This window comes from Squalius cephalus (assembly GCF_949319135.1).
Source record: "Squalius cephalus genome assembly, chromosome: 18".
Classification (NCBI taxonomy): domain Eukaryota; kingdom Metazoa; phylum Chordata; class Actinopteri; order Cypriniformes; family Leuciscidae; genus Squalius; species Squalius cephalus.
In genome coordinates, this window is record NC_137139.1 from 27,800,515 (window position 1) to 27,937,390 (window position 136,876).

A 136,876-nucleotide genomic window follows, 5' to 3' on the forward strand; every position below is an offset into this window, starting at 1 on the left:
ATCATTGCACGTGACTTCTTGCCAGCCAATACATTTTCATACAAATTCTGCATGTATAAATATGTATTAGCTATACTTACAGTCCTGTCAAAAGAGAAACCTAGTTGCACCTCTTTATAATCTGACCCTTAAAATTACTGACCCTACTAACTATTATCGGTGCAACCGAATTTAGTGAGGTTGATTCAGTCGTATTAAATATTATTATTATTTTTACTTAAACCATTCAGTTAACCATTAGATTAATTAGATTAACTAAAACAAAACTTTGACGAGCGTTGGCTATAGAAACATTAATTTTATTTTTTAGGTTATTAATTGTTAATGTATTTTATGAAAAAAGTATCTTCAGACAAACTAGTGCTCTGTGCTGCAATACTTACAATCATATTTTAGTTGCTGATAAATAAGATCTCTAATTAGGTGACAAGTGAAAATAATCACAAACATGCTAACTTTTCTAAACAGTTAGAAAAGTTGTTGAGACAGTATTATAATAGACATTTTCCCACAATATTCGTCATTTAAGAAATGCATCGATAGTTGTAACAACAGTAGGCTTTCTGCAATGGCTCATAATTGATCCCAATAACTTAATTTATGCAGGATGAACAACACGGCGCCAGCATTTGCACTAAGCCCTGTTTTCCAATAGTTTAAATCACTCTCTAAAGATCGTCTTAGCTTATGTCGTAGCCTACATTATTTAATGATGGTTTGTACCGTTTCCAAAACCAGCACAGAGGTCGTTTGTTATAAAATAAATTTAAAGACAGCGTTAAATTACAAATATACGATGTGACAATAGGTCTACTGCAAAAAGGAAAAGAAAAAAGTTGTCCTATATAGCTGTTGTAAGTTACGAAAAAATACTGAATTTATTATTAAAACATGCTTGTAAATAAAATTATGTAATATTTATAGGGAAATTATTTATTATGTTTACACACACACACACACACACACACACACACACATACACACACACACACACACACACACACACACACACACATACATATACATATATATATATATATATATATATATATATATATATATATATATATATACACACACATATATATACATATATATATATATACATATATATATATATATATATATAGTTGTAGGCCTATAATAGCCTACAATATATAATTACTTCAATAATTTTAAATATAAGGCTATTAAGTAAATAATTCAGTTATAATTGAATTGTAAGTATAGTATAATTAAATTAATGTGAGCCTTGTACCAGATGCGAGTGGATAAACTATTAAACTATATTTTGTTAACCATAAAAATCATAGAAGGTTGGACAGCCACGGCCTCATCCGCACTGATGTGAACAGTACCTTATAGGGAGGTGGGCATTTCTTTATGCGTTCATAAATCAAAAAGATGATTGAGGGTTTTGCCCTGCAATACTAGTAGTGCCACACTGCACAAAAACTGTTGTGTTTAGGCTTTTGAACCTGCCCTTGTTGTAAGAAGAGGAAGGAGAGACAAGCAGGAAGAGCACGAAGATCATCACCTCTCTGCAGAAACGCGCTTTTACCAAGCGCGTTATTAGAAATAGCTTCATTAGCCTGTCTAATATTATAATTTGTCGTCTATAGACCGATATAATTAGGTTTAGGCCTATGCAACGGGAGGAATTCTCTTCTGAATACTAGTTACACAATTGTCAATGCCTTTAATATTGGTTTATATTGACTGAAGTGTTTGCAGTTGCACAGTAATGCACATTATTTTACTGTGTCAGTAGTTTTTCCTGTAAACTACGGAATGGAGTTTTATTTATTACCTTGCATGTTCTACGAGTGGTTTTAAGTTCTCGTTAATAATAACTTTTTAGGCATCAAGGTAACGAAGCTTTCGGGGAACAGACTTTATTTTTAAAGTAGTAGCCTACTTGCATTGCACGTCAGATCTGCTTTCGAGCAACCGCCCAGAAACAACTCCTCAGAAAGTGAAGAATAACACTTTACGTGTGTTAATACTGAACCTGACACTGACCCGTTGTAAAGCATACAGGGTCCACCATGTTAATTACTCTACGAGACATAAAACTGTTATGAGAACAGATGATTGTTTCTGTCATAAAGACGTTAGAGACTAGTAATTGCGCAATGACAGGTCATCTGTTGGCCCTGTCGTTGCATGTATGTAGCTTAGTTTTACAACGCAACATTGTTGAGCAAGTTTTGACTTGCTTATTCGTTATTCTAATTTTCATAATCATGGGGAAATCACACATTTCTTAATATATCGCAGGGAAGTATGATCAGCCACAGTTATTTTTAATATTTTTAATTTATTTTAATAAATTAACAACAGGGACATTTACTCAATAAATTAACAATAACAAATGATCACTATAATATCTACCTATGTTCTGTGAAGTATATGCATTGTCATTTTGCCTTTTTATCCTAAACTGCATTTTTGTAAGATAAGTGTCTTCTCAAATCAATTAAGTTCTTAATAGGTTCTTAGCATTTTTACGAGGTCCTGTGTATAAACTCTGTGGTGAACGTCGCAAAAAGCATCAGAGTTGAATCGGGGGTCACCATGTTATTTTCCAGAAATGTGTCAGTTCTTCTGAATATCCGCTCGACACATAAAATACATAATACAGAAGTTTTTCCATAAGATAAACGTCCTATGTGAGAGTCCAACGCGTCTAACCATGCCTTTGACTTTTGCGCTTTTCATATTTTTTTTCCCGCATTTTATGCAAAACTAAGAGCGTGAGCGAAGAAGAGTGTCTGCATTGCGCTCAACATCTCCATAATCTTTGTTCTGATGTCTTGCCCCTTAACCTTTACACTCAATATGACCCCAAATGCTATGCCTAATGGCCACCCAAACTAAAGCAGCCTGAGAGAGGGGACACACAAAAAAAATTGTTTTAAGAACAGATACTTACCACAAACCAAAAATAGGCCTATATAAGGTAAACAAATAATTGTCAAAGTCTGCTTCACGCCGGGGCAAAATCTACATTACCTGGTTTTATTCAAGTAAAAAATATTTAATATGTCTGAATGAACCTAAAAGAAAAAACACTTTGAAAGTCATATTACTCTTATGAGCATAGGAAGAAATAGCATTGCCAAGTAACTGCCAATGTTTACTTTTTAAAGTGTTGGCTATTATATTATTAGTAAGAAAGATAAGTTTCGGCCATTTCATCCACGAATCATCCAACATCAAGACATGTTTGTGCACTCAAAAAACAATTATTTGCCTCAAAAACAATATAATTTCAACAGTTTCTCTCCTAATGCAGTCACACTAGATATTCATGAGAAAGCCCAAGAGATTTGAGTGACCATGTGCTAAATGAGAACACGCCTTAACTCCAGATTAAGTGTCAAACAAACAATCATAAGCGGTAAATGAAGAAACCCCTTTAATGATAAACGTCTTGGGGGCGTTTTGGGATTTCCCAAAAGCAACGTACGCCTGATCTTACGAATCATTTTAGAATTACAGGCTGTTTGTTTCCCCATAGCATTATAAATCGTAGCATGGAAGTCGTCGTAGTCGATCGTTAAAAGGCATGCAGTCACCTGCAGGACAGCCGAAAAAGTACAGCTTGATAGAGTTGTGCTAGCTTCACCAACAGATATATTGTGACTTCCATATATTAGGACACGAATAGTCTATTTTATTTATTTTTCTTTAATAATAATATTCTCAAATACGTAGAATAGTTATATATTTTTTTCCTCAAGAGAAACAACAGTTTTGAACGGAATCTAATTCAGAAACTGAATTGAGCTGGATAATGACATTAACTTTTGCAATATTGACACCGTATGTGACGTTTGGGGGTGAGACTGTGTTGGAATGAATCGACATTGAACTGTGCAACAATTGACAGTTAAACCAAAACAAATGCAACATGCACAAAAACCAACCCGATCTCACGAAAGTGCGTATCTATAGCACAAATCTTATTTCTCGTAGCCTACCATTTATACGCCAAAAATAGTTTTTGCGTGCATATGATACGCAGTTTTCACGTGCATATGATATTGCGCACTTTATGGCGTGTAATACGCACGCACTCCACACCCCTAATCCTACCCAAGCGGTTTACAGTGCATCATTTGCACGCAAAAACTATTTTTGGCGTAATAAATGGCACGAGAAATAAAATTCGTGTTATAGATACGCACTTTCATGAGATCGCGTTGCAGCAAACCTAGGTAAATAAATAATTTTAAAAGGCCACGTTAAACAAATAAACAACTAGGCTACAGGTGGTAATTAAAATTCCGTCGAGTTTTTAACGTCAATATTAAATTATTTATTTATTAAGTTATTTTCGCACAATTTTCGTGATGGGGAGACAAATTATTGGACGTAGCCTACTGGTGAAAGTTTTGGCGTTAGTTCAACATCTTTGGACCTGACTACCACTTGAACAGCACACAAGTTCTGCGTAACAGAACGATCTGCTTGCTGTTTGAAAAGAAGCGTTGCTTGACGGTATAAACACACACACACACACACACACACACACACACACACACACACACACACAGTGTGTTTTCATGTTTTATGGAGACTTTCCACAGAAATAATGATTTGTATTCTGTACAAACTGTATATTCTAGCTCCTTACATTAACCCTACCACTAAACATGACAGAATACTTTCTGCATATTTACATTTTCAAAACACATCACTTAGTACGATTTATAAGCTGTTTTCCTCATGGGGTATTATCTAGTATTATCTTTGTGGGGACATTTGGTCCCCATGATGTAGGATTTACCAGGTCACACACATACCGTACCGTCATTTGAGATCGTTTTAACAGCATGTTGGGAACAGCAGTTGGGAAACCCAACAATGTTTTTTTTTTTTTTTTTAATAAATAAATCATGTAATTTCATACTGGATTACTCGGGTAAGATAGATAAATGTCTGATGAAAGAGAAGAGTGATCTTGTGATTTGTTCAAGTTGCCAGGCAACAAGCTACACGAGAGTCGCTCACAGAATAGAAGAACATCCATTATCACTAAAAGTTCTTTATTTTACCGAGTTACTGATTGAAGCTACAATGCGTATCCTGTTTTTATCGAATTAACCCGTAGTATTTTATCCAGCCTTTGTCAATAAAGTATCGTTACAATGAAGAGTTCAGCGTATAATGGCACAGGGGGCAGTTTGTTAAGAATGCGAGACTGAGCACGGTCGTAATATGAATGAAGGGTCACCTGTGAACATCTCTGTTTCTCTGTGTCAGTCTGCCAGGCTTCCACACATCTCACTAAAGAGAAATGGAGTAATTCATGTAGGCTATAAGAGCCAAAGGACACATAGCCTATGTCAGAGACTGTGCTCGTAGTGAACACACAGACGTCATTTCAGGTCCCAAGGCACGTTTGCAACAAGATAGAATAATCTTCAGTAAAATCCATAATCTCACGTAGCTACATGCAGAGGAAAGCAGTAGCCTACTTTTAAAGATCACCCAGTTTGCACATTTTCACAAACAAACAATAAATTGTTAAAAAGTTATAAATGCAGTTATAAATTCTGTCATTTCACATTGGTTGACATATCTTTATAGCCTAAAAGAAAGATTCCCTTGCTGCAACTGAGAAGTTCCCAGTGTCACGGTATAGATGTAGAATTGTGTATTGAGGCTTTTGTCCAGTCCTCCGGGGTGTCTGCAGTGTGTCTAAACATATGCGGTCACGAGGAGGTCACGAGACGTGCTGCTGCGCCAAAATGATTAATGTCATCTTTTCTATAGAGAAATGGCATTCGTAGATTAACGTTTTCTGTACAACATGGTGAGTGCTTTAAACAGGCATGTACATAGAATATAAATACTAGTAGCCTACTTGAAATCCTATATTAACAGCCTAAATTAAGAAGCCTAAACAAAGACACGCTGGTTATTAAACCCTTGCAAAAGCAACTTGACAACTTTATCTTTGAAGGAACAAAGATTGAAGTCCAATGACTTTTTAGACAATCATTCATAAGGCGTTTAGATGAAACGTTAGAAAGAAACATGAAATGAGCATTTCAACATGAATGCAAATAAGAAGTTATTGACAAGTTATATAGTAACATTTTATTTATGATTTACTTTTTATCTTGAATGCTGAAGTAAAATCTGATGCGAGGAAGTTACGCTATTACTCTAAAAGTCACTGTCAACAAGGCAGCTTTAAAGAAATTGTACCTCATATATGAATTGTATTCATCTTTCAGGTTGCCTTTATTTATTTTTCCCATAGTGGACTGAATTCACCTGATATGACAAGTGCACTTTAAAGAACAATGTAAACTGTTATGAATAACAGAATTAACAGAGCAATCGACTCTATCAAGTCGAGCTCAAGTTTCAGGAGTACTTGAGAGATCTTTCTAAATTTCACTCTTTTTATATAGGTTCAGATTGTGAAGATATAAAACTATCAGAGACAGGCCCATTTGTGTGCATAACCGACAACATCCTTTGTTCATCAAAATCCTTTCGTGGAATTACTCTCTTATTTGCCCTACCCCTAAAAAATAGACACTAGGATAATTCTAGAATTTTTATTGAATTAATCCATTGCGCTGTGCAGAAACAATGAAAATATTATGATTTTATGTAATCCAAAAAGTCTACTTGTGGATAGACAGTCTAAGAAAGAAAGAAAGAAAGAAAGAAAGAAAGAAAGAAAGAAAGAAAGAAAGAAAGAAAGAAAAAAAGAAAGAAAGAAAAAAAGAAAGAGAAAGATTTTCACATTCGTTAAAACTCTTTAATCCGCAAAAAAAAAATCTCCAAAATGTTGGGTAATGTCCTCACCAATTGGAGTTATGGTAGCAAAAGAGCTCGTTGCCTCATTCCCGTTTTTATCCTCTTTAGAGAGCATATCTTTGCATGAAATGGTTAAAGCGATGTTATTATCGATGTTTTATGCATCTGTTTGTGTCAGCAACCACAAGAGCGCAGAAGGTAGGGAGGAATTATAAAAGGGTTGACACCCAGAGCGACCGGCGCGCTTTTGTGAGAGAAAGAAAAATGATTTATTGCCAGCAACGTGGTTCAAACAGAGTTCACTGAGAATTGTAGTGTACCGGCGGAGGCGCTGAGTTATGGTCTTGCTGAGCCACTACATCAAAGATTCCTTTTCAGATTTAGTGAATGGACCCAGCGGCATGAGACAAGGGAACAAACTTACTTTAATTAGAAAATTCCCAAGATCACAAGCGACTTTCAAACAATAAGGGAAGAGTTTGAAATATATGAAAGGCACATGGGGAACCATAAAAACCTGCAGAATATTAATTATAATAAAAAACCCGATAACCGCCTCCTCCACCAACACCGCCACTTCCAAAAAATATTAATAAAATAGAAAATGCATCGAAATAGTTTAAATAGCATTTATTGAATATCTAATTCATATGGAATGAGTACACTTGCATTCCCTGCACACTCGGGCGCAGTAATATTTCATGTTAATAGCGCTGCAGCTCGGCAGAAGCCGGACTTGTAATATGCATAGTGAATGCTTCTATTTGACATGGCTTGTGACAGCAATTCACTGAACTCAAAATAACAAATCGTTCTCAGAAAAAGATTGATTTTAGCGTCACAACCGGAGATGATAGCCCCTATGGCTCTTTGATTATCTTCTTTAATGAACAGTATATGAATGGTTATGATTCGACTAGTTAAACCATTCGAAATGAGAGACAATGCTTTTAAATTGCTGTCATGCTGCCATTTAAACGTCATTGTTTTAATGCAGTCCAAAGTAATCTTGTACATGTGCTAGGATTGAGATGGCCATTATTCAAACACAAACCTGGCCATACTGGCAGGCCTTTCTTGGCGCCTTAAAAACTCATTGAACAGTGTAGGCCTATTATATTAAACATTCCCTGAACAAACTATAAAAAATAAAAAATCCCTGCAGGAGAAAGAGAGTCGTTGAGGCTATCAGTCTTTGTCTTCGAAATACGCCAGACATGTTATTGACAGTACTGAGTGTCTGAGTAAATACTCAAACAAGACACTGTGGAGAGTAAATGAAAAGGGACTAGTCCTTGGATTTCAGTCCTTGTGTACAATTAATCACTAGTGCGAGACAACCGCTGTCCACATGCAGCTTATGTAAAAGGAAGGGTGATGTCTTTTATGTTCATTTCAGACTGGGTAGGCCCTTACTTCAACGCGACTGCTACCCTAAACCTACCCATGGATATCATATGCACGTAAAAACTCATTTTCGCATATAAATTGCACGATAAACACAATGCGTGCTATATAGAGACGCATTTAGTGTGACCGGGTTGGAAATACAGCGATCTGAGCAGGTTAAGTGCAAAATAGCCAACGTTCTGATGGAACCCTCTTCCATTAGCTTAGGCTATATGACGTCAGAGAGGACAAATACTAATTCTGTTGCGAATGCAAGAGTTTTGTGATCAATTTGTAATTATTTAAAATGACTTTTGAAACTTGTTGGCGCTGGGTAACTTGTTGTTTTTAAAGACTTTCCCATTGCCCTAAAATGTCCTTATACGCCAAATCTGGGCTGTTCCTGCTCTTTGTTCATCAAGACATTGTTTTAAATAGTAGACTACTCAGTGCGATTCTTACTACATCAACTTAAAATATTTGTTTGGTACCCGAACTAGCAAATAATCATCTTAGCGACTCGTTTCTTACACTGCCAGTTAATTAAATAAACAAACTCTATCATACCAAAGAATTTTTTTTTTTTGACATGCATTGTCAGTACAGCATTGACAGTCAAAATCCCTTTGTTTGACCACACCCATTGATTCTCTTTATGTCTTTTTCACCAGGTAAAATAAGCAGACATCTCAAAACACGTCGAAAAAAAATATATATAATAAAAACACTATTAGTAGCCTATTCAAAAGATCCATTTAACCCGTGTTGCAATTTCATCACACATTAGAAAGGTTGTTTGTTGTCCTTTTTACAAAACATGCCGATGGAGAAAGACAAATAATGTATATTACAGAAATATTTTATTCACAAAGAAGCATTGCTGGAACATTTATCTACATGGCTATTTACGACAGATTATAAATATTTTTAAAATGTTTTTTTTTTAATGTTAAGACACGTGGAGCTGTTACAACTGCAACCCGTTACATGAATAATTACTTAACTATAACGGAAACAAGTCGATTATTTTAAATACCTACCACAAGATGATTGAAAAGTAGGCTAAGTCAAGGTTTCAAACACTGTATTAAAAAACATTATCACGGAAATGAAGTCTGTATTCTGCTATCCATTGTGGCAAAACTAAAGAGACGCGATCCCAGACTTGCGTGTCTTTTCTCTGTCCAAATGGGTCTCCGACTCCCTCCCACCTCTCACCTCTCAATCACGCTCTGAACTCTTGTCAGCACGGGAACAGGGTAATGTATGAGCCCTGCTCATGGCTTTTCGTCTGTCCACAGGATAATGAAAATTGCGAAATAGTTGAAGAATGCGGAGGAACCCGGAATCGTCGTTTGGTTGCTTTCGAGCACTTTACAACTCAAACAGCGAATGCGCGAGGCTATTGGAGGAGGCCATCACGTGACTACATTGTTTACCCTTGTTGGAAAACAATTAAAGACGCGAGTGAGTGTACTTTTATGTCTTTCCTACACCTTGTGAGATCAATTACTCAACCCGAGTGATTAGGACGGTTAGAGATGCACAAGAATTCGTTTCACGACTTTCACATTAACTTGAACAAGATGTCTTGCAAAAAATCTCATGTTTTTTCTATGGAGCAACATTTCTCCCCTTGTGCTCTACAGGAGAGCAGTTCTGCGTGGAGTCAACATGCTGAAGAAAATTCATCAAAACCTTATGAAGACCATATTTGGAACTTTGAAAAACTCTCTCATATCCAACATCCCTATTCATCCTCTGCGGATGCCAACTATCCTACGAAAGAAAAGATAAACTCCTTGGACCATGCGAATGCTACGGAAAGAGATGAGAGATGCAAGCTGCCAACTTCCTGCTTTCCAAGCAAGAAGTACCCTTGGATGAGAGAGTCACACACACACATAAACTTCAGCTCCATTAAAGTCATGGAATCAGGTGAGAGAACTCGTTTTTGGAGTAAATGAGGCATATTGATTTGTATTGCTTAGAAACACGTAATCTAATCAGTCTGTCATATTTTAGTCGATAATGAATAACATCTGTGTCAGATTTGGTTCTATGTAAATTTAATTTGTCACTTAGACACTGATGTCAATGAATGACATCACTGAGAAGTACAGTTATTAATCAATTATTAGTGTTATCCTTCCTCCTTTAATAGAAAATGGGCCCATAATTACAAGCAACATTTCAATCTTGACTAATAAAGATGGTTTTCTTCTAGTACATTAATGTAAGAATGTGTCTAAAACTGAAGTGTCATTCTGGTCATTTAAGTTAATTTATTTAAATATGTTTATCAGTCCAGTCCATCAAGAACACAAAAACCAAAGCGTCTAAGATGAATGTGGACACGTTTATGGAAAAACACTAGAGTGGGGAAAATATAATCTATGCTTATTGCTCATTGACTAAAACACAATTATATATTTTAAGCATAGGGATTTGATATTGTGTCTAACAGTATTATGATGTTTCTCTGTGAAAATGTCTATAGGCTGCATAAAAAAGAGAATTTCTAAGGAAAGTAATATTTTCTAGAGACCGCCAGTTGTTCTGTGAACTTGATTAAGCTTAAACATTTACTAAGGAGCAGAATAATAAAAAAAAGCCTACAGTGGAATTTTTTTATTGTCTGAGGCTATGCTTTTCTGGGTCACACAGATAAAACTGATTCACTTCTTTTAGCCTAAGCCAAATTCTTACATTCACACTAGTGAATAAGTTCTACAAAACATATTCAATAATTAGTGAGGTGATACAGCGAATATAATGTGCTGGGTGTCAGCTTATATGTCCAGTAATGAAAAGATGGCATTGAGGTCACTACTTGAACAACTTTTTTGATAAGAAAAAAATCATTAGGGAATCTAACAGTAGAACACACGTAATGGATAATTAACTTGGTGATTAGTCTACCAACAGTGGTCTGCCCAAAGACAGTGTTCTGAATTCTAAGCACACTGATTTATCACCGAGGGTTTAAACTTGCATCTGAGCATATTCAAGGATGTCATGCTACATTTTCATCATCCCAGTTTATGCTTCAGAGAGATTATCCTATTCAACACGGTTAAAGGGATAGTTCACCCAAAAATGAAAATTCTGTAACCAAACCGTTCTGGGGCACCTTTGACTTTTTTTTTTACAAACATTCTTCAAAATATCTTCCTTTGTTTTCAACAGAACAAAGACAAAGTTTGGAACAACTTGAGGGTGAGGAAATGATGACAGAATTTTCATTTTTGGGTGAACTATCCCTTTAATAATTTGGGATGAGAGTTCTTTTCATTGTCTAAACTTGAATCAGTCTATTTTTGACAAATCTTGGCCCGGTTCCACGTACAGGGCTTAGATTAAACCAGGATTAGGCCTTAGTTCAATTAGGACATAGCTTTTATAAAATTACCTAAGAAAAGAAAACATTACTGGTGTGCATCTTGAGACAAAACAATGGCACTGACATAAGATAGTGCAATTTCGTTTCAGTTGAAACAGCTCATACATGCACTTTAGTCTGGGACAAGGCTTAAGTTTTGTCTGTGAAACCAGGGAACCAGAAACTCGTGTACCTGAACACTTCTATCCATCTGCATGTTTTCTAGGTGATTCCAGGCACAGCAGTGAAGCAGGAGTACGGGATAGGAGCTGTTCTAACAGTAAACGGGCACGTGCAGCATTCACCTCCGCTCAGCTGCTTGAGCTGGAGAAGGAGTTTCACTTCAGCGCTTACCTGTGCCGCTCACGGAGACTTGAGATGGCAGCGCTGCTGAAGCTCACTGACCGCCAGATTAAAATCTGGTTCCAAAACCGTCGCATGAAGTATAAGAAAGACCATAAGGAAAAGTCTTCTCACTCCTGCCTGGAAACAGGTAACCAGCCCTTTGCGATTAGTGGCAGTGCGGTGGATACTCCAATGCCATTAAAATTCCAGTACCACTACGAGAGACCATCAATGATGAACTGTGCTCAGAGCCACTAGTGAAACTACAGGAAATCCAACAACTAGGGACTTCTGCTTTCAGAATCCAGCACTAAAGAATGACTCACATAATGACAATGACCTCTGCCAACCTCTTTAATAAGTGAAATACAAATACAAATTCTACACAAAATATGCTGTTCTGTTGCTGATCAGCTATTTTCCCCATTGTAACTCTCTCTGGCATGATTTATATATAAGAAAATTGAAGATTTATTACCCCTAGATGATGATTTATATGAAAAGTTAACTTGGAAGAGTTCAATAACCAAGTTCGCTTTGAACCAGATTACATGTTATCAGCTTGTACGTGGTGCATCAGAGTTAGTCTCCATTGTGCATAAACTGCTGTAGTAATATCTCTGCAAAGCACCAAGATTTATTGCACACGGATGTAAGCCCACTTGTACAAGTTTATCTCTTGGGCACAGAAAATACTATTTTAAAAAGGGCATTCAAGACTTTGAATGGTCATTAACATCCGCTCAACTTTTGCAAGTGCGCAACATTTTTATTACTCCCAAAACGATATGCTATTTTTCCCAAGGCATGTGCTGAATCTTTTAACTTGGAATGTTGTTGATAATGGCCATGTTGAATGGCCATGAGTTTGACTTTACAGTTTTATTTTCTGTTTTATACTGAAAGTACTGGTCATTCAAATCTGAATTTATGGTGTTTTGACTGACAAATGAATAAAGCAACAAAACAGGACTCACCCCCTCTGTCACAATGCTATGTCAATGCCAGAATCCTTTCTTTGTTTTGTGTGTGAAAATGACAGAGCTGCAATGTAAAATGTGCATATATTTCTAGTTCTTACCTCTTGGCCATATCGGACTAAAAGCATGTGTTTGAAACTGAAAAGTGGTTGCTTCAAACTAATTAAATCCCTCTGGATAGTTAATAAAGGTGACTGAATGGCATGTAAATGACAATAATGTGTTCATTCTGTTGTTTTTCAGATAATTTTTTTCTTTGTTAGTTTGGTAGAAACAGTTGAGAACAACAGAGTGAATCTTAATTTAGCTTAAAAGTGATTCTGTGAATTTTACTTTGATACTTTTTGAAATAGGCAATACTGTACTTTGTATTCTTAATACATAACCTTACATATATGCCTTCCTCCGCCTCCGCCTACCAACCTCGCAACATTAATCATTTAGACAAGTCTCTCTCTCTCTCTCGCTCTCTCTCTCTCTCTCTCTATAGCAGCTTCACAGCCGCTCAACCCGCTGGGCCTAATGACAGGCAGTGCACTTCTCTTCCAACCTTCAAGCACTCTTCTTCAGCATGGGAGCTGAAGCGCAACCAGAGAAAACAGATTTGGTTTTCTCCTTTCTGCTAAAAACAGAGTATATTATTACATTTGAGCAAAATTGGACTACAGCAAAGTTACCGGTGAGGAAGTCAAGGCTTGTGGGCACCGCCCCTGGCAGGGTGGGCGATAACTCATTTTGATTAATTATGTTTAATTAGGACGTCGCCGTGTGTCATTTTATAAGCTAAGCACGGAACAGCAAAATCTACCTTTTCAAAAATATTAACTAAAGCTGAAATTTGAACTAATTGAGCAATTTGAGTTTGGCCAATCTCAGTCATTCTGCGTAAATCAATCTAGACCCAATATAATTAGTAGCCTAACTTAGTAACCTTGAGTGGTTCTCAACCCCGCTCCTGGAGGGTTCCAGGACTATCAGCAACATTGCACAATTAATCATAGATTTAACTATATTCTCAGCCTTGTTTCCGTTTATAGATTACAATGCAGCATTCGTAATCAAGAGGATGGAAATAGCCCTTTATTCCATTCATTCTGATTAAAGGTACAAATGACTCTGTAATGAATCGTTGAGGCTAAATCATAGATCTAAATAAATAATCTGATTCAGTAAATTGCAGATATAAGTAGCCTATGTGAACATATCTTTATGCAAGTGTCCGCGAGAGAATGAACACCGTCTGTGCTGTACTGCTGAACTTACCATTCATCACCACGCGGCACTGTTCCATATGCAAAATAGGAGTTGGCCTCCCGGTGGCCCCTTCAGTGCAACTGAACGGAATGCTGAGTGCTTTGCTGTATTTAACCTGCATCTAACCTACTTGCTTAGTTACAAAGGATATAACACTTCTAAACAGACAGAGAATATCAATTTAAAGGTTAATAAATCATTTTTTATCTAGTAGCCTACACTGCATTATTCTATAAACGTATTATTTTATATAATAAAAATTTATATTTTATAAAACTGTTTATAAAATGTAATGTAGCTAATATATATATATATATATATATATATATATATATATATATATATATATTTTTTTTTTATATATATATATATATATTATATATATATATATATATATATATATATATATATATATATATATATATATATATATATATATATGCTCCTGGAGTAGGCCTATACCTTTCTGCAAATGCTCTTAATAAATAAAATTATAAAAACATTTAATATAGAGCCCTATCTCATGAAAGTGCGTATCTATAGCACGAATGATATTTCTCGTATCATTTATACGCCAAAATGAGTTTTTGCGTAGCCTATGATACGTAGTTTTCGCGTGCATATGATACGCACTTTATGGCGTGTAATATGCACGCCCTCCTCATCCATAATCCTACCCAAGGGGGTTACAGTGCGTATCATTTGAACGCAAAAACTCGTTTTGGTGTATAAATGATACGAGAAATAGCATTCGTGCTATAGATACGAACTTTCATGAGATCACTAATCCCTGCAGTATCACGAAATGCGTCTCTATAGCACGCATTGTACTTTTCGTGCAATTTATAAGCGAAAATGAGTTATTACGTGCATATGATACGCACTTTATGGCGTGTAAAACGCACGTATAGGCCTACACCACTAATTCTACCCAAACGTATAATATGCACGTACCCCACACCACAAATCCTAAGGGGGTTTACAGTACGTATCATTTGCACGTAAAAACTAATTTTCTAGTATAAATTGCACGATAAATACAATGCATGCTATAAGACGCATTCCATGAAATGGGGTTGATGTTGGATAGCCTACAGCCTTGCATGAAACATCTTTTCAAGATCTTTGGATTTTCTTTGAAATTACAAGCCGATTAATTAATATTAAAGGGATAGTTCATCTGTCATTAATTACTCACCATCATATCATTCAAAACCCGTAAGAATTTCGTTCAATCGGAACTAGCTAGGGCTGCACAATAGGTTATTTGAAAAAAAAAAAAACGATTTGCGATAATTAGTTACATGATCCAACGACAATTTGTATGCATTTTACGAGGTGGCTAAGAATTCGTACGAATGACCTACCCCTTACCCCGCCCCTAAAACTACCCATCACTTGGGTTTAGACAAATCGTACGAATTCGTACGAATTAGCCTCCTGGTAAAATACGTACGAATTGGTAGTGAGATAGCATTCGATAGCCTATGCATATATTCGTTATGCAGCACGATGCTGCTTTTAAGTATTAAAATATAGCCTATTTAAATGTTCAAAAAAATGAAAGTGATAAAACCAACATGCGTTTCACATTCTATATTTTTTAAGATAAAGAAGCATCCTGTGCACACAAGTAGGCTACTCTGCTTATTGCGCCTAATAACATTAATCATGTCACACACTTATGTAACAGTCACGTGTCCAGTCTCTCGCTGTCTGCTTTGACCTAAGCCTTAGACTTTTCATAATCTTTTGAAGTATTAAAATCAATAAGTTATCGCAAGTCATTGCGATATGCATACATTTGCGTTTTTCCAATAATTTCGATATATCATGCAGCCCAATTCAGAATACAAATAAAGATCTTTTTAATGAAAGCTAAAAACTTTCTGTTTCTCCATTGACAACCTACGCAATTACCACTTTCAAGGCCCCGAAAGGTAATAAAGACATCATTAAAGTAATCTATGTGACTCCAGCGGTTTAAGCTAGGTTACTCGCGTCTGCACGAGCGCGAAGGTGAGTGCAGCAAAAATGACACCATTGCGGTGTGGGCGGTCGTGCGCGTTGGGTGCCACAAGACACAATTTCGCTTGGTGGTGTGCATGGCTTTTTTTGTAACAGAGCTTGCGACTCCGCATCCGAAGATGCACGAATTCAAGCCGAATCTGGCCGAGCACGTCTCACCGCACCAGCACCCAGTTTGTGCGTTGTAAATTAGTTGCTTACATTTACAAAATGAGCCTATAGCAGTCATTAGCCATTTTAATAAAAAAAAATAAAGGTCCATGTTTTATAAAATGTCCACGAAACTTAATGAAATGTTTAGTGAAATTGGAAAATATTTTAGAGATCGTTAATTTAGTTGTATAGCCTACATAGGCTACATGTTTTTATATCCATCCAAGGGTATATTTTTATATACTTTGTTCTAATGTCACAAGTAATAATCTCAGGGTTTATTGGAATTTACACGATTCTTTTTGTAGTGTGGTATTGGTGGTGATGTACTAAAATAAACCTTGTCACGTGTGGACCTTCCTTCTTCTCACCGTTGATTCCTGATGGTTAAGAGGACAATTACTTGAGTCGCCCCCTGTCGTTTCACAGAGTAGTACGGCGAGTGCGTCGAGCCGTTTGGGGAGGTACTCGCGCTGCGGAGCCAGGCTAAAGTATAAACAAGGCTTAAACCTCAATTTTATGAAGTGATGCCAGTGCTTTGCGCAAAAAAACAAACCAAAAAAAAAAAAAAAAATTTTTTTTTTACCTCTTTATTTAGAAAATATTAATCTCCAACACGCGTTTACACAAAACGCATGCGCAGGCAACACAACATGCTTCATGACTCGTGATGCTGTCGTGAACGCACGAATGTGTGTTATATTGACGCTCGAGTCTGCTCTGGAGTCAAAAAGTGGTAAATTATGGTTTTTTTGAGCAAACACACTCAAAAGCACTCACATCACTTCATAATATTGAGGTTAAACCACTGGTGTCACATGGATTACTTAAGTTATGACTTTACTATCTTTCTGGGCCTTGAAAGTGGTAGTTGCGTAGCAGTCAATGAAAGGACAGAAAGCTCTCAGATATCCTCAAAAAGATCTTAATTTGGGTTTCGAAGATGAACGAAAGTCTTATGGGTTTGGAACGACATGAGGGTTTAGTAATTATGACAGAATTTTCATTTTTGGGTGAACTAACACTTTAATATAATATTAATGAAAATAACAAGAGAGAAATTCAGTAATTGAAGTTAAAAGGGACATGACAGACTGACCATTGAACATCATCAACCCCAATTTTTAAAATTGACATCCTGCAGTGTAGCTGCAGAAGACAAATCTGCCTGTAAACTAAGAAGGATCAAGATCTAATTTAAATGTTGCACTGTATGAGCTTTATTTCATGGTAAAGAGAACAGCACAACGGGTCCACTACATTCCTAAATCATTCCATCATTGAGCTCAGTATGTAATTAATTTGCAGAAAATCAGCTGCAGAGAAATTCCTCTTTGAGTGTTCACAGGAAAAAAAGATTTACTGGACTGACTTGAAGACAGAAGAAGAGAGAGATAGATGGAGGCTGCGTTGGATTCTTTACATTCTTGTGTGTATGGGCTGAGCAGCCATGATTTACGAGCACATTAAGGAGCATTACACGACCCCTGGCAAAGATCACAGAGGATGAGAGAGCTTGCTCTGGCCACTCACACAATAAAAAGACCTATTTTTAAGCATTTAAAACCACACAGGCTGCACATCGCAAACTCTCCACATGACTGAATTGATCCAAAGCTGTCTTTGATATAATTCAAGTTCCTCTTCAACATGATATATATGGGCGAACAATGACAGATATCCATTGCTGATGCATTGCTATTCAACATAGAGAGAGAGAGAGAGAGAGAGAGAGAGAGAGAGAAATAAAGCTATGAGATCATGTCACCTGTTTCTTACAGTGATACTGCTTACTGCATTAAGTGCATGCTCGATACCAATAATTATTGTGAAGACAACTAATAATGGCTAAAAAAGTATTAGGGGAACATTGGGGAAAAAAATTGTGGTAAAAAAAAACAATATATACAAATACAATATATATGACCAGGAATCGCAAAATTAGAGCTGAAACATGAAATAGAAATTTATTTTGAGATCTTAGATAATAAAGATTATTAATTGTTAGTGCTATTAAAAATGGGTGGCCAATGTGGCATGCATAAAAACAAGCATGCACATTAAAGTATTCAATATCAGCCAATACATATCCAATATGAACAAATTCTGACAAATTGGCTCGTAACCAATTGATATGGCACCAATATATCATCCATCAATAATACTACAACTTTAAGTTCCTTAGTGTAAATAGTTCACATTACTACTGTACATTTATAATGAAAACAAGTTTCTGTTTTAATGTATAATGGTGTATCAACCAAAAATGTGAGTTTAATTAAGAAATACAACAAAAAACTGAGGTTAGTGTGGTGAATACTGAGGTGCACAAATCTAAACAAAAGCACACCATGCCACAGTTTCTGAGCAAGCTCTCAGCATCAATATCCCCACGAGGAAATCATCATTACAACTATGCAACCTCATTATTGACATCAACTAATTACACTCATACACCTTGCAATTTTACCAGTCTAACTGGATATTGCTTTCTTTTCATTAGTATCTCAGTCCATTTCTTTTCATCTAAAGGTCAGTTCTTCCAAATTCCCATTTTTCCCCTCCAATAGGGTCACGCATTGATCCACAGAACTAACATAGACTGAGTGCACTAACAGACTCCCATCAGTTGTTCATCATATTCACATCCCGAATGAGATTACGGCATACGCTCCAAATAAGTTCATCCTGGGAATTTTTGAAAAATCATCAGAAAGGCCCCGCACAACGTGGCCCACAGGACACCACACATACATCACATTCCAGATTTAGTTAGTAATCCCACAATCTAGTTAAGGATCTGGAAATTGGATCGAATCAATTAATTCTACAGTCAATTTGCATAAGAGATGGTCCACTGGCCATTAAAATTCTCAATTTGTCTTCAAACATCTCTTGGCCGACTACAATTTTAGAAATTAGAAGATACAACATTATTTATTATAATGAAATATAGGCCCTCTTACCAATTAAAAAGGAGAAGATCAACCTCTGTGACCACACTTTTACCTTATGACTCTCATTAAGGATTTAAAAACGCTGGACCTTATGCTTACATAGGTAATCACTACATAGAGATTCATAGTCCTCTTCTGAAGCATGAATCAATAGTCATTTAAAGCGTTTTATTAAGCGGCTCAAACACAAGCTGTGCTCAGACCTCTTCTAATCATAAACAAGGTGCTGACTCTGTATGTGTGACCTTTGGCAAATCCAGTTCATTCTTTTCCATTAACCTTCCCAGCTTTGCCATTTCTCTCTCGCTCTCTGTCTCTCCAGGGGAGTTTTCCTCTCAGTCAAAGCTGCTCCTAGTGCTTGTTGCTCAGAGGGATTGTTAAGTATCAATTCCTAGTGTCACCTTTGTGGGTTTTATTTATTTGTTGGCCTGCTGGTATGGAACACAGCGCAGGCATCACTCAGGTAGATGGATTATAATTCACCTGCCAGCCCTCATCAATCTCCACAATTTGACTTCCTGCATCACGTACAACTGTTACTGTCATATTAAAGCACTGCATTATAAAGATCAATGGCTTTTTAAATACGCTCTAGCTAAAGGTGATTGGTGACATTAAATGGAGGAAAAAAAAGGCTGATGACTGTCACACAGATGAGAAGCCTCACAAACTTGATGAGGGTTCCTACTAAACAATTACCATAACATACGCTCTGATGTTTAGGATTAATCAAATTGCAGGTTTCCACAGGAATCAACACCTGATGATTTTCAGAAAAGCGGTTCTCGGGTCTTGACACCAAAAACAAAACATCTTCAAGGATTTCCGACAAGCTTTCTTTCACTGTGCAATTGAGGAGAAGAGGCATATGGCTGTGCAGTGACGAGTTTTCCTTCCTACCGACTGTTTAACCCTGCTAATGTCTCCCAGTAAGGAGCTCTGGAGGCACTGGAGACAGTGCAGCAGTCTACGCTCGTATAACAGATGGCTTATTGTCACTTTGTTTGGGCTGCTGCCTGCTGGGCTCAAGAAGGAAGTGAAGACCGGAAGCATTCGTATTCTTACAGCCATACACTACACTAAGCGAAGTACACGGGATAGATGCGACAGAGCGGTTTCTGCACATGCCTGCTGGGATCTCTGTGTGATTGTAAGAATCAGCAGTGCATCCCATTAACACACACCTGGTCACTATGTACTCTGTTTTTGTGCCAAAAAACAACAGTTTTGTTAGAAGTGGCGACACTCCATATTGTTGTCTACTTGAAGATAATAAAATGAGTAGTTCAGAGAACACTGAAACTGTCATTGAAAGAATGTAATGCAAGTTTCAATTCAACATGAAATACTTGGAATAATACAATGACAGATATTCATGATCAATGCATTTTTTTTAAACATCTGAAGAGAAAAAGTGAAAGGTATGAGCTTCTTACAATGATTCCGATACACTTTTAGAAAAAATTTACACAAATTGTACAGTTTTTCACTGGGGCAGTACCCTTAAAAGGACATCTTTTTATCTTATTTAAAGGTTCATGGTAGTACCTCAATATATGTATTGTTACTCTAAGAGTACGTTTACATGATAATGACATACTAAAAACAGAAACTTTTTTTTTATTTTTTCGCATACAGACAACAACGTTGTCAGAACAATCCCGTTCAAAAAGATCATTTTTTACAGCATGTTTAAATTGTCATTTTTTGGGGCTCAGAAAAACGCGCTGTTTTAGTGTGTGCCCTTTAAATGCAAATAAGCTGCTGCTGGACGACACAGGGGGCGGAGCTTCATGAGCTCGCGCACAGTCTCTCAGGACAATTTCATCTCCCGGAATGATGATAATTTCAGAAACTCTCAGTAACGGTGTTCATTTCGAGTCGGACAATAATGCCTACAGAGTCAGAGTGCTGTATAGAGATGAAACAGGTATAGTTTAGTAGTTTAATTACGGTTATTATAACGTATTTGTCATCTGCTTGTATGTATCCATTATTTATTAATAGCCTACAAGTCTGCTGTCTGAATGATGATCAAACATATACTGATGAGTTTAATAAAGTTTATTGTACATCACACAAAAATGAAGCGTCAGTTTTACTTCAGAAAATCACCGTAAGAGCTGAGTAAACACAGTATTATTAGAAGTGCGCAAGTACATAAACAAATTTCGGTAGAGTTGAGGGAGCATTTCTGTGGGCGGAGGTTAGTCAAAAAACGGTTCTACTGACGTCATTAAAGAAGGAAGTAGAGGGATGTAGTCCAAACGGGCCGTTCGATGTAGTCAACTTCTGTTAAATAAAATATCTGGCTTGGCATTGAACTTTGAGCTTTATAATTTTACAGATATTATTTATACTCTAACAACAACATTACACACTAACTAAAGTTTGAAACATGGGATCACGAAGAACGGGACCTTTAAGGCATGGCACCTTTTATAGGTAAAAAAGAAAAAGAAAAAGGTACAAAGATGTCCTTTAAAGGCTACTGCCCCAGTGACAAGCTGTTGTACCCCTAAAACACATATTTGGGTCCAAAAAAACCTGAAGATTTTCTTTATAAAACTTAAAATAAATAAAAAATAAGGAAAAAGTAAAATTAAAGTTCAAAAGTTTTGAGGTCCTCAAAATGAGTTTTGTTTGTTTATTTTTAGCAAGAACACATTAAACTGATCAACAGTGACAGTATAATGTATTTATTATTAAACATTTCCATTTCAAATAAAAGCTGTTCTTTTGAATTTTCTATTCATTAAAGAATACTGAAAATATTACAGCACAACTTTGATGATGGCAAGAATTTTTTCAACAAATCAGCATATTAGACTGATCTCTGAGGATCATGTGACACTGAAGACTAGAGTAATGGTGCTGAAAATACAGCTTTGCATCACAGGAATAAATTATATTTTAAAATATATTTTTAATTGTAATAAAATGTCACAGTATTACTGTTTTTACTGTATTTTGATCAAATAAAATCTAATAAATAAAAAATAGATAAAAAATAAATAAAATCTATCAATCAATCAATCAAATCCATCCATCCAACCATCCATATATCAATTAATCAATCTATATATATATTTATTCTCCTTCTAAAAATCTACTAACACATATTCCCCTTCTGTTAAGGGTTTTCTTAATTCATATATATATATATATATATATATATATATATATATATATATATATATATATATATATATATATATATATATATATATATATATATATATACATATATATATACAGTGCCCTCCACAATTAATGGCACCCCTGGTAAATATGATCAAAACTGGCTGTAAAAAATAAATCTGCATCGTTTATCCTTTTGATCTTTCATTCAAAAAATGTGCAAAATTCTAACCTTTCATTGAAGTAAAAGAATTGAAAGTGGGGGGAAATCACATTATGAAATAAATGTTTTTCTCCAAAACACGTTGGCCACAATTATTGGCACCCCTAGAATTTTTTACGAGTAAAATATCTCTGAAGTATATTCTCATTAATATTTACCTTTTTTAGTACACCAGGGTGACTAGGAACATGAAACTGTCCAGCTATGACTTTGTGTTTCACAGGAGTTTAAATATGAGGAAACACAAAGGCCAAATCCCCTTAATCATCCATCACAATGAGTAAAACCACAGAATATAGTTCTGATGCGCAGCAAAAGATTGTTGACCATCACAAAATAGAAAGTGGCTGTAAGACAATAGCTAAAGAATTGAAAATCCCCATTTTGACCATCAGGGCAATAATTAAGAAGTTCCAATCAATTAAAGATGTTACGAATCTGCCAGGAAGAGGGTGTGTGTCTATACTGTCTTAATGCACGGCGAGGATGAAAGTTTGAGTGGCCAAAGACTCTTCAAGGATCACAGATGGAGAATTGCAGAGATTAGTTGAGTCTTAGGGGTCAGAAAGCCTAAAAAAAAACCTACATCCCCACATGTTGTTTGGGAGGGTTTCAAGAAAAATCCTCCTCGCTCATCCAAAAACAAACTCCAGCATATTCAGTTGTCAGACACGACTGGAACTTCAAACGGCACAGGGTTCTGTGGTCAGATGAGACTAAAAAAAGAGCTTTTTGCCAGCAAACACGCTAGATGGGTTTGGTGCACACAAGGATAAAAAGTACCCCATGTGTACAATTTAATATACCATTGGATCTTTAATGTTGTGGGCATATTTTTCTGCTGGAGGTCCTGGACTTCTTGTTCAGATACATGGCATCGTGGATTCTATCAAATATCAACAGATAAAAAATCTAAACCTGACGCCTTCTGCTAGAAATCTTATAATGGGCCGTGGTTGGATCTTCCATCAGGACAACGATCCAAAACAAACATCAAAATCAACACAAAAATTTGTTGCGGAGCACAAAATGAAGCTTCTGCCATGACCGTCCCAGTCCCTTGACCTGATGAGTGGAGTGAACTGAAGAGAAGAAGCACAAACATAGATCTGGGAATCTGAAGGATCTGGAGAGATTCTGTATGGAGGAATGGTCTCTGATCTCTAGTCAGGTGTTCTCCAAACTCATCAGGCATTATAGGAGAAGACTCAGAGCTGGTATCTTGTCAAAAGGAGATTGCAAAAAGTATTTAATAAAAGGGTGCCAATAATTGTGGCCAACGTGTTTTGGAGAAAACATTTATTTCATAATGTGATTTCCCCCCCACATTCAATTCTTTTACTTAAATGAAAGGTTAGAATTTTGCAAATTTTTTGAATGAAAGATCAAAAGGATAAACAATGCAGATTTATTTTTTTCCAGCCAGTTTTGATCATATTTACCAGGGGTGCCGTTAATTGTGGAGGGCACTGTATATATATATATATTGTATATATATATATATAATATATATTATATATATATATATATATATATATATATATATATATATATATATATATATATATATATATTTATTATATATATTTATTATTTATATATATATATATATATATATATATATATATATATATATATATATATATATATATATACATATACACACACACACACATATACACTCACCTAAAGGATTATTAGGAACACCATCCTAATACTGTGTTTGACCCCCTTTCGCCTTCAGAACTGCCTTAATTCTACATGGCATTGATTCAACAAGGTGCTGAAAGCATTCTTTAGAAATGTTGGCCCATATTGATAGGATAGCATCTTGCAGTTGATGGAGATTTGTGGGATGCACATCCAGGGCACGAAGCTCCCGTTCCACATCCCAAAGATGCTCTATTGGGTTGAGATCTGGTGACTGTGGGGGCCATTTTAGTACAGTGAACTCATTGTCATGTTCAAGAAACCAATTTGAAATGATTCGAGCTTTGTGACATGGTGCATTATCCTGCTGGAAGTAGCCATCAGAGGATGGGTACATGGTGGTCATAAAGGGATGGACATGGTCAGAAACAATGCTCAGGTAGGCCGTGGCATTTAAACGATGCCCAATTGGCACTAAGGGGCCTAAAGTGTGCCAAGAAAACATCCCCACACCATTACACCACCACCACCAGCCTGCACAGTGGTAACAAGGCATGATGGATCCATGTTCTCATTCTGTTTACGCCAAATTCTGACTCTACCATCTGAATGTCTCAACAGAAATCGAGACTCATCAGACCAGGCAACATTTTTCCAGTCTTCAACTGTCCAATTTTGGTGAGCTCGTGCAAATTGTAGCCTCTTTTTCCTATTTGTAGTGGAGATGAGTGGTATCCGGTGGGTTCTTCTGCTGTTGTAGCCCATCCGCCTCAAGGTTGTGCGTGTTGTGGCTTCACAAATGCTTTGCTACATACCTCGGTTGTAACGAGTGGTTATTTCAGTCAAAGTTGCTCTTCTATCAGCTTGAATCAGTCGGCCCATTCTCCTCTGACCTCTAGCATCAACAAGGCATTTTCGCCCACAGGACTGCCACATACTGGATGTTTTCCCTTTTCACACCATTCTTTGTAAACCCTAGAAATGGTTGTGCGTGAAAATCCCAGTAACTGAGCAGATTGTGAAATACTCAAACCGGCCCGTCTGGCACTAACAACCATGCCACGCTCAAAATTGCTTAAATCATCTTTCTTTCCCATTCTGACATTCAGTTTGGAGTTCAGGAGATTGTCTTGACCAGGACCACACCCCTAAATGCATTGAAGCAACTGCCATGTGATTGGTTGATTAGATAATTGCATTAATGAGAAATTGAACAGGTGTTCCTAATAATCCTTTAGGTATATATATATATATATATATATATATATATATATATATATATATGATTACGCTATATGCAAATATAACATTTATTACACATATTTATAACAACAAACATTTATAATATAACAAACATAACACATATTTTAATATGCAAAAATATCATTTCAGTGGTAATGCAAATTGTGGGTTGCAAAAAAAAAAAAAATTCCCATATGGCAAATGATGTTTGAGATTTGTAGTTGCTCAATCCATGCGTCTCGTCCATGATTGCTCGCTCACATGTGGACTGTATGGACTGAACCTAAGCCATTCAGGACTCTGGGATTAATTAACAAATAGAAGCATTTACACTTGACTGCATCTTGAACACGTCTCTAACCGCCTCCACCTCTCGCATCTGTCTCAAATGCATCTTGGAGAGCAATTGGTGTTTTCATGATTAGATAGCTATTAGTAAAAACACATGAAGTGACCAAGTCTAAAAACTCTCTAAAAGTGCTTGGCGTGCTTTGTTATCAGAGTCATCTTGCTGCCGCTTGGGTAAAATGCACCACTGCAAGTTTAAACAATCACCCTGTCAGCAATGTGCTCAATCAATTACTGCTGTTGATGTTATCAATGGCTTCATCTTCCCTGTCGGTCTCCCTCTATCACTCATTTTTTTCTGTATTGCTCTTTCTTACTCTGTTTGTATTTCCCTGTCAGCCTTTCTTTTTGTCTGTCTGTCTATATAAATATATATAAATATAATTCTCATTATACTTCTTTTTTTTTTTGTTGCATTTGGCAAATGCTGTAATCCATATGACACTGCATTCACGTTTTTCAGTTCATGCCAACCCTGGGAATCGAACCCATGACTCTAATCCATCTATCCATCCATCCATCCATCCATCCATCCATCCATCCATCCATCCATCCACATATCAATCAATGAATCTACGCATCAATCAATATCTACCTATCCATCCATCTAATCAATCAATTATCCATCCATCCATCCATCTATCATAATCATAAATAAATATCTGTCTGTCTGTCTGTCTGTCTATCTATCTATCTATCTAAATATATCTGTCTGTCTGTCTATCCATCTATTTGTATGTCTGTCTGTCTGTCTGTCTGTCTGTCTGTCTGTCTGTCTGTCTGTCTGTCTGTCTGTCTGTCTGTCTGTCTGTCTGTCTGTCTGTCTATCTAAGGCCTAGTCTGGCTATCCCCAGACCAAGCTCAATCTTTTAAGATTGAACATTAGTCTGGGGAGTCTGCTCTGTATTTTCTACTGCACAAGAGGCGTGATCAACGGGCATAGTTCAAATGACTCTGTACGCAATTGGATAGTCCTTCAACCAATCAGACCAACGATCCGGGTGACGTACTTTGCAGTGCGACTCGAAAATTCCAGGCAGGAAATGTGTAACCAAACGTGTTGATCAGCGATTTGCAGAAGCAGCAATGGAATCGAGCAAAAACCATGAAAGTTAGTGGTATTTACACCCACTCGAGCAATTAAAGAACTAAAGAACTAAAGAAGCCATTGAGCATCGTTGAGAGGTTAAAAGGAATTGGACAGAATTGGATTGGATTGGATTAAACACCCCAATAGCGCGCCAGGTGGATAAGCCAGTTTGTGATTGGTTCCCGCAAATTTCTAAAGGAAGCAGCAGAGATAAATGTACAGGTTTACCCAGTCTATCTAAGGCCTATAAACCTTCAAACTTCAAAATGGACTTTTCAACTGTTTTTCAAAACTTTCAAAACACGGTCATTTCAATATTCAGATTTGTCTTGACAAACTTAGCTTTTTTAGATAAAATTAGAATCATGTTAATATCTTCATTCATTTTAATTCTACGTCCTTATGTTCAACTTCGAATTCCAATTAGCATATTTTTTGCTACCTCATTTAAAATCCATTCCTAATTCAATTCTGAATTTCACACAAGCCTATACTTTCTAGGCCAGAGTGCTTTTCATTTGGCCTCCTCTCTGTGTTCCCCTGTGATAAAGTAAGAGGTGTACGCAAGTGCATAGATTACCAGCCCTCAACCAATCATCTGAGACAGGCCCGCTCTGCATTAACAGCAATGACCTTCCCGCCAGTGGTGACAGTCACCTGTCAGCAACGTCTCACTCCTGGCATTTTCAGGGCTCAGAGATGAGAAATAATTAGGCCCGGCAGTCCTCTAGGGTTAAACCCGGGCCACAAGTCATCATGCCAGGGCTCTGTCACAGGGGTAAGAGGTCAAAATCAGCCAATGATATGATCTCCCATAGCCAAGATGGGAGGGTCACCAAAGAGAGATCAGGTTATCAGAGCGAGCATCCCCTCTGAGAAGAGTGATGCATTCAAATCATCATAAAACCTAACATGTACCACACTGGAGTTTTCACCAGCCTCCAGTTATAAAGTCACGGAGAGGTGAACATGCATGCAATTCCTTCACAGAGGGAGGCTTGGCCGGTGCATGTCATTCGCTTTGAATATGCACACATTATAACAGTAGCAGACAGGATACGACCGGAAACAGCTTGGATGTGGCAAGCTGGTATTATTTGGTCTCTTTCCAGTCAATAAGGAAAATGAATGTTCCCTCACCTTATTACGAACATGAACCGAGACTGATTTCCTGTCATCTGTCCTGGCAAAACACGCGTGCTGATGGGAAGCAAGCTGTTTCGAACTGGGGGGGGACGGGGACGGGGGGGACGTTTGTGATGACTTGTTTACCCAGAGCTGTTCAACTGAGGTCAAATGTCTGTAGAAAACACATGGAGGCATGTTGAACACCGCTTTCCCTCACGATTTATACTAACCAAACATATGGCACGAGGAGAAACGAATAAACCCTTAATATTTGATCTCTATAAAATGAGAGTAAATAACATTAAAATTCAGTTTAAATCCATTGTAAATTCAGCCTTGAGCCAATTTATCTTATCTGGACTATAAAAAAGTGTGTATAATCTTATTGAGGGGGAGCAGTGCACACACACACCTGTTTTTTTTTTTTCTACCCTGCAGTCAAACACTTCTGCAACTCCTGCCTCATACCCCCCTCCCCACCTCCTCATGCTGAAACCCATTACAGAAATACAATTTCTAATGCCTTCACACAGGCCCGCGATCGACTGCAAACAAATTTATATTCAGCCCGTAAACAGAGAGCAGCAGAGATTTATTTATTGAGCGGAGAGGAGAGAAACAAGCTAGCGCGTGAACCCTGGGTAACCCCACAGCTGACATGAAGATGGATAAGTGTACCATGCAAATGTACAGAGGGAAAGGATATATTGCACTCCGTCATTCAGTGCATTGCTGCCCGTAGAATTCCATTTATTCTTCCAGCTGGGACCAGATCTCTGGGGTTGTGAGTGCACCGTTATACATTGCTGATTATTTGAGATGGTTTTTTAATCACTGCAGAGCCCTAGTAAAACTCTTTATTGGTCATATAAGCAGAAATTCCTCCTCCTGTCCTGTGCAATAGTTCAAATGTTTAAATGCAAACAATATCATAACTATTAGATATAAAATCATCTTGTTATTTTTTATTCACTTTCCTAATTAACATTTGCCGCTTTATTTTAATAAAATACATTTTATGCATGTTAAAAAACAACTAAAATCATCATAAACTCACCTCGTTTTGCCAGAAACTGATTTTATTCTGATTTAATGAGCAACGCCAAAGTGCTTCCGATTCTCAGACCTGAGAACACAGACGGACACTTTTATCCGAAGTGACTTACCGTACATTCAATGTATATATTTTTGTCTCCCTAAACGTAAATGTGATGCAAATGTGCATTTCTGCATTTTCTACGTTTTTATATTTTCCGTATTATATTTTAACGTTGAAATCATTTGACTCAATAAAACTTTTTAACAACTAAGCTACTTACTGGAAAGAAAGACCATTCAAGTCTGAAAGTAAAGGGCACATCTGCTACAAGGGAACCCGGGGCTGCCACTTCTGAACAGATGTGAGAGTGTTGTAACCTCTGAAGCTAATATCTCTGGTGTTCTCTGTCTAATGCTCTATGAGTTTGGAGAAACTTTTTGAAATGTCACATAAAAACATAATGGAATGCACATGTGAAAGTCAAAAATTCTCATATTTTAGACATGCAAACAGTCAATATTAACTAAGCAAGGCTTTAAAAGTTCAAAGGGTATCTTATAAGGACATATTTCATAATATTTTGGCTTGAATTTATCCAGTAAATTAAGACGTTTCAATACCACATGAATCACATATTAGGTTAACTGGGAAAAAAAAACATCAATTATTATATTCCATACTCATATGTATATACTGTTTAAAAAAAACTGTTGAATCTTGTAAAACTTATAAAAAAAAGTTTAAAATTGCTTGACTTATTTTTATGAGTTTAAGCAATGTAAAAACATTTGTTGTCATAACTTATTGATCATATAAATTTTACAGTGTATATTTCACCATCCTCAAGTGTAATAGGCTCATCCAATTATTGCTTGAAGTTACAAAAATTCAAATCTGATGGAAAAAAGGAAAAGAAAACAAGTAGAGAATGGATGAAACTCCGTAATAGTTATTTCTCCTCGACGAAAGTAACAAAGGCTGGTCAAAAACTCCTTTTAAGGATGTGTACGCTACTTATTACTATTTAGTATTAATTAATTTTGGCGTTTATTTGAAATTACAAGAGAAATTCCACTTAGAATGAGAACAGTGAAAAGTTTTAAATGCATTATATGGTTTCTTTCTTTTATACAATATGTAAAAGGCAGCAATAAAGTTTAGCATATTAAACTTAGGCTACCCTAAAATAAAACTCTTTGCACTTTTTTTTATTTTTATGAAACGAACGACTATATTTAACGAACTGAACACTTTAAAAAAATATTATCAGTTTAGCTTGCCATTTGTTTTGAAAAATAAGTATTTCTAAAAATAAAAGGTTAAATACTTTTGGTATGAAGCGGTTGATTATTGCAAGGGAGGCAGCTGCTAATTATCATCTGACCGACGAATGACCTGCGACGACAGCTGTTTAGAGCACAGATAATCACTCAGAAATCTCATACAATTACTTTATGATTCCCTTTTAACATCATTTCAGCTGTTATGTTAGATTACCCGTGGCCATAGAATTCTATACAGAGTTTCAGTTTTTTGCGAAGTATGGAGACTCTTTGCGTTGAACAAATCTGTTTTAAAGATAAATAGATCGGAGTATAAAATATCACAAGGAGGAATGCAATTGTGTTAACGTGGGTTACTTGGGAGATGTAGGCTACGTTTATGAGATTCTTTTCAAAGTTTACATGAATTAATATGAACCACAAGATCCATGGCTTTCCCATTAACAACTATTGACAATGCAGGCTTAAGACCTTATTCGGGTAAGCTAAGGCTGCAATACTGACTAAATATGTCATTGATTTTCTGTGCCTGCTAATCTAAAACGGACTGGGCCTTCCGAGAGAGTAAAAAAACAAAAAACAATATGAAGACAACATGTGCCGAAATAATATTTTTTGGTCAACTTAAATTTAAAACGCAAAACTACCCGTTAAGGAAATGAAATGATTTGGATCTGAAACAAACAGAACAAAGAATAGGCTATATTAATATCCTAAATGTGACTTTTCACAAATGCCTTGACATTTGTGCAAAATGAATAGAAATCATCCAGCGTAATGTAATGCGCTTTTATTAAATTCAATATTATCCACTATGAAATGCAGTAGCCTACTGATGTTGACCCCTCTTCGCGCACGCGCGAGCGCACACACACTCCACGAGACCTTATTAGCAGGTCAAATAAGTCATTCAAACTTGCTTGCTTTGGTAAATTAACGCTCACTCAGATGAAGGAGATGTCCGGCTATTGGCCAAGAGTTAGAGGGCACGTCATCCCCATCCATCACCGATCGAATGTTTCTACAAGGCATGTCCCTGTCTAGATCTGAGCCTCTGTCCTCTTGCGCGCTATGTGTGGCATCTGTGGATGGAGTTTCTGTCGCGTCCAGCCTCGAATGAAAATCTGGAATATATGAGATGCAGCCATGAATTCTTATCAAGGGTTCAGGGACACAACGTCACTTTTCAAGGGCTATCATGCTACTGGAGTAATGCGTCTGCATCAGGACCACGGAGCTACTCCTGACTTCCCAAGCAGAGAGGAGGGACATGTCAACAACACCGAGGAGGATTTTCTTCAATATCACTTCACGAATCTCAGTGCCACGACCACAGGCGCGTGTTCAAAGCCCTGTGAGGACCCTGGTCCTGCTAACTCGACCAGACCCCCCTTCCCCCATAACCAAGACTTCTATAGACCAGTGCACCCCGTTCGACCCCAAGTCCCCTCCTTCCAAAGCTGTCGTGAGCAGGGTCTCTCCAGAACGGGCTTCTCGCCTTCCTCAGACACTTTAAGAACTTTCTCCGGCGCGCTTTGTGAACTCGGCCCTGTCAACAACACACACCTCGTTGCGCGCACATGCGACGGCCCAGTGCATCACCCTCCAGTTCAGGACAAAAGCACCAGGCACGAGGCTCTAAACACGTTAAATGAGACCTTGCACAGTGAAAAGACATTCGACTGGATGAGAGTGAGGAGAAATCAGTCCCGTGCAGGTAAGTTGACTAGTTTTCTAGTTCGACGAACTTTTCTGCAGCGCACCTTAATTGACCGAGTGGCCATATTCTCGGCTAATTTTCTTTTAAATCCTAGTGATGTGATTTAAAATGTAATGCGATTGCTAATTGTGTTTTTCAATTATAAAATAATTTAAGAAAGTAGTGTATCATCCACAGTTGGACAGTAACTTTTCAGCAAGCAGAAATTAATACTTGGAGGAGGAGCTATGAGTGTGTAAGTTTGGCTATACTTGTGAAGGCCAACTTTTTAAACACGTAGCCTACTTACAAATATAGTGAAGCATGTCGACTTATGAGAAAATTTAAAGTGGTCCTCACTATAAATCAATCCTCACTTTAAATTTACCCATATCAACAGGTTTAGGCTTACATGCATATAGGGTTTAGCTAATATCACCACCTCAAAACCTCCCTACATCATGTAATCACCTAAAAATAATATAGTGAAACCATCATGTACTTAAATAAAAAGTAAAATGCTAAGGTCAAATAATCTGAGCCATATATGTATAGGCCTGTGTGTATATATATTATTATAATTATATATATTATATATGTGAGTGTGTGTAAATACACACATACATATGTAAGCAAAAGTATGAAGCAGTTTATGAAACATCCTCTGCAGATGTGGCACATATCAGGGACAGATAGTTCTTGCTTCACAATTCAGGCTGCTTGTTTTATGGAGAAACCTTTACAAATTAAGGATAGTGTAATATATAAGATCCGCTCTGGTGCATAAATGGGTCAGCAACAACATGCCAGGCAGAATTCCTCCATTTTTATAAATAGCACTTTCCATTTCATTCTATTCTCTATGTTCATCTCTTTAAAATTCTCTCATTGACAAGAAGCAGCCCAGGCTATATTTAAAGGAGTCCAGCACCCCCTAGCTCTCCATTCAGAGCCAAATAAACTTCGGAGGAACACTTTTCCTCGACAGAGCCCTAAATCTTAATAGAGTCCAATGTTTATATGCTGCAATTAATTTTCTATATTGAATGTCGGAAAATGTCTGTCAGAATCTCAGCATAATCCTTAACCAGAGTAATGATTGGATAGGTCTGCGTTTAATGCAGTTCAAATGTGAGTTACTTGACATGTGCTCATAAAATGTCACGCTCAATGACATTTGACCTGTATTATGTCAAAGTATTTCATGTTTGTTGTGAGAGCCGTGCGTTAAATTGTGAATCGCTCGTCCCCCTCAATAAATCACAATATATGTAATAGGTTGATGGTAAAACCAAGATGAGCCCTGTTTGAGTTGTCATTTCCTACGAATCAGTAATACAGCATTCATATGGTTTCCAGACTGTCAGGGAGAAGAATGTCTGGCCAGGCCACACTGATGATCTAAAATAACTCACAGGCAAATATGTCAGCGAAAAGGTCATTTCGGGCTATATCGCCCAGCGTATGAACAACAGCTGTGGTCATGAAATAGGATAGAAAGGCCTGCTATATCAAATCCCAAATGCTTGAATGGCGGCAAGGCCAGGCGTTCACAATTTGTGTACTGTTTTGTCTGCTGTTTGTTTTGCTCCTGCCTGTCCACCCAAATATAATATAATATATAGAAAAGCCTACAACTTTTTGCACTCATTCTTACCTAGATTTGAATTTCACTGTCCCTTTAAGCACATAAAGCTTAAAGGGATAGTTCACCCAAAAATCTAACATAATTTACTCACCCTCATGTCATTGTAAGCATTTCTTTCTTGTGCGGAACACAAAAGAAGATATTTACAAGAATGGTGTGTTCCAAACAACACTGGATCCCATTGACTTTTGGATTCCATGGAGACATGCATACAGGTTTGGAATGACATGAGGGTGAGTAAATGATTTAATTTCGGGGTGAATTTTCCCTTTGAAGAGGAGCATAAAATAAAATGGTCACTATAAGTTGTGGCTCTCCCTCTGTGCTTAATGTCTTGGTTTTATGGCAAGCCTTATGGAGAAAGCGTTGTATGATGATATATGAGAGGTCTGTCAACAAGTGCTTAAGATAATACTCACATCAACACAGCAGCCAAAGTCAAATGTTAAATGGTAGGGCGAATGTTTATTGCCAGCTCCTTTACTGAAGTTCATTATAACCTAATGAAAAAAAAAAAAAAAAAAAGATTATTATTAAAGGGAAAAAACATTAAAGGGATAGTTCACCTGTATGACTTTCTTTTTTCCCTCATAAAAGAAGATATTATGAAGAACATTGGACCCCATTGAATTCGACTGATGAGACATTTTTCACAGTATTCCTCTTTGCAAGTCAAATGGGTTTGGAACGGCATGCGGCTGAGTAAATGATGGTAGAATTTTCATTTTTGTGTGAACGATCCCGTTAAGTCAGAGATTCCATGCATTGTGAGGGTTATTGTTCTTACTGGGCAACATCAAATGTTTCCTATACTCAACATGAATAAAAGCTTACACAGAGTGTCTGACTGGATCCCCCAGTACAGTGCACACAGTCCCGGTGTGTCATTCTTCAATTATACCCTGACAGCACCTGAATTACTGTGGGCTGGATGCCAAGATGACCGAGGCAATCTGTATCGATCCCCCACCCCCCATTCCCCTGCTCTCTTTTAGGCTTAGTGGGGCACGTCATCCCTCTGACTGGTTGGCCATTTCCAAGTTTGCAAGTCATTCCTCAAATGTTTCGTTTGATTCCTTTATGCCTTCTGGCGACTGCCAATTCTATTATCCAGTTACTCATTCATCAGTGTTTTCATGCACACTTTTTTATTTCCTAAGGAAATTGCTTAATTACTTCATATTTGTCAGTGAATGCACTGATTGTTAGAATATCCCTTGTGAATATTAGAGGTGACCCTACAATTGCTTTTTTTCATCTGTTTGTTTACTTTCAGTTGCACAGCGAGAGCGAGATAAAGACCAACTGTATGATCAACTGTTTGTGCTCCAAGCCTAAGAGAAAGGGTGAGGGATTGCTATTAGTGACATGTAGAGTTTATTCAGCTCATTGGGAAGTGTTTTAATTGAAAATTCTCATGGACCTCATGCAGGTAAATACAAAGAAATGTCAAATAAATATACAATGTTTTAGTTGCAATAACAAAAGGAAGTATTTTAGGAAGATATTAGTATTTTGTTATTGCATTTGCAACCAAAGCATTGTGCATTTATTTGGCTTTTGTCTTTGTAAATCCTGCGTCGGGTCAGACTGTACGTCCATGACTGCAATGACATGACCAAAAACACACACACACACACAGAAACATACACATGGTGCGCAGATGGCATGGAGGTTAGAGAGACACTTGCAACTGTAGCAGTATGTGAGGGAGGGCTCAATGCGTCTGTAACACCCCTGGGGATTTTCCCATCCGACCCCTGTGTGTGTGTGTGTGTGCCGTAAAGGAATGTGCAACTTCCTGTGAGCTTCCAAAAGCAAACAACACAAGCAAACAACAAAACATGAGTTTGATTTCCATTAAGACAGCTGTTAGTTGACTAGCTCTGTTAAACTGCAGATTTAATGCTATTCTAAAATTAACACTGTAGAGAAAGGCACATTGAGGTGCACTAGGTTTTTTTTTTTATTAATTTATAGGAAATTCAATGTTGGGCAAAATGGAAAAACTGGAATGCAGCAACTTTGGAATATTTTTATGACAGGCTGTGATGGACAGTGCATGTGACCCCTGACCTATAGTCATCTGTGAGGAGCAAACAGACAGTCCTCTATTTAGCTTACTGAGACAGGGTTTGCATACAGATGAAGGTAAAGCAATCAAAAACTCGTCCTCAATGAAAAATGCCTAGCAAATATCATTTCTGCTGTAGAAAAAGAAAAATGTTGACGCAAATTTTTTTTACTTGGTAAGTTGTCTATATGGAAGAAAATAAAGGCTTTTCAGTGTAACATTACAGTTTAGAGATTTTGCATATAGCTAATCAAACTTGAAAATGTATTTCTCTTACTTTCTCAAAAACCATATTCCTGTCTCATCAAAAAGGCAGATGTGGAAGGTTCAAATATCATTGTTAAACTCACTTTTAATCAGTGTAACAGACTACTATATATATATATATATATATATATATATATATATATATATATATATATATATATATATATATATATATATATATATATATATATGATCAAGTTATATACCATCAAAATAAGTTAAGCAATTTTCAACTTTTTTAATGTTATACAAGATACATTTTTAAGTCAGTTTAATGCAATTTAAGTTGAAATTATTTACACATCCAACTTGATTGTACTTAATGGGCAGCAACTTTTTTTTACAGTGTTATTTATAAATCTCAAATTATAAGACAACATGAGCACAATATGATTATAATACTATTATATTGTACCCTTTATGCACTGTTTTTATATTCATATAACTATGGTGTGTTATGAATATAAAATCATATTGCATAACTAAGATATAATAAAATAGTATTATATTGATATGGTGCTCTGTTTTTATAAATCAGTACCGATAAATTCGTTTCTAATTGTTCGCGGCTTAAAATTTAAAGCATCATTAATAAATGTCAATAATATTTTAGATAACTGTATAACTGAATATATTAACAGCAAACGTATTAACAGTAATACTAACAGTAAAAAAGTTTACGTGTTTTGTTTTCCGTGTTTGTTAACAAAATTGCAGGTGACATTCCATACGAGATTTATATGAATATAAAATAATTATGAAATCGTTGTTTTTCTTTTCATTCAAGGATGGTAAGCAATGAATTAAACCTGTGGTTTTTTTTAATGTATTAATATGTAGGCCTATTGCATTTCTTTAACAGCTATACATCTGGGGAGATGCTCGGACCCGGAGCTGAAGACGGACCTCGGACGAGATGCTGACGAGGACCCCTCGAGTGGAGCCCCGCGAGCTAATTTTACCACCAAACAACTCACAGAACTGGAAAAGGAGTTTCATTTCAACAAATACCTGACTCGAGCTAGACGGATAGAGATCGCGAACACTCTCCATCTGAGCGAGACTCAAGTGAAGATCTGGTTTCAGAACAGACGCATGAAACAGAAGAAAATGCTGCGGGAAGGCCTCGTTCCTGGATTAATGCTGATTACTGGCAGTGACGAGGACTCGAAAAACACACACACTTGTTCATCTCCTGACAAAAGATAATTTCAGTAGGGTAAGATTTTGAGCACTGCTGCTATAGGCTAAAAAATGTTAACAATCACGTGAATATCATGCGCGAGAGCAAGAGAGTGATTCTATTGACAAAAAAATATTTACACACACAAAATTAAGTTTGCCCCTAAACATACATATTTATTTATCTATTCAACTGTATTGTTTAAGAAATTAAAGCAGTAACTCTCTCTATGATAAAAAAAATGTTTGCTCACCTGTTGAGTCAAGCGGAGAAATAAAAAGGCACTTAATAGTCTTCCTTTTAATATCTTATAAGTGTTTTATTTGCTACCTGTTTTGTCATTATGAATTTGCTTCTGTTATTAAAGATCAGAAAATGAATCGTTCGAATTTATAGATCTAATCAGGGTCATAAATTAATAAGGGTAAAAGTGCCAAGAAAAGTGAAAAAATTGATATTTGTTTAAAATAAAATAAAAGTGGGGGGAGATGCAAGGAAAAAAATGACTCCTCGGTTTTTTATATTTTATATAAACTATTATTGCGTTATATTCTATGCCTAAGTGTGTGTTTAAAATAGTTAACAATAATGTACAGTGTATACGCCTACTGTATGTTTTCTATATGATAAGAAAAAATGCCCAGGGGCCAATTATTGCCTCTTAATTAGCAAAAAAAAAAAAAAAAAAAAAAAAAGAATCTTCTCTCTGACATTGCTGGCTATTCTTCCAGGCTCTAAAACAAAAACCGTGTTGATTGGTTAAAAGGCATCTGTAGCCTATAACAATCATTATATTTTTAACAAGCAGCGAACTGCATATCTGAGAAAAGGTAGGCTTAATTATTTTTGAACTACCATTTGATGTAATTTATTTAATGCAATTAAAAATGTTATTATTTATGGAATAAAACATCTTTAACGTGCATCATACAGTAGCCTATCTGATGCGGACAGATTGAGTCGCGCGCACGAGCGCAGGCTGCACACATTCAGAAACACTCAACAGGTTTGCTGCCGTTTCGCAGACATACTGTGTCTGTCATATTCATGCTGCTTGTGCTTTTATCTGCAAATAAAGAGCGCCGCACGATGATCGGTGATACTCGTCTTTCTAAATAATGGCGAAAACCTGTCAACGTACAAAGTGCCTCCACTTAGCTGTGTATTTTCACCAATTTATTGCTGGAAGAGGTTAAATCGAGTGCCACGGGTTGAACCTTCTGATACCAACTCCTCACTTTGATATAGCATCAAAGCAGTGCATTGAGAGCTAGAAAAACGGTGACGAATAAAGTGAGACTTGTGATTTATTTGTTTTTTTGGCACCGTTTACATTTCGAATGCATATCCTCAAAGTGTTTTTTATTCATGTGGCATCTTTCAGATATACTTTATCATTTTAAAATGTTATATGGATAAACATGGAGTTATTTGCCCTGCAGTTTCTCCCCTTTTGTCACTATTCTATTCGGGGATGGACACAATATTTGATCTGGAATGAGAGAGGGCATTATCGTCATTTCTAAACGATCGATTTATCGATGTTGGGTGGATTTAAGCTGATTGAATTTTAATTGATTTTTCGTGATGGGTTGAATAATTGCAGCATTTAAATGCAAGCCATATTTTTTTCACTCATTTCTTGTTTTCAGTGAAATCACTAAAATTAAGATAGGCTAATGCACAACAAAAGTCAGATTCTTCACAACATCAAACTGAAAGACAATATACTGTTCCTTTAAAATGAACAGTTTTTTTCACTGCATGAATTCCATTTTTGTTTTGCATAACAATCGTCAAAGATCATTTTAATTTGAAGGATTTTGCATATTACCCCCTCTAAATAAAAGCTAATTCTCTAACAAAAGAACTACAGTCCAGAGAAGAGATTAATTATCTGAACAGTGGAAATGAGTCTTCTTAAATTATATTAAATGCCCTTACAATTGTCTAGCAGCATTAAAACCGAGATGAGTAAATCAAACAATATAGCCTACCGGCGACTAAATTGAATTGAAATAAGCGTTCCTCGAGACGCTTTTTTTTTTTTACTTCGATCTACTGAAAACATGTAATCTCGCCATGTTAGGAACCCTATATGCACGAAGCACGACTCGCATGCCTGAGCCTGCTAATATATGCAGTTACTCCAGAGTTCACCTTTCACCTCTTGACCTCTGTTCTGCCTCGAGACAGCAGTGACCCGGTCAGTGACTCACAGAGAAAAGGCTGCATTATTAATATGTGTTGCGGCGTCTTTCACACTTCTTTCAATTTTAAAATGTTTATGTTACAGTGTAGACTTATAGTTAATTAAAGTTGTGCAAAATTATATAATGAGACCATTTATTAACGTATCGTTTCAGTTGAATATAACATGTAATAACAATAAAATAACACAATTATTGTTTATTCATCTATACGTTTTCTTTATATGATTTGGTCAAGTTTTTTGAAGAAAGAAAAAAGTTGACATTAAAACAAAGAAGATTAGATAATCACCTTTTTATGAATAATGAAACCCTCCAAGTAACACTTTCATTTAAAAAAAAAAAAATCCTATTATTAACTAGATATGACTTATTTTTGTGCGCTTGAGAGCGTGAATGCGGACTTAATGTTCCCAGGTTTAGGAGAGATAAAAGCATAGGCTTGTTTACGATACTGTAGATTCTTTCTCCAAACGTTTGACGCATGAATATGTACAGCGTTCAGGAAGAACGTTTTTTCCTCTAGAATGCTATAGCTCATTAGATTTCACCTTCACAATCTGATGTGCGTTTTAGCTCAGTTACACCCGCGTGCAGGGGCTTAATGCCCACGTTATGGCACGTGGGTGCAGAAATAGATAACGTGATAGAATCAAGTCTAATCCTCAACTGCACTGTTGCATTTTACTCAGTAATTGAGAGGAAACGATTTTACCTCGCTTATAGCGATGCTCTTAGGATGATGACCAAAGCCATACATTATTTTATGTATTAGAGGCCTATCAGTTGAGTCTGAGTGAGCAGCAATGACTCTAGATGCAAATACACCGAGATAAAAATCTGTAGTGTTCTGCTAGTGTCAGCCACACAAACTGAAAAAAGACACTTTTTAAAAAGTTAATAAAATTAAAATACTGATATTATTTATTTAAAGTAAGCTTTTATTTTAAACTAACAAACGTGTTAATCAGCTAATAAAAATAGGCTAAGTAAATAAAAAGAAGTAATAATAATTATTATTTTATAGGAATAACAAAATGTTATGTTGACTGGCATCACATTCATGCAAAAGTGTACATCAAAAGTACAGAACATTCAGCTTCATCAATTGCCCACATTCCTATACTATAAAACAATGTAATATATGAAAATAGTGATGTTTAGATTTAAATGTGAACATATTTAAAAACACTTATGCCTTTTAATAAGCAATACACACACATATACATTGTGTGTGTGTGTGTGTGTGTGTGAGAGTGTGAGAGTATGAGTGTATATATACATATACATACATACATATATATATATATATATATATATATATATATATATATATATATATACATATACACACATACATATATATATATATATATATATATATATATATATATATATATATATATATACATTGTGTGTGTGTGAGAGAGTATGAGTGTATATATACATATACATATACACACATACATATATACATATATATGCATACATATATACATATATATACATACATATATATAAAGTTAGGGGAAACTGTCTGGGATGATTTTAACACACACACACTCACACACACACACACACGCTGTAGTCAACATTTGAAGTGGATCAAAACCCTTCACCAAAGTTATACATGAATTTTGAACAATACCCGTTCTTGTCATAGGACAACTTTGATGAACTTTTTTTGATCCATTTCAAATGTTGACTACTGTACAACAATAAGTTTCACCTAATTATAGCCATCACAATTTAATATGAAATTATTGAAATATGGGGAAAATATTTTTTTATTTTAATTCAGTAAAAATCTTTCAAAATACTTACAAAGCAAACATGTTCAGAACATGTTTATATGCATTTAGTATAGCTATGTCAATTGGTTATTTAAAAATATAGTCGTCCTCATACTGTCCATTTATGTGGCGGCCTCTGATAATGGCTGATTCTGATGGGTGGTCCTTAAAATGGCTGGTTACTGTCGTACACTAACAAAAGGAGGCACACAGCTTCCAACACCTCTTCACATCCCACACACAGTCTCCAGTACAAACATGCATTGTATCAGTTCTTATGCATCGCAAGCAGTAAAATGAAGAACTGATACTCGTTTGTTTGCTTGTCAACGGCACACATAAAAGGCGGAAGTTAGAGGGAAGGTCTTAAGGCACCTTGCATATATATAACGCTCAGGGGCGTGCGCACGCAGACCATTTTCTAGCCCTCGCTTCTCCTACCATTTACGACTCCAGAGAACAGATGTTTGGGGACAGCTTACAGCCTCAGCGAATTTCTGTGTACAAAGCAAACAGCAGCACTCAGCACTTCTAGCTGGCTAAGAAATTGCGCTCTCTGAGAAGGGGGAGGGGGAGAACGGAGAGAAAGGAGCCCAGGGTCTAGGAATCCGAATGAGGAAGAGAATGGGAGACGCTTACCGAGGTGAAACTGTGTCAAGGTTACGTTCAGGGGGGTTTTGCATTCAAACCAGTGCACTACACTATTAAAAATGTGTGTTCTTGGCATCTATGGTTCTATAAAGAACCTTTAACATCCATGGAACCTTTCCATTGCACAAAAGGTTCTTTACAGTGGAAATGGGCTCTTCATGTTACTCACACGAAAAACGGTTCTTTTAAGAACTGATGAAAGGTTCTTCCATAGCGTTGCTGTGAAAACAATTTCTTGGAACCTTTATTTTAAAGAATGTAGGTGATGTGAATGTGACAGTGCAACTCATATGGTCCTACAAGCTCTTCCTCTGTAAGTGTCGCTGGCATATATAAAGGAGGCCTTTATGTGTGGATCCTGGGAAACAAGCACTGACCTCTATGGTAAAGCACTGCGGACTCTCAAAGTTTGGATTGCCCTTTGAAAAGTTGCAGACTAGCACTACTGGGACCTAAAAGCAAGGCAACAAGAGAGCATGTATATTTTTGCTGATGCAGATATTTGGGCTGCAAAAACATAAAAGGAAAAAAACACTACATTTATTGCACAAAAGGAAGAGGCATATTCTTCATAAAACAAAGAGCAATGTGGAAAAAATTAATAGCAATATTTCAAGGCTTTCTCTTAACGGAAACAAGGAGCAATTTCAATGCCATATGTTTTGTTCCATTTCATCATTCACCAAAACAAACCTTTTATTTCATACCTTCCATATTGAACGCCTGCTGTAAACAAAAGTGCAAAACAAATATGCAAACACAAGCATATTTGACCTTTCATGTTCACATTTTCAGCTAACCAAAAATGAATAAATGAGCCCTGCAATGCTTATTTGTCTGAAGTACGCCAACCCCCCAAACACACACACACACACACACACACACACACACACACACACACACACACACTTCCCTTCTGCCTTCGGTGAGGTTGCCATAGTGATAGCCTCACAGACACACGAGGAGGTGGAGGGGGAGATGAGAAGAGCAGAGGACGCCGTCTTTCTGTCTGTCTTCCAATAAGACATTGTGCCCAATCTACCGATCCATGTCCAACAGGAACAGAACCTTCCGACGGATGCAACCGTCCCATTATCACAGCGATGCACCTGAAAGTCATGAATTGGGTTAATATGGTAAATGAATAAAACAATTGCACAATGATAATCAATTTTGCACCATTTTTGCATGAATATTCATGTGCCCATTGTATAGAAATACAGACAAATTAAAGGAAGAAAAAAAGTTTCGTGACCTAAAAATGCATCAGCAGAAGAGCTATACAGCATGATAATGATGTGCATTTCTATTGGCCAGTCAGTGCATGGGGAAACCCCCTATATGTACATATATACACAAACACGCATATATAGGCTATGCAAATAAAATCATCTAAAATCATCCAAATTCAATGTGATACAATACTCAAGAGAAAACACTTAAAATGCTGTATACCTATACTGCATAATAATTATACATTTATATTGGTCAGTCAGTGCATAGGGGAAAAGCCCTGGTGCTCAATCAACCCACTGTTTTATTTTTCATCTTAACCGTCTTCCCCCTCTCTCCTATTCATCCATCCCTCCACCATTCCTCTCCTCCACTGGGCCATTTATCTTTCCCTCCCTCTGCATCGCTCGCTGCCCAGCCGATATCAAGGCGTGATCCTGAGCCCTTCAAAGGTCAAGTGATACAAGGTCATTGGCGGGTCAGGCCTGCTGACTGGCTGACCTCCGCAAGGACTTCTGCCAGCAGCCAATCACACGCCGGCATCTCCCACAGCAGCCTGCCTCTATCCCTGGCGGGCCCTCGGCGGCGCATCACGTGATCCTTAACGGACTGAAGCATCATGATGGAAATGATTAATGATGCTTTTAGTACCTGTTTAGAATGAAGCTGTCCACACTGCACTGTAATTACCCACTCCCAGGCGGCAGCTGCCTAACATAATTGCTTTTTGTTTGTTGACCTGGTTTACCAGAGAGAAAGATGGCTTTAGGTAGGTGAAGTGTGAGCGTTCGAGCATGTTGGCATTTTATAGAAGCGAGAAAGGTGTGTGATCATACGTGATGTCAGATTTAGCTCCATCCTTAAAAGGCTCGGCTGAACCATGTGATTGTTTCAGGCAGAAAGGAATTTTGTTTTATTTTTGAAAGTGCATTTGATAATTCCTCATTTTTATGAGGCACTCTGGCCACTGAGAGGTAAACACGAGATGTGTAAATCTGCAATAAAGTTTCATAATCAACAGCTGTGATTGTAATAAGTAATTCGAAATAAACTAAGACATTGGTGAATGAAACACTCCTTCCTCTAATTTCTGTCCATACGTCTTAAAACCATCCAATATTTCAGAAGAAAGCACTTAAACTGTTATACAGCTATAAACACTACTTGCATTTGGTCACACATGAATCAAATGATGGTCTCCAAAGAGCTTCAAAGAATGTTCATATTCTCAGCGACAGTATTAAACCGGAATCGCGATGGGCTGATTTGAGAGTCTGAGTTGGGAATATAGAGTTTGAGTGTTTCCCAACTTTATATTTGCTCCAGAAAGCCCCACAGCCATCATTTAGGCTCAATTACCCCTTCAATGACACCAAAGCAGATGTCACACAGTATAGCATTCTCAACTATATTATTAAGATAGTCATTATTACAAGGATTTACTTTTAAAGTAAGAACAATCTATATCTATCTATCAAGATATATATATATATATATATATATATATATATATATATATATATATACACATATATATATACATATATATATACACTGTCTGTGTGTGTTCCCTGGTTGTGATATATTCCCTGGTTATGATAGTAATACCAGAAATATTTGATCTTGTGTATTTTGGTCCCCATAAGGAAAATAGGCTTATGAATCATATTAAGTGATGTTTTCTGAAAATGTAAAAATGCAGAATGTTTTCTGTGAGGGTTGTGTTTAGGGGTGGGTGATATAATAAACAGTTTGTACAGTATAAAAATGATTATGTCTATGGAAAGTCCACCTAAAACATGGCAACCCAAGACAGGCAGACACTTGCAGCAGCAGAATAGGTGTGTATATACAGTCAAAAGTTTGGAAACATTATGTTTTTTTATATTTTTGAAAGAAGTCTCTAATGCTTATCAAGGCTGCGTTTATTTGATCAAAAATACAGAAAAAAACAGTAATATTGTGAAATATTATTACAACTTAAAATAATAGTTTTCTATTTCTACTTTAAAAAATAATTTATTCCTGTGATGCAAAGCTGAATTTTCAGGATCATTACTCCAGTCTTCAGTGTCACATGTGACATCCAGTCTATCACATGATCCTTTAGAAATCATTCTAATATTCTGATTTATTATGAGTGTTGGAAACAGTTCTGCTGCCTAATATATTTGATGAATAAAAGGTTAAAAAGAACAGCATTTATTTAAAAAAAATATATATATAAATCTTTACTATCACTTTTTATCAATTTAACACATCCTTGCTGAATAAAAGTATTGATTTATTTCAAAAAAAGATAAAAAAAAATACTGACCCCAAATTACTGACCAGTAGTGTATATTGTTGTTACAAAAGATTTCTATTTTTTAAAAAATTGCTTTTTTTTTTATTTTTATTTTTTTATTTTTACTTTTTATTCAAAATATCCTAAAAATGTATCACAGGTTATGAAAAAATATTAAGCAGCAGAACTGTTTCCAACTTTGATAATAATCATCATATTAGAATGATTTCTAAAGGATCATGTGATAGACTGGAGTAATGATCCTGAAAATTCAGCTTTGCATCACAGAAATAAATGATAATTTAAAGTATAATAAATTGAAAACCAATTATTTTAAATTGTAATAATATATCACAATATTACATTTTTTTTCTGTATTTTTGATCAAATAAATGCAGGCTTGATGAGCAGAAGAAACGTCTTTCAAAAACATTAAAAATAGTAATGTTTCCAAACTTTTGACCATTTATGTACTGTATGTACTGTAGTGTCTTTCAAAACACTCACATTCTAAATAGTAACTGTTAAATTGATAAATAAATAAATGGTTTTCATTAAATATTTAATATTGAATGACTTGTTAAACCTATAAAATGCATTAAAAGGTAGGGTATAGGCAATTTTCGGAGAGGCTAACAATAGCAAGTTAGCTTTGAAAAGCATGAGATCCCACCCTTCCTTCAGAGCGTCGCCACGCCTCCTTCAAAACACATGAACGCACACAGCAGGCTAGAAGTGTTGACAGTGTTGCCACTGAAATGCATAAATTTGAGTCAAGTCATCTTCATTTATACAGCGCTTTTAACAATGCAGACTGTTCCAAAGCGGCTTCACAGTGACAACAGGAAATCAAATCAAAGCAAAGCAACAGAGACATGTTTTGGATTTATAGCAGCTCTAGAATAAAGGTATGTCTTTATTAGGTAAAACTTTAAAAACGCGAACCTGTGAGAACGGTGATGGTGTGCATATGCGTATTACGAGTATAGTCTATAGGGATGCGCGTCTGAATATATGTGCGCAGGCACAGGTTTCAATCTCTTCCAAATTACGGTAGTTATGGCGTGAACAGTCCTTTACCATTGTTCCTTTTTCAGTGTACAAACATGATCCTCACTGTAAGCCATGTCACACTGTAGGATCTCAGTTGTCATTAATGTCAGACTGTACGACAGTCAAGACATGTTAAAAACGGACGCACATAAGAAAAATCGTCTGGAGTTTTACATCAATCAATGACACGTTCGGTGACAGTGAGCTGCATTACACGCAGGATTGAAATGGTGGCTACAAAGAAATCTCTAACGTTAATTTTGGTCCTGGCTTGTCTTGAAAAACAAAGACAATTTGACAGTTGTCGCAGAAGTCACACTGCAGGACTGTGAGTCAAACCTTCTGACACTGCCAGAATTTCGTCAGAGGTCAAATTTGATCGCAACGGTCATTAATCGGCTGTAGGTGAACATGTCAAACTAATAATCAAAGACTTCAGATTTTAGGATCAGAGGAATCTTTTAGGATTTGCTCAATTTGTCTCAGACGGCCAAATCGTGGGCAAAATCGTACAGTGTGAACCCGGCTTTTGCGATTGCTATCAAGATGTGAAGACACTTTCAACAAGCATAACAAAAAATGTTTCTGGAACAAATCACCTACCCTGCCTTTAAATCTTTGCACGTACCCTTGGGGGGAAAAATATTTCTTTGGAATAACATGCACTTTTAAAATCGAGCTCAACAACACCAGGAAAGTGTATGAAGAAAGTAAATAGGGTCAATTTGGCTTCTGCAGAGCTGGCATTGGGATTTACAGCTCATATTTCACATTGATCCACAGTCCTTATTATTAATGAGCAAGTGGCGATAAGAGTAAATGAACTGAAGGAAAACAAAGCAAATAAATAATGCTTTTCCACACAGGTATAAAAACAATATGGTTGAAAACAACAAGGTCCGTGACCCCTTTTATCTCACCTTTTCAAAATATTAGCAACTAATATTTAAAACATGAATTTATACAAATAAATCACAACCATGTGTCAATTCTCTCTCCTACAGGTTCTGCATTATATGCACATCTGCATTCTTCTAGCACACAGTGTCATATTTGTCATTGAACTTTCGCATCTGCTCTGCATAGCGCCATTGATCCCTGACCATAGCGACGACAGCGAGACCCAGATAAACAGGCCATGGTTGACCTATAGGCTGGCACAGACCGACTGTCCATAAATTTGCAGCTCTTTTCAGCCGGGTACGTCACACCCCGTTTCCTGCGCCAAAACGAGGGAACAGAGGCAGGCTGCTATCAGCCCTCTCAGTGTGAGCAGCTTTCATCCTCAGGCTGGTTCTCACATAACTCAGCCACAGTGTCTCTCCCTCTGCCTCATAAATAACATCCCTATCGTCTGATAATGCCCACTTAATGCTTAGTCAATAAACCCCACAGTGCCATGGTTTCTCCCCTCTCTCTTTCGTACATAAATATAAATAGTACACTCCGATTGATGTGGCACTCTGGTCTCGCTCCATCTGGGCAGAGAGGAGAAGCCCGAAGGGCCCGGAGAGGAGCGATGGAGGAGAGGAAGAGAGAACTGCAGGTGTTGGGATGAGATAGCGGCCGGAATGGCGGGATGGGCACTGACTGATCACCTGAGAGAAGCGCCTGCTAATGTAATAATTAATTAACTTATTGCTTTCTTCCGTTCACACGGCGGGGATTATTTGGCCCATTTGGATTATGTTCCAGGTTCAGTACAAGTTAAGCTCAATTGACAGAATTTGTGGCATATTGTTGATTGCCACAAAAAAATTGTTTCCGTTTGTCCCTCGTTTTCTGTAAAAAGCAAAAACCTTGGTTACAGAGAGTAGGGCTGCACGATTAATCGTATTTTAATCGTGATAACGATATCTGCCTCTCTCGATTCATTTTAAAAAATCGTCGCGATATTTGCCCGCTCGTTTTTAATCCTGAAAACGCTTTTTTTATTAGACATTTGCATTATCTTGCATTGTTAACAAGTCCCCACTAGCATTGATGTTTGTGGTTGCCAGATCTAAATAGCTTAAATCTCCCAAATAGAGGATATATATATATATATATATATATATATATATATATATATATACACACACTCACCTAAAGGATTATTAGGAACACCTGTTCAATTTCTCATTAATGCAATTATCTAATCAACCAATCACATGGCAGATGCTTCAATGCATTTAGGGGTGTGGTCCTGGTCAAGACAATCTCCTGAACTCCAAACTGAATGTCAGAATGGGAAAGAAAGGTGATTTAAGCAATTTTGAGCGTGGCATGGTTGTTGGTGCCAGACGGGTATTTCACAATCTGCTCAGTTACTGGGATTTTCACGCACAACCATTTCTAGGGTTTACAAAGAATGGTGTGAAAAGGGAAAAACATCCAGTATGCGGCAGTCCTGTGGGCGAAAATGCCTTGTTGATGCTAGAGGTCAGAGGAGAATGGGCCGACTGATTCAAGCTGATAGAAGAGCAACTTTGACTGAAATAACCACTCGTTACAACCGAGGTATGCAGCAAAGCATTTGTGAAGCCACAACACGCACAACCTTGAGGCGGATGGGCTACAACAGCAGAAGAACCCACCGGATACCACTCATCTCCACTACAAATAGGAAAAAGAGGCTATAATTTGCACGAGCTCACCAAAATTGGACAGTTGAAGACTGGAAAAATGTTGCCTGGTCTGATGAGTCTCGATTTCTGTTGAGACATTCAGATGGTAGAGTCAGAATTTGGCGTAAACAGAATGAGAACATGGATCCATCATGCCTTGTTACCACTGTGCAGGCTGGTGGTGGTGGTGTAATGGTGTGGGGGATGTTTTCTTGGCACACTTTAGGCCCCTTAGTGCCAATTGGGCATCGTTTAAATGCCACGGCCTACCTGAGCATTGTTTCTGACCATGTCCATCCCTTTATGACCACCATGTACCCAATCCTCTGATGGCTACTTCCAGCAGGATAATGCACCATGTCACAAAGCTCAAATCATTTCAAATTGGTTTCTTGAACATGACAATGAGTTCACTGTACTAAAATGGCCCCCACAGTCACCAGATCTCAACCCAATAGAGCATCTTTGGGATGTGGTGGAACGGGAGCTTCGTGCCCTGGATGTGCATCCCACAAATCTCCATCAACTGCAAGATGCTATCCTATCAATATGGGCCAACATTTCTAAAGAATGCTTTCAGCACCTTGTTGAATCAATGCCATGTAGAATTAAGGCAGTTCTGAAGGCGAAAGGGGGTCAAACACAGTATTAGTATGGTGTTCCTAATAATCCTTTAGGTGAGTGTATATACAGATTATCGCGATTATAATTTTGAGCAAAATAATCGTGATTATCAGTTTAACCATTATCATGCAGCCCTAACAGAGAGGCACTTACAAAGTCAAGCCAGGTCAATGGGGTCAATCCAAAAACGCTAAAATACTCAGTTTCAATAGTATAGCTAACTTGATTTAAAAAAAAAAAAAAAAACTTTTGCGTTAAATTCAATTTTACAACATCTTTCCATGGCAACATATTGGTAATTCTAAAATGACTGTAAAATTATGATATAAACATGTACTGCTACTGCTCAAATAATGCACGTTTTAACAGAAGAATTATGCCTGGTTTCACAGACAGGGCTTAGATTAAGCCAGAATTAGGCCTTAGTTCAATTAGGACATTTAAGTAGCTTTTATAAACGTTCCTTAAAACAAAACATTACTGGTGTGTATCTTGAAACAAAACAATGACACTGACACATTTTAACATATGCATTTTAGTTTGGGACTAGGCTTGGGGGGGTAATGTATTAATAATAAGCTTCACATTTCTAATTTTAAATGCTACTAAAACTGGCACCATTCACTTCCATTGTAAGTGCATAGCTTAATGCTTTTTTATGTTTTTCCCCTTTTTTTTTGTAAAGAAAAAAAGTCAAAATTATTTTTGAAGTAAATCAACATTATGCCACAAATGCTGACGATTGAGCTTAATATACACTGAATATTCATAATATTCCTTTAATGCAGAACATAGAGCCACACTCACTTGACTGTCAAAAGTAAAACGACCGGAGAGAAAAAAAGGCTGAAGGGATTTATTTCATGAATATTAGTTGCAAGCCAAGTTTTATCTAAGCGGAAGATAAAAACGGTGTGGAAAAAAAGGACATGAGCTGTGAATGACTGAACTCTGGGGTTAAGATCCCATTTTATTACCATCAGCCTTACAGTGGCCGCACACTGAGATGACACGGATAAATGAGAGTGAATAACATGCTGGTCAAAGGGAGTGGCTGGTAATTAAGGACCGTGTTTGGCGTTTTTCCTAAAATTAGTTGTGTTTGTCTTTCAGATGTTAAGAGGGTTGAGTAAGAGATTTCGAGGTTAAGAGTCTCTCTTACATTATGGGAGTGACCATGAGACAACAACTTGATCATATTAATCTCAAACACAGTTATCCTTCTAAGTGTTCTGGCTCTCTTCCTGAAGACCTCGAGTAAATGTTTTGTCTACCGCAACAATGATCCAGACTTTCATTTAAGTGGCGGAACGACAGAACGCAGATGGCGTGGGATCACTTGCCAAACCAGGGCTAGTTAAAGCAACAAGCACTCTGCAGCTGAAATGTGAGAAAGAAAACTGGATAGTCAGGGGTCCAGACTGAATAAAATGTCTTTTTTTCCCCAAACAAAAGTTTCCTCATACTAAACAATAACCACATATAAACTGTATTTTTTATTTTATTTTAATATATTCTAATTAACTTTTCTTTTTATTATTAGATTTTTTTTTTAAATACCACACTATTGTAAAAATGTGTCTTTAATTACATGTTATATAAGCAATCAGTCTGTACTGTAAATAAGTATCACACACACAAACACATCACAGTAACAGTTCTAATTTCATTCTGAATGTGCCATAGTTCAGTGTTCACTGTTGTGAACTCCGCAACGACTCACTTGCTGAACTGTCACATGACAGTAACTTCACTGTTGAGTAACTTCACTGCCATTCATAAATCCTCTCCCGTGGCCTCATGGGATTGTAAAATGTCCATGATTGCACACTCCAGAATCTCAGTGGAAGTAGTAGGTCATCCTGGGACTTTTCGCCAACTGTTTTACAAATACTATGTAGTCAGACATACTCTTTTGGCATACTATTTTATAGGGAAGTATTCGATTTTGGATGCAGCATTTGACTGACTCGTTTAAATGATCTGGTTCAAAAGAGTAATTTGTGTGTGAATCAGAAATCATGGCTCGTTGTCAAAAAACTAAATTGGTGACAATCATTAAAAATCTAGTCATCACTGGCAATCTTATGATTCGTAAAATGCTGTTATTTACGTCTTTAGAAAGATTGCAAGTGTTTTTTGACACCGTTTTCGACCATTTTATCACGGTACAGAACCCTGAAAGTACAAGTGTGAGCATTCATTAAAACAGGGCAGTTGGACTGTGTCTGAAATCACATACTCTCTAGAGTAGGTACTTATTTTGAATAAGTAATGACTTCATGTCCACTAAAACAGTATGCTCTATATAGTATGAGTGTGTGTAGTATGAATATAATACAGACGTACATTCCCCATGTTGACATTACCATGACCTATACCTGCGTCAGTTAAGTTCACTACCATTCACAAATCCACTCTTAATGGCCTTATGAGATTGTAAAGTGTCCATCGTATGCACACTTCAGAATCTCGCTGGAAGTAGTAGGTCATAAGAGTACTTTTTGCCTACATAATGTGAATTCAGACATACTACTTTTGTCACATACTGTTTTTCGCCTACTATACAGTAGGGAAGTATGCGATTTCAGATGCAGCCTTAGTCATATTTAACGTATAATGATGAATAGATTTTAAATGACTGTCGCACATATTTATTTTTTTGTCACCATTGTCGACCCTTTTTAATGCAGTATGGATCCCTGAAGGTACGAATATAAATTTGAGTATTCATCAAGACAAGGCAGTTTGTATAAATACGCAAATATTCTTATAATTAAAGAAAAATAGAACTGGTTGGTAAAGAGAGGAAGGTGAGCTAAACATCTCCATGTTCTCTGGAGCAAAATAAAGAAACTGAAGCAGATGAATCCCTCCAGTAATAGAGACAGAGTCTTCCCAAAATTAGGAGAGATGTTAACTGGGGTATCAATAAATAAAGCACTAATTAGAAAAAACCAACAGCCTCTCTGTGGGCTCGGTTGCGCGTGAGGGGAGAATACGAATAGCGAGCAGCATCCTCATCTGTAGTCAGGGTGGCATGTCACGAAGGGGCCGGCCAAACACCAGCTCCTCCAATCACCCTCTCTCCTCGCACTCTGTGACTGTGCAGTGAACCCACCGGCTGGCCCGTCCACACATCGCCCGTGTGCGCGGATGTTGGTGTGTCTGCCTGCATGAGTATGCACAGCCGCTGGGCTTTGAGACTTCACCATGATTAATAGCAGTAGGGGGTCTTCCCCTCCCTCTGTGCTGGAGAAAATGGAGGGGAAAGAAGGAGAACGAAAGAGCGCAGAGAAGTCAAAGAAGGAGAAGGGGACGACTTAAAGGTGAGAGGAGGAGAGAAAGTGGCCAGCAGGGGGATTTTCAGTGCAAGGCAAGGCTCTTTGATGGGCTCTTGTATCCCTGACCGCTCCCCAACCTTCTCTCGTTCTATCGCTCTCTCTCTTTCCTCTCCCTGGAGGATAATAAAGACGGATGACACTGATGCTGTGCCATCCGGCACTACAGCCCTCGACTGCAGAGCCATTTGCACCATCATTTATCGCCTTCCTCCAAATCCGCCCCCCTCCCCGTGCCCCCCGCTCTAATTCTGCTTTAATAACCAGCTCCTCCATTCATCACAGTATTGACATGTCTGACAGACAGTGCGGCATACACTAACTCCCTGCCCTTTACTCGCACACCAGCGGGGTCGTGCCGAGTTCACCCAGTCAATAATCACACAGGCAGCGCGCAGCTGTCACCTTGGTGATGCCGAGAGCCATATAGAGACGTATGATGCGGGAGAGCGAGTGTCTCAACGCCACGCCAACACGCTGCCATTAGCATTATCGCAGCCGCCAGGATCAGACTGCAAGCAGGATGCGACTTGAATGCCAATTTACCAAGACAAGACCCAAATGGCCCACCACATGTGTTGACGCTCTGATGTTGGACCAATAAAGATGCAGCTAGGCTTCCAAATCTAGAAATGTACTCTGATCCAACCCCAGGGAAGTGGTTCTCTCATTTTGAGCTCGCCTGGCTTGACTTAACTGGTGTCACTAGCGGCACTAGATGGGATTGCAAAAAACAAATTAACTTTCCAAACACCCGACTGTCCCTTGCCTTTTGAAACAGATAGTCCCGCCCTAATTTCCAGTCCCAACACCAATTTCAATCAGAATAACAAGAAGAGCATTTTTAGTGAATTGAAATTCAAATAAATTAAACACAGGTAATGCATTCTGGGAAATTAAGTTTCTTCCATCCTAAGCCACAAAAAATTATTAAATATGATAAAATATATAAACTAAATAATGTAATTTCAAATACCTATTTGAATTTCTCTATCTATGCTTCAAGGTCTCAAGGGTTTTTAGTCAATTTCAAGGCTTTTTCAAGCCAACAGTCTTGACAATTTTTGAAGCCAATTCACCTTTATACTGCGCTTTATACAATATAGATTGTTTCAAAACACAGTGATAACAGGAAAATGATTCAATGATACAGAAAAATACAGCAGCTCTAAAAGAAAATAGTGTTATTGTTCAGCTGAAGGCAGTTCAGTGTTGATTCAGTTCACTTAATATCAACAATTATTAAATTAATTTAATCTATAAGCAGTTCTGCAGGAAACAATGTCATCATCCAGCACAGTTCAGATCTCATCCAATAGTACTTTTCTAGTTAAAAGTCTCTTTTATGAATGTCTTTGCAATTCTGCATCAGATTTGAATGTAAGGAAGTATAATTTAAATTAATTGAAATTCAATGTAGATGTAAATGTAAATGTAACGTAGGACAATGTCTGTTACCTCGATTCAAAATCAGCATGATATCAGCCCCTGAAAAACCCATATTGGTCGACAAAGATGTCTTTGGGAGACAAAGGTAATTTCTTTGTCTCTATTTGGAGTTTAAAGGTAATTGCGTCACCTTTAAAGAATGCAAGTAGTTTAAATATTATAAAAACACCTTTATCTCCAACCAGACTGTCTGATTGGACTCAGTCCAATTGGTTCCGTTGGTCCAATTCAGTTGGACTCTGTGTGCAAACGAGCACACAGACTCGTTTTGTGTGCTAAAACGAGTCTCCTTGTCATCAGCTGGCGGCACAGATTGCTTTCAAGCCCAGATTTTGTCTTCATTCCATTCTGACAATGACATTTATGTTAATTTGTTCCATGCCACTGCCAGGCATCTGGAGAGGCCAGTCCCACTCTCTTTCACACTTTCTTTTCATTTTGACCAACGCAAATGTATGTGCCATGAGCACCGGGCCTTAGATAAACAGATTGATTCGATGGGAGGGCAAGGAGACACTGTCTCCTGCAGTCACATGTAGAGGAGAGATTTCAATCACAATCAGGTGGGCGACAGGACTCTCCTTTGTCACATGTCCACAGGGAAAGACATTACTAGGAAAGTAAGCACAGCATATATACGCTTGTATGCTATGCTTACATATTATCTCTTATAGATACATGTACGCACACTGCATTCTGCTTTCTCACTATCTCTCTGTTACACACACCTGGTTCCCATGGGCTCTGAGAGTGATACTGGCTGCAGTGCCCAGGTTCTCCAGAGACACGCAGTGCACGGTCCTGTCCCTCTTCACCTTTCCGACAGTGGCATCCGCGGGCGTGTGCTGGGGGGCTCTAATCCGCCGCCCAGGTCCCATCGGCAAGGATCATTGAGCTAATTAATAACGTGGCACGGAGAGGGATGGGAGTCATTAAGGAGCCACGGCTGTGCTCTCTTTGGCACTCTCCTCTCACTGCTGAGTGCGCTGGGGTTGCTGGGAAAGGGGGAGGGGGACTGCAGATGCAGGGTCTTGCTTGCTCGCACAACCCTCCCAGACATAATTCACTACAATGAAGTTTAACAGGGGGGAAAAAACCTAACACACAAACACAAGATGCAAGCAAGCACTCGGAGAGAGGCGAGAGCCAGACTAAATAAGAGTGGGCCGAGGCTGAGGAAATGAGAGTAAGTCTTCTTGACTTCCTGTCCTCATTAGCAGGCTGTAAGGATTTGATCGGAGTGGTCTCATTAAGTAGAAGAAATGTTAACCCCTTGCAAAGGCCTTTATGTCCTTGTTTTATTGTGCAGTAGCGTGTAATTCCAAAAAATATTTTATCAAAATGTAACTTGCTCGTCTTCTGAAACGATAATGGTAGCTAATATCCAAATAGTTAATTAGGCATTACTTTAGCAACCTCACATTTGGGATTCATTATGGCATGGACGCCCACTTTCCATCAATTCTTGCCCCCATTTATTCCCGTTTAATATCCTGTCTTGCTCATAAATATGTCGCACTAATATAGAAACATGTTTCCACCTGGACTAAAAAATAAAGAAGGTAATGGTTTAAATGTATGCATATAAATATATGCTAAGCGAATTACATTGCACTCAAGTTCTATCAGTTTTCAATGGGAATCAAACCCATGACCTTGGGGTTGCTAGCTCTATGATCTACTGTTTGAGCTGCAGGAATGCAATTGGGAGATTAAAATAAGAATCAAAGTCAATATAAAGTAAATTATAGAGTGATATTTCATATCACAACTGCGAGATATATATTTACATTGAAAGTTAAAAAGTCACATTGCGAGATACAGTTGCACTGTTAGATAAGTCGCTATTATGAGAAACAAAACAAGACAAAGTGGCAATACCAGATATAATGTGATGTAAGAAAAGTCGCGATTACCTTTATTTATTTATTTATCCTCTCGAGTATCGAATCCCAAGATTCCACATTGTGGAAATAAAATTTACATTGCCGTTAACCATTTAGCAAGAGCATCACACACTGGACAAAGGTGCTCATGTGGACAAGGCAAGTTTAGGTTCCCAATCCTTATCCTCCCCACTATTTTCTGTCCTCTTCCAACTATCAAGTCAACAAAAGTGGCAAAAAGAAAATAGCGATGACTTCGCTATGATGGCACAAGCACTGATCCCTTGAAACTGAGATACAAGGTAAAATCAAGTTGCATTTGCGGCCATTTTGAGTTGCAAATTCTCTAGGCTATATGAGAAGTATAGGTTTAGATATTTCCATTACCAAGCCCTGCAGTACAGAACAAAACAGTCTGAACCCTCTACAGCCAGTTCTCTCTTTATCCAGTCCCTGCACACCAAACAAAATAAGCACTTAGTGTTCCAGACAACCCAATAGCTCAGCTCCTCCTAATGAAAGGAAGCAGCAGGAATAATTAGTTGTGCAAACAAACAGATCAGAGAGCAAAGACCAGGATCCACTATCACTCCCCTGACGTCATGGTCACTAACAGGCTTGAATGGAGGTAATTGGGGGAGCTGGAAGTTGAGACAAAATCAATGGAAACTCAGGCATACTAGCAGGGAGATTACTCACCGGTTCACACCATCACTCTGGGGACTCAAAGATTGCCAGGAACATGATGCAGGACTATATACCAGGACTGCAGAACAGGACAGAGACTCATGAACAGGACTGTGAAATAGGATTGCGGGAAAGGATTATGGAACAGGACTGTGGAATACGGTTAATGAGAGGAAAAAAACCTCTGAGTAAGACTTTGCTAATTTATCATGTAGTTAATGCTTTTATCCTAAGCAACTCTCAGTATACTTATTACAGGGACAATCCCCCTGAAGAAACATGAGGTTAAGTGTCTTGCTCAAGTGCACAATGGAGAAAGATCATGGGTCGCCTCCTGCTGGGTTGGAACCTACATTCTTTCAGTTACCAGTTCTTCAACCACTAGGCTACACACCCAAAAAGTGTGGAACAAAAGTTTGGATCATGATTACATAACTGGGATGTGGAACAAGTAGGGCTTAACAAAAAGTTTTAGATCATATGACAGAACCATCACTTGCCCTTTCTTAGGGTGCGTCTCAATCAACTCCCTAGCTCGTGAATCAGTATCGTGTTCACGAATTCGGACACTGGTAAGGACAGTTAATGATGCTGGCTCACTACACATTGGGACACTGATGACTATTTCCGGCAACATGACAACATCCTCATTGTCCAACATCACTACTTGTATTTATGAACAACAGCTAATATCTTTCTGATCTTTTTTTTTATTTTTAATTATTCATCTTATGATAAATACTTGGCTTGTTACGTATACGTACAACAGTTCAGCGGTAAATAAACGATAGATAAATGTTAGCTAGATTATATTCATTACCTGTCTGTGTATGTTTTTGCTGAAATACAATAAAACATTGGTTTGTATTTTTAAAAATCACGAATCGATGCTCCCTGGTTTTCACGGTGAATTGTGGAACGTTTTAGGGAGCGAACGTTTCAGTGCCCTAGAAGGATTCTGCGATTGAGACAGCCCTTAAAATGGCAGACTCCCTGATTAGTGCCCTGAACTAGGGAGCTGACTGAGACCACCCTCACGGAAATTCGTACTTGTTCACCCATTTTTATGCATTGCAAACTTAAATGTTCTGAATTGATGTATTCTACATTGTTTTTGCGCATTCTGCTAATCCGTCACCACGATAATGTTATCTAGCTGGCTAACATAGACAAGGTTGTCAAAAATGACTTGTGATAGATAGTTTTGGAAGCATCAGTAAAGTCCCACTACAAACCAGTTCAGTAATATTTAGCACCAAGCAAAATAAATCAATCAAATTAGTTGAAATAGAGCATTTATTTGAAATAGAAATCTTTTGTAACATTATAAATGCCTTTACTGTCACTGAATGACTATCCAGAAGAACCAGATAGTGAGTTATGCATTGGGTAAACACTGTTGTTGTTGTTGTTGTAGCAATTCCAAACAATACGGTCATTTTTAGCTTCTACTCATGACGTGAATTGTAAAAAGACTTGGCTAACTCTTTTTCTAATCAAAGAGAAAATAAACAGCATATAACCACATCAACACTACAAGCCACTCTATAAAGCGAGTGAGTGCCAAGCTCATCAGTGGGAGTTCTGCTGTTCCTCTATCTCATGCGTTATTAATAGAGCAAAGTGTTGATTAGAATGGGCCTTCCCCCTCTTCTCTCCTCCTTATCAGCTTTACCAGCACCTCCTCCTCCTCCTGCTGCCCTCCAAATGCCAACACATTACTGCCTTCCCGCTCATTGACAGAGCTGCCAGTCACCGCCAAGATGGATGCCACTCCTGGGAGGACTCCCTAGCTTCAACTATTGACTTATTTGTTTTGCTGATCTAACAAACCATGAATTTTTTTATCTAAGGTGAAAGGTGGACTTGTATGTGAGCTTATTGCATGCTGTTATTCACTGTAAAAAAAAAAATTGTAGCAAAATATTTGGTTTTACACTTTACCTAAATTTACAGTAAAATGGTATATTTCATTCACTGATAATGTTCTGGGTATGTCAACATACGGTTTTTAAAGGAGGGTTACTTGTTTTCCGTAAAACAAGTTACCGCTTCCGGTTCAGGTCTTTTCTATGTGCTTCGATAAATGGAAAAAAAAATTAAGTTGTAAAAAAAAAAAAAAAAGATGGAGTGTGTTTTACAAGCAAATAATTTCAGTGTTTAACTACTTCAAAATTTCATGTTTAATTCAATATGCTTCCATTTTATTTTTGTAATTATTTGTGAAATTTACCTGCGATTTCTAGCGAAAATTGTTTCAAAGGAGTTTTTCACTTTCAAAAACTGTAAACTAAACAGTATTTTACTGTAGAATTACATGAAATGTCCGATTTGATCTGTTAACCAATCAAGTTGTTCCAGTAGCATTTTACAGTCCATTACCGTTAAAGGGATACTTCTCCGAAAAAATCTGTCATCATTTACTCATCCTCGTGTTGCTGTAACACCCTGTACGAGTTTCTTTCTTCCATTGAACACAAAAGAAGATATTTTGAAGAATGTTGGTAACCAGACAGTTGATGGTAGCCATTGACTTCCGTAGTAGGACAAAAAAAACTCAATGGCTACCATCAACTGTCTGGCTACCAACATACAGGTTTAGGGCAACATGAGGGTGAGTAAATGATGACAGAATATTCATTTTTGGATGAACTAAACCTTTAAATTTACAATAATTTTTTACAGTTTTCCTGTGGAGGTGGGGACAGAATACAAGTATGCAATTATGCAGTGTGCTGGAATACTGCAGGTCGAAAGAGAGAGCTCTGTAATGGCTCTGTTCAGTTTAAGTGGAGGGAAAAAGCAGTTTCAGTAGCGTTATGCAAAAACTCCCATTTACTGGAAGTCTCTGGCAGCGGGAACAGCGGAGAAACACCTCGGTGGCAGAGCAGCGCAGTCATTTCACTGCCTGTACACGGGAGCATTTCAGCCCCTTTGATCCGTGACCCTGTCCAAACTAACATTTGTATCTCGCTAATGATTCCCCAGCCTTTTGCACGCACACCTTTTGGCCTGTCGCTCCTTCCTCGTGCCAACTTGTCTACCCACCTGAGCTAAAAAATGTAAAAAAAAAAAAGCCTGTCCTGATTCTGTCACTGACACCTCCGCATCTGCACGATCCATTCAGTTGGAGAGCTAATCAGGAACAGAGACAAACTCCAGGCGCCTTGAGTCGTTGCCTCTTTGAAGGGCGACTCCAAACGGTGGCTGGTCATTTGGCGTTCCAGAGCACTGCCCCTCATTTTCCTGCCGCTTCAGATGGAGGAACCGGCCACTCTCCCCCGCAAACCAAGTGCAAATAGGTTCCAGTGCTCATTTATGCATGCCAGTCTCACTCGCCTGATTAAAACAATGTAAATGATTCATTGGCGACCTGACTTCCAGGGACACGCGGAGTTGAACAGAAGGGCTATCATTAACAGCACAGCCTCAGTCCAACTCACCGGATGCGGGGACGACGTTGTTAAATCAACATCAAAAATTTAGCACCACAATTTATATTGTATAAGAGGTGTTATATAGTCATTTAACATGTTTCAGTGCTGCTATGGAATGGTATATGTTAGCTTTGCTGGAACTGGTTGACTTCTTAATTTGACCTGAAAAGATTTCGCTTTTACGTTAAAATATTTGATGTACTTTTGGCAATTTACAAAAATCCTTTCACATATAATATTTCTAATGATCTTTTTATTCCATCTTTGATCAAATGAATCACACCATTAACATGGTTGCACAAAATTCACGACTGATAAAATTGGATTCCTTTCAATTCAGTTTAAATTTGAATTCAATTGCCACACCACATATGAATTTGATTCAGAGTGACAGAAAGAGGAATTTCTGATGCATTCTGGGAAATTAAGTGATCCTCCACTCTGGTCCACACAAACTAATTTATTAAATCAGATCTATCGATCGGTCTGTCTGTCTGTCTGTCTGTCTATCTATCTATCTATCCTCCCAATCATCCATCCATCTTCCCATATATCTATCCATCCATCGTTGGTTCGTTCTTTCTGTCTGTCTGTCTGTCTGTCTGTCTGTCTGTCTATCTATCTATCGTTCTTTCTGTCTGTCTGTCTATCTATCTATCTTAGTCTTTGTCTAACGTTCTATCATTGTTTCATCTATCCATCCATCCATCCATCTTACAGTCTATTGTTCTGTCTGTCTATCGTTATTTGTCTTCATCTTAGTATATCGTTCCTTCTTTCTTTTTCTTTCCATCCATCCATCCATCCATCCATCCATCCATCCATCTTACAGTATATCGTTCTGTCTGTCTATTGTTCTTTCTTTTTGTCTGTCTATCATTCTTTCTTTCTGTCTATCATTCTATCCACCCACCCACCCATCGACCGACCCACCCACCCACCCATCCATCCATCCATCCATCCATCCATCCATCCATCTATCTGGAAAATAAACCTTTAAACTTAAAAGACATTTTAAAAACTTAGTTTCAAAACATTCAACTTCAAGCAACTTTTTGTTTAGGTTGCTATTTTTCAAAATGTTCTAGTTCAAAATTAAAGTTATTTGAACTACTTTAAATTACTGTTCATTTTAATTCTACTTCCTTACATTCAAATTTGAATTCCAATTCTGCATCCTGTGAGGCCCATCAACCTTCATATTTTAAACATTTTTGCCAAATTTTCAAAGACAATGCAACAATGCTTTAACAAGGCAACATTTATAGTTTGTCTTGTCCAACTTTGCATTTAAAAATTACAGTTTTATGAATTCCAATTTATTTCCAATTCATTTTACTTCCTTTCATTAAAACAACAAAGCAATTCTGCATCCTGTTTGCTACCAATTCAGATTCAATTCAAATTCAAAGTATTCTCAGTTCAATTCTGAAAGGCGCAAAACCCTAAAAAAAACACCCTGAACCAAAGAGCAAGTGGAAACTGTCCTTCTGCATTCAATGGACCAAAGCCAGTGTGTTTTATGTAAGGAGCGCCACCTATTGGATGGCAATGGTACAGCACAAAAACTAAATCCTCTCACAAGTTCCTTCCCAAAGCACAACACACAATCCCAAGACCTCCAAGAGAGCAATAAACTTATAAAAAATAGTAAAGACAGGTGGCACATGTAACAAACGCTTTTAGGCTGCATTACGAAGTGAAGTGAAATAGATAAAGTTATTTTTTGTGATAAGGGCAATAGCTTTTGCCATTGCTCTGCGGGGAATCGCGTTTAAAAGTGCAAAGTAGAGCTCGCTATCAAAGCAAAGACAAGTGTATTAAATCTTATGTGGAGTGTGTTTAATGGCCCGCCGTGTTGTATGGAGTGTGAACTACAGTATGTCAATTCATCTGGATTTCAAGCACATCATCAAAGCACAAGGCAGGAGATTCAAGCTGTCGGACATCAAAGCACACCTGACAACGTTCATGCTTCTGTGAGACACTGATAACCCCATCCATCATATTTGTTTGGCAAGAGAGAAAGAAAGAGGGAAAGAGAGGAAAAGAAGGAGGGGTGAAGGCATAATTAATAGTCTCTTTTGTAGTAGCTCCACCTGGTCTGAACCTCGTGGCCCGGGGCTCTGAGTGAAGCAAGTCCGTTCAGTGCCGAAACACCTGGAGAGATCTGGAACTACGCTTGTGGCTATTTCTTCTATTCTCATCCTCATTCCCACTCACTTTCTCTCCTTCATTTGACCTCACAATTCGCAGGTGACTCTTTATCATCTGCACCAAGATGCCAACATCATGTCGTTAATCAGTTTTTGATTTATTAAACATTCCTCTGGCGTGTACTGTAGATTTTCAAGTGGAGCTGACTGCAGGCGTGATGAGCTGTAGCATACGAGTGCTGTCTGTTACGCACATGCAGCGCTGCTCCTCATTAGAACGTTTGGCAACATGCGACAAGCATGATGCTTGAATCAAATTCTACTTCTGTAGCGCTTCTCACATCTCATGTCATTCTGCATTCCAATAGCTTTACAGAGATCACTAGCCACGATGTGCAAGACAAGGGTGACAAAAAAAACTCCCTGATATGATAACAGAAGGAGAAAAACAATGTGTGTGGAGCCAAATCTCAGCAGAGGAAAGCCAGTTTCTATTTCTAACCAATCCCTTTTGACTACAAATGACAATGTTAGCCATGTGACAACTGATTTAAATGGGGATGCACAACATATAGGTACTGCGTCAGGCCATATTGGATATGTATTGACCAATATTGGATATTTAAGTGTGCATTTTTATTTGCCTTATTTCTACATTTAGATTACCTCTAAAACACACCAAGTTATTCTTTAAAAACACAAATAATTGACAGTATTAAATATAATCTTAAGCAAATTAATATCCATTTTTTAATACTGTACATTTCAATGATGTCATGTCCAATTTTTTTAGTAGTAGTATCAGTGTGTTATTTTTAATACTTTAATATTTCTACATTTTAGTATTTGTTTTATTTTAACATTCAATATTTGCAATATTTTGTTTTGATAATATAATTTTTTTAAATAATTTGAAAATTTTATATTTTTTTAATGTAATATAGTTAAATTTTTTATATATTTTTATATTTAGATTTTTTTTAATTATCATTTTAATATTCAATATTTGTAATATTTTAATATGCTATTTAATAATATTAAGCTGAAAATATTGTTTTATTTTTAATATTTAATTATATATTTTTAAGATTTTTTTACATTGTATTTTTTTTAAATAATTTTAATATTCAATATTTGAAACATTTAATGTTTTGAATTTTAATTTATCATTTAATATTTGATATTTTCATATTTGAATTTGAATGTTATTTAAATAGGTTGAAAATCTTTTAAATATTTAATTTTTTTATAATTTAAATAATTTTAAATATTTGTAATATTTAATGTTTTGATAATTTTACTACTTTTATCATTTAAATATTGAATTGTTTCATATCTTTGTTACTTAATATTAAGTTGAAAATAATATTACAAAATATTTTAATAATTGCACCATTTTAATATATATATATATATATATATATATATATATATATATATATATATATATTTTTTTTTTTTTTTTTTTTTTTTTTTTTACTATTAGTCATTTACCAGTTATCACCATAACATAAAAATAATTATCAGCTTTGGTATAGGCCAGAATTTAAATATCCATAAATTCAAACCAAAAATCACATGACATAATTAGGTCTACTAGGACATTCTCCGGGTCAACATCAATTACCAGCCCAACCCAGTTTCTATAAATGTGAAGGAAAGTTCTAAACTCCTAAAAAAATAAACCTGTTGGAATAGACAAACAAAACATGAAAGTCAAAATTTGAGGTTTTCTCAAGTAATTTTCACTTATGCAGCTAAACCTGTTTAAAAGCACATCAGGGCCCAGTAACACACCATTAGAGCGTCTTTCTCTGCAAGTATCTGCACGCGGTCCGCTCTGCTATCCAGTTGCCATGGCAGCAGCAGCTGTAACCGTGGCGAGGGAAGGAAGCTGGCACCCCCCAATAACACGCGCCCCCCTCCCTCTGGTGACCCGCTGCTGAACCGGGCTGAGAGCAGAGGTCGATGGCTCGGAGCGGCCGTATGACAGTGAGGGATGACAGCCAATGAGAATGAGAAGAGGGAGTACAGGCATACAGATGGGGATGAGAGGAGGAGATATGGAGAAAAGAGAGAGAGAAAAAAAAAACAGAGACAAGAGCAAATTTAATTACTATCAATGGAGGGATCTTCAAAAAATAAATCGACTGCCAATTTTCCGTGGGCTGTGTGAAATTAAGGCACCATACAAAATGGATGGAGTTCTGCCGCTGGCTTTTTATCCTCCAGTGAAATTAAAAATACCTCTTGCCCAGAGCAGAGATGAACAGATTACTTCCATGTGTCATTTTATGCCCGCACTTGATACTGTTTGTCTCACAAGCACAGATGTGCATCTGACTCGGTCCGGGCGTGTTCATCAGTAAGATATGGCCAGAGATGTCAAGTGAGTTGACCTTTGACCGGCCTTGCCAGAGGTCAAGCAGTTTAGGTCAGTGTCCTACATATAGCATTACATGTTCTTCTCACCTGGAAAATCAAAGAAACGTCTGAGAACATTGGCATTGACAGATTAAGTTACTTATAAATGTGCCAACATACACAAGACAAACCGGTCCAGAAATAGAATTTAAATTGAGTTTACTGTGTTAATTATTCACAGTTGCACTTTCTAAGAATCTGAGTGATTTGCAACAAAGGCAACGAGAAACATAAAATGTGAAGGTACGGTGAAATAAAATACACGCTATATAAGATTGAATAAACAGAACAGGACCAATAAAACTGCAAAACCAAAGTAGATTGTTTATGGTTTAAAGCTAATTATCCATTTAAATTTGAATTCAGAAATGTGTCTTAATGGACCTTAGTCAGGGTAGACATCATATATTTAATTGGACACAAATGTGAAGTTTGACACAAGGATGTATAAAAGTACAGTTCTGTTCAATTAGCCCAATTCACAAAGTTTGATGACGCATTTCCTCCATCTATGAATATCCATTATTTTATATAAAATTATTTATTTTGTACAATATTTTCAATATTTGATATTTTCAGAAATATTCCATTTAAAAAATAAAACAATATTATTTTCAACTTAATATTAAATAATATTAAGTTGAAAATAATATTGTTTTATTTTTTAAATTGAATATTTTTAAATATTTGATATTTTTACATTTTTATCATTTAAATATTTTCAATATTTGTAATATTTAATGTTTTTATAATTTTACTACTTTACAATTTTAATATTCACATGCGTGTGTATATATATTTTATAAAACTAGTCAACATTGCTGCGATGTTGCACAGTTTCCCCCAAACTGGCTTCAGCGACATCCCCAAGATTAATGAGAACAACATTTCAATCTAAAGTTGAAAAGTTACCATTTTTATTAAGGATATATGTTAAATTAAGAAGAAGATTGCCACTGCTAATATTAACTTGTTTAATATGTAGCTATATTGCTTAATGAATTAATGAATAGTCTCATTTTGGTATCACTTTATTTTACAGTCCTGTTCCCCTAAACATACTTTATACACATTATAGTAATTACAATAACTGGGTAATAACTAGTACTAACCCTAACCTTAACTTAGTTACCTTATATTAACCAGTATTCTTAAGTAAGTATAAGTGCACGCGCTGTAAAATAAAGTGCAACCCATATTTTTATTATATTGTGTGAGAAATCCGATGTTGCTAAAAGAGAGTCACAGTAAATTTGGCATCTCTTTCTAACTCTAATCTCTTTTGGAAAGTTGTGGTAACTTGATAGTATTCAGGAGGAGTAATTCCTTGTGCCAAACAAATGTGCCAAAATAAAGTTTTGTTTACAACAGACAATGAACACATTCAAAGCAAGAACTCTGAGCCAACAATCACAAACAACCCATTGAACATCATTTTATGTCAAATTGCCATTTAACTAAGGTCCTTTATTTTCATTTCAAGAAACTACAATAAAACACAAATGCAAAAAAAGCTCTATACCTCAGTGTACAGGTAGAGTACAACTAGACTGATCATTTCCTGAACCGGTGACATTTCACAGATCGCCACATTGTGTGCATTAATGACACACTTGTCTGGATAGGATCATTTATTGCATCTATTAATTTGAATTATAAACTTGTATCTGCAGATTATTCAATTATCCCGGAGCTCATTAGCATTCAGGTACAGGACAGCCCTGGAGCGCCTGACTGAGGCAAACAGCTCCCTCTGCTGGACATTTCCTTGCACTTCACCTTGAACACTGACAACCTGAGAGTGATCTTGAATTCAATGCCTTCAGTTTCATCCTCATCAAAACAAGATCTTTTTTGAAACACAAAAGGCTTGCACTGACGTAGCCTGGTGTCTTTAATGCAGTAGCTGATGCTAAGCGAGCCGAGATTGTTTGTTTCTGTGGCACGTGCCGTCTGCTGCAGCGTGGTGCCCGAGCATTCGTTTTCATTTGCTTGTTTTCCAGATGTCGTGTCCTCCACATCACCCCGTCCTCGTCCTGCTCGGCTACCCCTCCCTCCATCCCTCTCTCTCTCTCCTGCCTGCAGCAGCAGCGTCACAGGCCCTAACCGCATCAGCCGAGATAGCAGATTGGAAGTACAAGAGCGATCCATCCATCAAAAGAGAGAGAGAGAGAGTGTGAGAGTGAGAGAGCTGGGAAGGAAGGAAAGGCGGGGGCATGAGAGAAAGAGGGAGAGGAAGTGAAAGAGAGAGATAATCGGAGGGATTTCAGCTAAACCACAGCTTATTAGCACAGCGCGTCTAACATGTCTAGACCTCGTCTCTTTGCTTTATTCCTTCCTTAGCCAATAAACCAGGGTTAAACAACAATGCAGACCTGCTGTTAGACTGTTGTTATGGCAACATCTGTGCGATGTGGTGACATCATCAGCGGTCTTACTTAACTAAAGCATTCTAAGCTCTGAAGTACAATAGACAATGAACACATTCAAAGCAAGAAACTCTGGGCCAACAATCACAACCAATATATGTGCAAATAACTCGATTGTTTTTGCTATGTCAAGACATGCTGACATATTACAGAACGCTTTGGCTCAAATCTCAAATGAGACAATAAGTTCAGATCGCGGAAGACTTGGTTTCTGGTTCACATCAGATTTGAGTTTCTTATTGATTCAAGCAAATTGCATTGCATGCTTTGGCACGTGTGCAAATGGGTAAGTATACAATTGTCCACAATTTGCACAATGACTAAATGCACATGGCTTGTTGATCTTCAGCTAAATTGTCAAATTATTCACAACTTCTAAACATTCGTTAATCATGTGTATATAGTCAACATTTGAAGAGGATCAAAACCTTTCATCAAAGTTATACATGAATTTTGAACAATTATATACATGTGTGTGTGTATTAAGGAACACCACAGCTCTGAACAGCAGCAGCTTTATCAGTACTGTATAAATACATTTGCATTTTTACAGTAATTTTTTATCGAAATGCGTTACATGTAAACTAAATATTGTTATGGAAGAGCAATAGGAAGATATGTAATTAAGATGAAATGTACTGTATGTGTTAGAGAAATACATAATTGACTGTGTAAACGATGAACAAGCAATTAAGAAGTTTCAGTTTACATGTAACACATTGCTGCAAAGCTTAATGTACTGTGTCAATACAAATGTTTGTTTTGCTTTTGTGTACAAGAGTGTTGACTTTCCACAGTCAGTGTTTACCTACTCTATGAATCTGTATTTGCACAGACAAAACTGACAGTATAGAAAGCAGTTAGAGTCAACAAAAAAGTAGGGGGGAAAAAAAACATGAAATTTGTATAGAACAAATTTTCCATGGTGAAAAAACAAAACATTTTGACCAGTGTGGCTCACCCGCTGACAAATACACTTTATATTGGTGTCATTGGCCAATTTATTGACACAATAACTAGGTTTTAAAGCATGAATGAAATGTTTTGGGTGAGTTATTGAGTTATTGTTTTGCAGACATGCCATAGAGTTCTGATGTTCCAGCTAACAGTAGTGCTTACAGTTTAGAGAGCGTTAAGACTGTGCCAAAGTGATTGAGAAAAACTTGAGCCATCTATCAGGGTTGAGCACCATTTTAAGTTTAAAGGTTTATCGGCCAGACAGATAGATGACAGATAGACAGAAAGATAGACAGACAGACAGACAGATGGACAGATAGTCAGACAGACAGACAGACAGATGACAGACAGACAGACAGGCAGATAGATAGACAGACAGATAGACAGATAGATAGATCTGTATTGAATTTCTCTGAATTAAAATTTAGTAAATTGTACTTCCTGTTATTACAATTCAGCTTCCTGTGGGGTTTGGCCAAGTCAATTCCAATTCACACTCATGAGCCTGAAGTGAGCAAACTCCTCAATTCTGAACTGTACTCAGCTCTGCCAGCTAGGCTGGTGGTTTCACTCACAGGTCGTGTTCGAGTCAACACCTGTTGCAAAGCAGACGCACAGACCAGGAGAGGACCTGAAGGACAGCAGTCTCGTCTGGCGGGCAGCGGGTAGGGGCTATATTTGATGGATGGCACCAAGTTAAAACAGGTGTGTTCTCTCCACTCCCTCGACTCTTACCCATGATTCATGCAGCATAGCAGAGATGGGAAACATACTGCGATCTTCGGTATGCATGGCATGTGAGAATAGTTTGGGTCATACTTGGGTTGCCCTGCCAGTACCTCAGTTTTCAGCGCCTCTTCATCTCTTTATCACTGTGATATAACGCTTCACTTCCCCCTGCGCTGAATCTGTGCATCGCATCTCTTGCCTCCCCCTCATTCTTAATGTGTTTGTGGCTCTCTCTCCAACATGCTCTCCGTCTCCATTTCTAATTCCCTCACTCTATCTCTTCCACCTTCTCTTTCCCCGCTGATGAATCACCTTCCCCTCCCGTTGAACTCGACTGAATCCGAGGGAAGCAGTAAAGCAGCATCGATCAGCCCCGCAAGCCACAGCAGACAGACACGGAAACAACAAACCGCACTCCTGGCTGTGCACTAATGCACACACACACGCACTTCTGCGTTTCTACGCACAGATTCGCTCATGAACGTGTGTTTTTACCAGGCGCAGGGGAATACGAAAGGTCGCAAATCTCTTTGGGCCCAGTATGTGATTTACATGTCATATGCAAATAGTTGCGTCATTACATGACTAGTCCGTTCCTATCCGTGCACCGGTACACGGAAGAAGAGGTGCACGTTCGTGTCCACATGTGCAGAATACGTGCATTCAGCACATAAGGGAATCATAAATCAGTTCACATACTTTTGGCCTATAAAATCTAGAACAGGGGGAAAAGGCACATGGCTGAATTGCTGGCACTTGCAAAACACATGCGATGATCATCATTTTAATTCGCACTGAAATGATCAATCAGTATGACCCAATGACAAACCCCTTTTGTAAAGGCATAAAAGGCCAGTCTTAGAGTTTTGAAAGTAAGGATTTTCTTTCTGCAGGACTGGTTGGACCAGTAGTTCAACTTGGACCAGTAGATATTTACTTGACCAACCAATATTTTAACAAAAAAGTATTATTTTACAATATATAAGTTTATAATAATATAAGTATTTATTTCGATTTACATTATTAAATAGATTTAGTTTTAATTGGAAATAACAGCTGGAAATGGTACTGCTCTGACAGCTACATTCATAAACACACTATTGCTGGAAAACGATGGCATATGGTGCAACAAAAAAAACAAATCACTGATCGGTTAGTAACTTTCAACCCATTCTTAAAGATGTTTCCAAGACTATCAGTCAATCTGGCAGTTCTGTAAATAACGTTGTCTTGGCGCCATTTAAATCAGCAGAATTTGCAACAAAACTATTACATTTCATTTTTAATGCAGTGAGGAGCATCCAGATATCACATTGGAAACTAAATATAATTTGCCCGTTTAATCCAGTTTTGTGCAAAAACTTGTAACTACTGACATTACGAACAAATGAGTCAAGAAAAAGATGTTAAAAATTGATGTTAATTGCAGTTCATTCATCACACTGGAAATAGAAGGTCAAGTCAAGGCAAATGTAGTAGGTCATCTGGTATTCCATGCATACAGGAAATTCACATACTGTGCACAGTATACACACTGCATACTCTAGGAACAGCAAAAGTGCAACCCAAATGACACAGTATGTATGGATGTATGGATGCATGGATGCATGGATGGATGGATGGATGGATGCATGGATGCATGGATGGATGGATGCATGGATGCATGGATGGATGGATGGATGGATGGATGGATGGATGGATGGATGGATGGATGGATGGATGGATGGATGGATGGATGGATGGATGGATGGATGGATGGATGGATGGATTCTTTTTTTGAATCATTTGATCAGAAATGAAGACAAAAAAAATTGGACTAAAAATGATAGTTACCTGTTTTTATTTCCAAGATTATAAGTGGTGGTGAGGTTACGTGAGATCAACATATTTGAAACATTTTGTATAGAACAAAAAACACAGCACTGTCCCGAAACCCTGAACCTACAGGCCATCCTTATTGTAAGCCCTAAAAAAAAGTGGCACATTTTCAAAGCCGAAGCAGAACGTGACCACATCAGTTTGAGGGCATAAAATACCCCTTAAAATGTAACTAATTGCCACAACCTTTCTCCTGACCTCATTCTTGCACGTAATAAATCACTATATGACAATGAAGAAACCCTTGACCATAAATAAGTGGACTAACAGGAAACAAATGCATCAACAACACAGCCAGAGGCCTGGCATTTCACTGACACCAACTTCTATTTCCCTTCTCCATTAGGGCACGGCCGCTCTGTCTCGGACGGGTGGCGTTCTCCCTCTCACCTCTCTTGTTTTGTTCCTAATGTACTGGCAAAGGTAGACTCCATTAGTCCTTGCATGCACCAAACACATTTGTGTCCCCCCTCTCATTTCCTCCTTTTCATTGTGCCATGATACATCAGCATGCTCATAGCAGTGTGGAGAAGAAAAAAAAAAAAAGTGTCTAGTGAACTTGGTAGTTGCTTGCTGAGGGTGAGTGCCACCTTGTGGCCAGTCGGCGTCTGGACCGCAGCGAGCACAAGACAGCCTGTCATTGTCTGCAGTTCAAAGAGCCCCTCGGGAAAAAGATAAAACAAACAGATGCGTTTTATCAAGAGACAAAAATCGCACAAACCAGATAAGCGCCCTGAAGAGGAATCTAAAAACAAGGCCCTTTGTTGCAAATGCAATCCTCTCATTTCTTGAATCTATTCTCAGTGCATGCCTTGTGAGTCATCAGCGAGTGCAAATGAAGGAAACTGTTTGTTTTCATTTGTGCCTGCCATCACAGGTGTGAGTGAACGTGCTCATTATCGATGATTCCTGTAGGCCTACTTTTAGAAAACAATCTCTGCGTGCTTGTACAGGGGAGTTCTGTTTGCGTGAGTGCGGGGACATTGACGGATCATGTCAGACAGCAGAATTGCAGGTTGTTGCGTCCCGCTGTCACCAGGCTCATCTGTCTGGGAGGTGTCCGTACCTGCGAGGGACTGCGCGCTCCTCCTCCTGCTGAGGGATCACACGGGAACGGCTGCCAGATGAAGCCGCCCGGTCTTGCTCATCTGCTCCCTGTGATTTTGAGTCATTATAGTCACGCGGCCGTGATGAAGCGGGGAGAAGCCGCAGAAACTATTTATCAGGTATTTCTCAGCTATGTGTGAGGTCAACATGCGAGTTGCAACAAACGTGAAATTGGCTGCAGAAACGTCAGTGTTGGCCTTGAAAGACAGTCAGGATACATGCATAGTGTTAACTGTATAATGTGCAGTACTTCTGTCAAATTAAATATTACTTGATTTTTGTGTAAAACTCTAGGCATTACGATTACATTAGATATAAAATGTAAGTACTTGCAATTCATTCATCATATTCCAAAATAAATAAAACTAAAATATACCAAATAACCAAACTGAATTAAATAAGACTGACAGACAGACAGAAAGATAGACAGATAGACAGACATATAGACAGACAGACATATAGATATATAGACAGACAGACATATAGATAGACAGATAGACAGACATATAGACAGACAGACATATAGATATATAGACAGACAGACATATAGATATACAGACAGACAGACATATAGACAGACAGACATATAGATCTATAGACAGACAGACAGACAGACATATAGATATATAGACAGACAGACATATAGATATATAGACAGACAGACATAGACAGACAAAGATATATAGACATATAGACAGACAGACATATAGATATATAGACAGACAGACAGACATATAGATATATAGACAGACAGACATATAGACAGACAGACATAGACAGACAGACAAAGATATATAGACAGACAGACAACATATAGATCTATAGACAGAAAGACATATAGATATATATAGACAGACAGACATATAGATATATAGACAGACAGACATATAGACAGACAGACAAAGATATATAGACATATAGACAGACAGACATATAGATATATAGACAGACAGACAGACAGACATATAGATATATAGACAGACAGACAGACATATAGACAGACAGACAGACATATAGACAGACAGACAGACATATAGATATATAGACAGACAGACAGACAGACAGACATATAGATATATAGACAGACAGACATATAGACAGACCGATAGACAGACAGACAAAATAAACTGAAATAAACCAAATTGAATTAAACATGTATTGTGTATAAATACATATTTAAATAAATAAAAATATTTACAGAATAATAAACAAAATTAAATGATCAAAATCAATTAAATATGCAATATGTTGGTCATGTGACAAACAGTGTGATCATGTGATAACGTTACTGTTTGAAACATTTATAACTTTTATATTATTTGCCTACTGATTCACTTCATTTTTTTTAATTAGTGCACAGTGTAGTATACAATGCATTCTGTACAGTATTCAGTAAGTAAGCTAGTATCCCATTCTGAACAGCCACACACACACACTCTCAGGCAATTAGTCTTGTAACTATATATCGCCCCCTGCAGGTGAACAGTGACTGACAGCTCTCACATATCTCCAGCCACCACCAATATTAGCTGCTGCATTTGTAATTCGTTGCCTTACAATGCCACAACTACATCTGATCCAATATATCAGAACATTAATCTTAAAGTCTTCCACGCCACCACAACCACCTTCCGCAAATCCAATCTAATTCGAAAGCAAGTCCCAACTCCGAGAGATTACGACCATTAAATTTTAAGTGTAGAAATTTGCAGAGAAATGAATGTACGGAGTGTCCCAGCCCCCACTGCCAGCGCTCCGGCGGCTTTGCGGATGCTTTATGGTGGGCAATTCAGCAGCAGCTGCTATCTGCGCCATCTCAGGAATGACCACGCTCCGAATCAAGTGCAATAAAGCAGACTGGAAGAGGAGGGGGGAGAGGAACAGAATGAGGAAACTAAAGAGAGCTAGTCCGTCTGGACGACCATTTAGGGGGAAAGAAGGGGGAGCGGGTCACTGCCCTCGGGTTTTCACCCAAACAGTGAGGAGAGAATGCCACACACATTCACACAAACCTCAGAGCAAAAGTCTCACACCGCAGCCTTTGGAGGTTTGCTGTTTGTTTTCACAGGAGAGGCTAAGAAGAGCACAGATCTACGTTTTCCACACACACGCTTGCTCACGTCGCACATAAACTTTATAGTCCAATACGGCCTCTCACACGTCTCTCTCTATCGGGCCTGTAGAGGTTTGGGCCTCAGGAAAACGCCTCCAAAAGGAGAGTGAGCTGTTATTTATGTCCCCTACCCTAAAAAAAAAGAAAGAAAAAAAAGAGTACTTTATAGCCCATGCCAAATAAGACAAAGGGAAGCATGAGGATGAGCTACTGAAACAGAGAAAGAAAAAGCAAGTGTGAGAATATATTAACATACTATTCATCAAAACAATGTCACAATGTCTTATCAGGTTTCTTTTTTTTACATTGCTTAACTACAATAAGATGATCAACTATTAAATGTAGCTTCTATTTGTTGCTACTAACTGTTGTTTAGGATATTATTAATAATTAATCATTTTCAGACCATTAATCAATAAATCCTATACAATTAATAAACATACATTTTATTCAGAATTGAATGTGGTGAGTGAGTAATTAACTCATTATTGAGTAAAAAGTCAATCACATTGACTTGAAGGCACACTATGCTTTAGGACCTTGTTTTCGGGTGAATTGGCAAGTACTGAACATGCAATTTACATACATTATGCCAGAGAACTGTTCAGTTTCCCACATTCTTCAAAATATCTTCCTTCATATAGGTTTAAAAAAAAACTTGAGAGTTAGTAAATGACAATTTTTATTTTGGGGTGAACCATCCCTTTAGGTTAACAGGTGAGGTTGTCGAAATTGTAAGAATGGCTTGAGATAAGAATGGGATAAAAGTGATGAACCAATGCGTCATGTTTTTGTCACACACACCATCCTTTTCCAGCAAAAGTGTCTATTAATTTATGAAGCCATGGCATTTAGCTGTATAGTTTCCAGCTTTTATTGAAAAATTTCTATGAAAAGAAAACGTATAGCATTTGTGTAACATTTGTATTTTTTAAATAATTAAAATAAATTTCAAATAACATGTAAATTGTAAAAATGTATTTAAAATCAAATAAAAAGTAAAATTATACATGTAAACAAATGTAAATGTAAAAATATGCATACACTACTGTTCAAATGTTTTTTTTAAGAAATTCAGGAAGGATACATTAAATAAATTAAAAGTGACAGTAAAGACATTTATCATGTAAGAAGAAGATTATTTATTATTTAATTTCAAATAAATGCTGATTTTTTTAATTATACATTTCATCAAAGAATCCTGAAAAAAAATTTGGGAAACCATGATCATTTATTTGTAAGGATCAAGTGACACTGAAGACAGGAGTACTGGCTAAATATTGAAATAGAAACAGTTATTTTAAATAATAATAATAATAATAATAATAATAATAATAATAATAATAATAATACTCAATTTACTGTATTTTTGATTAAATAAACGCAGCCTAGGTGAGCAATAGAGTGTTTAAAATACATGAAAAATGTTACCGACCCCAAACTTTTATTAGTAGTGTACATTTATAAATGTAAATAAAATGATTAAAGATGTAAATTTAGAATTGTATGTGTTGGGTCCAGTGAAAACATTGGCAGGGCATATAAAAGTCTGTACTATTGGCCTAAGCGAGCGAGCAGAGAAAAATCCTGTTCGGTGTGTCTCTCGTTTCAGACAAAAACCGCCTCAAAGCGTATGTGTATATGTGATTTTGTGAAATGAAAACACACATGGGAATCATAAACCTGAGGGTGTGAGATCGGCAGAGACACATGAGACAGACCTGTGCCATGTTTAGACTGGGTCCAGATGTACCTCACCCCGCCTGTCTCCTCCCTCGCCCTCCAAAGAGCCGGACACTTAACCACTTACGGGACAATTCCTCTGAGCTGTCCCTGACACACGAGACACGCCGTACCTCCAGGCAGGACCGTGACGATGACAAGCGACCCACAATGACTCCCACTGCAACACGTTAGGCTCACGCTAACAATGGTAATAAATACGGTTACCCCGAATATCCGTTCTTTCTTATGAGAAGGACATTGCTAACATCTTGTGTTAGCACATAGTGAAAGATTACTTCTCACTAACATGCTTGTCCCACTTCTGGGCTACTCAAAGAATGAATAGAGGGTGGATCGTAAACGCCCACAGGTATAAAATCAACACTTCTCCCAGCAGCGCTCACATCCAGACTCTCTTAAGTGCTCCGAGTTGGTTTAGTGTTTCAATGACTCATTCTCAATGTGTTCGAACGTCCTCTTTGGTATCACAGACCGATTCATCAGCTCAGCTCCATTCAGTGGGTCAAATGCAGGTGCACTTCTATTGAGACTGTGGATAGTATTCACTCTTGGGACATCAGATAAAACATGGCCACAACTCGACCTGCCATCAGTTTAAAAAATAGCAACATTTCTAACTTTTAATTGATGAGTGAAGCTTGTTAGAATGGCAAATGCAAAACAAAATACTTTATATGAATTAAAATCTATATATAACATGAATTTAAACAACTTTAAAAGTGAGGATGCACTAATATTTAAATTCTGGCTGATCCTTATTTTCATGATATGGCCGATAACCCAATTAAAATTCTATACTATTTTGGCTAATTAAATAAGAAAAATAATCTGGCATTTTAAATGCGTCAAGTGAAGGTAGCATCACAACACTATGTAGTGTACAATATGAAATTGTTTTTGGACATTGTTTTTATGATTTGCTAAAGATTAAATTTAACGGGGTTATTAAATCATTTGTGTTTTTAAAGTCACTTTAAAGGCACAATATGTAAGATTTTTGGATTAAAATATCCCAAAACCACTAGAACAACGTCATATATTTTGTTGACTTGTGTACTTACATTATTCCAAATGTTTCCAACAAAGTTTAAATCCAGAGAAATCCGCAATTTTAACCAGTGAAACGTCCCATGTCATCGCGTCGCCTGTCAGTGAAGTCATATCTGTAGAAGCCATGGAAACACCAAAAAACGCTTTAATATATTATGCGTTTTATTAGACAGGTGACAGAAAACAGAAAACGAATTATTATATAGCCCAACACACTTATTCTTATTGCTTGAAGCTCTTGTTTTCTTAATTTACCGTGAAAAATATGTTTGTGCCATACCTCAGAGACAACACTATTTTGTCAAGTGGCTAACATAGTGTGTATCAGAAAGAGCTGTATTTGTAGGAACAGTAATACAGCATTTTTTCCACCATACAATATGTTTTAAAAAGAATTGCATGCCATTTAGCAACACAAGTCATCCAGCTTTTATTAATATGATATTCTAATATCAATCTAGCTTACTGCAAGGTGCAACACGAGTAACGTTAGAACATAACTTTCAACACACTCAAATGTATTTTCAGTTTGACTGTTTTTGACCAAGTAAAACAGTGCTGCATTACCCAACAATTTTAATTAATAAAGTGGCAGTATGAGTAGGCTAGTTATTCAGCAATTGCGGCTGTTTTATTAGAATTAAATAAAATAATGTGAATCTAAATGATCAAACGGAACTGTAACAAAGTTCAAGCTCAGGGAAGGAGGCAAGGAGCAAATGTTTAACTTAATTTTGATTGTGAAATAAAATTAAATAAAAACCGAAAGGAGCGGTAGCAGCCGACAGTGTTACTCCACCGCCCTCGTTCCGTTCCGCTTCCTACCACAGTAACGTTAATAAACATTGAATACATTAGCTCAACCATGAACATGATTTCTGCCTGAGATTGCTTTCCATCGGCTGTGGAGGTGAAGACGACGCCTTCAAGCTACGCCTTTGTTATTGTTTTGAATAAGCGCCCTCTAGTGGTGAAACTTACATACTGTGCCTTTACGTTAACGCCAAAAATGATGGCAAAGGTCATCTTAACGTAAAAATACGGGAAATGAGCACCCACAGTTAAATATCAGTTAAATAACTTACATTTCGGCTGATAATACATAAATCGATCAAAATAATTACAGGTCACAAACGTTTCATTTCTAGTACTCAAGAATCAGTGCAATAACTTTCACTTACACTAGCATTTCAATTATAACTAAGTGGGTAAGATTTTTTTTTATGCTTTTGAAAGTCTCTTACTCACAAAGGCTGCATTTATTTGATCAAAAATACAGAACAACCAGTAATATTGTGAAACATTAGTAGTACAATTTTTAAATAACTATTTACAATTTTTACATATTTTAAAATGTAATTTATTCCTGTGATGCAAAGCTAAATATTCAGCATCATTTCACAAAATCATTCAGAAATCATTCTAATATGCCGATTTGCTTCTCAAGAAACATAAAAAAAAAAAAAAAAAAAAATTATGCTGCTTAATATTTTCGTGGAAACAGTGATGCATTTTCTCAGGATTCTTTGATAGACAGAGAGTTCAAAAGAACAGCTTTTATTTGAAATTTTTAAACATTATAAATGTCTTTACTGTCACCTTTAGTCAATTGAATGCATCATGTTGAACAAAAGTATTAACTTCTTTAAATTATTCCATTTTCACTGACCACAAAATTTTGAACAATAGTGTATAACAGAAGAAAAAAAAATTCATACATCCATCAATGTTGTACAACAGTGCTGAGAATAAAAACCTAACTGCTTGAAGAACAAAAATTGATGACAGATACAATCCGTTTCAGCTCGCTTGGAATAAAACAGAGGTAACTGTTACTCCGAGAGGGTTTATGAGCAGCATATTTCAATAAAATGATATTAAACTCATAAAAGAAATAACAGCAAGCTCCGTCCATGCTGGTGGCCCCCGTCTGAGTCTCCACTAGCTATGCCGGAGTTTACCAGAACCTTCGGTACACAAAAACAGAGAGGTGTGCACATGTAAGCACGTGTGCAAACCGCTGTGCACGAATGTGGCACGCACACTCTGATTTACAGCGGAGTAAACGATTTAAGCAGCACGTCTCGCTCTAACACCTAAACACCTGACAGCCCTCTCATAAATAAGGTTAGCCAGAGCCTCCTGTGTAATTTACACCTACACTATCTCTTAAACTAACATGTAACAGGTTCATCTGCCATATTTCAGCACCACAGGCTGAGAACCCGCCTGGGAAAGATGAATGAGTTGGATGGGCATTAAGAGAGAGAGAGAGAGAGAGAGAGCGAACACAAGCGTGCAGTTGCGAGGGGTTGGGGCGAGTGAACTTCAAAAGCCTACAGCGGATCTGTTTTTGGGTGTGTGGAGGCCATGTTGGCTGCGTTCGGGCCTTCGCTTGCGTTCCTGTGAAAGCGCTCCAGGCCTGAGGCGCAGCCGCAATAACGTCTGATAGTAACATCAAGGCCTCACCTCTCCCATCATAAATCCTCCTGCCCTCATTCTTCTTCTCTCATGCGGTGAGATGCATCTTTGTCCCATAAGGATGATTTATTCGGGAGAAATCTATAAGGTGCACCAGTCGGGGGCTCTGCGTACATGAGGAAGGGGAGAAAACCAGAAACCCCCAAATCTCGCCTTGACACGGCAAAGCCTGCGTGCAATTTCTACAAGCAAACCTAGTTATGATATAATTCATATGATCCATCTCTCAGAATAAAAAGCATATGAATTTCAAAACAACTGCACAGCGTGTGACAAACTACCACTGACTGTAATAAAAAGGAAGTTGACTGTAATAAAAATGAAGTGAACATGCTCAAATTGACACTTGTGCCACCTACAGGCCGAGTTTAAAACTGCGGGACACTGATTTTTCAAAGCTGTAGATAAAACAAAGATTACTGTAGTATAGGTTTAACAAGAACACTTACAGTCTTTCTACTTCAAAATTACATGTTTAATTCAATGCGTTACTTGCTGTCTCTTTGTAAATAATTGACATTTACTAGCAATTTCACTGTAAAAAATTAGATCAACATGTTTTTACATTGCTTTAACTCATCAAAATAAGTTAAGCAATTTTCAACTTTTTTTCATAAGTTATACAAGATTCAACTAATTTTTTAAGTCAGATTAATGTAATTTCAGTTAAAATGACTTAAACATCCAAGTTGATTGTACTTAATTTTTTACAGTGTGAAAATTGTTTCTGGGCCAAATATTTTCTGTGGAAATACTCGAGGAGGGGACCTGAGAGACGTTTAAACATTTTTATAGGCTATACAAGATTATATTTCCCTCAGCTGTGGGACTGTTACACTGTCAAAGAACACCTTGCATTATTATTTATTTTTCAGAGTAAGCTGGTGTTTTCTAGACCAGACCAATCTCAGATCCTCATAACATGCTCTGACGGTCACCTCCAAGCCCACCAGACCCTGAAGCAGCACGACGGCCTTACACACACCTATGGTTTGCACAGAGGATGTTAATTTGCAGTGTTTTATTGCCAATTGGAATTTTAGCACCATGAAAAATAAGCGCAAATGCCAATGCTAAAATGTAAATGAATGGCGGTGGTTGCCAGGTAACCAAGCACACATTCTGAACAGTAAATTATTCATTCAATACGAAGCGAGAGATTACCTGGTAATTAATGTTTAGCTATAAATTTTCTGTTGCTTACAGTCTGTGTATATCTGGTGGGGTTTGATGCAGCTGTTCGTGTATGAAGCAATGAAATCCAGACCTGTCTGTGAACATTCTGCATACTATCTGTCAGAAATCTACCGTATGAAAACTGGTTCGACCTGGAAAAATGTTTATGTGAAAACTGTATTGCAGACAGGTCATTTCAGGGGTAACTTGTGTGTACATGCACTAAATAAAGAAAAAAATCTAATAACAGTTTTCAAAAATGAAAATATAAAAATATAAAAATGGGATCTCCTTTAAAGTATAAGATGCTTTCAATTTATGTCAATTTATGTATACTTTTTTTGTGCATATACTTACAACAAATAATACAAGAGTCTCTGACAAAATATCTTAGTAGCATTTTTTTTTTTAAATATTATAAATATCATTATTATATACATCTTTTTGTGATGAAGGTTGTGGGACAACCTGTGTGTATACAAATTAAATACACCAAAAAATAACTTACAATACCAACATATTTGGCAAAATATTACATATTTGATAGTAATGGTAATTACTTAAGAAAAAAATAAAAATAAAAATAATAATAATAATAATAATAATAATAATATGGGATGTCCTTCAAGTTTAAGAAGCTTTGTCAATTTTTTATTTTAATTATTTATTTGATTACTATTGTGGGACAACTTGTGCATATCATTACAATACCTGCCACAATATTATAGTTATAATTATGCTAATCACTGAAAAAACAAACAAACATTTCTTGCATTTCTGTCAAAATAATTATATAATATATACATACATATATATATATATACTATTATATAGTAATGGTAATTACTGAAGAAAAAAATATAATATGGGATCTCACTCCAAATATATGAAGCTTTCTGTCAACTTAATGCAATAATCAATTTACTATTTTTTTTTTTGTACCAAATGTACCAAATCACACCTTATTTTCCTGTAAATACACCACTTTAAGTTCCAGTTTCTCATTATAACACATACCACTTCCTCTATTCCCCATACTCACAAAAAAAAAGAAAGAGAAGATGAGAAACACCATGACTGGATAGACTCCAGCAAGCTCAAACCACACGATCATCTTGAATGTCTAGAGTAAAACTCTCTGCAGCACAAAGGAAAACAACAGGCCTGATCACTGGGGTCTCAGTTCTGAGAAGCAGAGACTTGGACCACATATTGTCCAGTTAGATCCAGAACGTCCACCATCTGTAACAGCTGGATGTCAGCCGGTTAAGAGTGAGAACATTTGGAGAGGGTCCATCAAAAACAGGGCCTGAAATTCGGGTTTGAACGAGATTCAAAATTCACAAATTGGGTCCTACTTTGCCAGTGCTATCATGTAGATTGATTAAAGTCATCATCTCGGGATGCCAAGACAACGCACGTAATTCCCAGACAGAGCATCTGGCGGACTGCGGACCTTCAAAGCAGACCCCCACCTCTGGTGGAAATGTTCAGCATCTTCCTCACAAAGCCAAACAAACCTGTGGCTTGCAATATTTTGAGAGTAGGTGAGCTATGCTACTTGGTTGGAACAGAAAGAGAAGTTTTTTTAAACTATGGGACATTCGAAAACACACAAGTCCTGAAAACATAGACGCCACAGCCAAAGAAAAGATGACTTTGCTGTTCGGCTTCAAAATCCATGATTTATTAGACTCACCTAAGCCTCTGCAAATTTTAAGAGGAATAGCATTTTGATCCCATATACACTCCAGCAGGAAAGAGAAATGGAAGTAAGAGCTTAAAATGACTGTTTATGTCACTGAATATTGTTTCGGCCAGACAAAGGTCAAATAATTATTTGTTCAAGAAAATAAAAGGCTCTCATTTTTTTTTTCACTTAGTAGGCTTACATTAATAATGCCTGAAATTAATTTGGATGTTCTGCACCTTTTATCTGGAATGACTAAAACATTTTTTCAACTATTATAGTTGAAATATATGAATGGAAATATTTGAATTTTTACTTTTGAAACCAGGAGTTAACCCACATACTAAATGGCAAATCATTGCCTTTTGCAAGCTTGAATCCAGCACAGTGTTACTCTAGTATGATTGAGATGCTAATTACGGTTTTATTAATATTTTAAGTTTATTTTCAGATTTCTGTTTTCCTTTTAATTTTAGTTAAAGTTAATGGGAATAATCATTTTGCACCTTTTAATCAGCTTCAGATGCGCTTCACACTGATCATAAAGTGCCCTCTGCTGGCCGTTTCAACCACAACAGAAGAACTGACTATCGCCAGTCAGAATTTTTTTCTCTGACAATTTAATAAAGCCTCACAATATAGTTTTTTTCCATGAAAATGCTACAATAATGATCTGCAGTGAACTGCCATTAAAGAGAGAATTGTTGAAAGACAGATGCAAGAAATGTCCTCTGTTTTCTGATGCATTTACACTTTTCTCTATTGTAGAAGCATGGAATGGAAGAAGTCCTATGACATAGCCTAACATTTACCTAACAAACCTTAACTATTTACCATTTCAAAAATGCATAACCTTCGTTCCTACAGTTATGGTAACTGCTGAAAAGTTATTTAGCAAAAATAACATGTAAAAAGTCAATTGTAATTTCATTTTAAAGGCAAAACTAATTAATTAATCAATCAATCAATCAATCTTTGTAGCCACAACAGCAGACTATGTTGGAAACCATTGTTACTTTGTTAGCATTATCATATTTTTAAGGGAGACTTAATGAATGTATGTTATATTATTTTAATAAACCAAGCTGTTAACACTAAAAACAATCTATCTATATTATACTGGCATACAGAGGTGGTCCTGGTCATTTTTCCATTCCTCAAACTGAGGCAAATGCACAAGACAGCGTTTTATTTATTTAAAAAAATATATATAAGCTTGACAGCGCCCTCTAGTGGCCGTCATGGTGGATGATCTAATCCACAACATTTATAACATTATACTTCCCATGCAGCAAAGAATACATTTTTCTCATGTACTCAAAATATTTTTCCTCTAACTGAAACAAAACCTGATTACAGATGCACTATACAAATGGAACAAAATGGAGGCAAAACATCATTAAAAGTTTCAATTGTATAGCCTATTTAATGACAATAAAATGACCTTAATTCTTTTTTTATTTGTAAAATAGGCACTCATGGTTAATTTAATTTTAACTTTTAGAAATTCTATTTTATAAATATGAATTCTTATACATTTAATAAATGGATTTTATATTGGCCTAATTGTATTACATGACAAGTCAATGATTATTTTACTTACATTATTCAAATAAATACTTGAGTTATTGTGAATAAATGTTGAATAGATGCCAGAATTACTAACATCAAATGAAAATAGAGGCACATTACATCCACTGTGGCTATTTACAGGAGTGAACATGCCCTTAAGTACCCAATCTGTCTTCATTCACAAGCTCATAACTCTGTATAGAGCGCCGTTTGGCCTCTGTCCCACCGGTGCCAACTCTGATATAGTAACAGACGTTTGTCAGAGCTCCAATCACACTGCCAGAGAAGAAAAAATCTTACTAGTCTTTCACATAACATTTTAACAGTTTGTTGAAACCACTCTTCTACAAGTTTAATCTGATCGTGAACACTAGACATTATCTTGAATGCAAGTCCTGCTCAGAAGGCCAGAGGGCAGCAGACACACCAGGAACCAAGAAGGTTTGGGAGATTTCAGGTGGGGTTGAAAAAACAGAGTGGCCCTATAGTTTTAGACACTTAATGCACATATAAGTAGAATGAATTTTAAAGAAAGAAAGAATATAAAATGTAGCATTATTAATGTTCGCTTTGGTCATAAATTACAAGAATCATGACTGATCACGATTAAAGGGTTAGCTCACCCAAAAATTAAAATTCTGCCATCATTTACTCACCCTCACCTGTCATTCCAACCCCGAAATAAAACTTTTGTTCATCTTCAGAACACAAATGAAGATCTTTTTGATGGAATCTGAGAGCTTTCTGTCCCTCCATTGACAGTCTACGCAACTACCACTTTGCCACTCAAACAGTTCATAAAGAGATCATAAAACTAATCTAGCAAATAGAAGCAATTTAGTCCAAATTTTCTGAAGAGACTTGATCGCTTTATGATGACCAGATTTATAGGCTTTTATTCAAATATAGCCAAAACATTGATCAGCGAACATAAAAAGAAGCTCAACCGAACATGCTTGACAAGCAAGAATGAACCTCATTGGTTCTCGCTGAAGCTCAAACGTGCTGCATGACAACCTGAGCAAACATGCTTGAGCTTCCCCTTACCATAATTGAGGTGTGTGTTGTTCAATAATTATGTGAATAAAAGCTTAAAGGGGGGGTGAAATGCTCATTTTCACTCAATCTCCTGTTAATCTTGAGTACCTAGAGTAGTATTGCATCCTTCATATCTCCAAAAAGTCTTTAGTTTTATTATATTTATAAAAGAAAGATAAGCTGTACCGAGTCTTTCCGGAAAAAACCGAGCGTCTGGAGGCGGGCCGTGTGGGCGAAGCCAGAGCCATAGAGAGAATCCGTCGATCTGGGCTTTGTTTATAAAACATTCATCGTTGCATCCACTGATCCTAACGCTGGGTTCTTTGGGAAGCTGAACATGGTAAGCTTTCCCTCACATCCAAAAACACACTTTGGAGACACTATGCAGCGCTGCCGATGATTTCCTGTTGAAGCGCGTTGATGTGCGCGGTCTCACTCTCCTCTGGTCGACGTGTGCGCGGGCGAGCTTTTCCGGGAGAAATGCTCATATAAGGAGTTCCACTCTGGTCTACGTCATTAGATCCACGGTCGAAAAAAAAACAGCCGAAACTTGTACCAACACGGAAGTAAGATTTTCGGCACAGAAATTCTCCGTTATTCGTCCAAAATATTTTTTAAAAACTTTGGCCATGTTAAGCATGAGAATCCATCTCTTTAACACTGTAAACAACTCTGAATACATGAAACACCATTGTACCCCCCCTTTAAATTAAATCTGTTCATCATATAAAGCGATAAAGTCACCTCAGAAAATGTGGGTGAACTAACCTTTTAAGTAGGCCTATAGCTAGAGGCTACTGACAGTCGTGTTTTTGTAAAAGTAAGGAAAAAGAAATCAGACGAAAAAGCATGTTTTTCTTTAAATTATTTGACTTGAGTACAATTAGAGACAATAACGCTGATTGTTAAAACAACTCGTCCTTAAATGATAACCCTTGCTGTTGTTCTTACACGGTAGAAGTCTGTCTTTATAGGCCTACATGTTAATATAACAATAGGTCTGTATTAGGGATGCCACAATTCTCAATATAATATTGAACCGTTCGGTACGACATCCACGGTTCAATACGCGCTTGTGAATTGCGGTTTTTTCGGTTTTACGTTTAAATAATTTATGTGCGTTTTATTTCTCTCCGAATTGACTGTTTGTGTGTGCCTGTAAGTCTACAAGCTGATAAGGAAATTCCCCGCGAGTAAATATTCAATATGCTCTAAATTTAGGGGGCGCTTAACCATCATTCCACACTTTAACATGGCGAGCGGCGGTGAAGTGAGGCTACAGTACGAGGAAGCGCCGGCGTCTTTCAAATCCGTGGTGTGGGGACATTTCGGTTTTGCCGTTGAGTATAGTGCCGAGGAAGAAAAAACGGTAAACAATAAAAATAACTGTGTGCAAGCATTGTTTTACACGTGTAGCCTACTCAAACGGAGACACTTCCAACATGACTGCACATCTGCGGCGCCATCACCCAATATCACTGTCTGAAGGCACAAATATGTTTATTTGAAATGGTCAATTTAAAGGGGTCGCACACCGGACGCGCAGCGCCACGTCTTTTAAATTCGAAAACATTATTCTCTATGAGTGTGTGTACGTAGCGCTACACACACCGTCGGCGCCTTTCGGCTCAGGACCGTGTTCAAAATCCTGCCGCGCCACAGAATGCCATCTATATAGTTTTACATTAAATGTACATTTATTTGTCTCAAATCGTCGTTAATGTATATACTGACTTCACCCTGTGCTGCAATATACATTTAGTTTTACATTCATTCACAGAAATCAGCTGCTTGAATGAAAATTGCTGATGTTATCGGATTTTCAGGTGACATTCAGTTAACGGACGCTCTGAGGTAAAGAGATGTCAGTGTTAATTGTATATTATACAATACACTAAGAACTAGTGGACTTTGCTTAGCTTTTAAGTAAAATAAAGGAGTATTGCAATAAATCGTTTTTATTTTTTTCTCCTTAACCTCTTACTGTTCCTATTGCCTAAGCACAGAATAACAAAAAAACACTATTATGTGTCAGAACCGAACCGAACCGAACCGAAAACCGTGGTTAAAAAACCGAGGTATGTATTGAACCGTGGGCTAACTGTATTGTTGCATCCCTAGTCTGTATCATATTTTAGAAAAAGGATCATCGCATTAGGGGGGCATTTGTCAAACAAAAAGTTCGCAAACTTCTTGGACCCCTGTACAAACCAAACAACAGAAAAATCTGCTCAAGTAAATTCGTTCCCACCATACAACACGTTTAAGAAATGTTTAAAATGATACTCACTCACATAAAGCCGTGGCGACTCAAAATTATTCCCCGTGAAAGCGCCATGTTGAGTCACATGATCAGGTGACAACTAGCGTGGGGCTTTAGATTCGTGACTCGACTTTTTGAATCTGATCGATAAAAATAATATTCTTTTTTTTCGTTACTAATTTTTTCAGTGGCTCCGTATATGTTACACGCATAGGTAAATAAAATAAATAAGTTTCACCGTTTAAAGCAAGATCTTTTTTTGTGTAATAAGTGAGTCATTGAGTAATTTACTCAAACGAGTCATTAGACAGAGTCGATCGAAACGAGTCTTACTGGCATTTGTTAAAATGTGCGTGCATACAATATTTTTTCAGGGTGCGGTTTTTTTAAAAAAAAAACGTTTATAAATACACAACCTAAAGTCTTGGCAACTAGTAGGCTATTATGTATTGTACAAATGTATTTACAACCCTTGTGTAAATATTTAAAACGCCTGTGCCAACTTGCCCCACCCTGACATTTGTGAAAATACTAGGCTTGACGCAGTTTAAACCTTTGGATGAAATAGTTTATTTTGGAGTGCATAATCCTTAAACTTTCTGTTTATTTCCAGGTTTAAGTTGTGTTTTTTTCTTCTCAAAGACAAAATCTTATGTAGGCCTATGCCTTGTCCTGCACACAAGGACTCAAACTGCTTACCTGGATTTATGATGAGGAACCCAAAACAGCAGGAGGCTTCAGAAGCAGTAGTCTAGTGGCCGTCGGAGGCTCCAGCAGGGCAGTAAGTGAACCCAGCAGTGCCACTGTTGTTTCTCTGCTCTCCACTGGCCAGCACAGGAAAGACAAGCTTCTGGTGATCTGGATGTTGCCAAGGTAACACATCTGCCATGCATTTTCACCTAGTTCGGCATGCCATTTAAAAGCATCTTTTGGAGTTCATTTTGAATTATTTAGACTCAATGTTTGTGCAGACAACATTTTTATTGTAAATACTACATAAATATAAAAATATCTCATTTAGTCAAACCCACAGAGCATATAAATGAGTATTACTTTAATTGAGTATGGCTCTTTCTCACACACATACTATGTCTCTTTAACAAAGACATTTTCCTTTCCGTGAGAAGCTAAACGTCAATGTTACAGACAGAATCCTCAACAGAGGAACAGATTCCATTCTGCCTATGTTTTTTCCTCCATGTGTTTGTTAAACATTTGGACCCTGTTCCCTCTCCATATGATGAGAAGGCTAAAGGAAACCAGGTGCGGACAAACTGAACTCGAGAGGTCAGGAGTGGAAACATGCAACACAAATTTTTATGCACTGTTTTTCCTCACAGTCTTCTAAGGATTGCTAATCAAATGCAGCATGTTGAACTGGTCCATAACACTTCGAAGAACCAGCAATGCTCCCAACAAACAAATAGAAACCTTTGTGGAAGATAAATCCTTTGTGGAAAATCTCTAGCAGTCAAGACAGACAGGACGGGAGTAAGAGTGTGATTTGAGGAAGAGCCAGAGAGAGATGTCATCTGGTGGGGAGACCATTTGCTCAATCCTCTCATAATTCCTGGATTTCTGCAAGGCCGTTCTGGTTGTATTGTAGAACAAATGGGGGAAAGACAGGTCTGATGAAGGTTTTTCTATTTATAAAACAATTTAGAATGTTTTTTTTTGTATATACTGTACAATTGAATACATAATGCCCCTTTTATCTCCTAATTTATTTGTACAAATATAAGATATAAAAAAATACTTTAAATATTTTTAAAATTATATATACACTATATTGCCAAAAGTTTTGGGACATCTGCCTTTTCATGCAAATTAACTTTAATGACATCCCATTCTTAATCCGTAGGGGTTTAATATGGAGTTGGCCCATCCTTTGCAGCTATAACGGCTCCAACTCTTCTGGGAAGGCTTTCCACAAGGTTTAGTAGTGTGTTTATGGGAATTTTTGACCATTCTTCTAGAAGCGCATTTGTGAGGTCAGGCACTGATGTTAGGTGAGAAGGCCTGGCTCACAGTCTCCGCTCTAATTCATCCCAAAGGTGTTCTATGGGGATGAGGTCAGGACTCTGTGCAGGCCAGTCAAGTTCCTCCACACCAAACTCCATCATCCATGTCTTTATGGACCTTGCTTTGTGCCCTGGTGTGCAGTCATGCTGGAACAGGAACATCCCCAAACTATTCCCACAAAGTTGGGAGCATGAAATTGTCCAAAATGTCTGTATGCTGAAGTATTAAGAGTTCATTTCACTGGAACTAAGGGAAAACCCCCTGAAAAACAACCCCACACCACAATCCCCCCTCCACCAAACTTTACACTTTACACTCAGGCAAGTACCGTTATCCTGGCAGCCACCAATCCCAGACTCGTCCTTTGGAAGTTCTGAAGCTCTACGCACTGTTCTTGAGCTAATCTGAAGGCCACACTCTACAGAAAGTTGCCGACTTCTGCGCACTGTCGCCTCAGCATGCGCTGACCCGTTCTGTGATTTTACGTGGCCTACCACTTCATGGTTGAGTTGCTGTTGTTCCCAATTGCTTCCACTTTGTTATAATACCACTAACAGTTGACCATGGAATATTTAGTAGTGAGGAAATTTCACGAATGGACTTATTGCACAGTTGGCAGCCTATCACGGTACCACGCTTGAATACACTGATCTCCTGAGAGCGACCCATTCTTTCACAAATGTTTGTAGAAGCAGTCTGGAGGCCTAGTGCTTGATTTTATTCAACTGTGGCCATAGAAGTGATCGGAACACCTCAATTCAATGATTTGGAGGGGTGTCCCAATACTCCAGTCATCAACAAATGTTTGCATCCCCTTGTTTCTTAATATAGTTATTGAGCATACATTTTTTTATGTTTTTGAAAGCAGTCTCTTATTCTCACCAAGGCTGCATTTATTTGATCAAAAATACATTAAAACAGTAATGTTGTAAAATAATATTAGATATTATCTAATAGTTTAATAATAAGTGTTTTCTAATTGAATATATCTTAGGATATCATTTATTCTTGTGATATACAAAGCTAAATTTCCAGCATCATTACTCCAGTCTTTAGTGTCACATGATCCTTCAGAAATCATTCTAATATGCTGATTTGCTGCTCAAGAAAACAGCTTAATAGTTTTGTGGAATCCATGACCCATTTGTTTCAGGAATCTTTAATGAAAGTTCAAAAGAACAGCATTTATTTGAAACAGAAATCGTTTGTTAAAACACTATAAATATCTTTACCATCACTTTTGATCAATCTAATGCGCCTTTGCTGAATAAAAAAAAGTATTCATTCCTTTAAAAAAAAAATGCCACTGACCTCAATTTTGAAATACCAATAAATCTAAGGCCAAATTGGATAATTAACTCTAACTTTCTCCATCAGATTTATGCGTTAAACCAGATCATGTTGTTTATGAAATTATTTTGAGTTAGAGTGCATGAATGCCTGCACTACATGAAAGCCAGGGGATTTCACAGAGATTCAATAGAGGAATCCCTGTCTCAAAGGTCATTCCTTTCAGTCATTCTCTGACACTTTACGATTGAGATGCATGTGATGAGCCGGCTTTTCCATCAGACAGATGTGCCCGCCGCAGCCCCAGCTGGGTCGTCCTGCACATGGCTGGGTCGTGCTCGCCGTTAGATCACAGGGCTCTCTGTTTTCCAACGCCGCCAGATAACACAGGGTCCTCCGGGGATGCCGTAACTCTAGAGGCTCCATTGTGCCATGTCAATCCGCCTGTGCTCCAGTCTGTGCAGAACAGCGCGCTGTCAGTTAAAATGAGTGGCCGCGGGCCAGCGTCTGAACGTGTCTGTCCTGAATGTGAGTGGATTAGCACTCTCCACACATCCAGCTCAGCCAGGAAACTCAAGAAGACTTTTAAAGCAAAATAGGCGCCGATAAGTCGCCATCATAAATTAGAGGACACATGCTGACCAAAAACAACCCAAGTAATGCAACGTGGTCTTCCTAGCCCAGGGGCATGATGGGATGTTAGAGAGGCCTGCAGGTGGGCACTTTTGGCTGACCTTTCGTTCTGTAAATTTGCCTCTCAAGTGAAGATTTTTTTTTTTTTTTTTTTTTTGCTTTTGAAAGAAGTGTCTTATGCTCTCCAATGCTGCATTTATTTTAACAAAAATAGAAAAAAGGAGTAATATTTTGAAATATTATTACAGTTTATTCCTGTGATGCAAAGCTGAATTTTCAGCATCATTACTCCAGTCTTCAGTGTCCTTCATAAATCATTATAATACGCTGGTTTGCTGCTCAGTTAGTAATAATGGTTCATTTTATTATGGATTATTAATGCTGAAAACAGTTTGGGCTGCCTAATATTTTTGTGGAAACTGTGACACATTTTTTTAGGATTCTTTGATGAATAGAAAGTTCAATGAACAGAATTTCATTTGAACTTCTGTTCAATGAACTGAAGTTCAGAATAGAACTTGTTCAATGAAACAAGATTTATTATAAATTTCTGTAGCAGGACAACTGTTTTCAGCATTGATAATAATAAATATATTAATATTAAATATATATATAAAAATCTAATAATATTTCACAGTATTTTGATTAAATAAAACCAGCTTAGACACTTATTTCAAAAACATAACCTTTGACCGCTATATAAAAAATATATTTTTTAAATCAAAATCTTAATGAATAATTTTGATAGTAACTTGTATAGTTATACTGATCTACATGCTCAGAATCGATTCAGATAGCAGTGTGCCAACTCAAAGGTGTTTAATTGCTTCCCTCCAACACGATGAATACACACAAGTGTGTAATTTCAGAGCAGAACCGAGACGGTTACTGAGATTAACTGTGCCGTTAGTTCCAAGTGCACTGTGATCCGTTTAGGCTTATAAGCATTAAATAACAGTCATCAGAGAAAACCAGGGCAATACTACTAAACGAAAAGCAATTGAAACCAACATATCGAAGTGAATTTGGCCTACTATGATGAGGCTATATCAGCAGAGTGGTCAATTTTTATGCCAGAGGAGGTCAGCCGCAACACATTTGCAGATGGACGTTACATAAATCATATAAATAAATATATAAATGTGGATGTGTAATTGCAAGGCTGGTTTAATTCTGGTGTAAGAATAATTCCATGAAGTTTAAAAGCTTGAAATAAACATTTTCAGCTAATAACGGCTTGACATTATCTCTTTTATTCTTTCTCTCTCATCTTTAACACCCCCAGTGAAAATGAATTTACAGTCTAATTACAGAACACGGCAAGCGTAGAAGGGACACAAATCAGCCATCATTAACAAATGACAGAAAACTGCCATTTTGTAATTGAAGTATAGATCTGAATCAATATTTAGAAGTCCCAGCAGGTTACAGGAACGAGTACTGGAATCTTCTTTGTTAATTACAGAACATAATCTCAAAGAAATGAAACTGCAGGACTGTAAACATGATTTCATTGTATGTGTGTGTGTATATACAGTATATATATATATACATAGCCTAGTTGATATATTGCAATTTAGAAAATATCAAATATTGGTCACAACCAGATCATAGCCAAATGTACCACAAATCTTAATGAAAGTATTCAAATGAATATTTATGATTTAGATGCCCAGATTTTTATAATTAGAATGTCCTTAAGGGATGTAATATTTCAATACCGAAACTCGTCGTGCAGTGCGCTGTAAATAATACATACAAAGTAATGTAATGATTTGCTCAAAGCTAATTTAAAAAAGCCCATGAATCAGTTCATAGAGCAATACACACTGACATTTACTCTGTGCTCATTCAGCTCCCTGCCTCCAAAAGCTAGAGCACCAGAACCGGGCGTTCATAGAGAGCTTTGCTATTAAACGCAGCTCTAATAGGCTTTCTCGTCTCGCTGTATCTTCTTCTTCCTACCGGATAGCAAACCTCACGCTGTCTATGTCGTCCCCTGCCCCACCCTATCTCAGCTTTTACCTCCGGCCTGTTAAAAATGATATCAGCTCGTGGAGGGCGAGCATTAGCATTTGCATTTTATTGGAGGCATGGAGATTTAGAGCAGTGGATACATCAGCTCTGAGCAGACAGAATTAGTTAACAATGCATTATCTGCCTTTTATGGCGGCCATAATTCTCTCACTCCCCTGGCTCGGGGAAGAGATGGGGGTGGAGGAGGACTGCTCGCTCCAGGGTGGGGGCTGCTGGGGAGAGGCTGGGCTTTGTTTCTCCAAGCTTTGCTGCGCTTTAAACGCAACTGAGGCCCAAAGAGCATTGCTGTGCCATCACGATGCACGGCTCGAACAACAACCCAATAGAGGGGCGATAAGTGTCTCGAAAGGTCACGGCTAATGGCGTGACCTTGCGTTCTTAATGACGCCGCACATAATACTGCACTACAATTCAGCAGAATCATGGCGTAATGGCGCTTTTGTGTGCGTTTAGGTTTGAAAAGGGATTCGAGAAAGGTCTCATATCGTACTTCTGAGGCCTACAGCAGGACTCCAAACGAAAGCGACGGCGCTCGAGCGCACTTTGTGTGTGCGTTTAGGCTGTTTGGATGGTGGTGCAGTGTGGATCGAACACACTGCTGCAGTCTTCCCCTCCCAAACTCCAGCCCTCGCCCACAGCTGTTCAGTGGTCCCCTTGACAGCCATCTATTTGAGCTTATGTGCACCGAAAACCCATCGGACCACATGCATCCCAGAAATTTTGCACACTGACTCTATTCGATGCTTGCAGACTTTTTTTTTTTGCTTCAGCAAACATATTCAAAGCGTGCACTCTTTCCTTATGGGGAAAAACGTCGCTCAGGCAAGCCTCAACGTCCTGCACGTAGTTCAGCATTGTGGGTTTCACCATGGGGATTATGACTTTAATGGGATAGTTCACCAAAAATGACAAATTTGACATCATTTACTCACCCTTGTGTTGTTCCAAAGTCATGTATGACTTACTAGCTTTGTTTCACAAAAGAATGTCATTCAGGTTTGATTACACTCTTAAATATATAGGCTCTTATGGCATCTATGGTTCCATTAAGAACTTTTCAAATCTATGGACTTTTCCATTTTGGATTTTCCATCCATTTGGATTCCAAAATCCATCTTTAGATTGTTTTTTTTTTAGTTATTCACAGTTCTTTTAAGAACTGTTCACTGAAAGGTTCTTTGGGGAGCCCAAAATGGTTATTCTATTGCATCACTGCGAAAACTCCCTTTTTGAAGCCTTTATTTTAAAGAGAGTAGGCCTATAGAATTTTTATTTTTGGTGAACTATTCATTTAAACTCACTCACAAAATGTATTTCAACCGTATTTTGTTCCAGCATTAATAAGGCCCGTTCACAGTGGGCTACTATAACGATGACGTTCAAAAAAAACATCTTAAATTGAAAAGAATAGCAGAGTGAGTCCACATCACAACTATAATGATACGATATAATGATTAGACCTAACTTACATCACAAATATAATGATGAACGATGTCGTTATCGAACGATTTTTTTTTTCCAGCTGATGAACGAGAAAAACATTGACAGCCAATCAGAATCCATTCTGCTGTAAAGAGCTCGAGCATTTAAAGCTGACGACCAAAACTGCAGCACGCGCTTGTAATAAACATTACTTTATCGTACGTTGGTGTGGACGATAATATAGATGTCGTTGTAGTTAGCGTCCTTGTTGTGAACGTTTTTTAAGTGTATTTTTGTCAATGTGACTTTATAGATTCTATAGCCTACTTCTCTTTTCCTGATCTAACATTCCTTGAGTCCTGGTGGAGCAGTGCGAGTGTGACAGGCTCAGCTCTCCAGTGTTTCATAAAGCATAAATGCAGCCTCTCAGTTATCTGATGAGACTTCTGCTCCCCGGGGCTGAAAATTTACTAGTGACCTCTGCATTCCTTTTCAGAGCTGAACCGCTTCCCCTTTTCCCCTTTGGAAAATTCCACTGCCACTGAGGTAGTCGAGAAAGCGGTATTAAAGGGAGGGGTTCCGGCTCAGACGCTGGACTGTGTGGAGCTGAGGCCATGAAGGAGCTACAAGTCACATTCACAGTAGTCCAAATGTCTCAGAGACGGAATACAAAAGGAAGAGGCTGAACTGGAAGTGTGTTGAGGCTCAAATCTGCAGGGCAGGGCTAGTGCCTGTGCAACAGCATACCGTCATCTGAAAGATAGATGTAGACTAAGGCATTCAAACATGGGGAAGTTGCATGAAACTGAGTGAATATTACTGAAATTGGCATTAAACTGTTTCAAGACTAGGTCAAAATAGAGAAAAGTAGATATATGAGCTCTCAAGTATGCATTATGAATTATATATGAATATGCATTTATAAGCCAAATATTAGGCTACACTTTGAATTAGGATATAAGACATTTGAAGTTCAAATATGCCCATGAATTCTTATTCTTCTAGGTTTTAACCTGCTATTATTACTTAATTACTGTTAAGTATTCTATTAGTAGAAACAAACAGGCAAGAGTTGCTCCATTATGACATCTGCTGGTACACATCAGCACAGCATCAGATCAAACTTATTACTGCACTGCAATTACAACTGTACTAAAAATAGGATTTTGCATATCTAATTGGTTAAAAGATTGTTTCAAATTTGTTTTTTCCAAGATTGCATAGAGTGAAACTGGCATAATCTCAGCACTACAATGAATTTATTTAGTATGACCGGAGTCAAAAAGCCAGGGTTGAGGGTTTCCAAAAACATTCAACTGTTAGTGTTGAAAACTTGATTTACTACAATTTGGTACAGGACATTTAAAAAAAAAAAAAAAAAAGGCTGTGCACATAACATAGCAAGACATCTATTGTTGCACATTTTAAAATCAACTGCAAGAACTGAGTCATCTGTGGAAATGATCATGTCAAGGATGGTCCTTTTGCAATACAACAAAAACCATACCCAATTCTTTTTATTTATTATTATTGTAACCATGTTCAACCATTTAAAAACTTTTCCCCCATTACAAACAACTCCATCTCAAATTAAACCTTTCCCACTATTCTACTGCCAGTGGACTACGTCTATAGGTTTAAAATAAAAGACTTTTCCTGTTGTAAATGATCTCAAAGTAGCTTTGTTCAATTATGCTCTGTAAAAACAAAAAAGCTCTACACAGCACAAAACTCCAGTGTAGTCACGTGACCTTGATAAACAGTTTTATTGAGTCAACTCTAGGTTAAAAAAGTAATAAGAACCCGACATATGCTTAAACTACCACGTGAACGAGTTCATGAGGTCAAACAGGGAATGTGTTCACCAAAATCAGCCACAAGAGGGAGTATGTCAGTTAGACTTATGAATATCAAGGAAAAATTGTGGAAACCGATTAAAAATGTCCCATTTCACACTCAGGTGATGACGATTGTCTGCCCTCCTACAAGCAAGAGTGACGAGTTTAAAGATTAAGAATGGTTAAAAAGGGCCAATTTTGACGCTAGAAAAGTTATATAATTTTTACACGTTAGAGGGATAAAGTAAAAAAATAAATGGATGCCAATCATTTTCCTAATTTTAATCAGGGCAGGTTATCATAAGATAAATGTGGCTTTACTGACATTTAGAAGCAAAAAAATAAAATGAATCACAGGATTCTGGCCCACATGGGTCATTATTACAGTTAAAAATTGTGATACAGCAAAATTCTTTCTACCTGATTGGAAAACCCCTTTATCCAGCGTTATAGATGAACACTGAACCTCAACCGTTTTTTGTTTTTTTTTCAGTCGTGTCAGTAATACTACGAAATCAGCTGAGAATAAAGTTAAAAGGTTGGCATGTACGGGTTTTCATGGTTTCACATCTACACTAGCACACAATACATCATAAGAACATAGTTGTAGGGGCACAAATACACAAATAAATGACAAAAAATAAGGAAGATCAGAAAGAGTAAGAGAAAAGAGATCACATTCCACCGCTCTCCGCTGCTGCCACAGTTCGCCATGGCCTTTCGGTTTGTCTGGTGAGTGATGCTGTTTCATGAAGGGTGGGTAGAGGTTTTCAAGGTGGGCAGTAACCTCCATTACTCGCTGGCTGTTTCTTTTTCTAAATGGTCCGTTAAAAGTTGGCTATGAGAGTGTCACCGGTGCGACGAAGAACACAAGGTTCGGAGGATTGTGTCTTTCCTCCCCCTTATGCCGTCTAAACAGCCGTGGCACTCTTTTCCTTCTTATCGCCGTCTTCATGCCAGGTCAGACGCTCCTCATAGAAGGCAATGACGATCTGTGGGCACTTGTGATTGGCTTCCTTTGCGAGCACAAGGTCTGCCTCATCAGAGTCCTTCCTGTGGTGGGACATCAGTAAAATTTGCATTAATTGGTCAATTGCACAAGGTTATACATCATCCTGCACTGAATAAGCTCAAGTTCTAATAAAAAAGAATAAAAAAAAAATCACTTGGTGTGACATTAAAATCCTTAAATACACTTGTTTGATAAAGCTTCCTGCACCAAGTTCATTTAGGAGAGCTTTAACGGAATTAAACACCCATTTATAAAGACCTCATGATTGACTAACTTCAATCAGATACTGATTTTGTTTACATTCACTACATATTTTACTGTCATAAAAATCAGTGTTTCTGTGCAAATAAAATACTGTCGATTAAGTCAAAACAGAGCAAATATGCTCAATTACAATCTCAAATCACGTCACTCAGGATCTTTTACCTAAACAGGCTGGGGCACATTCAACTAATTTCAACAGGGTAACTGCAACTTTAAAATATTTAATATTTATTGAAATTAGTTTATGTACTAATATATCAATACAGACAAATTTCTGGTGTAATATTGTGTTTAAAGAAAGACGATAAGATTATTGTGCAGACACTAGTCAAATCTGTATATTGAATGTGTTAAATTATGTTATTGGTCTTTGGGCGGCCCAGAGAGAAGCTGCAAGAGTTTAGATTCAATTAAAAGCCAGATTTAGATTGGTGTTTTAGTTGCACAACAACAACCACCTTTAAAAATATTTTTTTTTTTTTTTTGATTTTTTAATTATAAACAATTATATACACTGGGACTCTAACTTTGAAATGCCTATGCTTTACTACTCCCAGCTGCTCATTCAGAATGATGGAGATAAAATATGCTCTCCAACAACCATCTTCAATACATTACAATATTAACACCCTACAGTAAAGACATTAATATCAATAGTGGATCATAAGAGTTTGATTGGCACAGATGTGTGGTATTCATTGATTGTGAACTCCTCTGAAACAGACCCTGTAGAACATTTTTACTTTGAAAGTGAAGCGTTCATACTTATTAAAATCATAGCCCTTTTGAAGTTTAATAATCACATTAGGCTGCATCACGATTCCAGTTTCTCTGTCCCAAAATTTAAGACTCCTGTTAACCCACTTAAGATATTTTAGACACTTTATGGCCTTAAATTCAATCAAATTGAATTAAGGACCCACAGAAACCCTGAAAATATATTCAGGGTTATATATGAAGCTATGCATCATATTTGACCACAGCTTTATATTAGAAATGTTACAGAGATAGGCCTAGTCATTTACAAATTTGTGAAAGCAGTGAACACAGAAATATGCAAAAATGAATTTATTAGTCATTTATTATGCAACTATGCAGTTTAATTATGATTTATTGTATTATGCCAGCGTACAGCTAGTAACATTTGACCAATGGAACATTTAGGCAATAGACAAGTAGGATAACACTCTGTTTTAATGCATGCTATATGATGCAAAAGGCTACATCTGTAATAAACTGTATTTTCTGCCTCAATCTATAAAGAATACCAACACAAGATCATAAAAGGAATACGCTTTTGGACTCAGTAGGGCCAAACGGTTCAAAGATTGGTAAGGAACGGCTCCAGTTATATTTCTACTTGAGCTTGGAAAAGCGGCTATTGTTTGTGTAACTTCTGTAGTCCATTAAAGTGTGATCATTTGTCATGTATGGTAAGTTTAATATAACCTTTACAGTTAGTGTACCAGTCAGGAACTCCAACTGTATTTGTAAACAAGTCAAATATAAATAAATGCTGAGTGGAGACTACAATGATGGGTTTCAAATGTACAGGTGTAAATATGTGTAAAACTGAGACAAAAATATAGGTTCTTCAGTCTCACACAGGGAAGGAGTGTGAATGTGAGCAAAGTTCAGACAAAGAAACAATAACAGGGCAGTTGCATGAAATCAGTCATAATCCCAGGTGAAAATGTGGCCATTGAAACTATTGTCCTAACATCCATCTCGGGTGATCCAATCACAATTGGTCAGTCGAGAGACATCCTTGTCATTAACATGCATATCGAGACCACTTGTGATTACATTTAAATCAAATTTAAATGCCAAATACATTGCAGTTCTGAATTCACATTTTAACAGGGTTTTTCCTGCATTGAAAATATTTGGTGGCCGCCTGAATGAAGTTTTCGCAAGAGTGCAACTTTGTGTACCTTGCGTTTAATTTAAGCTTCAGTTCAGTGATTATGATGGTAGCGATCTTTGTTTGCATTCTGTATATAATATATACATATTTTCATGCTGCTAACAACACATTGCAAAGTTTCTGGATTGGCAACTGTATTTAAATGCGTGATTGACAGTGATAACCACAGCAATGGATGGAACAATAAAATCTGATACTGTATGTCAAATGATCTGTATAAAATTATAGACCTGCCACTGTTTCTATATAAACTTTGTTGTTCATTTTATTACTAACTTTTCAAAGCAGTCACTCTGTGACTTTTTACATATAAATTTACAGATTTTTTAAAATATAAAATAGTTCTAAGCACTTTGTCACTTTGATTATTTTTTATTTCATGAATAAACAGGTTAATATTAATATTATCCCTTTAGTAATATTAAGTTAATATAACAGTTTGTAATATTAAATAAATAAGTTGATGTTACAAACTGTTTCTTAGCATTTTTTATTTATTATTTATTTATTTATTCAGTACTGGGCTCACAGTTCACATGGGTAGGCTACTTAGAAGACAATTTTCGACAGAGAATATGGTCAGATTTTTCATTGAAATAAATTTCTCACCACTTCATAAGGAACATAAGGTCTCCACAAGAGTCTGTTGCTCCAATAATCTTCTCAGGCTCCAGGCCTCGCTCAAACCCTCTTGCTACAAGAATCTCATCCTAAGAAAAACAAAGACTAAGATCAAAATCCATAAAATGACTCAAACTAGAAATATCATTAACACCACCACATTTAATACACTAATCCACCACAACAATATCACTTAAGAAATGATTTATGTAGAATTCATTTCAGCCCACTGGATATATTTGCATAATCGAGATGGATATTGCATGGTAATCACATGCAAATGAAGCTTGAGTATGGGCTCTTAAACTTTTGTTAAGCCTGTACCTCCTTTTTCTTTTTGGGTTTACTGCCACTCCCGTTCTCTTCCTCTGAGTTTTTCCTCTTGCTTGTGCTGCTGCTGCCGCTACTGTCTTTGGGACGGGCCAAAGAAGAGCCTGTGCTGGAGGGCTTGCTGCTGGGTGGGCTTCCACTGCTTCCCTTTTTATAGGTTTTCATGAACTCTGAGATAAGCTCTGGACAGTCCAGATTCTTCTCCGGTTCCCAGGTGTTGTGTTTGCTGCAAGACAATGCACAATCAATGATGAATTAAAAGCATTGTATTTCCTCATATCATGTGTGCATGAGATATACTAACAGGAAGTTTGCACACTACTAAAATTGCCAAGAATTGACTGATCTTAACTAATTTCTTAATTTCTTGTTTAGAATTTAGACAGGGCCATTGCATCTCAGTGTAAAAACTGCTGACGCGTTTCATTGTCATTTCATGCATTTTAAGACTTTTACATGCAGCAACACCTACATGTTCCTAAGATGTGAAAACAGCCTATTCTATTGCGTAGACACCCTTAAGACCCCAAGATACTTCAAGCAAAATCAAAGAAAGAATTGGTGTGACATCATTTAAAACAAAATCAGCCATTTTTCATGTTTGATACTGTAGATCTGTTTACCTATAAGCAATCTATTGTGTAAAGTGCTAAATAAATAAACATGACATGACTGGAATACTAAATTGCAGATCTGGTGCAAACATATCCAAACCTGTATGAATTTCTCTCTTCTGCTGATATGAACACAAAAGAAGGTATTTTGAAGAATGTCGGTAACCAGACAGTTGATGGGCCCCATTGACTTCCACAGTATTGGAACAAAAACATACTATGTAAGTCAATCAACTGTCTGGTTACTGACATTCTTCAAAATACCTACTTTTGTGTTCAGCAGAAGAAAGAAATTCATACAGGTTTGGAACAACGAGTAAATTACAGAATTGTCTTTTTTGGTAGATCTATCCCTTTGACTGCTGTTTCTCAGCACTGTCACTTGTGTTTATTTTGTTATTGAGAGGAAGGCACGCAGCACATATTTACATATTCATCTAAATGGCATTCTCAGCAGTGTGTGCGGCGTCAGGATGCTTGCTAACAGTATATCGCTGCTCACGTATTTCGAACCCCTAGGTGAAGGAGGTGTATCTGGGCTTTTAGATTATTTTAAAGGGCAATGCTGACTTACTCTGTAAAGCCTTTCCACTTGAGGAAATATTCTACACGGCCCTTCACAACTCTCCTGTCCAAGACCTTCTCCACGATGTACTCTTCCTCATCTGAGGAAGCAGCCTCATCATCTTCACGGTTCTGGTTCTTCTTTCCCATGGCTGATTCTAAGTGTCTTCCTCTGAGCTAATGTGACCTCTGTGGCTCCCTGGTCTGGGGAGGAAAGTGGTCAACTGGGAAAAAAAAAAAAAAAACCTTAGCAAGATTATGAGTAGATGCTATTTACCACATAAAATTACAAAGAATAAAACTGCAGGGTGCTCATATTTGACTGTTCAGGTGCATATTCTGATCAAAACAAACACTTGATAGTGCTATTAAGACTCTAGAAAAAGTTTATTTCTATTGCACCTTTGTTTTGTTATCTTTAATTGTACTATTGCTTGTCATTTGCAATTTATATTTTATTACACACTGTTTAATTTAAAAATTGCCAAAGAACACAGAAAAATGTTTACTTAAGAAATCAGTTAGCAATAGTTTCTGCCGTGGTATTGAGAATCGTAAGATTTCATAGGTACAAGTATCGACTACATTATGGGGTATTAGTACTGACTAGTGTCTATATTGTGAAATTCTTTTCCCAGCAAAAAAAACTATCATGAACTAAAATTGCTCATAACATGATAATAACAGAGGGCGGCAGAATTCTCAAAATCTTAAGAGTTAAGGTTAAACTTTTGTTAACTTATCAGCAATGACAAAAATCAGTATTTGTTTTTCTGTTCTCACCTACAGTCCTCTATTGTAGGTCGTGACCGCTTAAAATGCAGAGATGATTCTTGATCACAGCGCTCAGGGATCCCTTAAGCAAATACAGTTCATTGAAACATATTTGCATTTAAATATAAACAAGATATTATGTATGAAACTTTAATCTTAAGTGAAACTTTAAAAAAAAAAAAAAACTCTACAGACCTCTTTAGAAATAAACATACAAATGCATTTCATTTGAGGAGCTACAAAATCATTTCAGGCTTAAATGCATAATAATAATAGCAAAATAAATAAACTGCAAAAGATGTTTAGTAAACAATGATTAATCAATTAAAAGGCATAGGAAATATTGGTGCACACTGTCTGAACACTCACCACTGGTTTGGATTGGGATGCAGTTCCCATATTAATTTACAAAGACATATATTTAACCAACCTTGCACTAGAACTGCGATAAACCAGCCATGTGTTCTTATCTTCATGTTATGAAGGATCTTAGGGAGCAAGGCCAAATAATGTGAAACACTGAGCAACCCTACACAACTCCCACGGTTTCATACGTCCATATCTCTTGTCATATGCTGATTTCCAATGCATTTATTCCAACATACATAACATAAACAACATCGGATTTAAATGCAGTGCTAGCTGCACTGCTAACATTTGGCTACAGAAGTCTCATTGATTACTACTGTTTGCCTCACTAAAATCTAATTCTACAGGAGCAACAAAACAAAGATAGAAGACAACATGCTTGATAAATAATTCCGCGGTGTTGTGTGTTTGTGTACAAATTACTATAAGCTAGTTCAACGAACCAATGCCTGCAATAACAAAAAACAAGGTTCACCGATGTCCATGCGCACATGATAGCAGGCTAATCTAGCTCAATTAGCATACACTCTCTATTTCTTTATTTGACTCTCGTCGTCTAACCGATGCAAGCAAAGCATTCACGCGCTTTTTCGCATTTATTTGAATGTTATCGTCGTGCGCGCTACACTGTGTGAGCATTTGCTTAGCAACAGCGCGGGCCGAACTGAACAGATTTCACCTGATATGATCATGTTTAAACGTAACAACGACGGCGCATATATTTTACAGTGCAAGGAGAATCTACAATGACATATTATGCCGTTAATGTAGATAATTATTTTATACTTACTGAGGTATTTTTCGACGTTTCTCTATTCGTGTTGGATAATGAGGCTGAGGCGGCGGCGGCTTTTTCCCTGCACACAGGAGTTTGCTGCCTCTCGCGCATGCATCCGTCCAGTGGCGAGTCTAGCCAATCAGCATGCGGCTGAGCGAGCCGCTCTCGCGCCAAAAACAGCCTCGCTCGCATACAATGGGATGCGCACGCGCCACATGGCTACTAAAATCACAGGTTTTGCTTAATATTTCTGTGCTTTTTTAAATTATATTTAATTAAAACTTTTTAGAAAAAAACATATTTTCAATGTGAGGCATGAGTGCCTTTACATAATACGTGATATCGAAGCAATATTAATGGAATTAAACCTTATTTATTAATAAATGATTAAGCCCCTCTTATATTAAATAACAAGTTTATTTAAATAAAATAAAAAAGTGTACCGTTTTTGTTTTTCGAATTTTTAGAAAGATCCCCGATCAAACGCACTAACCTCTGCTCTCGGGATTGACTTGAGTCTCAGCCAATCAGACGTCCCCAAAACGCAAAACAAAAGCATTAGCGGGAACAGTAAACCAATCATCGTCTAAAGTGGGAGGGGACTGTTTTCACCCAAGCTATTTATGGTATCTCCCCCACTTCTCAGTGTGTGTCTCACCGACAGGCGTGTGGCGCAGCACAAACAGAATCAGTTGATAAGATGTCTAAAGAGGTAGGTTGACTTTAATATAGTTATTTAGGCGTTATAACAGCTTATTTTAAGCAATACAGTTACGTTCGTCTGCGTTTTTGTCGAATTTAACATTGACTTTATTCGTTGCTCTTTGTTATTTGCAAAGAGCATGTTCGAGCCGCCATTTTAACTCTTGTAGAATGCAGACATTAGGCCGCATGATTACATCGAATGTTTTGTTCACGAAAACAACTATTTCTTTGTTTTAACTATTAAATCGCCGTATCTATAATGGTCTGCATTTATTTGCTACCACCACTGTTTGGCTGAAACCGAGATACTACTACAAATAGGCCGCATGGTCCGGCACCAACATGGCGGAGGTCTTCGTTCACCTCCCTCTTATAAGAGTATGTTCCCTCAAGGTCTCATGAGTCATGACGCATCGCGCTCGAATGTATTGTTAGTTTAATATATGCTGCAGAAAATAGACTCGATGCACAGTTTTAGCTTTACTCAGCTATTATATGGATTGTTATTTTCAGGGCCAACCACGTGAGCCAGAGCAGCTGCGGAAGCTCTTCATTGGAGGGCTCAGCTTTGAAACCACAGATGATAGTTTGCGGGCGCATTTTGAACAATGGGGAACCTTAACGGATTGTGTGGTAAGTGCATCTCACTCTATTTAGCTGTTTACTATATTAATCTTTTTATTTTCAAACACTAAGTATTGTTTTTATTTTACTTTTTTTAAGGGTATGATGAGGACCAGTGTTTAACCCTTATGCTTGTGTGTTTTTCTTAGGTGATGAAAGACCCAAACACCAAACGCTCCAGGGGCTTTGGGTTTGTCACCTATGCTGGTGTGACTGAAGTCGATGCTGCTATGGATGCACGCCCCCACAAGGTCGACGGTAGGCTCGTGGAGCCCAAACGAGCCGTGTCTCGAGAGGTGAGAACTTAACTAATGTAAAAACTTTCCGAAAGAGATGTATGGATGCAAATGCCTAAATGCATGTCTGTTTCAGGACTCCAACAAGCCATTTGCTCACACAACCGTGAAAAAGATCTTTGTGGGTGGCATTAAGGATGACACTGAGGAGAACCATCTTCGCGACTACTTCGACGTATTTGGAAAGATTGAAGTCGTCGAGATAATGGTTGACCACAAGACCGGAAACAAAAGGGGCTTTGCCTTTGTTACGTTTGATGACCATGATTCTGTTGATCGTATTGTCAGTAAGTGCTTTCATTCCGGTGTCAACCTTTTAATATCTTAATATTGTATGGGTTAAAAAATAACCCTTGTATGTTTCCCCATTAGTTCAAAAATACCACACTGTGAATGGGCACAACTGTGAAGTCAGAAAAGCTCTTTCTAAACAAGAAATGCAGAACACTGGCATGAACATGAGAGGTAAGTTTGTTCATTGTTTTCCCCTGGTATCTCTTTTAATACACTTGGCTGTATTAATTTATTTCAAATAAATCTGTAGGCCGCGGTGGTGGTGGTGGTGGAGGCAGCGGTGGAGGTGGAAACTTCAACAGATATGGCAATAATGGTGGATACAACAATGACTTTGGAGGTGGTGGTGGCGGCGGCGGTGGCAACCGTGATGGATACTTCGGAAGAGGTACATGCCAAAGAGGACATTTTAAAGTGTTTTGAATCATGTATTTGAATTTTATATTGACTTAACAGCTTGTTTTCACAATCCTGTTGTAGGAGGTAGAGGAGGTAATGGTGGAGGTGGTGGTTATGGAGGGGACTGCTACAACAATGGATTTGGTGGAGATGGTATGTGTTTGGTTTCTCTTTAGTTGTTTGAAAATGTAACTGATTTTTAAATGTTGAGTAGGGTTGGATATCATTTTTAATTGATTCTTATCCATTCTAAAAGGTTAAAAGTAGATTAATTTATTCAAAGCATTTTTGCAACAAATAATTGTTGCATCTGAATACCATGAACAAGTCAACAGGCTTAAGAACAAGGCATTTTTGCCTATGGTTTTAACAAATACTGCCAACTAGCCAAACTAATACATTTGTAGCTTATTTCTAGTTGTCTTCTAGTCATTAGTTAACACATTCTGTCTTGATAATCTATAAATTGTGTTCTGGGGGTGGGGTTTATGTAAATTTTAGGGTTAGTGATGTCACTCAGGAGGAATGTCGTCTAGTCCCTATCAGCAGTTTGTTGTCCTTAAATGATTTCTTTAAAAGAAAATATCTCCCTTTGACTTTGAGCATTGTAACTTTGCAGATATTTATGCTCAAATGGCAGCATTACACACTAACTAGAGTTAGAAAAGTGAAATCATAATCAACTACCCCTTTAGGATTTTAACTTCAGTATTTACGCCCTGAGAGGCAACTTTCTGTGCGTGTGCTTTGGATGTGAAAACATGCGCACGATTGAATGGTTTAAAATTACACTGGAATCAATTTTGATTTGGCAAGTATTTCGACTTTTCAATTCCCAACCCTAATGTCAAGTAATTCCTGTGACTTTCTCCAGGTGGTTATGGTGGTGGTGGAGGTGGCGGCAGCGGTCCTGGTAACTATGGTGGAAATCGTGGATATGGAGGTGGTGGAGGAGGACAGGGTTATGGCAACCAGGGCGGAGGTTATGGTGGGGGAAACAGCGGTGGTGGATATAATGACAATTACAACAATGGCAATGGAAACTTTGGAGGTGGTGAGTACATGTCAATCTTCATTGTAAACCTATTTGCAAGTGCCTAAATTGTCAGCAGTAACTTTATGACTTAAATGTTCATAGGTAACTTTGGTGGCGGCGGTGGTGGTGGCAGCAGTGGTAGTGGAGGTGGTAACTACAGTGACTTCGGCAGCTATAACAACCAGCAGTCCAACTATGGTCCCATGAAAGGGAACTTTGGAGGTGGTGGTGGCAGCAGCGGAGGAGGGAGGAACAGTGGCCCATATGGTGGTGAGCTCTTCATAATGGCCTTATACACATGTCCCTTTAGGTTCAAATCTCCTTATATAAACAACTTGAATCCTAAATTGCATAATGTCTGTTCTAGGTGGCTATGGAGGTGGATCCAGTGGTGGATATGGTGGTGGCTCTGGTGGAAGACGGTTTTAAGCTCAGAAAGGTTGGTTTCAAATTCTGTTGTCTACCTGAAATAGACTTTCAGATTACTTTATTTACAGGGTAACAAACAATGCCTAAATGTTAGTCTTGGAGTGAATGCTCTTCATTAAACTGTAACCTTGCTGTACATCTGGTGTAGAAACAACCCTCAGTTAGTGTGCAGCTTAACAATTGTTGTTCATATTGTTCAACAGGACTGAGTGCTTTAGGAGAGGACAGCAAGAGAAGTGACAGGGCAGATGCAGGTTTACATCCCTAGATCTGCTCAGCCAAACAGGTTTGGCAGATTTACAGCTGCCACCAGAAGAAGTGTACAGTAGCGCTATCGTGTGTGGGACATCATGAATTTGTCATCATGCAAACTTATTTTATATTGTCTATCGAGGAAAAAGCATTCCAATGAGGTTTTATGTAGAATTACTTTCAGTCGTTATGGTTTTTATTTTATGTAACCAATCAAGGTGAAATAAAACAATTTTTGTTTTTTTTTAAAAGATGTGCTGTATTAGTCGTTTTTGGTTTCTGGGGGTTTTAGTGTAGTACCCTTGAACTTAATGGGAGCTTCTATGAGCCTTTTTATTAGTAATTCAATTTTAAAGACTGTCTTCTGGCTCTTAAAAAATGGAAATCCATTCTTGTTAAATTGTAAATTGAACTGATTAAAAAAAAGCATTGGCTGTTAAATGCAAATGCTTAGAGTAGTGTACATTTGGTTGCATATCAGTCTAGCCATGGGAGCAAGCTGAGAAAGGAGTAGCAAGATCATCGCCCTGTGAAGAAGCAGAGAGCAGGGAGTACAGGGCGCTACTCAAAGACTAGCAGGCAGCGCTTTTAAAACTCCTGTAGGTAAGAACAGACTTCTCCACTACCGCTGGTAACTACGAATTTTATTAGATGAAGCTGTACAGTTAATGTGATCTTCCCATTCAGTGTTGTGTATTACAGAGGAAGTAACTGCAGTCAGCATAGTTTGGTGACGATTTTATAAAATTGAAACCTTTTTAATGCATGCCCAGTTTTTTTTCCCCCATGTTCCATATTTAACTTGCTGACCATGATACTCTTGCTTTTTCAGGATCTGATGAGTGAATCATCTCTTGAAATGAAGACACATGTTTGTCCTTTTAAAACTGGTGCTATAATGAAAGGTAGTTGCTTTTGTAATGTAATATTTTCATGTGTTTACAATCTCTCTGAATCTCAGACTTTTTTTTTTCTCTCTCTTTCTAGGACAAAGATGCAGCTGAATATATTTATTTTTTATACCTGTGGGTTTTTTACCTTTTTTACAAAACTTTTAATACAACAAATGTGATTTGGTTGTCTTGTTGAACACATTTAATAAAAGTTTGTTTTGGACATGTAATACTGATTCTTCAATGTTGTAATGTACAAAAGTGTCTTTACCAAAATTCTTGCAGTATGGTTTATAAAGTATACCAAGTAAAAGTAGTCCCCCTAAAATAAAACCTTACTTTCTTTGAAATTCTGTAGACATGAATGTATATTGTGTAGTTATGCTCTGCTCTAAATTACTGTGACTGATTTATTTTTAGAAATGGTTTAAGTATCCATTCATCACAAATGATTTGTAGTAATTGAAATTCATTGGCCATACATTTAGGTTTGTCCAGCCAAGTGGTGACTTAAACCCTTCAAAAAAAAGTTCATTCACCCTCCATTACTGTATTCCGTGGCACCAAGTAAACGTTGCCGTCATTAGTTTGTTGTAGTGAGTACTCGTCAACTGAATATGGGTGTCCCTCCTCGTCACGTAGCTGTGAAAACACTTGGCTGTAAAGATCTGAGAGTCGGCATTTGATAATGCCTAGGTTTTGCTGAAACTCCAGTCTTTCTCTGGTTAAATGTTCTCTTTGAGCTTTAAGTTGTCCCAACTCATGTTCTAAATGTACAATATTCTCCAACTTCCGTTTGCGGCAGTTCTGAGCTGCAACTTTGTTCTTCCCTCGTCTGCGAATGTCCCTCACGAGTGCCATTTGATTGTCGCTCAGTGTGAATTGGGTCAAAAGCTCGTTGAAGTCATCCACTGGTAGGTTCACAATCTTCTCCAGGGGGAATGGGATTTTTAGAGCGAGGGCTCGCCGCTCATCTCTGCTCAGGGGTACAGGAACACCGTTTGATTTTGGCTTTGGGTACGGAGCCTGATATGAACCTAGTCTTGTTAAACCTGAGCTATTTAGTTGATCATGCAGTGCTGTGGGTAAAACGGCTAGTGGTTGGTAAGTCTGCTGGTTGATAGCTTGCATATTTGCAGCTGTGGAAAAAGATGCTCCGGGGTATGAGCTGTAGGGCTGCTGGTAGTCAGCAGACCCGAGCAGAGTAGGCCGCATGCGACACTGTTCCCCAATGCTTTCGAATTGACTTTCAGCATAGCCCATTGTACCATCTGCAGGTAAGTACGTAGGTACTCCATGCACCCCATTCTCAGGAGAAGCGAGTGGCGGGCTCGAACCAAGCGACAAACCAGAATCTGACTCCAGATCATCCGTGCAAACTTGTTTGATTTGTCCTGTGCCATGAAGGTTGATAACGCCATCTTTCGCAACCCCATGACTGCGTGTTGCCATGTTCATGTGCTCCAAAAGACTCATGAGCGGTGGATGAAGAGCTTGTGTATTCGCAAGCATTCTGGGGGAACCATGGCCATAGTGCATATCCATGTGTGGGTTCAAACGCTGATAGGGTGGCATCATTTCTGGGTATGCGTTTTCATAAACCCCAGCATGATGGGCATCACAAGCAGCTGGAATGGTTTCCGGCTGAGGTTGACTCATCCCGAACCCCGCTTGAGAAACCACGGGCTCCATGGAGAGGTATGGGATTGCTTCAAAGGGATTCTCATTGGGTACCTCAAACTCCTGTGACAAAAATAATGTTTTAATAACAAGAACTTCCAGTTGGTGATTCAAATCAAACTCTTATAAAAGAAAACACCTTGGGAACCTAAAGCGAAGGTCTGATCTCAGTAACAGTTGATATGTGCTGCAGAGGAGGGTGGTATTCAGTCAGCTGCTCTCTGCAGGACCGGCCCACCTGGGTGAATGTGCCACCCGTAGCTTATGCAGGTCTTACTTAGGAGCGCTCGGGTTTCATGTCGAAACAGATGGTCATTGTGCAATGCAGGGGGCCGTCGGCAATATACAGCAGTCACCCTCTTTCTCTGTCTGCCTTTATCCTCGCATCACTCAATTGGCCCATTGTTGCAGATCGTAGCTAAACTCAATGTGTGTTTATAGAGGATTCAGCATTAGAAAAATGTAATAAGGCCACCGTTTCACTAAGGCAGCTTGCACTCACTCTAAAATGATTGGCTGTATATCCTACCACAAAATAATCGGATGTTTTCTTGAGTTTTGGTGTTTGTGCATGTAAAAGAGGAACCTGGTGGGGTGTTTCAGTGTACTGACCTGAAGATCTGTGATGGCCATCAGTTCCTGCCAGGCCAAGTCCATCTCCAAATGCTGGGGGGAACGATGTGCCCGGAATCCAGTGACATTGGTGGACATCGACACCTTCCCATGCAGTCTTCCTGGGTTTGCCGGTCCCTTGAAATTAAATGCAGTTTTTGGAAAACTTGATACGGATTGTTGCACCATGCAAAATAAATAAATAAATAAAATTCAACTTGTATTTTTGTCTTTTAAATATATTAAAATATGTATTTCTCACTTAAAATTTCTAAAAATCCTTGGAACAAGATAAATTTAATCAACTGCATAAGACAACTTTTTTCATCCAGTGTGTGTATACATGCATTTATATGCATGCATATGTATGTAAACGAGTCAATAGTAAACAAGAAAGATAAAAAAAGTAACAATATTTACTTTCATTTACAAATTTTTCTCTCTCATTTTTTAAACATTACTCTAAGCCACGCATTGCGATATTTGTGATAATCAAAAGGTGACTGCAGCGTCTAATGAAAAATAAAGAAAAGTTTAGACCAAGAAATAACCATGTGCAATGTCTTCAATGAAGCAACCCTTTTCTTTTGAATTAACTATTCAAAAGTAAATTTTTTACATTATTCAAAATTACATTTTATATGTCTGTATTGTGACTATTTTTTTGTTAACTTTTTTTAAGTTTAAAGTAAAAATCTGGTACTGCAGTAAGACAAAATATACTTGTAAAATAGATATTAAATATACAATTAAATTTTTCTTTACATTTTTAGCAATGTATAAACAGATTTTTATTTTATTTTTCCCGCCTTTTCTCGTTGAGAAAACAGCCGATTTATAGTATCGTTTTCCTCATATAGATTCTCACCTCACAGCTGATCCTCAGGGGAAATACACCGTTGATTGCTGAACACATTCAGGACAGACCCCTGATGCAGTGAATCAATCTAAAACATTAAAAGAAATTTTGAACTTTTTTTGTATTTGTCGAACATGAAAGAGATAACAGACACACAAACCATGCTAGCATTCACATAACGGGTAATGTAGGTCAGTTGTGACCACATGCCAACAATCTTAAGAACAAATTTAAACTGACTTGAGTACATTTCCATCAACACACCCGTAAACCGAGAATGTCACTCTGAAACTTCAAAAAATGAACCTTAAGAATATATATATATTATTATTATTATTTTTTAACCGTTTCCCTTCCCATGTGCTCCAAATGTCATGTTGTGTCATTGGACATGATGTTTCGTTGTGCTGGATTTGTCCTATCAGCTGGCTTTTCGAACAGTAATGTCAACCCTTGATAAGACAATCTTTCGGGAGCCAGCCTGTTCTCCAGTAAACGAAGGCAGGGGCCTAACCACAGACATCAGAATGTCAGGAAGACTTTCTCAGTACATTCCTTCATGTTGATAATAAATGAGCTGATGTATAGTGATATTTCATATGCATTAGCATTCATTCCGGTTACCACTGTGTTTTTATCCTGTTTTTATGATTGTGAGAAACAGATGCCTCATTATCTGGTGGTTTGCTTTTATTGGTGAAGCCTTTTTATACACAACAACTGCTTGAAATTTTAATGGCGGGTTCCTGTTAAATTGGGCATATATTTTGGTGCGATAAAAACAATGCAACTTTTCATTCAGATGTCATTCTGCTACTGTTCACACATAAGTTTTAACTGTACCAATGAGAAAAACTGTTATCTTTCTAATTCAATTGAACAATTTTACAAGAATGAAAATTTTGTATGAATGCTGGTTATTTTTGCCAGAAACAATACAAATTTGAATCAGTTTTGAAAGTTGTTTAATCTAGCTAATAGTAAAAATGCAAATCCACTGTCAGATACAAGTTTGACAGGACGTGACGGCAATAATGCTTTATAACATCTAATGGTTTTGTATTTCACGTGTGGTGAGATATTTAACAAAACACTTCTTTCCTTTTGACATTTTGAGGGTAAAAGACATATATCCTGCCTTTACCGCGGTGTCTAGCTTATTTCCTTTGACTAGTTTCTGAAATTTTGAGGGGACAGGGCTGTGGGACAGGCCTTCCAAGTTTCAACATCAGCTGTGGTACTAACCACTGTAGCAGTGTACATGAGCCAACCGTAAGCAAGAAAGATAAAAATTAAACAATATTTTCCTTAATAAAAAAAACAAACATTATTCTAAATTCATTATTTTTTACATTATTCTAAACCATGCATTGCAACATTTGTGATCATCAAAAAGTGACTGCAGTGGTTCACGTTTAAAGAATAATAAAGAAAAGTTTAGAGCAAGAAATAACCATGCGCATATATTTTGAAGTCTTCAGTCTTGAACACTTTTTTAAAATTAACTTTTAAAAAGTTAATACTTCAATTTAAAATTATTTTTACATCTCATAGGCCTATGTGTATATATATATATATATATATATATATATACACACACACACACACTCACACACACACAACATAACTTTGACACTTTAATCAAGTTCATAATAATCAAGTCAACTTGTATTCAGTTTCTGAAGCAAAGAAAGTTAACACTATTCAGTTTTTGAAGCAAAAGAGTTAACACTCATTACATTTAATGTGTCCTTAGTTTTTATGACTACAATTATGACTCAAAAAAAGTCATTTAGAATCTTGAAGATTCGAAAGTGAACTAGAATTGTACAATATCTGTCAACAACTGCCATATTTACAAAAAAAAAACTTCCCAACAAGCCCTCAAAAAAGATGAAATGACAAACTGTACCTTATTAGCATTTCCTTGAGCACTGAGCTCAGATGAAAAAGTCTTCAAAATATCATATTATCCTGTGAGCAGAAACCAGTGACCCCTGTGTTAAACTGCAGAGTGAAAGAGTTCGCTGCATGCTCTTAGTTTTGAACTACAAGTGTGCATGCGCTCAACCTGTCTTTCTCTCTCATTCACTCTTTCTCCCACTCACCCTGTCTGCTTTTGGCTGTCACTCACACAAATGGGATGGGTCTATGGGCGATGCAAGCAGGTTTCCTGTAAAGCACCCACACTTTTTACCCTCCTAAATGCAACACTTGCATTTTAATATGTTTAAAATAAGTTGCCCACAAAAAAAGACCAAAAACGGTTAAGCCACGGATATATATATATATATATAAGCTCGCACTTGTGGACTTCCCAGACCAAATATAGATTTAGACCCTTCAGATTGTGGTTTATGGACAAGTGATTCCCATCCACAGCCTAGGTGTGTACGTGTCCTAAAGTCTATCGCTTCCTCAGTAAGAACCATGTGTTTCACGGGGTGCAAAAATGACCTGAGGTGATCATGTACACCCATGTGAGGGATGTGGTTTGAACACAGACACTATGAACAGGCGCACCTGGAGTTAAATCTGGGATTGCTGTGCGGAGGAGGGGCTGTTTTCTGACTTGATTTAGTAGGGATGGAATGTACACCTTCAACAGGTAAGAAAGGCCACATTGTTCCTGTATCTGCCGCACAACCACAAACAGCCAGTGAAAGCGGGGGGACGGGAGGGTGGAAAGAGCGTGTCTTACATTGCAAGTGACCATTCGAGTCCTTGATGAAGTCCTTCCGAAATCACACACACGGGACAATCGGCAGGATTGTTCAGGCACAATCGTCAGGCGAGGTGAAAGGATGTGTTTTCCTTGTTCATTTGAAGTGCTTCATTTTATTTGACCAATGCCTTATCGTGTTACACCCACCCTCGATAATACACCACTTTAAGAGCGTTCAGGTGCATGATGGTCCACGGTCATTAGAAACCAAGGACTGCCATTGGAGTGCATGCAGTTGCACTTCCGGTCGAGAAACATAAAAAAATCAACAATATTTACTTTTATTTAATACATTTGTCTCTCTCTCTCTTTTAAACATTACTCTAAACTGTGCATTGCAAGTTTTGTGATAATCAAAAAAGTGGTAATTGTCTAATGAAAAATAAAGAGTAATTTAGACCTAAATAACCATGCACATATTTAAATGTCTTCAACAAAGCAACACTTTTTAAAATTATTTTTATTTCGTTTTTTTTTATTACATTATCTCAATAAAATAACTCAATTAATAAAAAAAATGATATCTGTCAAATTGCATAGAATATATTTACAGTATAATGACACTTTTGTCAACTTATGTATTGAGCTTCTGAAGCAAAAAAATGTTACATATGCTTTACATTTAATGTGTGCTTAGTTCTTAAAGTTCTCTATATTATGCCAGTTAAAGAGCGTTCAGGTGCATGCGGTCCACAATCATTAGAAACCAAAGACTGCCAGTGTAGAGAATTTCCTATAAAAAATGTCAACATATTAGAAGCTCGATAGTGTGGTTGAGTAATACGAAATAGAAAGCTATGACTAAAAACTTTTTTTATCAAGGCTTGTTACAGCGTTGCGCCCGTGGTTTCTTGATACTTGTTCAAGCTCGTCTTTTACAATGCGGTGTTTTCATTCCCACGCGTTAATATGTTTGTATGTAAATGCACCATAATGATGGACGTAGGTGGCTGACATCGTCCAAAGAGGTGGGCGCCTGCCAGGAACCAGAGAGACGGGACTTCCCAAGCCTTGATTCCTAGCACCCACCCACCCACCCGACTCCACCACCTACAAACACACACATGAAAACAGCCTGCTATTACATCCACCACAGTGGTTTGGGATTTGGCGTGTTCCAACCTAAACAGCCGTTCTGACTCTCTCCACACACAGTTCAGGTCATCGAATGGCTCGCACAGTTCTATATCTCACTGCTGTGTGACCTTGTTGTCCTTTTCATCTATTTATTCTTGCTGTTCATTGTATATTTGAATGCGTTTTATTGTATTTTTGGTATTCATTTGACCCTCTGTTACATTGTGGCCTCGTGATGCTCTTGACCCTCTTTGGTTTGACCACAGGAAGTGAAACAGCCCCATGACACCATCCTGACCCATCCAACTATTTCTATTCTTCCTGCTTCCCATAGGTAAGAGGAAACTCGTAGGATTTTTTTGTTTTGTTTTAAAGTTTCAGAATATATATTTTTTTTACTTAAAAAAAAAGAAAGACGAAAAAAGAAAGACGAAAACTGAATGGTTTAGTAAGATATTCTATACAAGTAAATATAAATAAATTATAATATAAGTGTGTGTATATATATATATATATATATATATATATATATATATATATACGTATGTGTGTGTGCCTATAATAATTTATTTTTTTCATCCTTTATATTTTTTATGTAATATAATAATATTTAGTATATCCATTCAATTTGAACTACTGTGCAAAAGTTTGGGTTGAGTAAGATTTTATTTTTTAAAGAAATAAATTCAACTTTTATTTAGCAAGGACATTAAGTTGATCATAAGTGACAGTAAAGACATTTATAATGTTACAAAAGATTTATATTTTAAAATGTAAAGAATTAAATGACATTTTAAAATATATTAACATAGAAAACAGGCTATTTTATTTGTAATAATATTTCATAATATAACAGTTTTTACTGTATTTTTAATCAAATAATTAGAGTTATGGTGATCATAAGAGACTTCTTTCAAAAACATTAAAAATCTTACCGACCCCAAACTTTTAAAAAGTATTTATACTTTTAACAACTAATTTTTCTTGTCAAAAAAATATAACATTACTATCAGATTGTCAGTAGCCACAAGTAAACATGAGAACACGTTTTCAATTACAAGGAAAATCCTCCCGAGCTACTTATGATGAGAGCATTCATGTCTTTGGTTTGTGGTCCATTGGGAAAATTCACCCTGCTGCTGGGAAAAGTGGAAAATATGTGTATGAGTAATCAAGAGTAACGTAATTTCATCCGATGCACAATTTATATACTGTAACAGCTCTAAATAAATAGCATTCCCTTAAACCTCAAATAAAGTGTATGTTTTTAATTAAACTCACAGTTCAGTGCAGTGCATTCAATATATATCAATCTGTTCACCAAACACAGATCCATGCACGCCTGCAAACAGTCAGGTTCAAAACATGTGTTACTACATTAAATGAGGGATTTTATCATTTAAACCTGAAAATAAGCAGAAATGTTTTAGGATTTTGAAATATTTAAGACAAAGAAAAGCTATAATGTCACCTGCAGAAATATTTAAGAATCCACACTATAGGTCACTTATGCACACCAAACTGAGCAAATTTAGGACATGCACCATGTGAACTCCTGCTTTCATTGGAGAACAAGATGCATTTTTGAACCCCATGCTGTATTGTGCAACAGCGCTGGCCGGGTGAATTAAAGAATACAACGATCGTGTACGCAGCTCCCCTCTACCCCCGTCTCATGCCAGAAACCACAACAGTTAGCATGAGCACCTAGACAAGCCTTTATCAGCGCTCAGCAGAGCTTCCGCCACCCAACATCCCCTTTCCCCCTGCTCTCCTCTCCTTCTGCAACCACAACTCTCACCACACCCAAGCCCACACTGGGAGCCGGTGGGATACAGAGCCACCTTCATGTCAGACACTCATCACAGGCCAGTATGATGGTGATGATGATGATGATGATGATGTCCATCAATGCCCTTCTGATACGGTGTGGAAAAGATGAGCGGACACATACTACGCCGTGACCGCACAGATAAAGATCTTATTGTGAAAGACGTCCGATTATCTGAGGAGTTTTATCTCAAGCACTATTGAGACACAGTTACTATGCGCAATGAGACTGTGGGCGCAGGTTCCTCATTCGGAGTCCGTCAGGTGTAACGATTGTTTGGTGACAAATAGGATTCTAAGAATTCTAATCTCTATTGCAAAATATTTCTACTGTACATTTGACTAGTTGATCCATTAGAGCAGTGCTATCTGAGGAGTCAAAGACGGACACTCATAAGACTTACGTGATGATTCAGAAATTATTCCATAATAATCTACTGCCGAACATTGTAGGCCTTATGAATGTATTACTAAGACAAAATGAATTGCAACAAGTACAACAAGCTCTAAATGGCTGCAACTATAAACACACACAGGTTTACTATAAACACACCTATATATATTTGATGAAATATGTAAAAAAAATCCTATTGACCCCAAATTTTCAAATGTTAGTATATATGAATCCACCACAAAACAAAGACACGAATGCTATACGCTGAATATAGAAAATAAAAATTATTGTTCTGGGAACAGCACCGTTGAGCTGTGATCAAAAATGCATCATTTATTATATATATATATATATATATATATATATATATATATATATATATTAAAAAGTCAGTAATATTGCAAAATATTACCATTTAAAATATATTATGATGCAAAGCTGAATTGTCAGCATCATTACTTCAGTCTTCAGTGTCACATGATCCTTCATAAATCATTCTAATATGATGATTTGCTGCTCAAGAAACATTTTATATTATTATCAATGTTGAAAACATTGCTTAATTTAACTTTTATTTTATGGAAACCCTAATCATTTTTTTTCTTTGGGTGAATAAAGAACAAAGAACAGCACTTTACTGTCACTTTGGATCAATTTAATGCACCCTTTCTGAATAAAAGTATTAATTTCTATCAATAAATAAATAAATAATAAAACTGAAACCAAACTTTTGAATGGTATATATAATGAACATGGCAAATAATATATAAATAATATAATATATATGGATAAAAACTGAAAAAATAATTCTTGATTTATGAACAGCACCGTGAAGCTACGATTCTCATATCTAGGTGACATATCCATACCTAAAAAAATAAAAAGAAAAATTAAAAAAATGACACCAAGGAAACACATACTGTATCCTCTCTGATATAAAATAGGGTAATTTCGAAATGTTCTTCGTGGTAAAGTTGTGAAAACCCAGTGTTTCATTGCGAAACTCGCTGGTGAGCCACCTTACTGAACAAGCATATAAAGAGCATCTTTATTCAGAGTAGAAACTACTTTTTGTGCATTGTGCTTCAAGACTCGTTTTAGAGGCAAAATGAAATGTAGCCAACATGCTCAGAATAGTATTGTGAGTTTTACTTGCAGGTTATCCCACCACAGATCTCTAGATTAAACCGTTTTCTAAGTCTAAGAACAAAACAAGTGACCTCTGATGTCAGTCGCTGTAGTAAAGAGCCGTGAGCCGCGCAGGGAAAACCCCTGTACGGATTCGTTTTCACAGTGGTGCTTCCCAGAAAAAGTGACCAATGTAATTATGATCCCCAGTTGTAGGAGGATCTCTTAAATTATCTCTGAAAAAAACAGGACAGGCTGGAAGCATATGCAATTTTGAGGAGGACTTGTGTCATTGAGGCCAGCGTGTCATTCACGGAGAACAAACAGATTCCAAACCCAATCAGTTCAGAATCAGGATCCGAATCACTCATTATCTTTGACTAAGCGTCTGGTCCCGAGAGCCAGAGGTTTACAGTTAGAACTAGAATTTTTTCCGTTGCTGGGAGCATGATGAAGTCATAGTACCCAGGTAGACTGTGAATCACCTTTAGTAATATTCTGTAAAACACTATGTAAATAGGAGCAAGTTTTGAAATTCTGTAATAAAAATATTTTTTGAGGTTGTATTATCCTTAAACACACACATGAGTAATGGGACACATACATAATGAAGTATGAAAAGTTTGTAAATGGGAATTTTACTTTAATTTGTAGGCCATTTGTTTTCTTCTCGACATCTATACCTTTTTATCAGTTAGATTCAATTTCAAGTGAACAGGCCTTATTAGTAGCTACTAATTAGTTAGTTCAGCTGGTAAATTCATTTGGTAAAACTTTCAGTTCAGACAAAATGTTGGATCTAAAATTGATTATACAGGAAAAACATGCATGGCTAAAATGAGTTCCATAGGATGCTGTGATTGTTTAAGAGTTTTCCGGGATCATGATTGGTTCCCAGCCAAGAACTTTTTGCTAATGTTCCCATTAAGTTATGAACACTGGCTGTTCAAAATGTCCTGTTTTTTTAAAAGCGTATGTGAACGTTAAGGAAACATTCCGTTTTTAATCATTCGTCAAACATAATGGGAATGTTACTTTTGAATGTTCTCTGAACATTCTAAAACAAGTAGTACAATTTAAAAAAACGTTAGATGAACGTCCAACCAAAATATTTCAGGGAAAAAAAAACACTCCATGAACAATGTATAAATAACGTTTTTATGCCAACGTTTTGAGAACATTATTAAAGACCAGATAACTTTGAATGAACATTCTACTGACAATACTGGAAGAATGTTTGTTCAGAACTTTGAGAGAACCTTGACATAATGTTCTGAGAACATTCCCTGTTAGCATGGGTCTTTTCTACCCTGTAATACTACAACATATACACACGCGCACACACGCACACACACACACACACACACACACACACACACACACACACACACACACACACACACACACACACACACACACACACACACACACACACACACACACACACACACAGTATATAGTTGGCTAATCCTATTTAACTCCATTTGAATTTTTTATACTTTAGCCTGTATATGTCAAATTGCGTGTTTTTAACCCAAACCTGCCATTGTTTAATAAATAAAAAACTGTCATGGTTCACCAGACTGTGTGGTCCGACACACAGGCTAAACTATCAACATCAATATTGCTTCAATAGTAAAGGTATTAAATAGACATAGACTAGGCCTAAATATTGTGCATTGTAGGAGAACAGTTTCTTTGCTTTGTTTTTTTTCAATTAGGCTAGTACATTTAGGGGACATTCTACCAGAAACGTATACATTTCCACTTAAAAAATATCTTATTCTTAAATCTGAACGTTGAGTCATAGGAGGACATGCTAAACCATGAGAAACACATATCATGCCATCTCGGCATGTTTTTATGATTGAATAAAATAATTTTTTATACGCAATTCACCCCTAAAATATGAGGCCCTGTCACAGACAAATTTGTATTTGTTAGAATGGTTTCCTAATGAATTTCTTTGATACAAATAGCATTTTCTTATTGGTCACATGTCCCTGATCGTATCTAACTTGGTTTTGTAATTCTCATAAGAAATTTAAGCAACTTTTCGGTCAACTGTAGTACACAAAATCACAGAATCGTATCTCATCTCAATCGCACTCATATAGTTGTAAAATAACTACCTTTACATAGGAGATTTTTACAAAAACATAGTTATCTACACAGTTAAAGAGATTAATTCATCAGTATTTCCTCAAATAGTACACTTTTATGTCATCATTTCCTGTGTGACAGGACTAAGCGTGGTATGACAGGATTGACTTTATTGATTGTGATGATGCAGAAAAAGTTATGTTTTGTGTTTTTTATTTAAGTTTTGATAAGCATTCCTATTTTAAATTAATATTACAATTTTAATGTTAATATTAGACTATGGTAAAGTTCAGCCAAGGACATACACTATATTGCTAAAAGTATTGGGACACCCCTCCAAATCATTGAATTGAGGTGTTCCGATCACTTCCATGGCCACAGTTGAATAAAATCAAGCACTAGGCCTCCAGACTGCTTCTACAAACATTTGTGAAAGAATGGGTCGCTCTCAGGAGCTCAGCGAATTCAAGCGTGGTACCGTGATAGGCTGCCACCTGTGCAATAAGATTCGTGAAATTTCCTCACAACTAAATATTCCATGGTCAACTGTTAGTGGTATTATAACAAAGTGGAAGCAATTGGGAACAACAGCAACTCAACCATGAAGTGGTAGGCCACGTAAAATCACAGAACGGGTCAGCGCATGTTGAGGCGACAGTCAAGTCGCCAACTTTCTGCAGAGTCAACAGCTACAGACCTCCAAACTTTGTGTGGCCTTCAGATTAGCTCAAGAACAGTGTGTAGAGCTTCATGGAATGGGTTTCCTTGGCCGAGCAGCTGCATCCAAGCCTTACATCACCAAGTGCAATGTAAAGTGTCAGATGCAGTGTTGTAAAGCACGCCGCCACTGGACTCAGTGGAGACGTATTCTCTATAGTGATGAATCACACTTCTCTGTCTGGCAATCCGAAGGGCGAGTCTGGGTTTGGCGGTTGCCAGGAGAACGGTACTTGCCTGACTGCATTGTGCCAAGTGTAAAGTTTGGTGGAGGGGGGATTGTGGTGTGGGGTTGTTTTTCAGGAGTTGGGCTTGGCCCCTTAGTTCCAGTGAAATGAACTCTTAATACTTCAGCATACCAAGACATTTTGGACAATTTCATGCTCCCAACTTTGTGGGAATAGTTTGGGGATGTTCCTGTTCCAGCATGACTGCACACCAGGGCACAAAGCAAGGTCCATAAAGACATGGATGATGGAGTTTGGTGTGGAGGAACTTGACTGGCCTGCACAGAGTCCTGACCTCATCCCCATAGAACACCTTTGGGATGAATTAGAGCGGAGACTGTGAGCCAGGCCTTCTCACCTAACATCAGTGCCTGACCTCACAAATGCGCTTCTAGAAGAATGGTCAAAAATTCCCATAAACACACTCCTAAACCTTGTGGAAAGCCTTCCCAGAAGAGTTGGAGCCGTTATAGCTGCAAAGGGTGGGCCAACTCCATATTAAACCCCTACGGATTAAGAATGGGATGTCATTAAAGTCATCTTTAAACTTTGTCATCCCAAAACCTTTGGCAATATAGTGTATAATAAGGACCTGATTGATTAGAATATATTTACAGTGTCTATTTATTCAAATAATGTTTTAGATGCGTTAAATGCATATTATATGCAATATATAATATATTATGCAAAAGGTTTAAAAAAAAGAACAATGCCATTTATTTGTCAGGCCCTGTCACACATAGCATAGCATTTAGCATAAAAACTGTTAACATGCAAGCAAGGAATTTCAGTAACCTTTTTAGATATGTTTTGGATTTAAACATTTTCATTATTTTCTGGGATGTTTTACCGTGGCGTATTTCACACATTTTATGTAGTTTTATGTAAACGTGACATGGCTGACTGAAAACATGAGGACAGTTGTAAAATAGTATTTATTTGTAGAATTTATATATAATTTCATGTTTTTGACCAATTGATGTGAATGATAACAGCTTGTTGTTTTTCTTCTTCTTCTAAATAATAGTTTTTAGCATAACAAAACTATGAAAGCTGTAGCTCCAATTTGGCTAAGGACAAGGACATGGACAGGATTTGTAATTTTAAAAAGTGTTTTTAATAAAGAAAAAATAGTTTAGTACCTGATTAATGACATATTCCTTTACAGAACAACTCACAGAAATCAAACATCAGCCAGTTTTAGAAAATTCTGGATGAAATACTTTTTATTCACTGTAATGATTCAAGTACAGATAATGTACGTTCCTGGTAGAATGTCCCTTAGGCTACTCTCCCATTTCTCTCTTAAAGCCCTGTTTGCATTAGTTCACTGGTGTAAAGTGAATAAAATATAGGCTACCTATATAAATATAATATTAAAAACAAAATTCCATGGAATATGTGAGGACATTTTCCAAGATTTGGCTCTCACAAGTAGCCAAACATGCTATCGACACACACATTTTACACAGCTGGATTCTTAAGATTTGTGTGCTTCTAGACTGTATTGTAGTGTGTAGATTGTATTGTAATGTTCACGTCAATGTTTTAATGTTTTTTACTGTTTTATTCGAATAATAATAACAAAGATAATAATAACCGCTTTGGGTAGGCCGATTAAAAAAAATCTTTATATTTATATATTATTATTACTAATATTTATTTATGTCCCGCAATATTTTCAATGACGTTACAAAGTACTTCCGCTTAGTTTTGCCCTTTTACCTCATGTCGTAAGCGGAAGTACACATACGCAGGAATTCAATACACGGAGCTGGAGTGAGCGCCTTCTGCACAGTACAATATGGATACGCTAATACTGGTAATAAGATTTTATCTCTATATCCCAATATATATATATATATCCCAATATAAGTGTAAATCATCCGCTAGCAGTTAAATTTGCTCTGTTACCTGTTCAAATAGCCCTTCCGCTACTTCCGCTAAACAATAAATCACAAATCAATCATACGAGTTTAGCAACAGCTTGTATAGGATACTTATTATATTTAAAGGTACAAGATTATACTGAAATATTACATTATAATATTGACTTTACAGCCTCAGCAGTTGCTGATGGGTATCTGAACTACAGTTTTACGTCTATTCAACCTTTGCCCTGATCAACTGATTAATTTGACTGTAATTCATTGGTCATCTGTCATGTTTGTGTCTGTGCTGTGACAGGAGCCCTCTCTGTACACTGTAAAAGCTGTTTTGATCATGGACAATGACGGAGAGAGACTTTATGCTAAGGTGAGACCATCAGATGATGAACATCAGGGTCATGATCAGATTTGAGTTGATATACAGTGACGTTTTATTTAAAGGGATAGTTCACCCACAAATGAAAATTCTTTCATTAATTACTCACCCTCATGCCATTCCAAACCATAAGACTTTCGTTCATCTTCAGAACACAAATGAAGATATTTCTAATGAAATCTGAGAGCTTTCTGTCCCTCCATTGACAGTCTACGCAACTAGCACTCTGACACTTCAAAAAGTTCATAAAGAGATCATAAAACTAATCCATATGAATTGAGCGGTTTAGTTAAAAAATGTCTGTAGAGACACGAATGCTTTATGATGAACAGGCTTTTATGAAAATTTAGGCTTTTATTCACATATAAATTCATCAGCGCACACATCGGGAGCTGTAGCATGTTCGCTTGACGTGCAAGAACCAATTTGGTTTATTCTCGTGTGTTAGGCAGAAATTCGATTAGTTTTACGATCTCTTTATGAACTTTTTGAGGCGTCAAAGTGTCAGTTGCGTAGCTGTCAATGGAGGGACAGAAATTTAATCAAAAATATATTAATTTGTGTTCCGAAGATGACGTTTGGAACGACATGAGGGTGAGTAATTAATGGGTGAACTATCCCTTTAACCCTGTAAAGCCTGACATGTGAAAATGATGTATGGATAATCAAGCAAACCTAAGTTGCTTCAGTCCAGTAAGTGTTCATTTTGAAATATTAATAGCGATATTAAAATTCTTACATTTACTTAAATAAACACCTGAAGAGGGACATTTTTAGGATTACACCAAAAGGCTTTTCACTTGCTAAAAAGTATGAACTATCAGTCAGACGCCACGTAGAAGATTGTGTGCAACAGGTTTTCAGCAAAGTTGTGATCATGTTGATCATTTAGAGGCCTTTGAAATTCATCAAATAGCAGGCTTTATAGGGTTAAACCTGAAAGTAAATACAGTTTTAGGATTCTGTCATAATTCACTCACCCTCATGTTATTCAAAACCATATAACAGTCTGTCATTTTCAAACTCACACCCTTTAGAAACATAAGCTCTTTGTTTGCATAAGGTGTATGAAAGAGTGTTAATTCAGTCGTATAGAAGTGCTCTGTCTGTATTATAAGCTTCATATATTAGTTTGCGACTGAGTTGTGTTTGTTTCAGTATTATGATGACACGTACCCCACAGTGAAAGAGCAGAAAGCCTTTGAGAAGAACATCTTCAACAAGACACACAGGACAGACAGTAAGTGATTATGTTACTGTCAATCTTGTGTTCGCCAACATAAAGTCAGATCTTGGAGTCATTCTTCCTCTCTTCCACACAGGTGAAATAGCATTGCTGGAGGGTCTAACGGTTGTGTACAAGAGCAATATTGATCTGTATTTCTACGTAATCGGCAGCTCCCATGAAAATGAGGTAATGCTTTATATTTCATCCAGTATTGTCTTATCATAACCGTGTGAATCTCATAAGTGTCATTGTCTTTCTTCACACAGCTGATGCTTATGTCAGTGTTGAATTGTCTCTTTGATTCCTTGAGCCAAATGTTGAGGTACTGTAGGAAAGACTTTTTCATTATGAGTTATATGGTCTCTGTCAGAAACCCTCCCCAAAAAAAGTTTGACTTTGATTGTTTTCTTCCTCTTTTTTTAGAAAAAATGTGGAAAAGCGAGCCCTGCTTGAAAATATGGAGGGTCTGTTCCTGGCCGTTGATGAGATTGTTGATGGAGGGTAAGCCATAATGAATGTATTCAAACTGATATTACATTTAAAGAAAAAGAAAAAAAAGAGGAAAACAGAAGCAAACAATTTTGTTCCATAGAGATCTTGCTGTACGTACACTATCGTTCAAAGGTTTGGGGTCGGTAAGGTTTTTGAAATGCGTCTCACCAATTCTGCATTTATTTCTTCCAGGGTTCCCACAGGTCCTTGAAAATCCTTAAAAGTTTGTGAATCTGAAAAAACAATGTCAAGGCCCTGGAAAGTTTTTGAAATTAAACACGCATAGATATAGGTCCTTTAAAGTGCTTGAATTTATTTTGTGCAAGAAGTTTTCTAGAAAAAATTCCATATTCCCTCCGGTTCGCTAATGTTATTTCGCCAACACTTCGTGACCTATGCATACTAGCTTGCTTTATTTACGTTAGTTACGCGCATTTACGCGTTACGTTAAGTGTTTCCCGCATGACGTACTTTGTGTTGTACGTTGCCATGATGTTCACACCCACAAAACTGTAACAATGTATCTTACAAGGTAACACGATGTAACCTTGCTCTCACTTGAAATGTGTCCCTACATTAAATCCTTGAATTTAAGGGTATTGGACCTGGAAAGTCCTTGAAAGGCCATTAGTGTTGTGAAATTTTAAAAATGTGACTATAACCAGCATTTCCCTTTAGCATTTTAAGTGCGTGAGCGCAATGGCCAATCAGAAGTGTTTAAGAATCCGTTCGACAGCGCTCAAAATGCTAGAGAGAAATACTGGTATCATCACATCCAAAGTTGTGAATTTAAGTTGTGTGCAAAATAGGAATATTGCATAAAACATTTGCGAATAAAGCACCGTTTCCATCCCATGTGTTCAAGAGAACAAAATCGCCACTTCCTGGGAAATTGGTGCAAAATATCTGTAATAAAAATAGAAGTTGCTGCAATCGGTAAAGCCACTGTGGCTCATCATATAAATGACTTGCGTCTCTCAGACAAAACGCCATAAACACTGTCATGTTATTTTACGTTCAGATGCCTGGTGTTGGGAACACAATCATGTGAGATGCTTCTGGCAGGGAATTAAACCAAATCAATTTGGCTCAGGCATTTCAGAATAATCAAACCAACATTTGAGATGCAGTGTGATGAAGTCGGTCCACTGGTTAGTCCAGTTATCCAATCACATCCACTGTTGAGGCAGACTCACGTGAGTTCTTTTGTTGCGCATCGAGGGATTTATTCAGTAAACGAGTTTCCATCATAGTTTATGCGCACGTCCTCTTATCTGATAAAAAATGTATCGTCCTCAATTGAGCGATTATTTGATGAGTATAAAGTTGAAAAGAACAGCAATTTATGTGAAGTAGAAATCTTCTCTGACATTATACATGTCTTTACTGTCACTTTTGATCAATTTGATGCATCTGAATAAAATTAAGTTCTTCCAAAAAAATCTTCTTGAACCCAAACCTATAAACCGTAGTGTACATTATAATTACCTTCATATATTTGTCAGATGCTCTTATCCAAAGCAGTATGTGCATTCACTGGGAGTACTGTGCTCTACTAGTTGACCTACAGACATTTCATGGATTTTATTACATTGTAATGTATTACAATAAATAATTTAAGTATTCTAATCAATCAATTTGTGTCATTTAATATTTGTATAATTATATCTATACTGTATTTAAAAAAAGAATTGGGAATCAGCAGGCCCACACAGAATCAACGGCTAAAGAATTGCAAATCATTCCTAAAATACTGTAAATCAGCCGCTCCTTACATTAATTTATTGGATATTCTGTCTGTTTTGATTATATTATGCTTTCAGCTACCATTAAGACTGTCATGCTCTTTCAGCTCTGTTTAACACTTTTTATTATGAATAAATGTCAATCCTGTAGCTCAAACAGTGGTGCAATGCCCAGATTTTAGGTACGTTTCCCAGGAAATGCATAAACTAATACAACAGATAACTTGATGCAATCCATTGATAGAATAAAAAAAAAAAACATTGCAGAAAATGCAGAAAAAGATTCCTTCTGGGTCTAGACATCGGCCACTGAAAACTCCACTGCGACCACTAGTGCTCGTGCGGCCGACATAAGATTGATTCTGGCGAGTGTTGTTTCCTGATCCTGTCCACATCCTTTCCTGTTTTCTCTATTTTCTCTATAAAGGGCCAAAAAAGGAAGCATGCATTTTTGAAAACAATCGTAATTGAGCCTAAAAATCTCATAGTTTTGGTGGCAGCGCTGATTAATTGTCTGTTTTGCAGTGTGATCCTGGAGAGCGACCCACAGCAGGTGGTTCACCGTGTTGCTTTGAGGGTAACTACTTCTTGTTCTCCTCTATTGACTTCCATTACACTGATGTGAATGTTAATCTGATTAGTATTTGTTGCCTCTGCTTCATCTCTCGTGCTCTGACGCCACTGATGAGCATTATGGTACTTGCTAGGCAGCTATTAAGTTTGATTTCCAATAATCTTGCATGTACGAGACAGGAAGCAAGCAAGCCAGCAGTCCTAAAGTCATCAGCATCTCCCTCTCTCATCTCGTTCCAGGGCGATGACGTGCCTCTGACAGAACAGACCGTCACTCAGGTGAGAGGAGTCCACGCGCTTCCTTCAGCGACACCTGTCGCGATCACCGCTCATGTTTAATAGCGGCTCTGCGATTGACCCGTGATTCATTTGGAAAAGGAGTCTGTGGTGGTCTGGTTTCACAGCTCCCACATTAAGAACGTTTCACTCGCTAGTCCGCGTGTGTCTGGCGCATGTAAACATGATGGCTAATTATTGGCGGCTGTCTGCCAGCGATGGCTCCCCGTGGCTGGCGTAGTCGTGAGTGTGGACTGATTAATGTTCTCGTTTAAGAGGCGCTGAGACAGGCTGACGGTATCCCTTTGGTGTCCGTGATTAATGGCTGTCTCCTCGTCTTCCCTGCTATATGGTTATGCTTTGCCTCGTCTTGTGCAAATTAAGATGATGAATTAATTCCTGGATGTTTTGCTGCGCCTGCATTACTCGATTACAAGGTTCCCCTCAACGTTCGCACCTTTACAAGTAAAAGTTTTGCTTTTTCACTTCGGCAGTTTTTTCATTTTAGAGACACACTTCTTCAAAAGTTTGGGGTCAGTAAGATTTAGTTTTTTAAAGAAAGAAAGAATGAAATTAATGCTTTTATTCAGTGAGGATGCATTAAATTGATCTGTAAAGAAAAAAATTTGTCTAAAAATCCTACAAAAATGTATCAATTAGAGCATATTAGAATGATTTCTGAAGCAATTCAGCTTTGAATCACAGGAATCAATTACATTTTAATATATTATTGCAATATAACAGTTTTCTATTTGAATATATTTCACAATATTACTGTTTTAGTATTTTTAATCAAATAAATGTAGCCTTGGTTAGCAAATTCTTACGACCCTAAACCTGTGGACCCCAAACACAGGTTTTAGGATTTTGAAAAAATTGGGGTATAAATTAGGAAAATATAGTCATTTCACTCATAGTTTCAGGCTTTTTGGACCTCACTGTATCTTAAGGAGGAGGTGCTAATATTTTGCCTCTTAAGTATTGAAAACCATAAAGCAGCGCCCTGATGGATGTGTGTCTTTTAAGAAAAATGATGCCATTAATAAGTCAAGAACACAAACACGTTAAAATTCAATTACCTTTTGTAGCTTTGGAGACAAGTGAGGTTTTTTGGGAGTGGTTTGGTCTATCCGTCCTCACTGAGTGATTGGATTTACTGAAGAGGAACACAAAATATTCATTAAATGATTCTGAAGATGGTAATTCATTCTAATTAAATGTGACTAATTATTTTGCATTGCCTAATTTAAAACTTCAAGTTATAATAAATTGGCAGAAGCCACTTTCACATATTCTTAAAGCTCCTATTGACACCTCAGATTAATTATAACAACCATTATAAGTGGATTTAAAGGATCACCAAGTAATATTTCTTCCATTTAAAGTTTGACATCTAAAAAACGTCTCACTTTATCTCGGTAACCCTCATATTATCAGATTGATTGTGGAATAAAATTATTATATTATATTAATACATAATTAATAAAAAATGTTTTTTTTATATATATATATATATATATATATATATATATATATATATATATATATATATATATATATATATATATATATTTATATATATATATATATATATATATATATATATATATATATATATATATATATATATATATATATATATATAATATATTTTCATTTAATACATTTTGGTAAATAAATTATATATATATATATATATATAAGTTATATATATATATTTAAGTTATATATTTAAGTAGTATAATTCTAATGTTTTACATTATATTTTAAATAAAGGTTCTAACTTTATTGGAATTTTTTTTCCTTTTTCTAGGTGCTACAGTCAGCTAAGGAACAGATCAAATGGTCTCTACTCCGATAGGACGCTTTTGGTCCCGTTCGTGAACTGAGATGAGGGGAATGAATGAGACTCAACCACTTTTCATCACTACTGTCCTATCTGCCCTTTTCCTCAAGTATTTTCTTGACTTTTAAAGTGCACATCCACTGAAACCGACTTCTAGTGTTTCTCTCTCTATCTCAAATATAAGACCGAGAACATGACATTTCTAAAGATTGTCATGGCAAGAGGAAGAAGCTGGAATATTGTCCTGGCGGGACTTTCTTTTGAGGGAAAAGTACCGGGGCGTGTTTTTTTTTGTTTTTTTTTCATCCCATTCCAGTAAGCGCTTGAATATATGGCTGGTTTTGTGAATGATATCACTGTTGTACTGTGAGATTTTCATTACGATTCATGTACATTCCAGTGGTTGATCTTGTTCCCTGTTCTTCCCTCTGACCCTTGCTTTGATTGAAGTAAACAAACCGTTTCACCCTCGTTCTGCTGCGGTGTGTTTTCTCCTCTTTTTGGGCACTATTGGGTTTGCAGGGCCGGTTGTGACTTTTTTTCTTTTTTTTTCCTTGCCAATATTTTGAGGTCATTTTGTTTACTGTTTTGTGAGTTTTAAGTCAATCATCACTATTACTACTGCTCATACATAGGATTAGGGACTCTTGGTGAGCTAGTAAACATGTTACCTCCCCAGCAACAAAACAGAAATGTTTAAAATAGCATCTGAGTTACTAAACAGATTTATAAAAATAAAAAAAATAGGAACTGTAATGACTGAGAACATTAGAGATGCTACAACATTTATTACACTCATAATTTAGACCTATTTTTAGATAGATAGATAGATAGATAGATATAGATAGATAGATAGATAATTACTGTATAAATTCCAATTGAAGTGCCTGTTTCCCTCGCTACTCTATCAATGACTCAAAGTCAATGCAATAGCGCCCTCTCCTGGTTGTAAATGAGACACAATCCTGAGGTTGAACTGCACTTAACATTTACTACACCGTTTTAACTTTGTTTTTGTTGCCCCTTTATGCTTGCTTGGCACTACATCATGCATGTAAAATTACAAGTGTTTTTAATACATCCACAATACAATACATCAAATTTTTTTTCCCCTCAAAATTTACGGTCAATTTTGAATTGGTTGTAAATTATGTGCAGCAAATGGCACATTTTTAAGAGGTCCTAAAACAGGCTGTTATTTAAAAACCCAGAAAAGCTGTTTTGGCCACAAGCCCTCTTACACTGCATGAGGAAAGTGTTTATTCCACTAAATATTCTGGAATAAAAACTGGCTGTCGCTAAACATCCATGGCTTAGTGTGTGTGTGTGGTTCAGGTAAACCATAATGTCCCCACGAAGATGACATTATCCATAATCCTTGACCTTGTGGGGACATCTTTTGTTCCGCATGAGGAAAACGGCTTATAAATCATACTATACATATTGTGATGTGTTTTGGGAATGTAAAAAATGCAAAGTTTTCTGAGATGGCTAGGTTTGGTTAGTGTAAGGGGATGGGATATATGTAATATATATGGACTTTTTTTTATGGAAAGTCATGAAAAAAAAAAAAAAACCCGGTGTGTGTGTGTGAGGCAAAATGTTGCGAGGAGGTTTGACAGCTTTGCATGCCTGCTTTTTCTCTGGTGGATTCCTCCCGTCTCTCATTTTAATGCAAATGAAAGGTTCCCCCTGGAGAAATGGTTGTAAAAATAGTAGTATATCACGTACATGCCTCAGAATCATACCTAGGACACTGTTATCGCACTGGGGGCGGAGACCAGACATCTGCAATATCAGGGGTCACTGTGACCAATGCTTTGAAAGAGTTCACTAAGATTTTATCAGGGTACATGAAAAGAGCCCATGGCTGTGTCTGAAACCGAAGGGAGCTGCCCAGTCAGTTAATGACTTAGAAAGCATATTGTTATTTTGTACCAGTTACTGTATTCAGCAACATAATGGCTCGTCTAATGATCTACAGCAAATTAAAGAGAGCTCCAGACATAACCAAGCAAATTTTTAGACTTCTTTCTGCTTTATCAGACGCCATTTTTATTCTTTCCATCAACCACCAAACCATACAGAGCAAATTTAATATAACTAAGTAAATATTTAATGACTTCAATGCCTGTTTCCCTGTAGAAATGGAATCATAAGTTGGAAAAAAAAAAAGACATTAGTAACGAATGACTTTAGTTATTTAAACCGGTGTTATTTTAGTATCATTGATATACTTATTATTGTAATATATTTTCATTTTCATGAAAATATTAGTTTTTATTAAGTTTTAGTTTTTAATTTTAGTTTATTTAGTTGTAGGTCAATTAGTACTTCAACTTAAATTAAGCGAAAATGAGACAATTCTTTGGCTAGTAGCTGAAATATGAAAATGTTTCATTTTTTATATTAATTTTTATTTTATATAGTGAAATAGAGAAAATGGTTTTAATTTTAGTAAAAAATAATACTTTCAACTTCTTTATTACACACCCAATTTATTTTCCACCAACAAATGAGGTTTAGAGATTATCAATGAAATACTTAACTAATATTTTGCGATAGAAATGGTATAATAAGCTAAAAAATCAATGAATGAGTGCATACATGTACCCTTAAGCACCATCTTAACTTTATTTTATAAGGTTTTTAAAAAGAACACACTTTCCATCAAGATTTTTTTTTTGTTCTTTGGGGGGAAAGTCGTATTTGAATGTTTTTATATTCCTCACACCCTACTTTTCATTCACGAAAAATTAAATATGGCTTCCATCCTGACTAACATCCATTCTCCTGATCTGTACTGCAGAAGCTGGAATGGGAACACGATCTTCAACAGCTTTGACTGCAGGTTACAAAAGTTCACCGTCATGTGGAGTATGGAGTTGTAATGAGAGACAGGTTTAGGACAGGGCTTGTTTAGGCCAGTTTGGGTCTGTAACACACAGCTTCAGATGGAGAACTTTCTTGGCACTGGTTCAGCACACCTCCACAACCTTCTATTCCTCTCTAATGATGCTTTGGCATCCATATGAAAGTAGCTGGGAAAGTTTCCTTTGTCTCGGCTGATATCCTAAAGCGGGCTGTTTTGAGGAATGAAACATGACGTTGGCCCCTGAGCGCTCCACCCTCCCAGAGGGAGTTCCCTACCCTGTTTCAGAGAGGTGCGCGAGCGGTGGCGTCTTATCTCCAAAGCATGAGAGCCTTCAGCTCGAAATTTATTTGACCAATTGAGCTAAGTAGCTCTTTCATTATGAGGTCATTCATTATGATTCATTAGTGGATGGGTAAGAGTCACAGATAAAACCTCAAGACATCTCGCTCATCTGTGTGTTATGAAGTGTACAACATGCTCCCATTGAATAAAGCAAAGTGCTGTGGGACCGTGGAACAAGTAAAAAAAAAAAAAAGATATTATCATCTGCAATAAAGGAAAATGGGGAAAGGGTAATCAAGAGTCAGTGCCTGAAAGGATATGTACAACGGTCTTTGTGTTAATAGTAACCTAACTTTAAATGTAAAGTGTGCCATTTTGAGGTAATTATGCCGAGACAACTATAAGTAAGCCATTGATTCTCCTGAAAAGTGGAAACGCTGCAACTCTGTGGTGCTATAAAAACACTGCTCTGTTTGGAAGGTCTCCAAAGTTATCTGTCAGCATGCATGCATTTCAATGGCAACTGCAACTCCATTTTGCAGATAAGTTCAATTTTGAATATATTTTAAACAATTCTTGCAAAAGGTGTGTTTACAAAGAATTTTTCTTTCATTTTTTTCATAGATCACATAAATGACAAACAATGTTTTAACATAATTCATACTAGGCCTATTGAAAAAAAAACCCCAATGTGTCTCTTTAACCATACATTACATGAAAACCTAGTAATTTAAGTTCACTTAATAGAGAGATTTAAGTCTCATGGTTCACAAAAAATATCCGGCTCATAAGAGTCAGTCGTTCTGTAGCCTAATTTCACTACAGTGTTAGCGCTGTATATGTTTCTGATTCAACAAAGCAAACGGCTCATAAGAATCATTCATTTGGGAATCGGACTACACTGGTTGCACGGTATGTTTTTGATTCACTAAAAGAACCGACACAAAAAGAGTCAATCGATCGGCAATCAGACTTGCTCGTGCTGTATGTATATGTCTGATGATTTATTGAAAAGAATTAGCACATAAGATTCATTCATTCAGGAGTGGGACTACACTAGTTGAGACGCTGAATGGGTAGTAAATTAACCCTTGCAAGGGGTTTTCAACGTTATTTCGCCAGCATCTGCAGAAAATGGAAGTTTTCCAAACTGTTTGTGCCCGCCCCCTTTTTCAGCGACGTTGATTCCAGAAGTATTTTTTAGCGCAATTTTCCTACGGACAAAATTGCGATTGTTAACTCATGATTTCTGTTCCGTCTGTGCGCACCAATCTTGCACTTCTATCTCCTCCTCAACCAGACCACCTAGAGACTTCGGGTTTTCGGCATTATGTTAAGGAAGGTCTAATCTCGGGAAAGCACACACAAAAAAAAAAAAAAAAAAAAAAAAAACCATAAAAAGATTTACTATCTCTTAGTGTTGTGATCCCATGACGTCAGAAAATTGCGCTAAAACACTCACTGAGTTTTTATTACTTGTTTCTATTCATTTCTCCATTAGAGATTTTTAAAAAGTATGTGCCATGACCGGTGTGAATCATAACATTACAAACTTTGGTTTGAAGCAAAAAAACTTTTGAAAATCGGACAAAAATACAAAGGCATACAAGACTGTGTAGCTTACTCAATCCTATGAAGCATTTTTGAAATATACATATATATTTTTTACGTTTATTGCAAAATATGATATATATATATATATATATATGTATATATACACACACAGATATTTAAGTATTTTGAGAGGCTGACTTAATTTGTCATTCGCAGAGATACATGGGAGCAGCTCTTTTGGCACGCTTTGCTTGTTTCGACTCTGATTGGTGGAAATTTCTGTACAGCATCATGGTAATGTAGTTTTTCACCACAAATTCTGTTGTTAAACACGACTATTTAAAAAATAAGTTGAAATAATGCTGGCTGACAGCTTCAGCAGAAGCAAATACCATTGTTTAACAACCTTGTAGATCACAATAGGGCTGTCTTTAAAGGTTTACAAGCTATCGTTAAAAATCAATTTCCCTATGGAGAAAATGAATCGAGCTTTCACTTCACGATTGTAGCACTCTATTTATATGTTGCTTTCGGAACAAATAATCAGAATGCACAGCTACGTTTCAGTGGCTGCATTGCATTGTATAACATTGAAAAAATGCTTTGCATTGTATAACAGAACATTAAACCAAGTGGCATTTATTAAAAAAAAAAAAAAAGATGCCCTTTTCAATATAAACTAAATGTAAAATATAAACTAAATGTAAAAAAAGTCTGTTTGAACAGACTTCATACATCCACTAAAACACCCTTAAAACCCATTGAACAATTTTTCAATTATACTGTACTTTTCATTAGTTTGCAGATGCTAATTTTTAAAAAAAAAAAATCTATTCTATGAAGTTTAGACCATTTAAAATTCAGACATCCAAAGTTCCAAAAGTGTCCAAATACACTTTGAGACCCCTGATTCTCTGAGCAATAAGAGACCTGTTTGAAAGAGTCATTAATTTTTTTAGCTAAAATTACACATACCATGACCATATGCTAATACACCTGAAAAAGTGTATTGCCCTCAGGAACAATACGTTCCCTCGGATGGTCGTGTTTATGACCTGAAGCAATCACTATATTGGTGCAGCTGATTTGAATATCATGCTCTTAACCCTTTATGTGGTATGAGAGGTATGGGGAGGTGTCAAACGGATATATGTATCTGTATTAATAGCAAAAGGGCAGATGTTGAGATCAGCCTTCTCTGTATGACTCCAGAAGGGCAGAAATGAGGTTATATTTGACCCCTGTTTTTCATCTATCCAGGTGGATACTGCACATTGGTGGTGCAGAAATAGTAGAAAAGATATCTTTGAGTAGAAGAGCTCTATATAAATGTAACAAATTATTACAGCCCGCTAACATGCCTCATGCTCCTGCGGCCTTTCATTTGGATATTTCAGCAGCGCCTACGGGCAGCCGATGAATGCCTTTCATCGACTAATTACAGTGGCACGGCTGTAAAAAGGCAAAAATGTAATATATATTTATTATAGAGGAATGAGTATAATAGACTGAAACAGCGCGGCTTGACACGCCGTACAAAACGCGCAGTAAAATTGTCAGAGGCATGTGGACTAGAGGCCTGTAATTGATAGATGCTGCTTGTGTGTGTG

At 37.2% G+C, this 136,876-nt stretch overlaps 6 protein-coding genes and 1 long non-coding RNA gene across 12 annotated transcripts in view; 4 read left to right on the forward strand and 3 right to left on the reverse strand.

Moving 5' to 3' along the window:
- LOC307146423 (homeobox protein Hox-C4a) overlaps positions 1–12,874 on the forward strand; it is a 39,678-nt gene extending 26,804 nt beyond the window's left edge. For 2 of the 3 annotated variants that reach the window (XM_079850405.1, XM_079850403.1), the window contains 2 exons: positions 9,825–10,113; positions 11,784–12,874. In XM_079850405.1, the coding sequence (XP_079706531.1) occupies positions 9,825–10,113; positions 11,784–12,160 (666 nt within the window). In that variant the 3' untranslated portion in view covers positions 12,161–12,874. Of the gene's footprint in view, positions 1–9,476; positions 9,589–9,824; positions 10,114–11,783 lie in introns of those variants that run through there. The other variant, XM_079850404.1, reaches the window with a different exon arrangement.
- Positions 12,875–31,201: 18,327 nt separating this feature from the next.
- Positions 31,202–37,856, forward strand: hoxc1a (homeobox C1a). Its single transcript, XM_079850406.1, has 2 exons — positions 31,202–32,135; positions 36,969–37,856. The coding sequence occupies exons 1-2, from the start codon at positions 31,565–31,567 to the stop codon at positions 37,313–37,315; spliced, it is 918 nt and encodes a 305-aa protein (XP_079706532.1). The 5' UTR covers positions 31,202–31,564; the 3' UTR covers positions 37,316–37,856.
- A 4,987-nt stretch (positions 37,857–42,843) lies between these two features.
- On the reverse strand, positions 42,844–88,200 carry LOC307146440. 3 transcript variants are annotated; one of them, XR_013819093.1, is made up of 3 exons: positions 88,055–88,200; positions 77,147–77,248; positions 42,844–43,052 (listed from the first exon to the last, which is right to left on the reverse strand). It is a non-coding gene; the product is annotated as an uncharacterized lncRNA (long non-coding RNA). The 3 variants fall into 3 exon arrangements; XR_013819094.1 differs by lacking the exon at positions 88,055–88,200 and adding an exon at positions 87,387–87,456; XR_013819095.1 differs by lacking the exon at positions 88,055–88,200 and adding an exon at positions 87,383–87,450.
- Positions 88,201–97,329: 9,129 nt separating this feature from the next.
- On the reverse strand, positions 97,330–104,020 carry cbx5 (chromobox homolog 5 (HP1 alpha homolog, Drosophila)). Its single transcript, XM_079850426.1, has 6 exons — positions 103,863–104,020; positions 102,713–102,785; positions 101,940–102,153; positions 100,746–100,977; positions 100,410–100,510; positions 97,330–97,650 (listed from the first exon to the last, which is right to left on the reverse strand). The coding sequence occupies exons 3-6, from the start codon at positions 102,077–102,079 to the stop codon at positions 97,509–97,511; spliced, it is 615 nt and encodes a 204-aa protein (XP_079706552.1). The 5' UTR covers positions 102,080–102,153; positions 102,713–102,785; positions 103,863–104,020; the 3' UTR covers positions 97,330–97,508.
- Positions 104,021–104,464: 444 nt separating this feature from the next.
- hnrnpa1b (heterogeneous nuclear ribonucleoprotein A1b) lies at positions 104,465–108,136 on the forward strand. Its single transcript, XM_079850396.1, has 11 exons — positions 104,465–104,562; positions 105,069–105,188; positions 105,329–105,475; positions 105,552–105,762; positions 105,848–105,940; positions 106,020–106,157; positions 106,250–106,321; positions 107,043–107,222; positions 107,307–107,474; positions 107,572–107,643; positions 107,837–108,136. The coding sequence occupies exons 1-10, from the start codon at positions 104,551–104,553 to the stop codon at positions 107,631–107,633; spliced, it is 1,203 nt and encodes a 400-aa protein (XP_079706522.1). The 5' UTR covers positions 104,465–104,550; the 3' UTR covers positions 107,634–107,643; positions 107,837–108,136.
- On the reverse strand, positions 107,889–114,031 carry nfe2 (nuclear factor, erythroid 2). Its single transcript, XM_079850390.1, has 4 exons — positions 113,842–114,031; positions 111,939–112,017; positions 111,071–111,208; positions 107,889–110,521 (listed from the first exon to the last, which is right to left on the reverse strand). The coding sequence occupies exons 2-4, from the start codon at positions 111,984–111,986 to the stop codon at positions 109,310–109,312; spliced, it is 1,398 nt and encodes a 465-aa protein (XP_079706516.1). The 5' UTR covers positions 111,987–112,017; positions 113,842–114,031; the 3' UTR covers positions 107,889–109,309.
- Positions 114,032–123,844: 9,813 nt separating this feature from the next.
- On the forward strand, positions 123,845–132,567 carry copz1 (COPI coat complex subunit zeta 1). Of its 2 annotated transcripts, none has more exons than XM_079850427.1 (9): positions 123,845–123,952; positions 124,318–124,386; positions 125,554–125,635; positions 125,718–125,809; positions 125,890–125,945; positions 126,047–126,124; positions 128,386–128,437; positions 128,614–128,712; positions 130,523–132,567. In XM_079850427.1, the coding sequence occupies exons 1-9, from the start codon at positions 123,935–123,937 to the stop codon at positions 130,568–130,570; spliced, it is 594 nt and encodes a 197-aa protein (XP_079706553.1). In that variant the 5' UTR covers positions 123,845–123,934; the 3' UTR covers positions 130,571–132,567. The 2 variants fall into 2 exon arrangements, with proteins under 2 accessions (XP_079706553.1, XP_079706554.1); XM_079850428.1 differs by having other exon boundaries at positions 123,846–123,952; positions 128,674–128,712.
- The last annotated feature ends 4,309 nt before the right edge of the window (positions 132,568–136,876 follow it).

Coding starts and splice junctions, on each gene's coding strand:
- hnrnpa1b (XM_079850396.1), top strand. Junction 105,189..105,328: donor GAACCTTAACGGATTGTGTG/GTAAGTGCATCT, acceptor TGTTTTTCTTAG/GTGATGAAAGACCCAAACAC. Junction 106,322..107,042: donor CAATGGATTTGGTGGAGATG/GTATGTGTTTGG, acceptor GACTTTCTCCAG/GTGGTTATGGTGGTGGTGGA.
- hoxc1a (XM_079850406.1), top strand. CDS start 31,565: ATGAATTCTTATCAAGGGTTCAGGGACACAACGTCACTTTTCAAGGGC. Junction 32,136..36,968: donor GAGAAATCAGTCCCGTGCAG/GTAAGTTGACTA, acceptor TTTCTTTAACAG/CTATACATCTGGGGAGATGC.
- copz1 (XM_079850427.1), top strand. Junction 124,387..125,553: donor GAGAGAGACTTTATGCTAAG/GTGAGACCATCA, acceptor TGTTTGTTTCAG/TATTATGATGACACGTACCC. Junction 128,438..128,613: donor TTCACCGTGTTGCTTTGAGG/GTAACTACTTCT, acceptor TGTACGAGACAG/GAAGCAAGCAAGCCAGCAGT.
- nfe2 (XM_079850390.1), bottom strand. CDS start 111,986: ATGTGTTCAGCAATCAACGGTGTATTTCCCCTGAGGATCAGCTGTGAG. Junction 111,209..111,938: donor CCCTGAGGATCAGCTGTGAG/GTGAGAATCTAT, acceptor TTTAATTTCAAG/GGACCGGCAAACCCAGGAAG. Junction 110,522..111,070: donor TGGCCATCACAGATCTTCAG/GTCAGTACACTG, acceptor TTTTTGTCACAG/GAGTTTGAGGTACCCAATGA.
- cbx5 (XM_079850426.1), bottom strand. CDS start 102,079: ATGGGAAAGAAGAACCAGAACCGTGAAGATGATGAGGCTGCTTCCTCA. Junction 100,978..101,939: donor AAGTGGAAAGGCTTTACAGA/GTAAGTCAGCAT, acceptor ATTGTCTTGCAG/CAAACACAACACCTGGGAAC. Junction 97,651..100,409: donor CTTATGTTCCTTATGAAGTG/GTGAGAAATTTA, acceptor GTCCCACCACAG/GAAGGACTCTGATGAGGCAG.